General features: G+C 28.6%; 7 protein-coding genes, 1 long non-coding RNA gene and 1 other non-coding gene across 23 annotated transcripts; 2 read left to right on the forward strand and 7 right to left on the reverse strand.

Annotated features, from left to right (window-relative positions):
• Positions 1–7511: 7511 nt before the first annotated feature.
• LOC107164080 (bumetanide-sensitive sodium-(potassium)-chloride cotransporter-like) lies at positions 7512–16769 on the reverse strand. The gene is made up of 17 exons (XM_015511765.2): positions 16648–16769; positions 15912–16173; positions 14281–14531; positions 14107–14221; positions 13897–14036; positions 13644–13838; positions 13335–13566; positions 12278–12399; positions 11320–11455; positions 11021–11232; positions 10708–10946; positions 10475–10636; positions 9489–9595; positions 9268–9382; positions 8460–8584; positions 8109–8214; positions 7512–8042 (listed from the first exon to the last, which is right to left on the reverse strand). The coding sequence occupies exons 1-17, from the start codon at positions 16696–16698 to the stop codon at positions 7913–7915; spliced, it is 2700 nt and encodes an 899-aa protein (XP_015367251.1). The 5' UTR covers positions 16699–16769; the 3' UTR covers positions 7512–7912.
• A 3464-nt stretch (positions 16770–20233) lies between these two features.
• Positions 20234–33837, reverse strand: LOC107164088 (bumetanide-sensitive sodium-(potassium)-chloride cotransporter-like). Of its 2 annotated transcripts, none has more exons than XM_015511780.2 (18): positions 33695–33837; positions 33032–33095; positions 29014–29275; positions 27791–28041; positions 27547–27661; positions 27341–27468; positions 27081–27275; positions 26647–26878; positions 26317–26438; positions 26074–26209; positions 25728–25939; positions 23747–23985; positions 23513–23683; positions 23337–23437; positions 23150–23264; positions 21978–22105; positions 20915–21023; positions 20234–20813 (listed from the first exon to the last, which is right to left on the reverse strand). In XM_015511780.2, exons 2-18 carry the CDS (start codon positions 33080–33082, stop codon positions 20687–20689), a joined length of 2694 nt encoding a protein of 897 aa, XP_015367266.2. In that variant the 5' UTR covers positions 33083–33095; positions 33695–33837; the 3' UTR covers positions 20234–20686. The 2 variants fall into 2 exon arrangements, with proteins under 2 accessions (XP_015367266.2, XP_015367267.2); XM_015511781.2 differs by having other exon boundaries at positions 33654–33796.
• On the forward strand, positions 33809–48131 carry LOC107164089 (katanin p60 ATPase-containing subunit A-like 1). 2 transcript variants are annotated; one of them, XM_089225232.1, is made up of 7 exons: positions 33809–33926; positions 39589–39659; positions 42891–43278; positions 43749–43917; positions 44023–44323; positions 46628–46787; positions 46841–48131. In XM_089225232.1, the coding sequence occupies exons 1-7, from the start codon at positions 33879–33881 to the stop codon at positions 47066–47068; spliced, it is 1365 nt and encodes a 454-aa protein (XP_089081358.1). In that variant the 5' UTR covers positions 33809–33878; the 3' UTR covers positions 47069–48131. The 2 variants fall into 2 exon arrangements, with proteins under 2 accessions (XP_089081358.1, XP_015367268.1); XM_015511782.2 differs by lacking the exons at positions 33809–33926; positions 39589–39659 and adding an exon at positions 40765–40893.
• LOC149055825 (uncharacterized) lies at positions 40411–51614 on the reverse strand. Of its 2 annotated transcripts, XR_016191317.1 has the most exons (8): positions 51365–51614; positions 50700–50985; positions 45698–45769; positions 44010–45187; positions 43802–43920; positions 41022–43261; positions 40839–40950; positions 40411–40737 (listed from the first exon to the last, which is right to left on the reverse strand). It is a non-coding gene; the product is annotated as an uncharacterized LOC149055825 (long non-coding RNA). The 2 variants fall into 2 exon arrangements; XR_016191316.1 differs by lacking the exon at positions 40411–40737 and having other exon boundaries at positions 40819–40950.
• A 3006-nt stretch (positions 51615–54620) lies between these two features.
• Positions 54621–68931, reverse strand: Hrb27C (Heterogeneous nuclear ribonucleoprotein at 27C). 5 transcript variants are annotated; one of them, XM_015511779.2, is made up of 11 exons: positions 68666–68931; positions 64448–64488; positions 64082–64248; positions 63701–63887; positions 61585–61667; positions 60294–60392; positions 59782–60046; positions 59606–59719; positions 59425–59513; positions 56714–56795; positions 54621–54866 (listed from the first exon to the last, which is right to left on the reverse strand). In XM_015511779.2, the coding sequence occupies exons 1-11, from the start codon at positions 68701–68703 to the stop codon at positions 54733–54735; spliced, it is 1299 nt and encodes a 432-aa protein (XP_015367265.1). In that variant the 5' UTR covers positions 68704–68931; the 3' UTR covers positions 54621–54732. The 5 variants fall into 5 exon arrangements, with proteins under 5 accessions (XP_015367265.1, XP_015367264.1, XP_089081624.1 ...); XM_015511778.2 differs by having other exon boundaries at positions 59425–59543; XM_089225498.1 differs by having other exon boundaries at positions 56631–56795; positions 59425–59543; positions 68666–68930.
• A 480-nt stretch (positions 68932–69411) lies between these two features.
• LOC107164085 (uncharacterized) lies at positions 69412–78915 on the forward strand. Of its 4 annotated transcripts, none has more exons than XM_015511776.2 (6): positions 69412–69772; positions 74389–74840; positions 75636–75743; positions 75808–75925; positions 78273–78512; positions 78598–78915. In XM_015511776.2, the coding sequence occupies exons 1-6, from the start codon at positions 69729–69731 to the stop codon at positions 78770–78772; spliced, it is 1137 nt and encodes a 378-aa protein (XP_015367262.1). In that variant the 5' UTR covers positions 69412–69728; the 3' UTR covers positions 78773–78915. The 4 variants fall into 4 exon arrangements, with proteins under 4 accessions (XP_015367262.1, XP_015367261.1, XP_015367260.1 ...); XM_015511775.2 differs by lacking the exon at positions 74389–74840 and adding an exon at positions 73357–74097 and having other exon boundaries at positions 69417–69772; XM_015511774.2 differs by lacking the exon at positions 74389–74840 and adding an exon at positions 73354–74097 and having other exon boundaries at positions 69418–69772.
• Positions 78916–79117: 202 nt separating this feature from the next.
• On the reverse strand, positions 79118–110659 carry osa (trithorax group protein osa). 5 transcript variants are annotated; one of them, XM_015511771.2, is made up of 18 exons: positions 109173–110659; positions 97652–97834; positions 96500–96769; positions 88383–88857; positions 88167–88303; positions 87543–87932; positions 87109–87406; positions 86819–87051; positions 86561–86758; positions 85533–85749; positions 85318–85464; positions 83947–84109; positions 83618–83879; positions 83382–83547; positions 83129–83307; positions 82950–83066; positions 80888–82345; positions 79118–80554 (listed from the first exon to the last, which is right to left on the reverse strand). In XM_015511771.2, the coding sequence occupies exons 1-18, from the start codon at positions 109926–109928 to the stop codon at positions 80156–80158; spliced, it is 6048 nt and encodes a 2015-aa protein (XP_015367257.2). In that variant the 5' UTR covers positions 109929–110659; the 3' UTR covers positions 79118–80155. The 5 variants fall into 5 exon arrangements, with proteins under 5 accessions (XP_015367257.2, XP_015367254.2, XP_015367255.2 ...); XM_015511768.2 differs by having other exon boundaries at positions 83129–83316; positions 109173–110656; XM_015511769.2 differs by having other exon boundaries at positions 83129–83316; positions 85318–85455; positions 109173–110655.
• A 1195-nt stretch (positions 110660–111854) lies between these two features.
• Positions 111855–114625, reverse strand: jagn (jagunal). The gene is made up of 4 exons (XM_015511764.2): positions 114377–114625; positions 114033–114174; positions 113649–113867; positions 111855–113581 (listed from the first exon to the last, which is right to left on the reverse strand). Exons 1-4 carry the CDS (start codon positions 114460–114462, stop codon positions 113450–113452), a joined length of 579 nt encoding a protein of 192 aa, XP_015367250.1. The 5' UTR covers positions 114463–114625; the 3' UTR covers positions 111855–113449.
• Positions 114626–117258: 2633 nt separating this feature from the next.
• On the reverse strand, positions 117259–117377 carry LOC149055826 (5S ribosomal RNA). The gene has a single exon (XR_016191818.1). It is a non-coding gene; the product is annotated as a 5S ribosomal RNA (ribosomal RNA).
• Positions 117378–121980: the final 4603 nt, after the last annotated feature.

Here is a 121980-nt window from a genome sequence, read left to right on the forward strand (position 1 = left end):
CCCGGAACGTATTATATTGTACACGCGATCTAAACTTGGCGTAGCGGACGTGCAGGTATATATTATATATAGATCGCGCGCGAAACGTACTCGGTACGTATATGTCTACACTATTACCACTGCACAGTCCGTATAGTATAATATTATTACGTTATTATTAAACGCATTTCTACAGCATAAAAAACATGACGTACACATTGCTCGTTTGCCTAGCGACAAACGATGAAGTGCGAGAGTGAGAACCGAGAATGACGAAGCGGTCGCTGGTCATAGGATAGCGACGATGACAGTGACACGAAGTTGTCCGCGGTCGGCGGGGTGGTTTGGGGGAACGGTAGGGGGATGCACCACGACGGGGGTCACCGCGCGAGACGTCTGAAAAGCCACGGGCCACGGCGTATAATAATAATAATAATGATATTATGGTTTACGGGACGGTGAGTAATGTTGTTTACTGTTTTCTCACGATGGTTAGCGGCGCAAGGTCAACAGGATGTTTATTTTTAGAACAATCTCATTTTTACTCTCTACAGCCTACACTTATGCCGTCCGTTCGCGTCGTAACGGATTATGTTGATATGGACGACGACGATGGTATGCCCGTATTCCGGGTACTCGTGTAAACGTCTATGTAATATAATAGACACAAGATCCAGGTTGAGTTTAAAAATTGATTAATTTCATGGTTAAATAAAAATTGATGGACCGACCATAGGCCATTAAATCATGTATAAAAAGACGATTAGTTCACTATTAATTCGTAAAATTTTTAGTAATCATTATTCATGCAACCCGGAATATTATAGGTATATGAAAATCAGTGGCGCTGAAGTCCTACAAATCTAGTAGGGCGAAAAATATTTCAAGAGGCCCAACGCCCAACATCTTAATATCGGCAAAAATGGCATACCGTGAAGAGGAAAATAATCAATATAAAGCGGCCCTATCCTAAATTTTCAAAATATGTCCGACCGTGGACCGACTTTAATATAGGGTTCGACGCCACTGAAAATAATAAATATCAATTCAGATAATGTATTTATTTTACACGAGAAGTGGGATCTGATCTGATTTATTTTCGATTATCTGCAAAAATGACCACAATCATCGATGAGACGAGTGACGTCCGTGTAGCCGATACTAATCGGAGATTTCTAAAGGTTGTTCTGAGTAATTGCAATATTAATTATAGTAATGAATAATAAAATTAGATATAAACACTAATTAATGCACAATTTTAAAACGCTAAACAGGTGCTTCCATCTGTTGTTGGGAATAGGCTCTTGTGTTTATAAATATTGTCCGGCCAGGCGGCACCGTCTATATCCATACGACCATACCAGAGAAAATCAACTAAATCCATTCCTTAAAATGTTATTATATTTCAATAGAGATTTTTCATAAAGTTTTAAGGAACTCAAATTTACTTCAACGACATTTTAAACTGTTTAATTAAATTGTATTTATCATATTATTTATATACACAACATCTATACGAATCACTAGGCCCGAACATAAAAACCATCACAAATACTCTAAGCTTCATCAAAGATATACAAATCGAAAATTTATTGTAAAAAATTAATCATAATATGTAATGTACAAACAAAATCATTGTAATAACTAATCTTATGTCATTGTTAATTGTCAAACGTCAGCCAGTGGCCTTCGCTGCCGAGGCTTATTCTAATAAAAAAAAAATAATAATAATATATGTATATATTACCCAACGATGCATAAACGAACTAACTAACTTCTAAATAACTAATAAGTACACTATTTTTACAACAGAGGCAATTGCTAGGATAGTGATGTAGAGGAGTGTAGTATACACTTTTGTGATTGATACCATTTAACCATACACACTTAATTGATATTTTGCTACAGTCCTTGGAAACAGACACTCATAAAAAATAGACTAATCATTACCTAAATTCATTAAAATACTTGAAACTTTGAGGTTCGTCAACATAGTTAAACATATGTGAAACCCGAGTATTTATCAATATCATTAATAATTTGAATACCAAAGGCATTAAATTTGGTTTATATTATTATTTTTTTAAATAAAATAAAACATATGATTATATGTTATAATATTTTCCTGCATATATGATATATATTATTAATTTTTGAAAGTAATTTATATGAGAATTTCTAAATATTAATATACCTATTACCTAATTTAAGCGATAAAATAAACGAATAATCTGAACATCACTCGAGGTATTTAAAAAGTCAGTGTTTTCAAATTGTTATCAAAAAAGTGTGCGAGATCGTCTATATAAATAAAGTATAATGTATGTCTATTGTCTAGGTATATTATATAATATATTAATATATTTTATTTATGGGCTTATGGCTTAAGCATTGACGGAAATAACTGGCACTGTACTCACACATCGTGCCAATGCATCTTTAAATATTTTTCAACTGCTATTGTTACAATGTGTTAGAAGCCTTATTGTATTAAATTTTCAAGCTTTTCTACTCAATAAATAAATTGTTATCGATATAAATTTAAAAAAACTAATAATGATTGAAAATTTCATGTATTTATGGTCATTTTTTTTACAGTTACATCAAAAACCAAAATCGATTTTGTCGAAAACTGATTGTGCGTAAAATTTCCCGTTTTTCCCTTAATTTTTAGTTTGTTTATCCCGATTATTTAGAAAAATATTAAGAATTTTTTACTTTTGACGCCCCAAAGTACCTACTAGATTCACTTTCTGATTGAACGAGGTCAAAAATCGAAGCACTTTTACTGCCCCAAAACATAAAAAATTAAAACACACATCATGGTAAAATCTATACATTCATCGTTCCATTCAGAATCTAAAACATTTGGTTTATTTTCAATGGTAATATTCTTTCCAAAGAAGAAATTTTCTTAAAATATTCATGTACAAACATTTAAGACTAATCCAGTAGTCAGATTACAAATATAATACAATAAGTTCATGCGAAAATGGTGGAATATCTATCTTAATACTTTGAAAAATTCAATTTCTAGTACACAAAGCGCATTTATAAAAATCAAACAAATTTAAAATATTATATAAATGTTATAGTACCTGGTCAACCCACTGATTGTTTTTAATTTCTTCGAGTTCTGACATGTTTTTAGGCTTTCAAATTTATAAATGCTATATAGGAAAGTGAAGCTTTTTACAATGCACGTATAGTAATTGAGTCATTATTTTAATTAATTAAAAACATTGAAAATAATACAATTATGGTGTAAAAGTTCACGAGATCTTCACAAGATAAAAATAATGGAATATTTTACTAGTAAATGTTTCTGGAGGCTCTTATAAAGTTATAATTAATATAATGAACAAAACGAACAAGGCATAAAATTATTTTATAAAATTATTTTTAACTATAAAATATTTTCAAGAAAATAACAAGATAATTAATTAATGCGAACCATACATGATGTTAGATGATAAACATGTACCCCTATGTACAATATACATACACACTAGGTACATGGTACATACAATCATACAAATAGGTACTAATAAGTTTTGTACTTTTGTAGAATAATTATACATATTAAATTATCCCTTCCAGCTAATGAAATTACATCACTAATCAACCTTAAATAACATCAGAACACGTAAACATTAATACATAGTCCCTCGTGATATATACAATGTAAACACGTCATAAATTCACCAACCTATACGGTCTAGTAGCAGGGGTCGTTACAGTCGTTACAGGGTCTATCTTCTCCAAAGGAAGAGCTCAATTCCAGTTCTTAACTATAACTGTATTCGAATGAGTCATCAACGACATCAACCTCTTGTACGCAGCGAATCTTATGTATTTCTTCTCTATATTCACTAAAAAATATTCTAACCTGTACTCATTCACTTAATGTTTTCACTCTTAATTCATATACTTTATTTTATTACTTTTTCGTATTTTTATTCATCTACGAAAGGCGCCCAACAGGTATCATAATTACGTTTATGGGTATTAAAATAATTACGATTTTAAACAATTTCAGTAACAAATAATATAAGAATAAATCACTAATTTCGACTTTAATGTAATTCTGATAATTTAAATCACGAAAAAATATGTATTTAAAATAATTGATTCTCTATACTATCTTAATTATCTTCAATATCTAAGGCATTAGACATTTCAATTAAATTAATTCGCAAAACAAAGATAGTTATCTTAAAACATTTTCAATTAAGTTTAATAATTACAAAAACAATAATTTTCAACTAAATTTTACAAGTATTAAAAATTTTTTACAAAAAATTGATAGTTCTTTCTTTCTAAAGAATCTCTTGACAAAAAATGTATGTAATTTATCTAACTAGGAAAGAGTTATGTAATAGACAATCCAAATTAGAGATAAAAAATGGGTTTTCGTCGAAGCGTTATCATCAGGTAATCAATTAGAATAGCCAATTTGGAGAACAATACTTCGAACGAGAACAGGAGTTCTATGCATGCATTAAGGATAAGATGAAGAAATGGGAACTACTTGAAGAAACATCTACAACTTCTATAGGTGCAATGAAACAAGTTACGCAATGCCCAGTTTGTCCTTATTTCTGCACACAGGATGTTATTATAAATGCAAATGACAACGCCAAAAACGTAGTTAGACTTTTGGGCTGAAACCATAAAAGTCAAAGAAACGACAATCAGTTAGGTATCACTACTGACTTTAAATTATTTATCTATTAATTTATTTTGTCTATTTTATATTTGAAGTTTCAGTTTATATGTATACATTATTAGTTATATATATATATTGTTTAAAAAAAGGTTGTAGTGACCCTACATCAGGGGTGGCGAACCCACGGCACGTTTGCCAAAATTGGCGCGTTTGTAAAATTTCAACGACACGCGAAAAAATAAAATTGAGACAAATAATTATACTATTCTTAAAATTATGCTGGTAAAAAATTAAAATATAAACATTTTTTTAAAAAACAAATTGATTATGTTACTATATTATATTATTATAAATATTTCATTATGTTCTATTTATTATTTACAAACTTTGGGCACGTGAAAAATTGTTAAACCTTTATTGCAAAAATTTGACACTAGATCCAAAAAAGGTTTGACACCACCTGACCTACATAATGGCGTGTCTTATACGAGAAAACAAACCAACGCTAAACAGGTAAGAAATCATATTAATATAATATATTTGCACATCATAAATAGTAATATAACCACGAACAACTGCACTTAATAATACCTCAGACAGTGACGTATTTAGGGGAGGAGTGACAGGGGGAAATTACGCCAAATTCTGAGTCCCTTAAAGTGGCGCCGTCAAGATTAAATTGTCTTCAAAGTGAAGTTATCATAAAATAAAATAATTATTTTTATTTTATTGGATTTATTGAGAAATTATATTAGTAATAATAGTAATAGCTGATAAGTATTAATATAGCTTAATAACAATCATGGTCACTATGACATATCTACATCGTGGTTAATATAAAGACGTATAAATAATAAAATTATATTTTATATGTCTATGCCTTTATGGGTCTATAATATCATAGCAAAGTGATTAAATATATCTATGTTATATAATCACTCTAATGAAATATTCAAATATATCTCTAATGATTATATACAATTTCGTGGTCATTTATCTAAGTTACAAGAGAATAATTTGCCGATAATTGTTTTAGATTTAAATAAAATATTTAAAAATCTCCGGAAAAAAAACCATCGGAAAAAAATCCCCAAAGTTTGCTTTGTAGAGTTTGAAAATTTGACTTATATATAAATTTACTATTTTACATCTTAAACGGAGACAGAAAATATCGGTGTAACGTCCTCTCAATAAACGCAATTTCGATGTAATGCCGATTGACCAATTAGTTTGAGTCCTGAACCTTTATAATAGCTGCTAATCGCATTATCGACAGATAAAGACGTTATCCACGTATCGAAATAAATAAAATAATACGATTGACAAATAATAAAATGATAAATGATCGGAACGAAATTTCTTAAGCCTAGAAAAATGTTATTGGTGGTCTATTTATATTACCCTTCCTCGAGCCACCTATATTGATAACGATAAATTATTACGGATAAACCTTAGACGGTTAGTATACTTCTCAAGTTCCTGTATTATATAGTGCAGTATAGAGTACCTACCTACCTTATCTCTAAGTAATTTTATATTTCTGTGACTGTTTAATTATGGAAATAATTAAATTCACTCAAGGAAATGACAAAGTTTGTTTTAAAGATTTTACTTACGTACGTCAACAAGATTGTAAATTTTTTATTAGATGGAGTTGTTTAAAATATAGTTCGTTTAAGTGTCCAGCTATTTTATGCGCAATATGATATTTTATATTTGTAATATTGTTCATTATTATCATAATTATTTTTATTTTTTGCGTAATCTAACTGTGTGATCAAGATAATATTGTAATAGTAACATCATTCAAATTTTAAATTTTTTTAGTATTCTTAATTATTATTTTAGACAGATGTATACAACAGTTAGGAATATAGCTTTGGGGATTTTTTTTCCGATTACCGATATCTTTAGCTTGTATCCGTTTATTGAGTTAGGATTACGTATGTTTTTATGTTGTACAGTGTCAAATTGCTCTGCAGAACAATCCTTTAGTACACCAAAGAGAACAAAATTGTACTTGGATGATAGGCTCAAATCATTGGCTATTGAATCTGATTTCATCACATATTTTAAATATGAAGATGTAAATAAATAATTTGGTTTACAGGAGACTAATCGTAATAAACGTGTAGGTATAACTACATTTCTATACATACAGGGCGTATCATAGGACCATGCATATGGACCATATGTCAGAACTTCGTGATACACCTTGTATATATAAGTATATATTATTAACTAATAACTTATTAGTAACTAAATTTAAATGTTTTACACAAATCTGACAAATATGGTAAATTATTTCGTATTAAATGTGACATTTAATAATTATACGTTTTCCGTAGCAATTACTATACATTAGAAGATTTGAAAAAATATGTGTCAATTATATAGAACGTCACGATACAGAACAGGAACCAATTCCATTCTAAATCGAAAGATATCGTTTACATTAGAGGCTTAAGAATGCTAATATTAACCATAGAAGTGTTTCATAAAAGCCTAAATTTACAGTAGTAATAAGGCATCTAAAAATTCTACAACATAGCTGCTGACAAACAAAACTCTTAAACACCATCATCATTAAAGGATAGTGAAGTCACTAAAGCACTAGGATCTTCGTGCACGAATGGTTTGCCAACATAGTGTATAATCAAACTGTTGAAATGTATTTCTACGAACGAGAACTCCGAATACTTATTAACATTATTAATAATTTAAACACCAGAACCATTGATATTGGTTTATATTTTTATAAAACGAGAAGACAAGAATTATATTAAATTTTATAAATTAAAATTTATCTAATCTAAGCAATAAATGAATTAATAAGACAAGACTTAAGAAAAAACCTATTTAAAGCCTTATAGGCACATTTGAATAGCTTGAGATCTCTAAAAAATCAAAGTTCTATCAAGTATTATCAAACATACAACAAAATAATGAGGTATTAGAAATATAATATTATGTAAGCTTTGATTTTATCAATAGGTTACCATATATAGTACAGGTAATAAGGTTGTTATACAAGTATATTTATGCTCATTTTTGTATGTTTGTACGTATGGTATTACGTTTTAATTAACACTAATTTTTATTTTAAAATATATAATCCAGTAGTGTAAAAGTAAAAAAAAAAAAAAATATTAACTGCCTAATATCAACCTATACATTAATCTAAAAGAAAATTCAAGTGTCCATGATTGTACACATAATAAAATATACAATGTTTAATGTTTGGATATTAAATATATTTATGTCTTAAGCATTGACGGCAAGAACTGACTGAGTACTCCCATTGATTATAATACACGGTGGTAATCCTCTAGAAATCGTTTCTATCCAACACATGAATAGTAGATTGATTTCTTCGTTATTTTTTGGAGTCGTTCTGAAATTTTTTTTAAATCAGTCTTTCATATAAAAATTAACTTAAATATAACACATTAACACTTACAAGATGATAAGATCAGAGTTAAATGAATGTAATTCAATTAAATCTCTTAAAAACAACGTTTCAGCAATATACTCTTTTTGTAAATTGAAATCTTCAAATTGATTTTCTGGAAAATAATAATATGTTGAGTAAATATAAAAAATAATTTTTGCTTTTCAGATTGTTGATTATTTAATCAAATACATCGCCAGTATGAAAAATAATAAAGATTTACTAGCTAAAATGCATACAACGTATAACATTTTTCCCCGTATTTTTTAAATACACTGATCACAGGATAAAGAGTTCTTTTAGGTTATTTAGGTATATTACATATAGATAATTAACGCATAACAATTAGTTTTAAGTTACCTTTGGAAGTTGCACGTTTCAATAAAGAACTGAAATATATCATTGTTGTAGGACCAGCGGTGCTTGATAAAATGATATCCAAGTAATCGAAATTAATTCGATACAGTGATAACAATTGTTTTAATCTGAAAAAATGGATTTATGTACATATAATATATATATATTTATATATACATTTAGCTTTATATTCAACTAACCTTCTGAGAAAATAGTGCTTACATTAATTTTCTATTAATATTGATACTATTATATAGAGAAAATGGACAATTACCATGAAGGAAAATATTTTTGGGGGAGGGGGTGAGTTTTGATCACTTAACCATTTCCTCTGCGCACGTTACTGACACATTTTTTTTAAATATTAAATTTACATATTATATATTGTTACGTATTAAATAATGTTTATTGTTTATATATATATATGGTGGGGGATTGTCCTACCATACGCGACGTATGTGTCTCCCACGACATTTAGTTTACGTATGTTGTTTCAACAATAAACACGTCATAATCATTCATACCTATATACTGTAGTTATATTGATTAACATTTAATTGCTGCATTTATATTAATGCAACGATCCAACATATATCATTATACATAAAATATTGTTTAAAAAAAAAACGTACTTATTAATATAAAACAAATTTCATTATTGAAACTGGAGTAAGCACAACATAATATAATGTTTATTGTTTAATATATTATATTAAACAATAAACATTATACACCCTTATAAATTACTAATTATCCTTACTAATTCGATATTTTTAATTAATTAATAGATTTTCCATAAAACTATATTTACTTGTTTTTTTCTTCAGGCAAACATTCAACTTTATTTGTTACTCCGAAAATTCGAAATTTACAATTTTTCCACGCAGTACTATGCTTTAATATAAATGCAATGATTAACGATAGACCTAAATATAATTTAAAAACATTTTTATTGTTTCCAACAAGTTGTATGGATATTTGAAATAATTTACTAATTACTTTAGAAGAAGAGTACTTATTTAATTTACCAACCTCCATCGTTGTATAACCACCACACATCGACAGTTCCATGATTTCGTTTCTTCTTCTCGAATGAAAATTCTTTGTTCTTCATATTAACAACAAAGCAATCATTGACCCTGCAATTATTTTTCTATATTATATTTTGATTACTCTATTATAAATCAATTTGGAAAACCGACCAGTCACCACTGTGTGATCCTATACAATTCTCGAATTTAAAACATATTATTTATAACAAACTATAATTCCATGAAATATAAAAAATATATGTCTAATTAATTATACACCTTATTAGTTATTATGTATTAACATTTAAAATAATTAAAACAAATAATTTTATTTTTAATTTATAGGAAATTTAAAAAAATCTTTTAAGTGGATACTCATATTTTGGCATTTTTAAAAATATTGCATCAAGGAATATATTTTTATTAAATTCTCTTCAAAAACAAAATTGTGCCTAAATTTTATTTATTTACTACTCAGTTTTATAAAAATAACAATTTTTATCGTTGGCTCAAATAATTTAAAATATTTATTTTTAAAATTATCAGCTTTAATAATCAATAAATATTGACATTGGTATAAGCTGCACGATAGTGTATGAAATGAATGGTTATATAAACTGATAGGACTGATATACCAGGTTATTACACGTTATATTATTATGTTATAATTAGGAAAGATCACTCAACGGGTGTGTTAAATTACTAGTTTCTAAATGTATCTTTATAAATGCAATAGATTAATATAATTATATACAATTTATACACAGTAACTACGGAGAGTATAATATAAATACCTAATACTTTATAGTATCAATATTCGTGATCATAATCATAAGTATACGTATACTGGTAACTAAAATGTGGGCAGTCAGAAGGAAATAACGGGGATTTAAGGTGGTTTACGTACACTTATGTTAAAAAACTCAAAATCTAAAAAACTAACTCAATTAAAAAAAAAAAAAAAACAATAGTATTAGTTATTTATACTTTTGTTGATTTCTCATATTTTTATCCAATTGCGTTTTGCACGGAACTTCTTCATTTTTGTTTAAGTGCTTAAAATCTTGAATTAATAAATTCTGATCATCATGAATCTCGGTTGATGGCACACGAACCATGATTGTTGACATGTTATTCATATTTGCCACACTAATAAGTGAATATGACTTATAAGTTATTTGAATGTAAACTATTTTAAATTTATACTTGAATTTTCATACTTGAAAATATTTAAATAAGTTTGAAGGTCTTGATACGGACAATTTAACCAATCTGACTTGTATCCAACCATTACTATATTTGGTCTCAATTGTCCATGCCCACAACTATATATCAAGTATGTTGCTAAATCCAATTCTATGTTATCAATGATAACATATAAGGATTTGATTCCAGACTTTCTTAACCACTGAATTCCTTTGTCAAGACATATTTGCTTTTGCCTCGGCGTAATCGATATCTTTAAAAAAAAAATGCGTATTCATAATTTTAATATGTTACACATTTTATCATTTTTAGATATAGGTATCTAACCTTTTCAATATTGACACACATCTGTACACCATTGTTCTTCGTAATCAAATGGGCTAAAGAAACTAATTTTTTTCTTGACTCAGGGTTTCCAGAAAACACAATTAAATTAGGTAAATAGTTTTTGATATGGTATTGAATTGTATCGGCCTTGTACACGTTTTTTATAACTGTTTTTATTTGTTGTGTTTGCATAGAAGATCCCCAATTTAAAACTTGATTTTAATATAATTATAATTAATAGAAAATATATCGATCAACTAATTAGTGAAGTTCATTATATCATAAACAACTTAACCAACCTTCTTTTTTTCTACCAGCAAGTATGTACAAAACACATATAGCACTTCCAATAATTAATGACATTTGTGAATCAATAAATATCATTACTGAAATGCAGATTATAGCTACAGCAAGACTTAACCATTTGTTATAAAACTAAAAACATAATTAATGTATGTTATATTGTTATACAAATTATACGTAGGCAGTTTATATTTTCAATATTCTCAATATTCTCAATACTCTTTTCTAAATTAACTTTTCTATTACTTCAAATTTCAGGCCTAATAGTTTTCTTAAAAATCCGAGCATTGAATAATCATTATAGGTAAACGGGCACTTTGTACGGATTATTGTTTAAGATGTATAACGTGGAAAATTTCTACTATTATATACATAAGGTATATATTGTAAATATAAGTAGTAAGTATTATTTTAAAACATAGCTTTTAATAATCTAATACAATATTAAGATTTATAATTATATTATTGATCGTATGATTATTTTGATTATTATTAATATAAAATATTTTATTACCATTTACTTTTTATTTTTAATTTAACAATATTTATAATATTATATACTATATCTTCTTGTATATATAGTATAAAGCGTCCACGTTCTGCAATGTACTTTTTTACCCGACCCGACCATACAAAGTGTCCGCGTTTCGCACTTTTAATGCTTCACCTTACAAAGTGGCCTAGAAATTCATAGGTTTTCGAAAAACATATTTGATCTTTCACTTCTTAAACTAATCACATCAGACACCGCTGTATTTAATACTTAAATAATCCCATAGTCAATAAAAACCATATTATGCATACTATTGTCAGTAATTTATCTTTCTATCTTGTTTATTCTATACAATTTTAATTTGTAATCGTGAACCTAGAGAATAACTTCTTGTGGAAACCATATAAAACAAATATATATGAATATATGTGTGTACATATTATTTACTGATAAGTAGGTACCTTGTATGTAGGCCTCCAACCCAAAGGCTTAAAATATTCGACATGAAATGTGCACAAATTTAACAATGCATAGGCAGATAAATAAATAGTTGAGATCACTGAGGCAATATCATTTAATTCACCTGAAAAATACATGTTATATAATTTTAGATGACTGTGAAAAAAATAATAAACAATTAGGTACATGTTGTCTTCTTATCTAGACAATGATATTATGATACTACTTTTTATAATATAAATGTCGATGAAAATAAGTTAAACATTTCGGAAAAATTTTAATATTTGAACTTAATAGCTTTTTGAATACTACCTATATAACCTATTAAATATAACTATAGTATAAAATAATAATAAAGTTTAAACTATATTAAAGCTTGTATAATATTATAATAAGATAAAATTCGAAACCCATACTAAAAAATTGTTTTTCAAAAATCAAGTATTAATTTAATGAAGCTGAAATATATATAACATACATTTTAAGGTTTAAAATATTTTATTGTACTTAATATAAAGGTTTGGCAATGATTTTAATTGGAATAGGTACTGTTATTGCCACATATTATATTGTGTAATATATATGCACACTATTTAATCAAAAGTATGTACCCAGCTGTTAATTATTATACGAGTATAGTAATTATTAAAGTTAATTAATTAACTAATTAAATAATACTTAGATATTATAATATTTAATATTAATAGAGTCACAGAGGTATATATTCCACATGTAGTCAAGGAAGAACCTTGGAACAAGATTGTGATGTTTTGTGGTTTTAAATCATTAAATCCTATTCATATATTGGTATAAGAAAATAAAAAGATAAATTATTTCTAAATATTTTATTTAATAATTAGTTATTAGTAACACTATTTATTACTTGTTAGTCATTAAAAGTTTATTAATACTTTGACAATAATTTAAAAAATTTTAAATTTCATAAAATATTAGTTTCTCTTGAAATTTAATCAATAATCATCAATGATGACTAAAAGTTAAAAATGTTCTTAAAAACAATTTAATAATCTATATAATATGCAAATTATGATTTAATACCGATAATAACTATTATTGATGACACAATCATGGCAAATATATGTGCACGATAGGGTTCGTTACTTTTCCCATAGCCTTTTGCTAAATATTTAAGAAGCGGATAAACATCATCTTGTCCCATTCGCTGTAACAGCTTTGGAACGGATATTAATGCTGTTAAAGCAGTACTAATAGTAGCTCCAAAACATCCGAAATAAATAGTAATCGGCCATAATGAAATCGACTGATATACCTAAAAACATTGAAAAACAAATGTTGATTTACATGTATAACAGATATGAATATTAATTATATTTATAATAAATTAACATTTATGTCTTTATACAATCCCTTTGTGCAATTTCTAAACGAACAATTCGAAAAGTATCCATCTTGAAATTCGTTCTCGTTGCCACTAGCTTCTCTCAATTGAACTGATCCAGGAACTACTATCAATACAATATACGAAATTATACTGATGATAATTGATAATAATGTTCCTTTTGGTATTGAATCACTAGGATCCTAAAAATATTTCGAGTTTATGATCTCTTATAAAATTATTATTTATTTTTGTGTGTACTTTAAGATCTCCCGATATATTTGCTCCAGCTTGTATACCAGTTACAGATGGAAAAAACACAGCGAAAATTGAAAAAAAAGATTGCTGAACGTTATTATCAACCCTATAGTCTGAATACCAGTTTTCTTTAAACGTTTTCACTGGAATAATGTAATGTTAACTCATATTACCTACGAATAATAATTATTAAATAGCAATAAAAAATATTACTGTCGAATCCAGTGAAGCCTGATGCCTTAGCTAAGGTACTTTTTGGGCCATTATATGAGCCAATAATGACATTAAAAATACCAATAATTATCGCAATAAGAAGAGCATTTTGTACCTGAAAAAAGTTAAAGAACTATAAATATTTCAATAATTTATGAATTATTTCATACAGACTTCAGCTTCTCTATCCATGCCGATACAACAAAGTATACTCATAATTATTATAGATACTACTCCTAATGCTTTGAATCTAACATTTGAATCTATTATAGATATATGTCTTGATTGTAACAATGATCTTAAAGATACACAAAATCCAATTGCATTCATAGCCGCAGAAATAGTGTTTGCTAATGCTAATAAAATACCAATTGACGCTCCAAATTCTGGACCAATCGAACGGGAAATAATGAAATAAAGACCCCCTACATATGAACAAAATAATAATTAATTCATAATTTATAAAATTTTAAACTAGAAACTATATTTTTATTAAAAACAGAAAGGAGATCACTTTTATCAAGATGCCTATAACTATATAAGACATTACCTCAATATTCAAATTTATTATAACAACTGAAAATTAAAATAACTTTGTATTTTTATTACAATATTCCAAGCAAGTTAAAGATAAAAGTATCTTGTGAGCTGTGACTTAGATTTTATAATATTGCTATTTTATCATCGACAATTATTTCTGTATTTTAGTATTTATAAACTATCTACCGTGCAACTGCTGTTGCGATAAATAACTTAGGCTCAATTGGCGTTCGTATATAATACGACGTGAGACTCATATGGGCCATATTAAAGAATTATAAATAATTCCCACAATCCCACCCTCAAACATATATACATAATACATCGTCATTAATCATAATTAATAATAAATGCTGTGTAAAATGATTTTAGAATCAAATGTTGCAAGTAATACAAATGAAATTTTTTATTTAGTTATTTATTTTATAATGAATATGATAATATTGTAGAATAGTTATTACTTTTTAGTTACGGAATTTGTGAATTATATAGATAATTTATTTAGATGGCTATACATTTTATCTAAATGAAATTTAGATGTCAATTTTATTTTTATCTAGATAAGATAAAGATATACAGTTTTTGTCTAGATAAATTTAGCTTTGATACATCACTGCTAACAAGTCACCATTACTTAAGTAATAAGTTATATTTACAAAAATATTTATTGTAATGTTTCATAAAATGTTTGTAGTATGTACATTACAAATAAATTAGAATTTAACAACTTATTATATTTAAAAAAAATATCGTTAAAGTTATCAAAAATTACATGAAAAATACAATTAATTAAGCAACTTAAACAGATAAATTATATGAAAATGAACAGGACTATAGTTAATATAGAAATTGTTAACAAAAATAACTTCAAACTTATCATGTCTGTCATAACTGTCTAGTATAGTGATGAAATATAGAAAATATATTTAATTGTAAATACAAATATACAATACATTAAAACTAATCAATTATGATTATGATTTTTTTTTTTAATAAATCTAGTTGTATATTTGTATAATATACTAGCTGCTCCCCGTGCATTTCGTTGCTCGTTAGAAATACCAACTCTATATGATTCAAAATTTGTATTTAATTCATCATATGATACCCGATTAGTCATTTTCAAAACTGCCAGTGACGAATTCCCGTGGGTTTACCCTATCTTAATCTTCATTAAGAATGTTTAACACAGTCATATAAAATACAGGACTAAAATTATATTCAATCATAATATTAATATTAATTATTATTAAATAAAATAATACCTCCTTTTACTTTTCCATTTGTACTGATCGCAGACAGTGAAAAAGTTGTTATTAGAATAATAAGCAGGGAAATAAAAATAATTATGATTGAATGAAATATTCCAGCTTGTGCTAAAATCCATGGCATCCGCAAGAATAACATTACGCCCCAGATACTGAGTAGACATGGGATCAACACGCCTTTGACCCATCCTAGTTTTATTCCTGGGCTCAATTCTATTTTGTTTTCTTCCTCACGATATAAGTCATTATAAGATTGAATCTTTGAATATAAAAAGTCATATTATTGTAAAATTAAAAAAATATAATAATATAATAGGTACAGTGATTTTATAAAAATATTATTATTCTCATTTTAAATCTGTGCCCTAAGGTGCAATAATCGTGAAAAACATGATGAAATAAACCATTCAGCGGTAAATCTACATTTTGATTTGTATAAAATATAAATAAGTAGAACTTAAAAATAAATTGATACGATTTTTACATTTTTCGTGGTGAATTTATTTTCTATATTTTGAAGAAAAAGTTTTGTAAGATATTCACATATATGAAATACGTGATTTTTATAGTACCTAGTCAGTTTTTAAACATTTAATAATATTAAGTTTAAATAAAAATGGTGGAATATTTATAGTACCTACCACTTATGAAAAATTTAATTTCTAGTGCACAGCTATAAAAATCAATGAAATTAAAAATATTATAGAGTTTGTTTTGTAATACAAGTATCTACCTGGTCAATCCAAGGACGGCTTTTGTTTTTAATTTCATCGTGTTCTGACATGTTTTCAAGCTTTCAACATTACAACTGCTACATCAAAAAGTGGAGTTTTATATAGTGTATAGTAATTGAGTCATTATTTTAATTAATTAAATTTCTTGTACAATAACATTGGGAATAATAATATTATACCATAAAAGTTCACGAGATTTACACATTTGATAATAACATTGGAATATTTGATTAGATATATAGGTACATGTCTCTAGAGGCTATCATAATTAAAACTATGAACAAAACGAACTGGCCATAAAACGTGTAATTGTTGTACTTATATAAAAAAGTTAATTGTTTTTATTTTAATGTTTTTAATTGTAAGCATGAATTTAATATTTTAACAATAGGTATCATAATAATAATATAGGTATACCTATAACAAATGTAGGTAATAAACAACATACTAATAAATGAATGATGTGCAAAAAGAAAATATTATTCAAACAACACTATACCTTTTTTTTTTCATTTATTAATTATAATTGTTTCAACAAAATGTTTGTTTTTACAATTTTTTTTTTTATAAACATTTATACTATTTATACATTTCATATATAGAGTAATACAATTTGTACATTATTTTATTTTTTAGTAAAATGAATTTAAATTTGAGTTGTTTAGTTAGGTCATTGATCTGATGATACCGATGATGAAGATGATGAGGATGATTCTGGAGGTAGCAAGATGTCTTGAGGTAGCCGTGGCTTTAGTCTGCGGTTTTTAGTTATTTTCCCAATTTTGAAGTGAAGGGCGCCTTCTATTGTTTTTAGTTTCGTGTGAAATTTTTTAAATTGTTCAATTATCCATGTGTTTATGTAAGGTATACCAGTGTCATTATGGAGTTGTGTTTTTCGCATGAACCATGGGGCTTTAAGAGCTATTCTGAGAAATTTATTTTGAATCGTTTGTAATTTTTTAATTTTTGTTTGGGATGCGGCTGCCCATATTGGGCATGCATATGTAATTAGTGGTCTTATTATTGATGTGTATATTAGGAGAGAGCATTTGATTTAAAGTGTTGAGCTGTAATTTATTAGGGGGTATAAGATTTTCAATCGTGTATAGGCTTGGTTTAATTTTTTATTTATATGCATTTTCCATGTTAATTAACACTATACCTAGTTACTGCAAATGTCAATGTTTTAAGTACTTTAAAATATAATATAAGTATTACACATTTATGAAAGTCAGAGTTTGATCACAGTGAAAATAAAATTTAAAAACTGAAGAGAAATTCGAAAAATAATGTTGTTATCCACTACAAAGCAATGAACGATGAGCTAATAATCAATAATTCATATTATACTGTTGATTAAAGTGAGAAATAATTTATTAGATTAACAAACAAGTATTAGGTTAGCAAAAAATCAAAAATAATCACGGAACCCAAAACAATGACTGTTCCCTGTACGCATACTGTGCACAAAATTTTTTTAAATAGGTAAAATTGAGTAAACTGACATATAAAATCGATTTTAGATGTTGGTGTAACTCTAAAACAAATTATTGTAGACACATGCAACTTTTACTGAATGTTTATATTGGCATTTTCTTTACTTGATAAAATGTTTAAAATATTTCAAATTATTTTGAGTTATTTATAGATGTTTTCAATCTTCAGTTTTTTCAGCTTTTTTTAAATGTCAATAAAATTTTATTCGTTGGTTAAAACAACTTTAGAATTTAATAAAAGGCTCCTAATATACTGTTACAATGGTAGTTGAAAAATATTATAAATACAATCACAATTTTTTTTTTTATATAGGCACTTAAAGTACGAATTTTGGCAAAAATACGTAAAAATCACAAAAATGTTTAGGTTATTTAGTTAGAGTTAGAGTTATAAATTCATGAAAATTAATATTTTTAATCTAAGATTGAAAATTCAATTAAAGATTCTTCATAAGTTTGTTTACCTTTATCAAATAAAAAATGTCCACCAAAAAGTCAAATTAAATTTTGATGAACGTTTAAATTTAAAATGTGTATAGAATTGGCTATTCACTCAATTTCACTTTACCGATATTCTTATTGTGTTGTTATTCAAAAACGAATAATTCTAGAAATTTGAAATATATACCATATGTTTATTTTATCAATTTCTATATTTGATAATATTTTCAAAATATTTAAGTTCTTTTCAAGACTTCAAGTTATGTTAGACATTTGGAATTTAAAATTAAATTGAAAATTCACAAATTATATTCAGTTAAAATATACTAGTCTATAAATTGACAAACTGTCTCCGTTCAAATTCGTATTTTTATAGACAATGATATAATACCAACAAAACTCAAATTTAATAGGTACATCTATTACAATAATCTATTACAGTAATCTGCTTGTAACATGCTGTATAAGAAAGAAACATCCACTTACTCACTTTTTAGTTTTTAATACAAGCACTCGTTATTTCATATTTGTAATCAATTTTTGCTTTTAAAAATAGTAAAAGTAAAGTATCCGTATTTCATAAAAAAAATTGTAAGATTAATTACAGAACAATTTTGCTTTATAACTTTATTACTTTATTACTCTCGATAAAAACTTTTTAATTTAGTAAAAATATTGAATTTTTAATGCAAAGTTCCTCATAATAAGTTTTTTCTTATAGTTTACTTAATTTATAATTTTTAAATTAAATTGAAAAATTCCCATTAATCAATTTTTGATATTGTATTGTATTTCTAAAACAAATACCCGTCGACTCCTGAAATGTTCACTAAATATTTGTTTAGCATTTTCCATACATGTTACAATGATAAGTTATTCTAATTTTGTAGATTATTTAATAGTAGCCTAACCTAACCTTATCAACAAAAAAGTCCACCAAAAAGTAGGTATCGCTATTATAATGGCCATGAGGTATTTTTGATTTTTATTATTTTGTTTAAACTATTTTAAACTATTAAACGATGAAAAAATCTTAAGAGGACTTGATACCCGCATGTGTTGTCTCCGTCTTACAAGTGCGTGACATGGTACATTTTTCGCTCAGCAAAACACGTAGTGTAGCTTCGTTAGTTTAAAAATTAGAGTGAACTGACCTCTTATAAAATTTAAAGGTAAGATTATTATCTAGACCACCTCATATGCTTTTTATTATATATTAAATTTAAAGCGAGTTATTAGTATTTTAAAATTGTAAATTTTTTGTGCATCTTAAAATACTGATAACTTCCTTTAAAATTTAAACATAATAAAAAGCATATAAGGTTGTCTAGATAACAATCATACCTTTAAATTTTATAAGAGCTCAATTCATTCTTATTTTTAAGCAAATGGAGCTACATGTGTTCTGCTGAACGTAAAATGTACTATATAATGCACTTGTAAGACGGAGACAACACGTCATGCGGGTATCACGTCCTCTTAATTTAAATTCTTCTTAAATATTCAATGATATTATAATAGGGAAAGTTTGCGATGTTGAGTGGATTAACGGAAACTATGAATTTGATTGACTTTTGGTAATTGGTTGAGTGATAAAGTGTATGAAGTATTAACATCATAAATAATAAAATAATACAACACATTCCAATGAGGTTTTTTTTTTGTTTTAATTGATTTGATGAAATTACAAGGCAGTTTTGTTAGATATAGTAATAATAACTTTAATATAGATTTCATATTATAAATAATTTGCTAAGTACGACGTGATGTAACGTACCTACGTACCCATACGAATCATTCATCACTCATTTACCATTTGATTTACTTTTATGAACATGAAGACTTTAAAGTAGAATAGTACTCAGTCAAACTCAGTTTACTGAATAAGTCCAGAGAATAGTCGCAAATTAAATGACAACGAGTAAATAATTTAGATGTACAATTTGTTATCACTATATCATATTCTACGGGATAGTATATATTATAGTGTTATAATATGTTGAGCTTATGACAATAATTAAGAGAAATATAATATCCGTAATGTTAAACACATTTTAATACTTAAAAAAATAAATATATAATGATACATAATTATTCAAATTTAAGCACTAGCTGTTACGGTTTTAATTTTGTTTCCTTGAATTAAAATACAAGGTGGTAATCCTCTGGTTATCACTTCCATCCAGTACATGTGTATTTGGTCTAGTTTCTCTGTAGTTTTAGATGATCTATAATTAATACAAAACAAATTTTTTTTCGTTTATTTTTACAAAAATTGTTTTAATTTAATACTTTTAAATTAATAAACTATGTAAACGTATTCACTTACATAATGATCAAATCAGATTGCATTGAATACGTTTCTAATAAATCTTTTACATATAAGGTATCAATCACAGTTTGTTTGTTATATTTTTCATCGTCTTGTGGTTGACTTTCTAAATCAAATATTAATAATTTAATATATTTTGTGCAAATATTAGTGGTTTGTTTTCATTTTTCATTTAATCTTGATTTGGTAACAAAAAAAAAAAAAAAAACAATAAAAATTGGGCATGTATACTAAATGTTTCTAGCGTAGCACTTATGTCATCGATACGGTAATACCTACTTATTAGACCAGGTCCTGTAGGCCGGTTTAGCCGGTAATCGCTGTAGATAAATATAAGTTATATAACCTACACAATATATAAACTATAAGAATATATCAATTTCATAATCAATTTAATATTCTACCAAGTACCAATATATGGAGTGAAAATTATTGAGAACTTACATTATACATTATTGTACATTAATGTACATTTGTGTGTAAATTAAATACATTTTGCGACGCGAAATCAAACTAGCACCAATTCATATAAACTACCAACTACAGTTCACTAGATTTTTTAAAAAATGTAACTATTTCCAACTCTAGTTGCAAAAAAAATAAAAAAGGCATTCAAGCTGATAAATTATTCAAAAATATGATCCATAAAATAAATTTAATCTATCTAAAAAGACGTACGTCTTCCCCTTCCCGGGCCTTCTCATCGCCCAATTTGTTAGCATTCATTGGACATATTTCGAAAAAAACGTAGATAATAAGGAAATTTACCAAAATAGTCACAAATATTAGTTAATAATGTTTTCATTAAAATAATATAATGATAGGCAAGCAAGTTAATATTCGAACATTTATTCAAGCGATAAAATATATTTGATGATTTGAAACTTTTGTGGATATTTGTAGACTTCTAGTAAGTGCCTACTAGCTATATCGATAAATGTTTATTTTGTAACCTATCGTATAGTAGAATATTAAAATATACATGATGCAATATATTTATAATTTCATAAATAAGTTTGATAAGACATAAAAAAATAATAATAATAAACTCTATTTTTACCTTGATTGATAAATTGTTGGTTCCATAAAGTGGTGAAATTTGCCATGGTTTTAAGGCTGGTTGCTTTTGCTAATACAACGTCTACAAAATCAAATTGAACTCGATACATTGCTAGTAATTGTTTTAATCTGAAAATAATTTTTATTTTATATTTATTGATAGATAAAAGGTGGAAATTACATTTATTCCATTCCTTAATTATCAGTCTGACACGAATAATAATTATTTTGTGACACAGCAAATTGGAGTTTGAAATTATAAAGTTATGAATTCCCCTGACATGTTCGTGTTGTATTTAAAGCGTACAGTATTATGCTATCCTATCTCATTTTATATGGTATTCTATAATTCTATATAATACAACATATATCATTATACAGGATGGTTCATTAAACATGCTAACTCCCATTTTTCCTTTGACAATGAATCTAATCAAATTCTGATTGTTTGGATTTTTTTGTAATACCTACTGAAGGAGTATTCTGTGATGATACAAAATTCTGTTTTGCTAATGATAACCCCCGTCCCTTTCATTACAATTAATTATTATGTTTTAATGTTTTATAATATTTTGATGTATCAACTACCTACCTACCTAAATCTAAATTCAAACGAATAATTTCACAATTATTAAAATATTAATAGGTACTAAAGATAATAGTTTTTAAAAATATAAGATACATAATATATATGTAATTTTGGATCTAGGGTTTATTATACTTGGACCATTTTTACAAATTATAAATGTTGATGGATAAAATATAATAATTGTGTACTAAACTGGTCAATATATCCCATAATAGCTCCCAATATATCCCAAACCCATTATCCTTAAGTCCTTAATACACAAAGTTAAATAACTCAAAAAATACCCATTCGCATGTTTGCATTGAAACATCAACATGTTAAAAAAAAGTATCCTCTGAATAATTTACAGTAAAGGAGGGTAGTTTTCTAATTCAAAAACAAAATTTTGTATCACCGCCGGAAAATCCTGAGGTAATACAAAAAATATTAAGAATTTGATAATATGATATTTAAAAATATAAAGGGGTAAGTATGCTTTGTGAATCACTCTCTATTTAAAATTATCATTAAAATATTATATTTTTGATGAAAAAATAATTAATCAATAAAAAACGTGTGAAAATTATTGTTGTTTTTAGTATTACTTGTTTTTCTCCATGTCTACGTTTATTAATTGATCAGTCACACCAAATATTCGAAAATTGCATTTTTTCCAGACATCGCACGATTTAAATATGTGTGCGATAATCAATGCTAAACCTGTGAAATTCAGTTTTATTATAAATATTTTATGGGAATCACACATATTTAACTAATTTAATGTAAACACACCTCCGTCGTCAAACAGCCACCATACATCCACTGTCCCATTATTACGTTTTGTGAGAAACGAAAATTGGGTATCGTGCATTTTTACAGAACAATCAAATTCCCTAAGTTAAAAATAATTTGATTTTCTTATACTATGCAAAATAAATAAATGAAAAAAAATCGATGGAAAATATTACTTTGATATATATTTTTCTTCTTCATTTATTAATGATGTACTGTTTACTTTTTCATCTTCGTAAAATTGCGTTTCTGTGCTTTTAGCCAATTTTCTATCTTTGCTTTCAATAATTGTATCATTTATCGGTAACCGAACTATTATAGTCGCAATTCCATCCATATTTGATAAGCTTTTTAATAAAATACAATTTTTTTAAATATATAATTTTAAAATACATACAAAAGCATAATACTTTAATATATTTAAATAGGTTTGTATATCATCATCCGTGCAGTTAAACCAGCCATGTTTATAACCTATTAGAATAATATTAGGTGTAAGAATACCATGACCACAACTATTTATTATATGAACACCAATATCCAAATCAATATTATCAAGAACATTGTACAAAGATTTGATCCCAGTTTGATGTAACCAATTCACTCCTTTTTCCAGCAGTTCTTTTTTTTGTTTATTTATTAAAGGATCCTGAAAAAAATATAGTACATAATGTATCTGTTAAAATTTTAAATAATAAAATAATATGCAAAATTAGTTGGTTTTCATTAAATTTTAATTTATTATGGTAATGATTACCATACCGTATAACTATTGGTTAACGAGAACTTCATCATCATTATATAGGGTGTTTCATAAAGAACGCAGTTTTTGGTTTTGCTACAAAATCAATTTTATTTTATCAGAAATAGATTATTAATAATACATATTGTTTCACTATTAGTAAATAGTTGAGGTTTAAGTGTGAAATGTAATATCGTGCAAATGACCTTCTCTAAAGTCGTTAACAACAGCGCAACATCGAAAAATTGAACTTTGGGCTCGTTTGCGTCTAAGAGTATATTGATGTTCGAAATTGGTCCTGGCTCATTGAATTTACTGACCAGCATCAATATTGCTGATGCGGTAATCGTTTCATGATCTTTTTGAAACGTACGACGTTTAATAGTAACACACTCACCATGTTATAATGCCACCTTCCTAACAATAACAAATAAGTTATAAGATTTAAAAAACTGCGTTCTTTATAAAACACTCTATATCATTTATCATGATATTATTATATAAATTATAATATATCATAATGAATAAAACATGAAAACTTTATACAGATATTTACACTACAACATAAACATCTGTGATTTTACATTATTTATGCCTTTATCTAAACTGTCCCATCGATTCGGACGACAACAACCAACCTTCGGCAATATCACTCCTCTTGCGTATGTCTACATATGTGGTCATACCTTGTGCGTAACTAAGTAATATGCATCCAGTATAATATTCTGTGTCTTTTAATAATAAATGTATTCTTTCAAATATTACTAATATATTAATTGTGTTCTTAATTAATATTAAATTATAAGTATATCAATATAAAACATAATTTTTTCTTCCTTCATTCATCGAATATATGTCAAGTCTGCAGTTGAATTAATTAATTAATGATAGAATTAAATCCTTATATATAATTATGTACCTACACGAAGTTAGTAAATTATATACCTACGTAAGAAAAAATAAATACTTATATATTACGCACGCACATCATTTTTTACATTACTACACTATACGGAAAACTAAAACTAAAAATGGCCATAAATTATCTTACTAATACCTATGTTAAATTTTACTAGATATTTAGTAGTACTTTATTGAGCAATTATATATGAAATATTAAAATATGAATGCATAATTATACAATTTTTTTATCTGTAGATTTTAAAAGATTTTATTAAAATGTAGTAATATTTAATAGGTAATATAAATCTTTAAAAAAAATGTTAATTCTGTTTCAGATTTCTAACATTACTATGATTCAGTAGTAAGTATCTACCTAATTATTTTTGTACTACTAGCTATTATGGTATATCTATCTAATATAATGTATTAGATTATGTTTTTATGTACTATTATTCTTTAAACGAGCAAATAAATTGACAAATAATATAAACTAATAAATTATTATATCTATGCTTTATTAGTTTTAATTTTTGGTATCTATACTAAAAAATTCAATAATAAAGAGTTTTAATATATTTTCCAGACTTTTATATAAATATATTATTATAATTAAATTAATAATCAATATAGAGGTACCTATTATTGTTTATATTAAATAATTACTGATAATGTTTTAATCTTCGTTTAAAAAGTTTCATCTGGATTTTATAATTATAGAATAATCTAAAATGGAACAAATCACGTACCTTTATTATATTGATACACATTTGTAAGCCATTATTTTTAGTTATTATATGAGCAAAATAAACCAATTCTTTTCTTGATTCAGGATCGCCAGAAAGTACCATAATATTTGGTATATAGTTTTTGACATGCTGTTGAATGGTGTCAGCCATGTACACATTCTTTATAACGGTTTTAATTTGTTGTATTTGCCTTGAGGATCCCCAATTTATATCTTTATTTATTTTCAATAAAATAATGATTTATAAAAGTATGTTCTAAGTCAATAGTCAATTCATAGTATTCATAAGCACTACCAGTTAATATTATAATATTACTAATTTCAATATTTTATCACTAATTCCATACCGTCTTTCTTTCCAGATGCAATTGTATATAAAATCCATATAATACACGCAACGATTACTGACATTTGTTTGTCAATAAATATCATCACCAAAAAACAAATAATAGCACCAGTAAGACTTAACCATTTGTTATAAAACTAAAAACATAATTAATTTGTATTAATATTATGTTATTTGTATAGTACCTAATATTAATGTATAATGATTTATGACCTAAGGTATTATGGTATTTTTAAATGGGTACCTTGTATGATGGTCTCCAACCCAATGGTTGAAAATGTGCAACATGAAAGGTACACAAATTTAACAAAGCGTAAGCACACAGATAAATCGTTGAGATGAATGACGCGATCGCATTCAGTTCACCTGTAAAATAATATATAAGCAAATAGGTATATCCAAAAGGCTTAAATTGTAGTTTTAAAATGTATTTGTAAAGATTATTTAGTTGTGTTGGCATATACAGCTATAATAAAAATGTACAAAGTATACGGTTTTGATTTCCAATACACAATTATTATCATAGCTTATAGCTATAATATTAAGTATTAATCAACAATATTATATTCAATACCTATCAAAAGAAATATCGATGATATTACAATAGCCAATATGTGAGCTCGATAAGGTTCATTAGATTTTCCATAACCTTTTGATAAGTATTTAAGGAATGGATAAATATCATCTTGACCCATTCTTTGTAATATTTTAGGAACAGCAATTAAGGCAGTCAATGCAGTACTTAGGGTGGCTGCAAAACATCCAAGGTATATGAGATACGGCCATAAAGATATTGTCTGCATCAACTGTAACAATATATTAGAATTCAATAATAATACATATATTAGCATATACTATAGTAGTATAGTTACATTTCATTTTTCATATGAACACTAAATCGTTATCATATTATTATTATGATTTATAGAGCCTCTTCGTTATTTGTTACAACTTAATTATTAATATACCTATATATAGTTATATCTTAATAAATATAAATATTTTTACATTTTCGTTATGGTATAATCCTTGATTACATTTCCTAAATGAACAATTTAAATAAAATTCATTTAGTATTTCATTTGAATGGCCACTTGCTTCTCTAAGTTGAACCGCCCCCGGCACTATCACTAAAACTACGTACGAAGTAATGGTAATGAGGATCGATAACAGAGTTCCCTTCGGTATTGATGAACTTGGATCCTACAAAATCACCATATTTATAATTACTGCCAAAGATAATATTTGATATTTTTAAATATAGATACCTTAAGATCTCCCGATATATTTGCTCCAGCTTGGATACCCGTAACCGATGGAAAAAAAACGGCAAAAATTGTAAAAAAAGATTGATCGTTCGTATAATTTGAATACCAATTTTCTTTAAATGTCTTCACTAAAAAATGATAACTTTCATGTTTATAAGTAAATATTGTATATTTTTATCAATTGCAATGGTTAAAAATAAATTTACTGCTAAATCCAGTGAAGCCAGAAGCTATTGCATCATCATTAGTTGGTCCTATAAATGATCCGATTAAGACATCGAAAATTGCACCAACAATAAAAATTAGCAATATATTTTGAATCTTGAAAAATAATAAATAATAAAAATAAAAATATAAAAGTAAATTTTAATAATAATATCAAATACTTAACTATAGTTATATATATAGATATATCTATAGCTAATACTATAAATTATTAGCATTACTAACCTTAGCTTCATCATCCATACCTACACCACACAATACTCCCATAATAAGTATCGCTATAAATCCTATAAGTATAAATATAAAATTGGAATCCATTGCATGTATGTTAAACGTATTCAATAATGATTTTAATGACAAACAAAATCCGATTGTGTTTAATGCTACTAAAATGGTATTGGCTAATGCCAAAAGAATTCCAATAGATGCTCCAAATTCCGGCCCGATTGATCTGGAAATAATAAAATATAAACCCCCTGAGGGATAATAATATGTTAGTTTTCAATACATTTTTTATTTCATATGCCTATTATTATTTATTATAGAAACGTAAATTAAATGCAATTTAGATAGATTTGGGATACTATTAGCAAAATGCATTTTAAATATCTTCCCCTCAACATATTTTTAATTACAAATATTTAATATGATATTATGAACATTTCTATAAACATTCAGATTTCCGAACACATATTACTTGAGAATTTTGGGATATGAATTATGCTACATTTAAATACTAGTCAATGTAGTCAATAGTCTTAAATTAGTTAAATTATAAAACATTGCAAATCTAATGATTACATTTTGAAACTTAACTTAAATGAAGTTTCTTTACTGCAGTTGCTTTTAACAGGTGATCGTCGGACCATATGGATGCTTCTTTGAACTTAAAGAAAGTTTTCTGCTAAAATTTTCAACTAGTGGAAATTTAAAACTTTTATCATACAATTTTCAATTTCGTTGTTTTTGCTTGTAAAATTATTTTATTTAATCTACAAGAAGACAATGAGTCCCACTAAACATGTTTGCGTGGGAAAGGGAGAGGCGTAAACAATATATAAGTACACTACACAACTTTTATTATCATAATTATCATAATCAATTTTTATTGATTGGTATATAAACTGCAGTTATATATACCTAAGTAATTTTAAATAGTTACCTCTATTAATAGTTTTTCTCAAATATTTCTTTAGACAAATAACACACCATTGGAAAATCAATACATTCATAGTTCTGCCACAGAATAGATTTCATCTATTCTGTCTATTCTGTGGTTTTGCTCAGAATTTAAAAGTAATTTCTAACTATTGAATAAGTGTTTTTTTGATCATTGTGCGATGGAATGCATATGAGGATGTATGTGTATTCGCCTACGGTGAATTCGGTACGTGACGCGCTCGAGCAGCTCTTTGTTTAATAATACAATATTAAAAAATAGTAAATACCTCCTTTAACTCGTCCATTGGTGCTGATGGCTGACAGTGAAAAGGCAGTGATAATAATTATTACAAGTGATATGAAGATAATCAAAATTGAATCAAATATGCCAGCTTGTCCTACAATCCATGGCATCCGCAAAAAAAGCATAACACCCCATATACTGAGTAAACATGGATTTAGTACACCTTCGATCCATCCTAATTTTATACCTTGGTCCACATTTAATTTACTTTCTTCGTCACGAACCAGTTTCTCATAGGATTGGATCTATAAAATACATTGCAACATAAGTATATAATATTATATAATTATATAGGTATTTAAAAAGCAAAAGCAATACGGCCAATACGCTAAAACCTAGTACATACTACATACTACAGTATTTACATTATTTAGCATACTACTATAATGATGATCAGTTAAGACCACAATATTACATGTGCAATGAGATTAGGTAACATTCATACCATCACCGACATCGGCGACATATCACCTAATGGATATTATATGTTATGAGGTTATGACTATGAATCGATATCAAAGTATTCAAAGGAGTTAACTGGATCAGTTTATTAGTTTAAATTTTCAAAGTGGATTTTCAATGGAATTGAAAATGGTGAGGGAAAATAAATGTTATATTAGTGGGTCTTGGTTAATTATATATACCATATTACCATACTTACGTAAAATAAATCAGAAATTTTACTGTGAGCTTATGTCAGTTGATTCATGTATGATTTTATTAAATGTTTGTATCAAGTATTATATACAGGTTATAAATTGTTGTTGGTAATATATTATAACAGGGAATATGAAGTTGTTATAAACTGAAGTTAGACAAATCTAGATTGATCAATCGTTCAAGTGATAATTTGAAAATCTTGTATTATGTATACCAATTTATATTTTACCTACGTATAATTATAAATAATAAAATCAACATATTATATTGCTCTACAGTAAGTACTCACTACTCATACATTATAATGTATAATATACAGATATATATAATATAATATAATACCTAATATAACATATAGAATAAACTTATATCGTCAAAATCGACCATGAAAATACTGTTCAGTACCTATATTTAGAACTGTAGGAATTAACTGCACCTTCAGCTACAAGCGATTTATTTTGGAATCATTACAATGTAATCATGATTTCATTACAAATCATGATAATGACTTAAAAGTTAAAATATAACATTAAATATTCAAACCAATAGACAAAGTCTATTATACTGTGAATTTTCAAGGATTTATATAAAATTGATATAATTCATAAAGTACTAAATAGTATAGTAAAATTTAATGTTAATTATATAGGAGTGGACATCTATCCATAACATTGAAATTTGTTATACATCTATATTCCATATACTATGAACGAAAAATACAACTTCAATTAAGAACATTTGTACAGATATTTTAACTACATTATATAACACAATATATTTTTAAAAATATGTTGAATGTACCTTATTTACATTTAAGTGGAAAGAATTACTATTAATTTTTAAAAATGCATAGGTTGGTAAGTAAGCGGATGTTATTCTGCTGTTCAATAGGTTACAAGTGGGTTACTGTAATGAATGGTATTAAATTTAAATATTCAATGATATAATATCATTGTATACGAAAAGCGATTCTGAGTGGAGACGGTTTATCAGTCTAAGATATTTTATAGTATATATAAAATAAATTTCAAATTATTTAAATCAGATTCAATATGTACCCAACAATCCAACTCACTCAGTTATTCTTGTAGGTATATACAATTTATTATAAAGTATTAATATTAGAATATAAAGTATACTCTAACTCTAGAAATTTAAGTACTCACGAATAATATTTTTAAATTACAACTATATTTAAAATTTTTAATTTTGATTATTTAATATGTATTTCATCCAAATTTGAACTTAAAATAATTACAAAAAAGCTGTCTTTGAAAAGTTTTTAGATTTTTTTTGTAGCAGAATTAATACTATGTATTTAGGTAGGTACATGAAACCTTGTTTTAAAAAATGTTCAATCCTTAGCTATACAATTTAAACGTTTTATACACTTCTAACAACTAAAGGATTTGTAAATTTCCAATTAATTACATTTTGTCAAAATTTGAACTTTAAACGGTTATAAAAAAAAAAAAAAAAAACGTGCCTATGAACATTCAATATTTCAAGTATTTTAACTCCCTAACCTAAAATAAAAGTTATAGTTTTAGTTTAATAACAAAAGTGTATATCACGCTAGTTGATGCTAAATTAACAATACAGTTGTGGTGCATATGCATATCGAGTATAATTTACATGTTTAAATTGTCTGTAAACATAGAAGTCTTATTAATCTTGAGCAAAAATAAGGTATACATATAGGTAACCACCCAACTCACAATCACAAAATAAGTGTATATACTGAAATATATACCTGTCAAATAAATAATATAGTTTTTTTTTTTTTTTTTTTTTTTTTTTTATTGATCAAAATGACATCGGCGACAACGGCCATTAGTCTTAAACTTCTTTACATTATTAATTACATTTTTTTGGTATTTTAAATATAATAATTTTAAATTAAGTCGTACAATTCATATTTTCTTAATATAGTTTTTATTTTAATGAACAATGAACATATACCATTGTACCAACATCGTTTACTGTTTGGTATTAGAAACTTTATAGTTGCTGTAGTACCCTGTTTTTAAATTCAGTGATCTTAGACTGATAATACTAATGAATTCAAAATTTTTAAAAATAGATGATTAGATTTAAATTGATTATTATTTTTTATTCACAATTAGTGGATTAATAATTTTTATTTTTAAATCATCTATACAACCATTGTCCATTGGTACGGGCACCTGGAATGTTTCCAAGACCAACGTAAGAGCTAGATCACCTAAGAAAACTCGGAGGCCCCTCAATAAAAGCCAGTTTTTTTTATTATTATACTGCTCGATAATCATGGCTCACGATTATGAATTATAAATTATAACATGTAATTGTATATCTAATAAAGTAATAACTATTTCAAAATTCCAATATATTTTAGTTACTATAAAACAGACAAAACAGTATATAAACGCAAATTGTGTTGCTATATCGACGAAAATAAATTGCATCCAAATAATAACATTATTAACTCTTATGGATGGGTACTTCAGATACGCATGTGTTGTTCCGTATTCAAACTTATAACATGACAAATTTGCGTCCCTCTTTAACGTTATTTTTTCGAATCTTAAGGGGATTGGAAGAGTGGTGATTTTCTGTCTTTGTCTAACACACGTGGAACATACAATACGCCTGATAAAAATTAAATTACTTCTAGTTGCTCGATTTAAAATATGTAAAGTTTTTTGAATTGGTATACAAGTTTACTTTGCATAGGTCAAAGCATATTTTTAATATATTTAATAATAAAAAATTGACAAATTTATAAAATTAAAAATATATTTATTCTTGTCAAAATATTGCTACAATCGAAAAAGTGCTTCGAACGATGCAAAGTAAACTTGTATACCAATTAACACATCTTTACAAATTTTAAATCGAACAACTAGAAGTACCTTAATTTTTGTCAGGCATATTGTATGTCCCACGTGTGTTAGACAAAGACAGAAAATCACCGCTTACAATCCCCTTAAATCATTAGATATATAAAGAAAGGATATAAAATAAGAACACCTATTAAAAAGTTATTATGTAGGACATGTAGGTATATCGTTATCTACATTGATAACAAAATATTTAAATCAATATCTACAGATTAATAATATTATTATCTATAAGTAGGATGATTTGGCATGCAATTAATCATTAGAAAAAATTATAAGAACTTAAGATAGGTATAATTGTATAAATACTTTTGTCGATTTATTTCCTTTGCTATTAAGTAGGTAAATAACTGTACAAAACGGCTGTATATTTTATATTAGTATGAAACATTAAAATAATAAAAATAAACAACTAATACCTAATTTATCGTTATGTCGATAATTACTTAATTTATTTACCTGATTTGTCCAATGGTAAGTTTTTAGTTTAACATCCGCCTGTTCAGTCATACTGTCTTGTCAACTGAATAGATAAATAATAATAAATATATCAATTTACACAAATTTCGTATTTTTCGAGTTTAATTAAGAAAATTTATGTTTGTAGTTGGTAATCAATATTTGATTTACGTAAAAAAAAAGCTTGAGTGAAAATTTAGTAAAAAGTAAGTATTAATACTTAATACATTTTTTGTTAAATCATGAGTATATTTTATGTTTTTATATTTAATAAATTAATATCTGTACATTTTTTAAATTAATAAAGACTATTACGTTTACAAAATGTCAATTATTTAAGTAAACGAAAATCGTATGAGATAAACTGATAGCTATTGCAGTAGAAATTGAACCGGTTTATACTGAGTATAATACAATATTATTTTTCATTAGGTGGGAGGCTGACGGGCTGTGTTAAAAAGTGGTTCATCATTTAAAAGATCATAGTATATTAACGAATAATTAATCCCAATTTAGCAAGAATTTATAGTACAACAAATATTTTTAAATATTTAAAATGTTTAGTTAAATGTATATTTAACGTATGAATAAAATAATATTTATAAAGCAAATAGGTAGGTACCTCTATTATTTATATAATATATTATATTTCAATAAACGCACCCGAATTCACGATGCAAGTAGTTGTTGCTATGGAAATAATATTATAGTTTAGTTTAACTGTGCGTGATCAATGTTTGATGGTTTTAATATTCATAATATGCCAGTATGTTGAGAAAAAACTTTTATTTTGATTACACAATTCACGTTCTTTCATTGAATAGAAAATAACTTAAGTTTTGTAAAAATGATAAGCGATTCATTAAACAACAGTACGCACCAAGGACGCGATTATGTAAGTTGTATTAGACTAATACTTACTTGTTACTTATCACCTATGTCATTATAATGCTATCTTAATAAATATGTATAAATTTGTAAATAACACTTTAATGATTCAAAGTAAAAAATAATCAGTATTGTTGAACCGAATAATATACTGATTGCTGGGTAATATTGTTTTAAGTGGCCACGACACAAACATTTGTTTTTCTTGTCAGTAAGTCACGTGTAGCAATATCTTTTTTATTTCATTGTGTTTAAAGTTTGCCGACATATAGGCAATACGTAAAAAAAATAGTTAATAAATAAATAAATAAATAAAGATAAAAATATTTCGTCTTTTCACGATTACTCTTATCTGGTGACTGGTGTCCTGGTTCAATTAAATTACATTTATTAAAAACATTTAAATATGTTTATTTGTGTACGTTTCATAAAAAAAAAACATTTGTTATACATTGACGGGATAGTTTATTAAAATTTTCATTTTTATTATGACAATCATATTTTAGCATATATTTATATTTCCATGTATTAATGGCTTATTAAAGAATGAAAATATTAAAATAATTATCTGGCTATGTGCAAGAAAAATTCTCTCTTATTAAACTTTGCAGCCCCAAACTTCACCAGTCATAATTGTGGAAGTATACTTATTATTGCAAGCAAATAGTACTGTTGCCATATTAGGTACCTACACATGAAACAGAGACGTAGGTATAGTTAACACATGTTGATGTTACTATGTTAGTATAGCAGTGCTTTAATAGTAATAAATACTAGTATGAACATGTTTGAAAATTTACTTTTACAGAATTTGAAGTCATTACTTTTACTATTTTTTCTCTTGTTTTATAATCGATAGTTTTAATTAGTTTAATGACAAAATAATTTGAGATTCCATTTGCGAATTTATGTGATTTTTACGTATGTTGTCAAAATTCAAACTTTGAATGCTTATAAAAAAAATTGTAACAATATATTTATTTTATTTTTCAAGTGCTATTGTAAAATTATGTTAAGAGCCTTGTATTAAATTTTCAAATCTTAGATTTAAAAAGAAAAACTTTTATGAATTTCTATCTAAGATAATTTGAACATTTTTTAACTATTCAGTCAAAATTTTAACTTTAAATGCTTATAAAAAAAAAATCGTGCCTATATGTATTTTTAATATTTTTCAACTGCTATTGTAACAATGTGTTAGGAGCCTTTTATTAAATTTTCAAGCTTTTTTACCAAACAAATACATTTTTATCGATATTTATAGAAAAAAAAACTAAAAAAGTTGAAAAATTACAATGTCAAAAAACGGCTCAAAACAAATCAAAATATTTTGAAAATTTTATCAATGTCAAAATCAAATTTCTGTATAAACATTCAGTGAAAATTTCAAGTATCTGCGGTCATTTGTTTTAGAGTTACACCAAAATAAGAAAATCGCTAAATAAGAAATCTAGTGAAACTCCAATGTTGTAAAAATTTAAATTTCAAACGCTCATAAAACTTTAATTTAAATTTCTGATGGACATTTTTTTTTGTGATAAAGATTGACAAGCTTGTAAGGAATCTTGTATTATATTTTCAAATCTTAGGTTTAAAAATACATTTTTTTCTGAATTTCTAGCACTAAAATTTGTGAATTTTTGTGATATTTACGTATTTTGTAAAAATTCATACTTTGAATGCTTATAAAAAAAATTATGACTACCTATGAATTTATTTTATTTTTCAACTGCCATTGTAATAATATGTTAGGAGCCTTGTATTAAATTTTCAAGTTTTTCTACCTTGTAAATAAATTTTTATCAATATTAATTTTAAAAAAAAACTAATTATGATCGAAAATTGCATAATAGCATTATTTTGCTGTAACTCAAAAATGAATCATTGTAAAAACTTGATATTTAAAAAAAATGTTTATATTAAGGTTATTGTATATTTACGATTAGATTTACAAAATATTTTAACTTTTTTAAAGCTATTTATAAACAGTTGAAATTTTCCATTTTTCTAAGTTTCTTTTTGAAAGACCTATAAAAAAAATTTGGTTATCCAAAAATCTTTAAAAGGTTTATTATAAATTTATAAGTTGGACTTATCGTATTAAAAAAAAAAATAAAAATTCGTTAGTCAGTGTTTATAAGCATTTTAAGTTCAATTGTTTAAAAAAATATGTCAAAATCGCGAAAATTTGGCTGGAATTATGAAGTTGAAAATTCATAAATTTTTTGTAATTTATACCTAAGATTAAAAACCCAACACAAAGATCTATACAACTTTTCTTTAAATAACTGTAAAAAAAAACTCCAGTCAATATTGAAAACATTTTGTGTGCGTACTTATAAAATACATTATAATTTAAACATTGGTAATATACTAATATAATATATCCTAGACTGACAAATCATCACCGTTCAGGATCGTTTTCAGTATACAAAATATATACAATTCGGCTGTATAGTGTCGGCACTCGGCTGTCACTGCACTCAAATTTAACACATCCATAATAGTGACCTACTCTCCATTTCTACTATACAGCAGAGTGATACCCACTTGCCCACTTTTTTTTAAAAGCTTTATAAGCCACTTTGCCAACATAACTATAATAATTTTTTGTCAAATTATCAAATTTAATATTTATCCCACTATTGAATGTCTAGGAAAAAACTGAATATTTATTTTCAATATTTATTAATTACCAAAATCTTGTATTACATTTACAAGATTATTGATGGTTAAAAGCTTAAATCAACATTTATAAACAAAATTTCATAAAAACTTCAAAATATAGCTTAAAATTCATCATAATATTTTGAATACAAAAAATACTTCTAGATTTTTAAATTAATTTTAAAATATTATAGAAATTGAGACTGTAATCAGTTACTGCAATAATATTATTGTGATAAACATTTTTTGCCTACTTATTTAATTAAAAGAATAAGTATGTCAAATTATTAATTATTATTATTTATTGTTGCTGCGGAAATCTAATAAGTTTTGAAATGCTACATCACATGACAAAATATGTTACATCGGTTTATATTATATCGGGTATAAGTTTTTGAAAATTATATCGGATTTCTAAGTTATTTTGTATCGGTTCTTGGAAATATTATACTGGTTATCGGTTGTATACCGGTAATATAAATCGGATATTCGGAAAAGTGCTATCAGCTCAGCTCTAAATTATTAATATACGAGGTGCACTCGAAACTACAACATGGCGACTTTCCTTTTTTTTATGTTATTTATTTAAACTTTTTAAAGTTTTTACTCATTTTATATTTAAATTAGGTAGGTATCCAGCTTTAATAATCATCAAAATTGTTTACGTGTTTCCATGTCCATGTGGATGTCGGGTTATATTTAGCCTTATATACTTACGTTTATAGTTTCAGATACTTTATTAGTAATAATAATAATTAGTATTAGTAATAACACTAATAACTATTGAGCGAGAACGCATAATGAGTTTATATTTGAAGATTTTTGGTTGATGGAAACATCATAAGTTATAATTGTTACCTATATTGTATAGGTAATGCATGATATAATATATATATATTTTAATACAATATACTGTTACACATTATTAGGATATTATTTACATTATTTATAATCATGCCTAAAAAGTATGGTTGAAATTTGTTAGGTATTCAAATTTTTTCCAAATATTTTTATTGGACATTAGTTGCAATTAAATATAGGTAATATAGATAATTTGATAATTTATAATATATTACAATAAAATGTTTAATTTTTATTATTTATCTTAAAAATGTTTAAAAATAGTCAATTATTATCATTTTATTTATATAAATGGCTTTAATTGATTTAATTGGATCACAAATTTTAATATAATGTAACACTATCGTGTTTCTCGCATAGTCGCATGTATTCGTATACTTTTGTACACAATGTTCAGTGACAAAGATACTATTATGTATACTTATATGCACATTTAATTGTTTTAATTATAGGGGCGTTTTATTCTTTGATGAAAATATTCTACTTGCTCCTATAATACAGTTCCTAGGGTTTCTGTACCTACAGTTGGATAGTAAATTTGTATGCACAATAATAATTCATATTATAAACACCTACACCTCCATAATTTATGACTAGTTTCATATTCAAGCATATACAAGAACAATAAGAACAGTTTAAACATATTTTATGATGTAAATAAAATTTCATCTAGTATTATATACATTACACTTATAGAACAGACCTATAGACCTACGCATATATAACAAATTTATATATATACGTTAAGGTGAATGACGACATTTGGTGAATGTCACATTCACCGAAATTCCTAGTGAATGTCAATTTCTTCTTAGATGTAGACATTCACTGCAGGTGAATGTTGACATGCACTATCTGTTTTTGGTGAATGTTGACATTTTGTAAAAAAAACCTAGTGATAAAATAGTTTTAGTTAAAAGGTTAATAATTAAACATAAATTATTTTATTTTATATTATATTATAAAAATTATTTGTTGCAACAAGATAAACTACTATGACATTTTGAATTCATAACATTCCTGAGGACCTACAACTACACTTCTTCGATACTCACTTTGCCTTACAATTGCATCTCAAGTACCCCTGTCGGCTGTTTGAGGAACCGAAGTGGAAGCTTTCCTTGAGGACACGGATTGGTCAGTAGCAACTTCTTCAGGTGTTAATAATTGTTATTTACATACAGCAAATTGATTACGGGTGTATAATTGTTTTATTACACCCTCTTTTGTGCCTAGTGTGTAAAATTCATTATGGACAGCTATGACAACTGCCAATATGTTCTGTGGATCCATACGCCCTCGGTCAACATCAGGAAATTTAAAATGATACATCAAAGTATTAACTAGCTATCGAAAAACATACTTTTCTAAAATCCTCATAAAAAAATTTGCATCATTCTTTTGACGAAAATTTATTTTTGAATAAAATTCACTTGAAATTAACATATTAATCTTAAAAAAAAGTAACTCATTAAGTTAAAAGATTTTGAAATAAAAGTAATGAGTTAATGAACTTAATTAACATTAACTTAACATTTTAACTTAATTTTAACTTTTAATTCATTAATACCCAGCATTGCCAATTTTTAACTAAACATTTTTAAAAAGCATCAAAACTCAATATTGTGAATATCAACATTCACCAAAACTCAATTGTGAATGTTAACACTCACCGATAATCGTTATGAATGTTGACTTTCACCGGTGACTGTTGGTAATTTTTAAATATTTATACAATATGTTGACATTCACCAAAAACAGCAGTGAATGTCAACATTCACCAAATGTCATCATTCACCTTAACATAATAATTATGTAATTTAATGTTGCGTATATTATGTACACGTATTTCTTAGACAGACTTTAATCCCAGAAAAAAAATGTATTTATATAAGTTATAAGAATTGGTGATACTATATAGAATTATATTTGGTTCAGATTTGTTTAATTTTATTAATTTTATTTTTAATATTAATTTTTAATAATTCAAAAGGAAATTAAGTATATTAAAAATGCATTCACAGGAAAAAAAGAAGAAACAGGAAAGAATATAATTATATTTGGTTCAGATTTATTTAATTTAATTTTAAATGTAATTTTTAATAATTTAAAAATAAATTATATTAAAAATGCATTCACAGGAAAAAAAGAAGAAACAGGAAAGAAAAAAGTCAATTCTTTACTTGATAGAGAACTTTTTAAGATTTGAAGGGTACGAATAGTTAAGTATAATTTTATTGTTTTATACACCTATGCAGTACGCACCAATCGTAAAGTAAATAATATTTTGAGGTAGGTATAGTAGCTTTAAATATGTAATATTTAAGGTAGTAATAGCCAGTAGGTGACAGGTGTAGCCGGTGTAGGTAGATCTTAAAATGAACGTAGGTAATGGTTATTTTCATGTCCGACGTGAAATTATTTGTTTTCACGTTCTGCCCTGTGATTGGTAGTAATATTGATAAGAAATATTTCTTTATAATAAGTTATTTATAAATATGTCCCAGTTTTAACCGAGGTTTAATGTTTAATCAATGTTAAAATTACAATACAGTCATACTGATTAATCTTAATAAGTCAAGTGCTCAAGTCAGTCGTGAGGGTATAATTAAAGTAAGTAAATAAAATAAATCAATCATGTAGTATAAACGAGTATAAAATTCATGGTATAAAACTTCATAATTTGTGGTGTAAATCTAAATATATAGTATAATAATTGGTACATTTCGGTTATCGTACCCAAACGGCAAACGGTCGGCCGGTCGACTGCGGCAGCGGTCGGGATATACCGATTCCGCTATCGTACTCCAATGTCCCCAATATATTTATCTCAATTCTCAATGTCTCCATCATAAAAATATTTTTTATTTACAATAATTTTTTTGGTATTCATATTGCATTGGTTATTAATACTTTATTATAATTTTTTTTGTATTTATGTTACTTTATTGCTATTCATATTTTATTACAATTTCTTTGTATTCATATAATTTCATATTATATTATTTTATTAAAATAAATTATATTTTTGGCAATTATTTATTTATTCATATGCAAAATTTGCAAAACCACATTTTCTTTATTTTAATTATGGTTTACATTAACACAAATAAAGTGGAACCACTCTAAACAGCGATTACAACAATTTGATTTTGTGGTAGCATCATTTGAGCATAAGAGACAAATTCAAGAAGGTTAATTTTTTCATTTTAATGACTTGTTGGATAGCAAGCCAACTTTCTTTGAATAAATAACACTTCATTCTTCAATTGTTATTGCCTTATCTAAAACTGAATTTGAAACCTTTTCAGGCAAAGTTTCAACATTTTCTTCATGTATAATAATTTTATTTTGGTATACAGCAGATTTAGTAATAGTGTCATGTACAAACCAACACATAATATTTCATATTGCTTTGTATTTGCTGGAAATTTTTCAAAACGGAAGTAAGTTTGTCTTAAGTTTTCTTTTCTTAGGAACACCAATCACAGTTTTGTCTTTACCTACATTTAATGATAGTAATAATAGTTAAAATAAGTACCTATATTAAAAATATAGAAAGATATAATGTTACCTTTTGGTCGACCTCTTTTATGCACTCTTGGTGGTAGAGATGGTAAAGTATCTTCTAAATTGTGGTGATTTATTTGTATGCTATTATCTTCCTCTATTTCTAATACTTTTATGTTTTCATATAGATATCAAATTGTTCCAGTTCAATTATTTCTAATTTCTATACTGTTAGTTTCAGGTTATTGTTTATTCAGTAGTGAATTTAAATATAATAGTTTATATACATAAAATACAAATGTATTTATATTTAAATAATTAAGAATAATAGGTAATAGTACAAACCATTGATTATAGAATAGATCTATTCTATAATCAATGGTACAAACCTATGTCAGTAGGCATAATGTTTTTATTTTGTTCCCATGCATCGGCAATATATTTTAGTAACATTAAACGCTGTTCAAATTCTTTTCCAATTACTTCTGAAGCTAGTGAAGCCAGTCGTTTTCCTTCTATTTGAGCAATCCAATATTTTTCATGTGCATTCAAAAAATGTTTTTTTATACAGTTACAATATTTATATTCTGCATTTCATTTCATTTAATTAATTTTATTTCCTTTAATATTTTAAATATTATTAAATTATTAAATTGTAATCTTAAGTAAAGAATAAAATATAATTAAAATATAATTAAATAAAACTAATTTTTTTAAATTTGAAAGCTTTGTCCTATATTAAAATATAATATTATTATTGGATTACAATTGTAATTACAATAAATTGTGATCACCTGAAGTTATGTTCATTTTTTCACATGTTATTTCCCATGGCATTGACCTCAAGCAATAAAAAATGCAAATCAAATTTTGAGTTGAGGAAAACTGATACCTAAATACATTGGATTCTCTGAAATCCTTATCTGCCATTATTCATTTAATATTTTTCCATGCTGGATTAAAGCTTTTGAATGTTTTAGCCATATTTGAAACAGTTTATAAGTCTTCTGATGTTAGAAGACAGAACCTACAATTTCACTCTGTCCATTACTATCGACCATGGTTAGTAAATTAATTATTATACAAACATATCACAGGGCAGGACGTGAAAACAAATACTTTCATGTAAAAATAACAACTGCCTAAAATGAAATATTCTATACATTGTACATTTTATGTACACCAAGGAATAATTCAAATGGTGGGCAAGTGGTTACCACTCAACTGTACATAATGTATTAAAATGTGTAGCATGGCCGCATGGGTAGTAACTGTAATGAATGTTTTAAATTTGAATTCAAAAGATAATAAGTTTTTAAATTTGCCAGATTACAATAAAATAGTTTCATATGAACAATAATATTGTTTATATGTTTAAACTTTTTGTTTTTATTAATTTAATAGTGATTAAACTTTTTACAGACTTAAAAATAATGGTTATATAATGCAACAATATTCATATTGTGGTCTGAGATGAATAACAAATAGTATAATATCTAGATTCATCTCACATTGTTAAGTGTTATTCTCGTCGTGAAATATTTATAATGCACAAAGTATTCACGTTTTGCATATTTCATTTTTGACTGTACAAATTGACCTATATAGAATGGCTAGAATCATATTTGCTTATTGGTATTCACTATTCACTATTTCTACAACTTATTAACTTTTCTATATCTATATTGTATCTATATATAACATATTATATTATGTATTAACCATTAGTTACTGAACAATTTTATTTTAAACCTAAATATAATTTTTATTAAAATAAATTACTAACTCTATTTTTTCATTAGCATATTAAGACCGAAATCCTATAAAAAAATGTATTCCTTTTGGCTTGTACAAAAATATGCTATAATAATTTTGAACATCATTAGAAATATTATAATACTGATCATTATTACATATAGTTTTTATGAATTAGGTACATCAAAACGGCATCAACATTAGTAGAAGAAGCTTGTTTAAATACAAGTCATCATGTAGTTTGTGATAACATAGACTTAGATACTATTCTTATAGAATACGAAAATTATTATTTTTTGCGTTATCAGAAAAGACCACAAATTAGTAAATCGTTGGATATTGTTAAATCTGATATTCATAATGTTACCAAGAATAAAGCCAAAACTTTAAAAAAATCGAATACAAGTCAACATTTGCAAGATATCCAATCAATAGATCCAACTTTTTTTACAGTAACTCCTATAAATACTTGCAATGAATCTTTAGAGGAAGAATACTGTTTGCCTTCTATTGATCTCAGCCATTGGAAGGACGAGTGGCGTGTATATGCTGAAATTATATCAAAAGTAATAACTACAAAATCAAAATACATTTACTATTAGGTACCTATAAATCAGGCCCGGATCCAGAAAAATTTAACAGGGGGTGCTCAAAAAAAAAAAAAATTGTTACACCTTACTATTTATTTAAATATTACCATTTACTATTTGATTTATTAGTGCTAACTTATTTTCCATAATAATTGTTATCGGTGCTTTCCGCCGTCGACGCGTGTTGTTACATACGAGTATACTTCTAAAACAATTAACAATAATAGTTATTATTGTCGTATGTGACGGTGATAACGAAAAGCACCGATATTATTATTATTATTTTTATTTTGAAAAATAACAAATAATTTAATTTATAACATAAATTTATTTTGTTGGTGGCTAAATGACAGGAGGTGCCCGAGCACCCATAGCCCCCCCCCCCTGAATCCGCGCCTGCTATAAATGGAATAAAACAGAATATTTAATATGAAAATAATTTAAAGGAAATTTTAGTCACTAATCCAAATGTGAAATGGTCAGATATTAAAGGACTTACTACGCCTAAGAAGTTATTAGATGAGGCTATCGTACTTCCAACAAAATATCCTGACTTATTTACAGGACTTTGTACTCCGTGGTCGGCAATGTTATTTTATGGTCCTCCTGGTACAGGTACTTATGTTGTATACATATTTTAATAAAATACTATCATATAATATCACAGGTATCATTATAAAATATATATATGTAATAAAAATACATACCTACTATTTTCAGGAAAAACATTGCTTGCTAAAGCAGTAGCGACTGAGTGTAAAACAACATTTTTCAATATCACACCTAGTACACTTGTTGCTAAATGGAGAGGAGATTCTGAAAAGCTTATTAAAGTAATGTTTGAAATGGCAGAGCAAATGTCACCAAGTACAATATTTATTGATGAGTTAGATACAATTGCATCAAAGCGTATTGATCATGAAGCTTCTCGTAGACTAACATCTGAAATATTAATACATATGGATGGTCTCTTGCGTTCAGAAAAACGAATTTTTGTATTGGCGACATCGAATCATCCATGGTAAAATTATAACAATATACGTGTATAATTTAGACACCAAAATTTAACAAATGGTTTAAAAACACAATCACAATCCAGAGTCCTTATATACAAAATAAAAAAAATAATAATTTTGTTCCTTGTACAGTTGTTGCCTTGTATAAGTATTTGAGTATTTCTATATAGTAGCTAATATCTAGGTATAATAAATTATACTTAAGGCACTATTATAATAATAATTAATATTATTATACTAGTGTCTAGTATAGTATAGCTTATCACTGTAAAGTTCAACATTGACATTTAATTATATTGATAAATCAGTAGTAACTTATCTAATCACTATTTTTTTCAAACCGTAGGTATATATTAATATCATATATATTAATCATTATTTTGGACATAATATAATCCTTGGCCCACAAAGTTATAAATCTCAAAAACTACTCAATTGATACTTGATTTGGATAAGTATATAAAAGTAATCTTTTTAATAATTAAAAATGAAAAGGGGAGAGGGGTTCCTGTTTGAAAAATGGAAGTTTGTATTGTCGCAGGATCATCTTTGTATGGTACAAAACTCAAAGATTTGAAAATATGATATTCAAATGTAGGTATTTAAAACTTTCAAAGATCTGAATTTCAATTAATGCATAGTTTAAGCATAAAAATATGGTGAGCATGTTTAATAAATCTATTTAAAAGCCAAAAACCATTCACTCGTCGTTATTTCTAAAATTAAACTTAAATCATGTATAGACGATGATAAAATAAATAATTGGTGAAAATGTAAAGTATATGAGGTCATTTTAGGTTCAGTAGGTTGAGTTGTAGGCGTCACGGCAGTAATGCGGAAGCAAATCCTGCGGCGTCGTCGGTTTAACCCTGAAAAAAAAGGAAGGTTGAGTTACTTACATTAAAAACCAAAATTGGTTTAGCATAGAAATTACCAGTTTTCGTTATTTTTTTTGTTTTTTTCGATTATTTAAAAAAGTTCTAAGAATTTTCAATTTTTACCACTTAAAAATATACTCTAAATTAAATTTTATTTTAGAAATTTTCCCCAAAGTTTAAAATTGTTTAAAGTAGTTAAATCTGTAAACAGAGTAGACACAGTATATTCTATTGTAAAGTAAACTGTGTTATAGTTGTTATATGTATTATAATTTACATATAATGTAACATATTATATTATACCATTTTTAGAAATAGATATCACATGCAGATTATCTGCAGCAGATAGCAAGGACATAAAAGAGGAAATAATTTCTAAGCATCTATACCTAACCTATACCTACAAACTACATTTTAAACTATAATAAAATAATATTTTCATATTGAATTTTAATCTACCTTCAGATGTAATCATGGATTTCCATAGAGTATTTTACGTACCTATGTAAATTATGTAGTGTGTACTACTACTTAGTACTTATATACTCCATGAGACCATGAGTCCATGAATACCTGTAAATTATAATGAAATAAAAATTAACTTTGATATAGGGACTTCCTACCCTATAGTGATATACTAATCAATATTGAATGTAAAATTTATAAATGTTATTAAATGTTATTTCTCTAGAATATAGAAAATGTAGCTTTTTAAACATTATTATTTATTAGGTATACATTTTTATTACAACTTAACAAATAAATAATACAGTGGAAAATTAAAATAAGTAAATTAAATTAAGTCTTACTATTGCTTATTGTTAATAAATATAATATTTAATTGTATTAATTAATAATTACGGTAGGTACTATGAATAAGTAATATTATTACATACTTCAATCAATTATAAAATCAAACAAACAAATAAATTATTTCAATGTATTTTTTTACCTACAAGTTTTCCAAAATGATGGCTAAACTTGATTTTTTCTTTTGTTGATACCCACTGAATTTGTAAATTGTAATTATTAAATTTGTATTTAGGTTTAATTTAATAAATTACACACATAAATATTGGATACAAATTAATTTATTATGTTAATTCCTATTTAATAACTATTGAAATTTCAAATATAGAAATAATGTAAAACACTCATATACTATAACATAAAATAATATTTGGTTATTCCCATAATTATGATTTTTATATGCAATATATAATATAAATAAGTTGTAAAAATCAAAATACGATTTTAAATCTATGAAATTTATATTAGGAAAAATAAATAAATTAACGCTACTTTAAAATAAATTAATTTGTTAAGTTAGAAGTTACTTATGAAAATAAAAGTAATTCAATAAGTAACTTAACTTTAACTTTTTAACTCGTTTATATACAAATTAAATTTATGCATCTGTTATTATTTAAGGGAACTAGATCCTGCGATTTTTCGTCGTCTTGAAAAACGTATTTTTGTCGACTTGCCGGATGTCCAAGCTAGAAAAGATATGTTTATATACTATCTATCCGAAATGTTACAAAAACACAAATATATCAAATGCGATATTGATAGTGATAGCCTTGCTCAAGTATGCTATAAATAATGAATGTAATAATGTTATAATTAATACCTATTTTTTAGGAAACTAATGGTTATTCTGGTTCTGATATAAAACTTGTATGTAAAGAAACAGCAATGCAAGCTATGCGTTCAATATTTCAAGTTTTAGAAAAGAAACCAGGCAACAATATCAAATTCACAATAACGAATAAAGACGTCAACAATGCAATTTCAAAAACTAAACCATCAACAAGTGAGGCAGATAATAATAGATATAAAATTTGGCAATCACAATATGCATCATGTTAATTTAAATAATTATATCATTTAACTCAAAGTTGGTACCTACTAGAATATGATGATTTTTTTTAAATATCTCTACATAATATGTACCTACATGACTAAATAAGATATGTACCTATGATCACATATTTACTGATATGGACATTCATTTCCTCTTCAGTCTTCAAGAACCAATCTAGATATTACTCAGTTCTCGGCTTCTCATTGGCTCAATACTAAATTATTTTTGATTTTTACAATTTATAGTACATTATTAATTTAAAATACATAGTTGAATAATTTTTTCTTATGAATTATTGACTTAACATAATTACATATAATATTCTTGTATTTTAAAATATTGGCGCCAAAATAATAACGACCTATGAAATAGAGAACTACAGTAGTTGTGGTGCGCTAAAATGGACGATAACTAGTACCGACGTAATCAGGAGCGGATTCAGGGGGGGGGGGGGCTATGAGTGCTCGAGCACCCCCTGTCATCTAGCCACCAACAAAATAAATTTATATTATAAATTATATGTTATTTTTCAAAATAAAAATAATAATAATAATATCGGTGCTTTTCGTTATCGCCGTCACATACGACAATAATAACATTAATAACTATTGTTATTTGTTTTCGAAGTATACTCGTATGTAACGACACGCGACGACAGCGGAAAGCACCGATAACAATTATTATGAAAAACAAGTTAGCACTAATAAATCAAATAGAAAATGATAATATTTAAATAAATAGTAAGGTGTAACAATTTTTTTTTGAGCACCCCCTGTTAAATTTTCTGGATCCGCGCTTGGACGTAATTATAATATCTATCTATATTCTATTTAGTCATGGGTACCCACATATTTATGATTTTGTGATCAAAAATAATATATCAAGCAAATAAATAGTACCTAACTACCTAAGTGAATATAAATAATTACCCAACACATTAAACTCAAATGATATACGCACTTCTTTATGTAAGAGAGTACAAATACTAAGTATCTAGGTATTTACTATTACTTGATTATTATACATAATGTTCTATTATAATAATAAAATTGCGATTTAAAACTTAAATTGTTTAGTTTTAATAATAATAATAACTATTATAATATTATATTTATATACAATCATGGTATAAGAGTTCAGCTATAATAATGGCTGTAGAGGGCGCTGTATGTATGTGACTTTTTGTTAGATGTGATAAGAACATTCACAGCCGTCCATAGACATATAAAACAACTAGATAGCCGACTACGGGATAATATTGAAGTCAGTCTGCCGCATAGACCTTATACTCATAGACGGAGCATCACTGGTTGGCGGGGTTGGGTGGTGCAGTCATAGCTATCACCTTAGCAGTGTTGTCATTTCTGATAACATAAAATATGTTTATTTATTTATATTATTAAGATATTAATGTTGTAAAATAATTATTAGGGCTCGGGATTATGCATTTGCAAATTTCAAATTTGCAAAACATTTGTCCAGAAAGCAAATAGAATAAATAAAAATTATTAATACAATTATGAAATTCAATTTTCTGTATAAGTATTTGTTTTTAAGGACAGCATTTAAACTAATGAAACTTAAAGACAAAAACCATTATAAATATATTATACCTAACCAAAGTAAAAAAAAGTTAACGGTGATAGATTTTTTGATATTTAAAGCATACTCATGATTTATGTCTTCTAAAAATTGTGAATAACTTACATTAACACACATTTTATATTGTTGGATGCTTAAATAGGTACATATATTTGTGATTTTAAGCACATAGTCTCAAGTCCAAAGCCCTGCTAATTATTATAAAAAATAGTCTAGACTGAATATATATTTGTCTATGGTCTAACGCAAATTATAATTTTAAGTGGTGTAGGTATAGTTATACTAAAATTTAATCCATGTATTATAGCTATATAGGTATTTGATTGTAAGAAATTTTAGTGTAATTCGAATTTTGATATTTCAAAAATTCATATTTTTATTAAAAGTTAAAATGCTTATTTATAGAAAATTTAAATTCATACAATTTACATAAAGGTAGTCAACATAAATATATATATATATATATATTCATTGAAAATATTTGGTTTCTGGTATATTTTGTGTTTTATTTTATTAAACATTTTGTGTTTAATATTTGGTAAAAAAACATTAAAAGATCGAAAAGTTCTTTCTGCTTCATGACATATATCTACTATTGATAATACGATACGATAATAATAAGCGTTTTATGCACAACCTGGTTTGTCCTACGCACATGCGCAGAAGTATGAAACAACATGTGCAGCGCAGCCACCGATTACCGCGGGAACGACTAGCTTGCTCCGTCTATGAGTATAAGGTCTATGGTCTGCCGCCATAATATGCCAACAGGACAATGTTTAGAAAATCGCATGGTTGATAAGAATATTTACTAATGATAACAAAATTAATATAAATATTTGTATTACTACTTTATATAATTTAATAATTAATTTGAAATTTTGACTATAGAATATGAAAAGAAATTCGTTTTTTCATTATTTGAATCACGGTCTTAGAAGATATCTTCTAAGACCGTGATTTGAATTATTGTTCATTATCACTTATCAATATAGGTATCTTATCTATTGAGTTATTATGTAAACATTGCCCTGCGGACATATTATGGCGGCCCGACTTCAACGTTCTTATGGGAATGTAATTTACACTTTTACAGTCGGCTATCTAGTGTTTTATAAGTCTATGCAGCCGTCAATCCGTCATATCCGTGCTCGTTGTGCAACCATAGTATCTATATTATCCATGCTAGAGACCCACAGGAAATCGAGCGCTCTCATTGGCTTTATTACATTGTAATAACATTATACAATTATCAATATTCAATGTTTTAAAATTATATATTTTTTTGAAACTATATTATTTTGATTTTGAAAATTTTTGATTTATTTAATAAAAAAAAAATTTAAAATATGATTTATCCAGCATCATTTAAACATGAGATTGTTAAAGAAGACAATGTTAATATTATTTTAAGGTGTGATGCCAAATCTATGGAGGATATTAATTAATGTGTGGGTTGCTGAGTTAGGTAAACTTAATTATATACATTGGATCGTTCGTTCAAGTATTCCAAATGGGCAGTGAATTATGTGTTCGTAAGTATTTTATATTGTATTTACTGAATAATAAAGTATTTATGTCATAGGAATCCCAACTAAAATAAATTGAACATTTTTCAGTATAAGATTATTTTTATAATATGTACTATAATTTTTAAAACTGACAGTATGTAGATACCTCTATAAGTAATTTGAATTTTTAGCTTTGAAGCTTAATTGTATAATGCGAATACCTTAATAAATGGATATTTTTTACTGAAAAATGTTTAATTTATTTTAGTTGGGATTCCTATGACATAAATACTTTATTATTCAGTAAATACTACAAGATAAAATACTTACGAACACATAATTCGTTGGTTCGCTGCCCATTCGGAATTCTGGAACGAACGATCCAATGTATATAATTGAGTTTACTAACTCATCAGCAACCCACTTTGTCAATATAGCACATCATTGTAAAATCATTAGGTTCATCACTTCGTTCAGAATCTAAAATAATATGGTGTATAATTTTCATTTATAAAACACTTACCCAAGAATCTATCAAAATCTGGTTTTGCCATTCTCAAATCATTTGGTTCATTTTTGTTCCAACTCTTTTAACAATGGAAACAAGACCATTCTAGCGAGCCAGTTTTTGACCTATTTCTAATTTTTCTTTTTGAAGTATAATAATGGTACTCAACCATCAATCCTGCAGTGTATTTGGACAATTGACACCCGACGGTTTTGCCGATATCGGACTTTTTGCACCCGATATTTTTAGAACACAGACAATTGTCACCGAGCGATTACGATAATCGTGAGTAGGTAAGTACCTATAAGCATTAGGCAATAGTTATCAGTTATTAGTTAGTGTCTACTGTCTGTACTCTGTAGTAGTGTAGTACAGATTCATAATATTCATTCAATATGGACTCAGAATGTTCCAATATAATTGAAATACAGTGAAAACTCTCTATAACGAATCTGAAGGGACCATGTGATTTCTTTCGTTATTGAGAGTTTTTGTAATAGAGAGTAATTAATAGGTTGTAAATCAAACCAACCATTATAAGTTAACTTAATGTTATTTACGTAATATAGAGTTTTTCGTTATAAAGAGTTTTCACTGTAATTAAAACAAAAGTAATAAATAATGATTATATTAATGTGTAATGTTTAAAAAAAAAAAGTAGGCGATGGGCTTAGATATACTTGTGTTCAACGAAAGAAACATTATTGTAAAGGTAGTGTAACGATAAATTCGTCCAAAACCAAAATTTCAAAAACATTCTCATAATCCTGATTCTGCTGAAGCTGAAGTATGTCGTGCCTTATAAATGCGATGAAAGAAAATAGTTTAAACAATTTTGATATTTCTTCTAAAGTGTACGCAAAAGAAATTACCAAATTAACAGACGTAGCCGCTTGTTTGATGCCTAATGAAAATAATGTAAAAAGAAATTTAAGGAGAATCCGTAACAATTCATATAAGAGGGTAAGTGGACGACGACAGTAGATCAGTAAAACCTAATCAGCAAGTTTTTATTTTATGATAATCGATCAATTAATTGTCGTATAATAATCTCCAAACTGCTTAGAAATATTATCACGTGATCATGGACGGAACATTTTCGTCATGCTCTAAAAGTCTAAAGGATTTTATCAACTTTGTGTACTACACGTAGGTAATTTATAAAATAAAACCTTTACCAGCCGTTTACGCGTTATTACCAAAAGAAACATAAATATAGTATGACTAATAATATATCAGAAAAGGTTGGAAAAATAAGTTCCAATATTTAATTAGATTTAAACATCCATATATATATATATATACATAAATTGAAGCTTTACAAATGATGAATTCCATAACCTCAATGGAGATTTTAAAATTAAATACAGGTATTCAAATAAATTGTAAAATTAAATCAAATGAATTAAGGCTTAAACACATATGTAAAACTTTTCAATTAAAAACAAATACTGAAATTATTAGTTTTTTAAAAAACGTATCCTACGTAATTAAACATTAAATTTGAATATTATCTTTTATTTGTTTTACCTATTATTTATATTTATTAATGTTTACAAAATCGTTTATCTCTTCATTTTATTAGAATAAACTTTTGAATTATATTATTATATTATACGATTATACTCTGATTATTCCAAAATTATAAATTTTATATTTGGTGTCAATTGTCCGAGATTCATCCTGCAGCAGCTACAAACTTTTTTTCTTGAAGTCATATTATTATTATGTTTATTCATTATAATATTAAATATTTAAAATGTATAAGTATAAAATAACATTTACTTAACACAAATTAACCTAACATAATAATATACATAATTGATAAACCAGCTGCAATCAGTCGTATAAATCTGCAGATCTTTCAGGACGTCTTGAATGACCAGATGACTAGGTTCTCAGTACAAAAATCAACGGATTTCCTCCACTAATTAGCGGACTTAGTCTGCTGGTGGATTCGCTCCGCGAAAAGTAGAGGACTTTTAGTTTCACGTTATGGGACACAACTTAGGGCCTAGTCCGACGGATCAAATCCATCGAGGACCTAACATTTTAATCCGTCAGAAAATCCTCTCGTGTAAAGGTACTTAATAATTATTATATGACATATCATTGTCTCATTAGTAAAATGGTTACGCATTATGGAACTAATGTTTATTATAATAAACATTAAAACATAAGAAAACACAAGGCAACGATTATTAAAAACGACACCACATGAAGTATGAATCCACCTATAATTTAAAACGCTTTAAAAAGTTTAAAATATAAATATATAAATACTAAGCACTGTTTAACACACAAAACAAAATAGTGTACGTGAACAAGGGCCACCCTATTTTGTAATTTTTTTTTAGCCTTATTTTAAATAGTGAAGGGAATAATTGAAATAAATAATAGTAATTAGTAGTTAGACATATTTATTAAAATAAATTAATCGGATGAAAATAAACAAACAGTGATATTATAATAATAAAATAATTAGAAAGTATATTAAATTAAACTTTTAAAAACAATTTACTGTATACCTAATAAAAATTCAATATTTATGATACGGTTTAAAAAAGTAATACAACCAAAGATTTTGTGAAGTCACTACTGTTATTAGTTATACACCCTAAATTTAGAAAAATATTCCGACATAAAAGAATAAAATATTTCATCTGCAGCAATTTTAGGAAAGCATGATTTTTTTTTCTTAAAATCCAGTAGACTAATTACTAATTATTCAATTATCTTTTATCAATAATAATTATTCCCATCACTAGTTTTTAATGTGAGGAAAACAAAATAATATTAAAGTAACTTAAAACGTAACATTTGATTTAATACATCTTGACCTTAATTTTATCTAGATGAAAGAATACAAAAAAAAATTTAACAAGATAATTCCGAACACTGCTATAGTGTAGATATTGTTGTATTTGAATGGGTGTGAACATGTAAAATATATAACACAACAATCTACAATTGAATATTAAGAATGTCCATCAAATAAACATTTACTGTGTAACATCATTTTTATTTTTTTGATATCACAAATATGATAAAGTTTTTAATGTTAAAAATTCATGATTTCAAAATTGAGTAAATGGGTATGGCGCCGTCTCAAGAATAAATCCTGTTTTTCCACCAAAAAGTATTGTATTCAATGTAAAATATTTATAACCATCTGCTAATGCAGCTAAAATTCCAGATAATTCAAAAATAAATACATAAATAATGGTTACTTGGCAATTAATTTTTATGTATATTTATTGTAATGGAATTGTAATTTTTAAATATAATATTCAATTGAATTAACTTGAAAACATTCAATTTTGGAGAACTTATACTAATTAATAACACACAGGAATTTCCCTAACACGCATTTTTTTTTTACAACTAAAATTTTTCTAGTTGGGTCGAGTATCTAAAATTTAATTTTAAATAAATACATTTAAAAATACTTACCAGTAAATTAAATTCATGCAACAGACGATATAAATATAAAATACATGGCAATAACTGACTTTATGGTTATAAATCAATTTGTAGAGAATATTTATTATCAATTAATTTTTAATTCATTGAAAATACCTACTTTAAGTAAAACTATTATTTACAATAAAAATAAATAAACTGACAATATTGTGATTTTGAAGAATTCAATTTTAATATATTATACTAAATAATTTAGTAAGGTTACTTTTGAGTAACATTCAGTTATATTTAGTATTGACCAAAATAACCTATTAATAGGTTTTAACAAAAAATCAATTTTATATACAGTATGCTTGGACATAATCATGATAAAATTCATAAAAAAAAAAAATTAAAATGACAAGGTATTCCCTATTTGTAATATTACATAATAATCAACATGTAGGTAAAAATACTTAAATGTTGATCTAATGTAGCCAGCTTCTTTTTTTATAAATAAACACAATCACAATGTGTATTTTATAGCTTATAATAGTAGTTTATTATTAATAAGAATGATTAGAAATAGTACGAGGAGCATAAGTGAACATGACACCAGTGATGATCCAGTCAAATAATAATATGTTCAGTTGCGCCTGTAAGGATGGTATGGTTGTGCTTGGTTTGAATTATAATTATTCGCTCTGGTTGGTCCTGGGGCGTTATTGTATGTCGCCGCCGGTACGCCGGCGGAAACGACTGGCGTCACTACTGGGGCCACTAAATTATAGAAAGTTGACAGTTTAAATACCTAATTTTCAATTTCAATTTTTTCTTTTGAAAAAATAGAATATTAAATAGATAGAAAAGAATAGGCAACACTGCAAGTAAGAAAAATTATGTATATATATATATAAAAAAAATGGCCGACTTTCATAACTGAATGACATTCTTTACTAAAGATTGTTGATGGAGACAGTAAAAAAATTAATTATTGCCAGTTACATAAACAAGTATGGGAAAACACATTTACTTACAACTCGCAATGTCGCCCAAAAAAATAGGAGGGGAATTACTTAATAATGGAAACTCAATTGTTTGTATTGTTTTTTTTTTAATATTTAAACAATTATTATTATTATTATTATATTATTATTTTGTTTTAAATCACGCCAAAAGCGACCTTCTACATCATTGAAAAAACACTAACTGACAATAAATAATAGGATTTTTTCTCAAAATAAAAATTGTTACAGGCTAAAGTATTAATAATAAAGCTCAAATTTGTTTTTTTTTTTCACAAAATAATTAAACATTCATAAATAATAAATAAAACGAGAAATATATAAATAAATATCTATATAAATATTTCATAGCTTTTGTCACAGGTTAAAAAAGTTCTCAATCGTGTCCTATCCGTCGAATATATAAAATGTCTTGATAAAAAAAAAATTCAATAATTAAAACAAATTCTTATTTAAGACCATAACAACTGTAATCCTAGACTTATTTAGTACAAAAAATATGCTTATAACTCATCACATTTAAGTCGTTAATTTTTTAAAAATATAGTTTTGGTAAAAATTATTTTTTGAGAGTAATTTTCTCAAAAAATAAAAATTATTATTACTAAGAAAATGTCATCCTATAAGTAAATACAGATAATATTACTTTAAAGTTTATCCACTAATTGTGTAATCTTAAGTTTATTATTAAATTTTAAAAATAGTGACTTTATAAAAAAAACCAGTAACTTACTAGGACGAGCTTCTGTTATATATTATATATAAATATATATATATATTTAAAAAAAAAAAATGACAAATAGTCGGGACAAGATATTTAAAGTAACCTTGACTTATTCATTAAATAATTCAACTTCTACTTAAAAATGAAAACAACACTTATTTTTTAAACGATTCGAGAATCTTCCTTAAGCCTGTATGTACATTAAATTTTTTTACCAATTAATCAGTCCAGTGGTTCTTTAGCTATCTATTACAATGTGATTTTTAAAAGTAATTTTATAAACCTAAGAGCTTGAAATTTACCCGAATTTTGTTAATATTATTTATATTCCTTAACCCGATTCCCTTCACACTAAGTTATAAAATAATTATATTCGAAATATTTTAGATGTACTGCCTAGTCTCACTTTTGGTTTCACCTTAAAAAAAACATGGTGCCGTTACTTTTTTTTTTACTTAAGACCAAAGAAAAAATAAACAAACTATGATAACAATTGTCATATGTCTAAAAGAAAAAAAAACAGGCTAAATTAAATATATAATAATAATAAAAAAAAAACCATTAGAATCTAGGGAAATAATAATTAATACGCTAAGTTCCATTTGTTATTGAGTATAAGTTAAATAGTATTATGTAGTAATTATAAATAGATTGTATTAATATAGATATTTAATATATAATTCTATTATATACGTAAGAATTACAAATATTAATCGATACTATAATATTCCTAAATTTTTTTTTTTATAAGTTATATTATTTTTAATTGTTTCGTTATTATAATAATTGTGTTACCCAAACCAGTGAATATTGAGAGAAGTGTTAATTGAATTCAATCAGTCATGAAGTGGGCCATTCTTTAAAGTCAAATGGCTTACCATACCCACCGCCAGACCCGAGGCCAGCGGCTGTGCCGTCCGCCCCTCTATAAGTTTGGCCTGCACCATAGCTGGTCGAATCCTAAAAATATAATTTACTCCAATATTATCCCATAAAAGAATGTAAAACTAAGTATCTATAATTACTGCTATTATTACATCTACTATTATTATTACAACTAAACTACCATTATTATTAACTCATGACTAAATAAACATGTATGATCAAAACTTTGTGATACACATACCATCCTTGTCTCATCTATCTCGTAGTTCTCCGCTCCTATTATACTCTATTAACATTGCCGACCAATGAAATTCGGAGAACTACAAGTAATGGATTTGTGTATAAAATAGTGGGAATATGCCCAATACAAGTGAAAACTGTTTTTGTTGTAATCATATCTATTTATTTAGTCATGTGTTGATTACTAATAGTAAAAAAATATAAACAATAATAGGTAATAATTATTAATGATAACAAACTACTTAAATTAAATTTAGTATTATCTGCCTTTAAAAGTATCTTTGGTATAGTATGTAAATTGTATTAGATGTTAAATAGTGGCATTTGAATAGGTAAGAAATAAAAAATAAATTTAAACCATAGAACAATAAGCAAAATATAATAATTTCAATGTGATCTCATTTGGTATAAGCATAATTTTAAGACAGCATATACTTAATTTAATTAGAACAAGTGCAAATTGTACGGCCTTTGTATTTATAACATGATTTTATTAATTTAGACTCAATGGTATAAATATTAAAATTTTAAATGAAATAAGTTTAATTAACTTCTTTTCTTACATTACAAACAAAGCTTAACACAAATAATTTAAATAAAAATGTATTTTTAATTTATTATCAATAATAATGTGAAAATAGTAAAATCGTAATTTTATTTAAAATGTAATTTATGGGATTTATAAAACTACCTATGAAATAATATCTCAAAAATAATCAATATACATAGTTAATTCTTAAATATGGACATAAATACTTAGTCATAAATAAAAATTAAATAATGAAATTAAGTTAGACTCTCCATCTATATATCAATAAAATTTAACAATGTAGAGAAAAATATTAATCTGATCTAAGATATCATAAAATAATTTTTTTGATTAAATATCATTAAAAATTATCAAAAATATTTTTGATAAAAATCTTAATTATATGTAAAAAATGCATAAAATAATAAAACTAAATACTATTAACAATTATTAATATTTAAAGTATTTAAAATTATATTTAACCATCTAGTACTAATATTATACATATTAAAACCATTTACGACTTTATAATTTTATAAAAAAAATTTTATTTATAATAACGTCAAAAACATATACAAAACCAAAACAATTTAAATTTGTAAATTTACGAAATATTATTTTACTATAGTTAACTGTTAAAGAAAATAATTTTATTGTTATGGGTTTTTATTCAACCTTTTTAAATTCTTATCTTGTCTTTAATATAAAAAATGTCACAAAATTTATACGTCTTAGGCGAACTATTTTCCTTAAAATAACTTTAAAAACAATTGATAATAACAATAATATTGATAATACATGAAATCATATTTTAACTATGGATAAAAATAAAAATAGTTCCGAACAATTAACATATTAAATAAATATGATAAAATAATCATAAAAATAAAAATGTATAAACTTATTATATGTAAACAAATAAATGAAAAATTTAAATTTATAACTGAATTTGTCACATTCAACAGTCATACTACTAAAATAGATATATATTTTTTTTTACTTTCTTTAAAGTGTTATATCATAAGTTAATAAAATATAATTTCATTGTCATACAATTGTTTAAGTTTTAAACTCATCATTTAATAATTCAACTTGTAGAAAATTTTTACTACAACTGATTCACCAAGACATGATAGACAAACATTCAAATCACTATTAAGAGGATGTTACACCCGTTTGTGTTATCATCATCTTACAGGCGCGTAACATAACAAATTTTACACTCCTCAGTTTAGCTTAAGTTTAAAATTTAAAATGAATTGACCCATATAAAATTAAAGGCAAAATGTATTATTCCGGGCATTTCATGGGCTTTTTATTATACTTAAATTTTAATGCGAGTTAAGAGTATGTAAAATTTAAAAATTGTTTGTATATCCTAAAAAACGTATAACTCAATTTAAAATAAAAAGCCAATTTGACGTCCAAATAATAATATTGCCTTTAATTTTTATAAGAGATCAATTTAGGCTAAACTAGATCTGCTGTGCGTAAAATTTGCTGTTATATTATTGTAAGATGGAGACAACACATAAGTGTGGCATCATCTTAAGAGAAAACTGGATCAGTTAACCAAATCAGCTATCTAGACAAAAATTTAAGTGATCACAATCAACTTCTGCAACTGACAATTATAATGAAATAATCAAATGATTATGTGAACATTTTTAATTTAGCAATAACATTTTAATAGTTTAAATTTAAAATAAATTCAAGTAATTGAAAAGTTACTTTTTAACAATAAAGTTAAGTGGATTTGTAATAAAATATTAACCTTAAATGCATAAATGATTAAAAACCATACAATTTACATTATTGTCTATTTTTAGTTTTAAAAAATTATGATATTTAAAAAAAAAAAATTAGTATTATATAATACATTTTAAATCAATTAAGGAACTAAAAGATCTAAATAAATTATTGAATAAGTCATACCTGTTGATAGCCAGTGTAATTTCCATAGCCAGCATAATCACCAGCTTTTTGAGGGGCAGTTCCAGGGGGAGTAGGTCCAGTGGCTGGTGCTGCTCCAGCAGAACGAGAATACATATCATCTGATTATGTGAGAATTTAATACAACAATTAAATCATTTAAATATACAATAATATAGCTTACTTTGAGGTCCTGGTCCAGTTTGTCCAGGAGGTCCAGTAGCTGCTGCAGGTCCATTCTGGGGTATATTCCAATTCCAGTTATTTCCATAACTTGACTGTGGAGGTGCTTGAGGTGCTAAATTATAATAAAATAAAAATAAAGAAAATAAGTTTAATGCTATGTTATAACACGTTTACCATATGAACCGTATCCAGGTTGTTGAGGTGGTGCATAATTTGAACCCCAAGTTGGAGGAGCCATTCCTTGACCTTGCGGTCCAGGTGGAGCTCCCCAACCCTGAAATCCACCTGGACCAGATGGAGTGCCATAACCAGGGTACTGTGATTGAGGAGTAGAACTCCATCCTCCTTGATAGCCTTGCATCATATTTCCAGGACCCATAGGTCCCATTCCACCCATGGGACCTCCCATTTGTCCACCTGGGCCTCCCATGCCCATTCCCTAAAAACACAACTTATTAATAAATATTTAAAATAATTTAACCTATAGTGGACACATAGTGAAAACTAATTCTATAAAAATTTAAGTATGGAATTAGTCAACGAATTAAGATTTTTTTGGTGTACTAAATAAAATTGGAAATGCTTTACACATAAAACTTTTACAACAATGTGTCCACTAAAAAGCAGTTAATAAATTATTTGTCAACTTATTTTTATAACTTAGTATATCAAGCAATACAACTTACACCCATTGCTAAATGATTATTTTGATTCATGCCCCACTGATTAGCTCCTACATCATTCATTTTATTTGAATCTCTTGGTTCAGCTTTTTTAATTTCAACCTGAAACACACCAATATTTAAATATGAATATTAAGTATTTTGGCTTTCATAATTTTAATTTTTGATATAATAGCACATAAATTATAAAAGCATATTAAATAATATTATTTTAATTTATATTTAGCAATAACTGTTATTATTTATAATTATTACTATAATAGGTATAAAACAGATTAATTCTATAGCAATTTAATATACTGTATTACTGTTTATATATATTATATTTCTTAAAACATAAACTTAAACGTATCTCTTAAAGTATGATTACATATTAAAATTTTAAAATTATCCTTAATGGAACTATATATTATAAATAAGATCAATGTGAAACTACAACTCTGCTTAATTCATGTATTCACATAAAAAATTAATAATTTAGTAGAATAAATTAACATATCTAATTTTATTATTGATGTAAAAATGCATTCAATAAACTAAAAATCAAAGAAAGTATAACATATTGTAGAAAAAATTTAGTTTAAATTTATTTATTTGTTACCCTTTCCACTGCTGCATATTTATTATATGGCAAAATATTGGTATTATAGTATATAAATTTCAGAGAAAATGAAACTTAACTATGAATATTAAAATAGTTAAGTTTTATTTTTTTTTCCTATAGGTAGTGTAAAAAAGTTGCATAAAATACATTAATGACACCCACTTTTTAATCAGATAATTTGGTAGGATTACATATTAATTAATTTTATGTTCAGATTATTTAACTTTGACTAGTTTTATTATTACATCGTAGAATTTTGTTATATTTTTCACAGATACAGTGAATAAAACAACATTATGTAAGAAAATTATGAGTTAAAAAATAAAAATAAAATAAAGAAATTCTCTTTATAATAAAATTATTGTTATAAAGATAATATAATAATGATAGTGCAAGGCAGTGAAAGAGTCTAACAAGATTTAGTCTTGAAATTTATTTCATTATCATTATAATCATTTATAAATTGAAACAAATTAAGTATCAAAAGAAACTGTTAATATATAGATAAACCAAGGTAAAACAAGTAACTTTGAATTAAAAATTATCTGTTATTACTATTAAAGCTTGAAAGCAGAAATTCATATTGAATCAAAAAATATATTACATGTTTGGAATAAACACATTTTTAATGTTCAAAGTTACCCAACTTTACATTTATGTTTTGGAGTTTATTTACTAAAATAATAATACCTGTTTGCCACTAAGGTTGACAAAATGCTCAGCTACACATCTATCAACAGCATCATCATCTTCAAACGACAAAAATCCAAACCCTAAAAATACCATTGGTTATGGTGAGAATTCAACACCATGTTGACACTGCTAATAATATATTATTAGGTCATTTCTACAATACATATATTACGTAATTAAAAGTAATTATCAAAATTATTGTAATAACAAGGTGCTGTAGATATTAGATCATAACATAGTACCTATATTTTAAAACGGAAAACTGATAAGAGGACATTAGCATAGCCTTTGAACATATACCTATACAATATATTATTTAAATTTGAGCTATTAATTTTATTATAAGGATAGGTTGTCTTATTATTTAAGTCAGGGCTCTCAACAGATGTGTCTTGAGAAATTTCTAATATTTGTAATTTTGCTGGTAAAAAATATTGAAATCAATATTTTATTTCATTAAATTAGTGTTGAGTATGCCGTGAGAACTTATAATGTATAATAGTGGGCTGTGAACTAAAACAGCTTGAGAAACACTGATTTAAGTTAAAGGTAAGAATATCAAGCACGTTGAGGGCTTAAATTGATATTTCAACAATCAAATAAGTTATAATTGTAATATTATTTGATAAATTCAGTTATATTAAAATTTTAAATACAAAGATTCTATAGAATAGGTAAAATGTGCTCTATCATGGGAATTCAAACTGTGCGCAGCGTGACTTTACAAAGGGAGTCGCGTCAAGGCATCGAAAACCATGATACTTAGGTCTTGTATAATTATTATAAATAATAGAAGTCATGGAAATGAAAACGACACACCTTACAATGCGACTATTTGAAGTTTTAATTCTAGTACTTAAGTCATTGTTATTATCACCCATATAACATACATATTGACTATATTGTATCCGTGTATAATTTTAATTTTTTTTTATTAACTTGGAAGTTTTTAAAATATTGTTAACACCCAGAGCAGCTGTGGGATGAAAAAGTTAGAATACCTCTGTGATATATTATATTTTTAGAGCGACAGAATGATATTTTTTAGTCATACCCGCCTGCCTGGATGAGAAGTCTATTGTATATAAATCAGTAAAACTAATATATTATGTCTAAAATGCTCAAATTATGGGTAAATTAAATGGTATTATGGGAATCAAAATTTATAAATATTTAAATGAAATTTACCTACATGAAATTTAAAAAAAAAAAAAAAAAAAAAAAAAAAAAAAAATAGTATGACATACAATATATGCAAGTGTATATGAATAAATCCTTAAATTAATTATTGTTAAAAAAGGATTAACTAATACACTGATAAGTTGATAAAATATCATATAGTAGAAAATCACCAACATTTAGAAATTAGTAGCAGTGTTATAATAATACTAATTAAACTTAAGATACATAAATAGGTGTATAAACAAACATAAAAGATATAATCACATCATTAACATCTTAATATAATAATATAATAGAACAAGTACATTTTATTTAGGAAACAAAAATATGGGTAATATAAAAAATTATGAAAATAAAATGTTATTTGAATAAGTAATACTATTATGAATACATTGAATAAAATTATAAAATACTGAAATGACTGGTTCAAAAGTGTAAATTAATATTTGTACACTATGAATACTCAATAGTAATACAGCTAATTACTTAGTCATAAGTCTCATAAATTATATATAAATATATATATTTTATGTTCTAGGTAATAAATTCCATTAAACAAAATAAACCTTATTATATAAAAATAAAATTTCAAGAAAATATTAATTTGCTAACATACCTAAATTAGTAAGTATATAAATATAACATATCTTTATTTAAAAAAAATGATTAACTAGAAATCTTAAGTTTCATTAACGTCTAATTTAAACTTAAATTCTAAAATAAATTTATCTATATCTATTTTGAAATCTAATTATTAGGAAAATAATATATTATAATTATACTACAAGATAACTTATGAATGAATTAATTATATAGTATGCATATTCTGTATATTTAACCATGGAAATTGTTATTAAATTGTTTTATGTTTGTTTAGAAACCTAATATTTTTTTTTTTTAATCTTAAGTTTAAAGAAATAAGAAATATTACCTCTTGATTTTTTCTTTTCTTGATCATACATGATTACAACTTCCATAACTTTTCCATATCTCGAAAAGAAAGTTCTTAAATCAGTTTCAGTAACATTAGAGGGCAAACCACCCAAAAAAACTTTAGGATAGCTTGAACTTCTCTTTGGTTTTTGCAAAGTTCTAGGATTACAGGGCTTTGGGTCGATCTTAAAAAATAAATGATTTCATAAATAAAAAAATCCTTTAAATAAATTACAGTAGAATCTGCTAATAACGATCTTTATTATCATTATAACCATATGACAAGAATATACTGGACATAAGGTGTATTGATGTATATAGCATAGTAAAAAGCAGTTTCTACTGTATTAATAAAGCTAATGGCAATATTATTACTAACAGTGCGACCATCCAAAACATGTGGTCCATTTTGTAGCACTACATTTACATTATTCGGATCGGCAAATGTGACAAAACCAAAACCTCTTGACCGTCCACTTTCACTGTTTTTCATAACAACACAATCAATAACTTCACCATATCGATTAAAATATCTTTGAAGACTTTCTAAATAAATATAAATACCAATTAATTAAATATTTTAGAATGAAGCTTAGTGAGTATTTGAACTCAAAAATACCAGAAAATAATTTTTAAGTATAAATTAATATTTTAAACATTTTGGTCATCAAAATGTTTGTTCAATGTTTCTAAAAAAATAAAAGTTTATTCAATTTTTATTTTAAATGCATATTAGTTAGTTTACCTTGTTGAGTTTCCCAGCTAAGTCCACCAACAAACAATTTTCTGCAATCATAAATAAAAATATTGTTAGTTTATATAAATTAATCAATACCTAATAATGGGAAAAACAAATGTTGTCAATAATTATTTAATTATAATTGTTTGTTATTACATGAATTTTGTATTAAGAGAATATTATTAAGAACCATGGGTATACAAGATAAAAATGATTCTTCTTAAAATATATATTTATATACTATGCAAAATATGGGATCTATCTAAAACTCGGTATCCAACAAAATTTTTGAATTTAGTTTGTAGAATATGATATTTTCTTCTGATCCTTTAATGACTTAAACATTTTATAAATCATGTATTCCACTCTCAAAAATATAACTTATAATTTTTTTTTTGTTAAATGAATCTTGTATTATTAATATAATTTTTGGATTTTATCAAATTTCCTAAATGAGCTATACTAGTAGTTGGTTCATTATAGCAAATTCGTCCATTCTCATCACTTTATTAGATGCCGTCACAAATGGAAGAATTTACAGTGGTGAATAGGTAATAGAGTGGGAGAATTTCAGGGAAAAAAGTGTGGAGTTCATTTATTTAGATGCTAGAGTAGATATTTTAAATTTTAAAAAATAAATATTTTTGCAAACAAAAGACTGAGTTTGTCTTTTTCCAGTTTTTACTCCATGCATATTATGATAAAAGTAAAAAACAATTGTCTTCTAAAACTAAAATATAGAAATTGTTTTTACATGACCATACATCCAAAAGACATGGTATATTTACATATTTTAAAACATGCATTAAATTGACATTAAATAATAATAAAATGACATAAATCCACATGTAGGGAAAAATAAACTTAATAAACCATTTACTTTAAAAATATATTGGAAGTGTCAAAAGCATTGTTAATTATCCTTGCATCAATTTTCATAAATAAGCAGCCAATGAGTTAAATCAATATTTTATTAATTTATGTACTTTTTAATTATAAAAATAATGGTACCTATAATTATTACAGATTGTAAATACTCTTTTATTTAATTAATATAATTCTGTTTGATTTTATAAATTTCAAAGTAAATATATTTTTCAATGAAAAAAAAATTCTAGGTATGCTTTAAACATTTTTTATTATTGAAATCAATGTTTGATTAGCTCTCATGTAGGTAACAACTTTGGATCAATTATTAAGCGATGTTCATACATTGCGCCAAATTTGAGAAACTATTGTATAGTATACATGTATCGAACAGTTATAAAAAAGTATACATCAATTGAAGACCTGTGGGAAACAACAAGACTTCTCCAATGAATACAATTTTTCAGGAATCACTTTAAACTGTTTTGTTATAACACTAAAATAAAAACCAGATATCTCCATTTATAATATGATACTACTTCTGTATTTAACAGTCAAATGTTCTATACTAGTTGTAGGTATTATTCTTCAAATGACCCTATAAGGGTTATAAGTGACAAAACTAATTTGTCAAGTAATATAATACCCACTTCAAGAATGTTACATTATGTTAGTGACAATAAAGTATTAAATAAACAGAACAAAATATTAAGAAAAAAGACATAAATGTTAAAGAATGTATCGCTCATCCGGAAGAAAAATGACACAAATCTAAATGTGATATTTTTCAGGAGAGTGGAGGATTTATCATTTATTAACGAGTGTTAATTTCTTAACAATGGAAAAGTGACACTCAGGTGGTGAATTTTTGAACTATAGAAGTATCGTTTTTCCGGATAAAATATACACCATAATTTATCATAATGTATGAAAAACCCAAAATTGACCATTTTTGACTTTTGTTGCTTTTCTTCCGGATGAGCATTATAATAATCAGTGGCGCACACTGGGGGGGGGGTTAGGGGTGTCGACAGACACTCCTAAGAGAACTGGTGGGTGACTGGTTCTGGGTGAATTCGGATGTTATTTTGATAAATATTTGTTTAATTTAATATTAATTGTATAAAGAGTATAAACTCAGATTTTACTTATGGGGTGGGTGGGTACTGTGAGATATATATTTTTGAAACCCTTGTGAAAAATCTACTGTGCGCCACTGATAATAATGTATTTTTTTTTTATTGTATGGCGCTATGTCCGGGAGTGTACACGAAGACCCAAGTTCGGACGCTTATTTGGCAGAATTTCTAGTGGGCACTCGCAGGTTTCTGCCATGCCCAGGTGGGGGCAGTGGCAGGGACGGATAGGCACACCGGGATACCGGGACTTTTCCGGTGCGCCCCTGTATTACCGCCTACCGGCGCCCCCTTCCAATATGCAGTGGTATAAATTTTTCCAAGATGGAATCCATAGGGCTTTTTACATTTAGGACCTTCAATTAATTTTTACTTAGCGTCTAAGCAAATTTGTATTCTGTATGAAATACCTATAACATGTATAATCAATATAAATTTTTAAGCTTTCAAAAACTTAGTTATTGAATTATTTTATATTATTCATCTTTCATCTATATCTAATATCTGTGTAATTGTTTTTAGGTTTCATTGGAAAAAAAGTTTTGGTATCCCTGATTGTATACCATATATAGTAGAATAATTAATGCCGCCCCATAAATATTTTCCCGGAAAATTGTTTTTTGCCTATCCGCCTCTGGGCAGTGGCCTCTTTCCAAACAGCGTGAACTGCCCAGAAAGCAATGCCGCCTGTGATCGAGATTTGAACCAGCGACAGTCTGCGTCGCAACTGACACCTTAATCCGCTCGGTCACTACACCCCCTTAGAATGTATTCATTAGTTAGGTATAACAGAAAAATATAAAATTTTATCTAATTTTTGGTCTAATATGTTCCTTTAGATAAATACATGATAGAATACTTATAACAGTTATAACAGGAATATTTTTATGTATTCTGAATACATACTAACTAACAATAGTAGTAACATACTACTAACTTTTGAAGTTGTGGCTATTACACAACAATGAAACATTTTAAATTAGGTTATATTAGTATATAAAAGGAACTATAGTAGGTACAATTTATTTATAACTTTAATTCTAGATAGATCATTACCCTCAACAAAGGACTAGGATTGTTAATAAATGAAAATAAAAATAAAAATTTACAATCATATTTGAAATTTAACTTAATTTTAAAGATGAGAAAGTTCTGGTAAATAAGTATCAGCTCATGTAATTCCTACTTTTTTTGTTATTATATTGGTGATACTTCATAATCTTACCTAGGTATATCAATACTTGAAAATGTTATACAATTAATACAAAATTATTATAGTTTTTATCCAATAAAGACAGAACGAGGTTCTTATTTATACCCATAAAATATTTACATTTAAAAATTTAGGTCTGGAGAAATCTCTTAAAATTATATATTCATTAAAATATTGATCTCAAACAGTGTAAATAATTGCAAGATAATAGACCACAGCAAAATAATATTGAAATAATGTTTTATTTTAAAATAATGGTAGGTACCTACCAAAATAAAATATAATATACTTAATTATTCAATAAATGCCAATTATGATAAAATCGTAGATAAATATTAAATTATGAGATTTAATACAATAAGCATAAATTAAAATGTATTAATAACATACCAAGGTATATAATATTTTAAATAAACAGATAAAAATCTTAACAACACAACTATTTACAAAAAAACACGTCACATGAGTATTGATACCTATAATAAAATAGAGGAGTTTTAAAGCAAGAGTTACACTAGAAATTTATCAACTGTTTAATGATTGACTAAAATTAAATAAACCAATCATGATCCGATGAATCATGTATAAGGGACCAATAGTTCACTATTGACTAATTTAATGTTAAGTGATCGTTTATGCAACTGGAATAATTATTATAATAAGAAACCGAAAATTAAGAACTCTGATGCACAAATCTAAAGGTGAGTTAATGTTACTGTCATGTGCTTAAGTCTTAGAATTGACAATTGTGGGAATTGTAAATCATCAAAAGTACACCTGTTTTAACAAAAATACAAAATTGAGAAAACGCGTTTTTAAATTAAAGAGGCGGCCGCTGTGTCGAAATTGAGCCGGCACTTTATAAACTTCGTAAACAAAATGGTTAAATGTTCATAACGACAAAACAGATAAATCAGTTCATGGGCCGTAAATTAAAAATGGAAATATTCATTAAATTATTACGGGAATTGTAGACAAGTGGAAACAATGCTAGCCCGTTAAACTTACCCTTGTTCGTCCTCCTCTAAATCAGATTTGCCTCTCATCTTGTAGTGTTCTATATTATATTGTGTATATAAAAATATAAAATCAAATGAGTATATAAAAAAAATATATAAAAAGTAAACAGAACGGTTGTCAAAGACGTGCAATAATGTATGAAGATGTACAAAAATTTTAACGAAACACTAAGGTCTAATAATTGTCCGGTTGTCGGACATTTAGCATATCGAATCGACACAAAAACACGACACGTCCGACGCAAAATGGCGTCCGCATTTTTTCTCTCTCCTAAAATTTCGGCATTTCACGATACGCGGCGTTGTCACGCTCACGTCAACCGATTGATCGTTTATCTAACGTCTTTGGACAGACGACTCTGCGCCGAATGTCTGCCAGAACCAAGACCGACAATTAACACGGAAATGCCGAGAAATCTATGACCTACAACCCTATTTCTTCGACAAAAATTGGATAAATCAAATATTATTTTCTGCATTCAACCATAATAATAATATGTCAAACTTGATATAATTTTGAAATTCGAATGCCACATACAAGAATAACTTACCAGGAAATTTAATGCATACCTACGTCAACCCGCCGATAATAAACGTGATAAAACCCTAGCGTCACCGACGGAACGGCAACGTTGCAATCGCGTGCAGCACGCTCTGTCGACGGCTTCTTGTAGATGCGCACCGACTAGACGTTAAGGAGGTAAAAAAAAACAACAATAACACGCTACACACACAATATTATATTATAATATTATAATACAACATAATATATATATATATATATATATATGTTATACGCGTGTGTGTGTGTAACATATCGTGTCTGCCATTTTTTCGTGAGCCTTTTCCGGCTCTACTGCACGTTACAGTGCAAGTAAAACGATCACGGCATTCACCGTTTTTTTATCGTACGGACGACCAGGGATAACTCAAACTCACTCGGCCGTCGTTACATCGTCGAGGGACGCTACCGCCAATACTTGGAACCCGTGTTTGTACTGTTGTCCCACACGCAACACAACTGGACGCGTTCGATTCGCTTATTGCTGGCGATGTCTTCGACCAAAGTCGAATTAATCGACGACGACGATTCTGGGTAAATGTCTTTTTCGTTATATCATATTTTGTTTAAATATTTGTGTGCGTGTGTGTGTGACGGTTTGTACGTTTAAAACGATGACCGCGGCCAAGTCGACAAAGGTTTGGCCGGTCAGTTGTTGATGCAACGCCTGTAAAATGGTTTTCAATTTTTCATATGCATTTCCCCAGCTATCTGCGGTCCGCTTGCGCGGGAAAACGATATACTGGCCGCGGCGTCGAAAACGCACTTGACGATAGATCCCTGTTATAAACAACGTCGAAGGTCTATCCCGAGTATGACCTCCGTTCGGTTGGTTAAACTTCTGTTTTCAGAATCCGTTAAAAATAATATGTGAAAATGCTATTGTTCAACGTGGGTGCTTCGTGGTACTATACACGTATATTACTGTTAATTTGAATGATTTCGAAGTTCTGCATCGCAATTTAGTACCTTATGTACCTATAATTCTTTTTATGTAGGTATTTTAATATACAATGATTTGCAAATTGGGCTCGACATTTTCGGCTATTTCAAATTTACTCTTACCCAATATTTTTTAGTTAAATTTGTATTATTTATTCGTGATTGGAATCATCAAATGATTTTGTTCAAATTGAACATTCCTTCATTGCGTTTATAATTGACTTTTGGCTAAACTATGTTTTCATTTATGTGAACCATAAAAATCTAATAGTAGTTGTATAATTGGTAATAACCAATTAATACATATATTTTGTAAGTTTGATTTATATTTTGTCAAAACTAAATATACCTACATATGTCAGTAGTAACTACTAAAAATGTTGTTTTATCTGATATCTTATTTCTACCTATCTAATAGATATATTATGTTTATATGGGAAATATGATTTATATTATGTATGATAAGTGCTTTAGTTGAGAACAAATGTTAATGGTTCAACAAGGAATATCATTATTTTAATTGATTTCTGTTTTCTGTAAGTATATATTTGAGAAATTGCTACACTTCCAAAAACTATGATAAAATTTCAGTTGTTGTTTAATACTAAAAACTGATTACCTACCTACTTATATGTTTACAACAATTCAATTTGATACATTTTGAAAATTTTGATTTGATATGTTATTCTAATATTGAGTTGGTACCTTGCTTATTATAAAATTATATTATTATTTACATACCAAATATATATTTAATAGGTACTGATTTATGGTAGTTATTGATAGACTTATATTCAATGTTGTATAGAAAATATTTTAAAATTAGAATTTATTTTACTATACATGTCATTACTTAAGAGGTGTTTTCATAAATTTATTTTCTTTTTCATTTTAATAATATAGTTTTTCCAATATAATATTTAAGAAACCAAGCTAAGGCATTTTTAACTTACGAAAACCCTCTTTGAATTATCAACATTAAAATCCCATTCTCCTCATTTGGTTATAATAACCATTTTAGAATTATGTATACTGAAGAACCAAAATATAAGCGTATGCGCATGGAAGACGATGAGTCCCGCAAAATGAGTTTAACCAAAAAGTCATTCAACCCAAACTGGTTGAAGTTTACCATGTTCAAAGATTGGCTGATGCCCCATAAACTGCCAGATAAAGCTGTATGCAAGGTTTGTCATTGTGTATTAGTTGCTGGAAAAAGTGAACTTGAAAAACATTTAGCTACACGTAAACATGAAAGAAACATGGAAAAAATCAATGGTTCTCCTGCTGAACAAGATGATATTGAGACATATACAATCATTTCAGGTAGAGTATCCTACTTGATAATTGATAGGAAACTGTGTTTTCTGAACTGTCCTTCAACGTGCGTAATAATATCACTTAGAATATCACATTTTTCATAAATTTATGTACCTAGTCGATAGGGCAAAACCCTTCAACTTAACCAACATAAAAACAAAAAATGTCTATTTAAATGTTGATCTTTCTTAGTTAGATTTAACTCTACCTATTATAAATATATTAAACAAGTCAATTATACATAATATAAAAGTAAATAAATTGAAAACTGAATGATTCAATATTATATTGTGTAATGAGATTTATTATTTATACATCTTTTGTTTAATATAATACAATTTCTATTTTCTATTATGTTAATAAAAATTGTGATTTTGATTAAGTTTTGTATTTTAAAGATGATATTTGTTCATTTCCTGACTTTTTGAGTTACCTTGTTTAAAAATAAACATTGTTTACCTAATTATCCTCAATTTAAATTGTTTCTGAAAATAATTTAATTTAGGTATTTTTTTTTTTTGTTTAAATATTCTCATTTGAGAAATAATACAGACATTGGTATTGAATAGTCTTACTGAACCAGTTCAGTTAAATCTAAATAAAATAAGTCCTCTGTTGAACAGTAGAACGAGTAGTTCTCTGTAATTTATGAGTCAAATATTAAATTTATTATTATTTAAATTCAAAGATAAATTAATTGTATCAGAAAAACAATTCTGAGCGGAGGTGGTTACTGGTTGGTCTATGTTACTAAGTATATATTAAAGTAATATATTTTACTAAATAATGTAATATAGTATAACTAGGATATTGCTTACTACTAATCTAAAAAATTTCAACATGTTATTGCATACATAGTGAAACCTCTAAATACTAGATACTCAGTCTCTAAATTTTGTCTGTTATTTAAAGGATTCAAACTGTAGAAAGTTTGTAGTTGGTTCCTAAGACTATGTCCTTTAGAGAGGCTACACTTTATTCATAAAAATGTAGTTCCATGAATAATTTGAATTGTAAAAAAAAAAATAAGTTATTGTATTCTATGTTTAAATATCCAATGTTTCATAATTAGTAATTAATTTGTCAAAAATAAAAGTTATACTGTTAATATTTTAGAGGAGCTTTAAATTTGGTACATTTTATCAATTATGGTAATTTTTTTAAATTTAAACCTTAAACTTTTTAGTATAATATTGTGACTATATATTTTTGATGATATATATGTAGTTGGTGTAGGAACCGTATGAATTTCTTTAGAAACCTTGTATTACATTTTCAAGCTTTTTTACACCAAAAGAAAATTTTGTATCATACACAAATCTAAATAGAAAGATAGAAAGTGTTGGATTTTTTTGTTATCTAGTATTCAGTGAAAATGTCAAGTCTCAACAGTTTTTGTTATTGGCTTTGATAAAAAACAATTCAATGTTGTCAAAAACAGGTTTTATGTACAAAAATATTTTTACCTTTACAGTACTAATTAGATTTGATTTTCTACAAAAAGCTGTTTTTATAGTTGAAAATCAAAGTATTTTGACTGCTATAATAAGAAACTTAAAACCAATACATTCATTGTTCTGCTCAGAATCTAATAACTTGACTTCATTTATTTTAAGATTCATTTTTTTTTATATATATATAACAATTGTTGTAATATACATCTTGGTAAATATAAGACTTGCTGACATTTAAAAAATATTTTTACTGTAGTAAGTTATAGATTTAAGTTTTTTTTTTTTTAGGGTTTAATATGTTAATTTGATTCAGTTACTATTTTTTGATCAGTTTATTTATAATGGGAAATATAAAGTAATAGGCTACTTAATTAGTTTATATGTTATTATTTTTTGCAGCAGATGAAATTCAGTAATCCGCAGCACTTAGGGAATTTGAAGCAAAAAGACAACAAAATACACTTTAAAAATAAAATAATATTGTTTGATTCTACACTATTTCAATGTCTAACAACCAACAACACGAAGAATATACAATTTTAACATCAAGCTCAAACAACCGAGGTCAAATGTCTCAACCTCATCTTACATTTACACCGCCCACTCAAGTGTTTCGAACAGAATGGCAACGTTTTCCAGAATTTCATGCTTGGTTACGGCCAATTGATGGGGATGTAACAAAAGCCTGGTGTATTGCATGTGAACGAATGTTTCGTGCTGATTTAAAGTCTTTACGAGTTCATGGTGTAAGTAAAGCTCATGTGCGTATGGTGCGGGCTCGTTGTCCTAATGCAGATGATAATCCTGTACCACCTATTGAGTATAATGTGGTGACTGACAAAAAAGGAACTTACGGCATAGCTGTAGTAACTAATAAGGAAGACAAATCTTCACTCGGGTCAAGAGCATTGTATATGAATCAAACAAATCCTACCGAAGAAATAATTACATCTGAAATGGCTGCACAATCACAACGAGACAAATATGTTGTGGTATCATTACCCAATGAAGATGATGATGACAATGAAGGTCCACAAGCTTCTAGCTCAAATACACAATACATACAAAAAGAAGTGAATGTAATCGACGAGACTGGTAATTTGGTGTCTGTGGTTACTGAACATCATGTACAAAAAAATAAAGGTAAAATTTAGGTGTCCAGGTCAGAGCTGCAATAATAGTTTTTATTAGAAAAAAAAGCGTTTTATTTTAGTATTTATAATGTTGAACATTTACAATTTAAGGTGAATAAACGAAAACTTTATTAGGTAAATTTTGAATATGTTATTTAATTAAAAATTCAAATTAAATTAAACTTCTCAAAGAGGGTTTTCAAGTTCAATGGTCCAAGTGTTAACATAATGTTTTAGTGCATGTGTGTTGTACATTATAGCAGTACTTGTCTTGTAAAATTAAATTAATTAAATTCCTCAGAAAGCAGGACACCCAGGTTGAATTTGAGATCAAATCATCAGATAATGCTGATGTACAGAAACAATCTGCTGATGAAGATGACATAGCAATTGAAGAAGTTTTGACCCCACTACGAATAAAACAAGAATCAGCCGCTAATCGAGCTCATATGATGAAACGAAAACGAGGCTTACAAAAGTATCGTACAGACTGGGAAAAATTGTCTGAATTTAGAGGCTGGTTGTCACCAGAACCAAAGAGCTGCTATAAAGCTCGATGTGAAGCTTGTGACAAAAGTCTAGTTGCTGACATCACAGTTTTACGAAATCATTCACAGGCTAAAAAACATGTGATGAAAACTGGGGGCACAGTTTACGAAGGTCCAATTGTTAGAAACAAATCAAAAGCTAAGACAGATGATGATGATGAAGATTCACCTGATGATTTACAAATGAAATCTTTGAGCATTAAAGGTTTGGATATTGGGTATTATTTGTATGTTTGCTTGAGTTTATAGCTTTTAATTTTTTAATTTAAAATCAAATTGATAATGATTTAATAATCTAATAATTATGGTTATATATTAATAATTTTATGAAATAAATTCCTCAAGCTATAAACTCTATTATCATACATTTTCTATTAATTAAAATAACAATTGAAGATCATCAATCATTGTATTTTGACAATTTAGATTTTGTTTTGTTATTAAGAAATTATAATTTTTTATATCAGTGTTAGTTTTGGGTCTTCAGTTGTGAACAAATGTGTTTTGACCTATTTATTTATAATTGGTCAGAGCTTACGCATTTAATGTTGTATTTTATACCAAATATATTTTGTATATTAGGCAAATAATAAATCCAAAAATTAGTTTGAGACCGTATGTTTGAAGGACAGTTTTAATCAACAAGCCCTGAAAAAGTTGGTCAGAGCTTTTATTACCGTGTATATTTATATTTATATTATAAAACAATTATTTATTATGTTAATACTTGTGACCTTGATAAGCTATTTGTTATAACTTATAAAAATCTATAAAATAAAATTATTCATGTTTAATTCATATATTTTTAAGTGGCATAAATATATTTGAAGTAATTTTAAGAAGAATTTCTTTTTTAAATTTATATATATAAATAGTATATGCATTAATCGTATATAATCGAACAATTGCAGCTCTGACCGATTTTAATAAATGGTTGTTTTATTTAAACATCTGTTTGTCAAGTAATAACATTATTAAATTATAATTTTTTATTCAATAGACAATGATGATGACTATGAAGTGGGCCTTCAATCAAATGACTATCATAGCACATCTAATTATGAAAAATTGGATCAAAAACATGATGAAATCCAATGCAAAGCTATTGGTACGGTTAAGATAAAAACTAAAATAATGTTAAACAACTGAAAACAAGTAAAATTTTATTTCAGTTTCCAAACCTGCGCCATTTTGGAAAGCCACAGCTGTTGTTAATGGTCATGTGACAGAGTTAAAATTAAGTGACTACAGTGGACGTTATTTAGTCTTATTTTTTTATCCTCAAGATTTGTAAGTTGTATTTAATATTGCAATTTAACAATTTAACTAGTTTTAAGCTAAATTAGTTGGTGAAGCAATATGTTTTTAAGTTATTCGTTGGACATACATCTAGATTATTTACCATATTAAAAGAAAATAATTTATTTGAACAAATTAGTTATAAATTTGAGTTGTGTTTATTTTATAAATTACCCATTAAATAAAAAGATGGATAAAACTTGTTTACTTATATAGTAATCTTGTAAAAAATCTGTAAAATTGAATTCTTATGCGCCTATTCTAAATTGTTAACTTGGGTTACAAAATAAGAAATACAAATATAAGTTATAATAAATTTGGATTTAAAAAATATAGTTATTATTCTTAAGGAGATGGCAGCTCTCCATTTGTTTTCTCTGACTCACACTTAATATAGCAAATTTATATTAAGTAGAACCCACTCCTTAGGTTTTTATGTTTAAATAAGTTCACCTATTATAAAATTAGGCTTAGAACAATGCTTGTGTACCTATGGGGGCTTTTTTATGATATTTTAATTTTATAAAATGTATTAGCATTTTAATAATTTACACGCTAATAACTTACATACAAATTATAATATCATAAATTTATAAAATAACCAACATAAGGACACAAGTAATGTTTTTGACTTAAAGTTTGATAATAGATAACTTCACTTTAATATTAAATTATGTTAACACAAGGTTGGTTCTGTTGTACGTAAATTTTCTATGTTGCGTATGAGTCAGAGAAAAAAACAGTGTGCCAAATCCTCTTAAGACAATATAAACAAAATAAAATGCTTTGAGATATAGCTTGTAATCTTATTTGTTTCCTTTTTCATAATAAGTGTATTTTTTCTACAATTTTCAGTTAAATTCTGTCTTATTTGTATATTGTTTAAAATAGGGATTATCAGTTTAAGGTCACCTCCTCTTATTAATTAAAACTATTGAAATTCTATTTTAATATTTTTTTTTTATATGAACATCAAGTAATTATAATAACTAAGTATATAGAACATTTTCTTATGTTACATGCTTAATGAGAAAATTCCTTCTTCCTTAGTAAAAAAAATTACCTATTCTCACAAGAGGACACTACATTTTGTAAGTCTGATTATTGATTCTTCTTTTGACACCTCTAAACATATATTTTCAAATTATAAGACATTAATGATGATAATACTATTTATTATTATTATATTATTTAGGATGTATGAAATTAGTCTACATTTTATTAATATTATTATAGATAAAGGTTTAGAATGACAATCGCCAATTCTAATACTATGTCATCAAAATCAGTGGATAAAGTAAAGATGCATTATCCCCCTTTTTATTTAAGGCGAGTTAGTGCTTTATTAATTTTAAACTTCAAAGTCCGGGCCGGGAAGACCCTTAACAAGAAATGTATGAAATTATATTCAATAGAAATAATTTTTTCATTGATCGAGCATGATACGTGTAGATAAGATCAATTTTTTTAAAAGGAAATTCGGTTTCACAACCGATTGGCAGAAATAAATAGGTACAAAAATAATATGATGGGGGTTTAGACCTTATAGACTTCTTAAAACATGTCAGATATAGAATTTGGTGAGTACTCTGGAATGCTCCTAAGTTTTTGATGACTATAGTCTTCCTTGAAAACTTTTCTCACATAACCACTGATTCCAATTGTTTCGCCAAATATTTTTAATTAAATAATTTTGAATCTTGTGCCAAAACTCTTGTACCATACATCAAATTTATTGAGCTCACGGCTTCGCATTTGGGCAATACTAAATTGTTTATACTTAAACTGATCTATATTTATGTGTATAGGTTCACTTCAGTTGTAACCAAAAAGTTCCTAATTTATAAATAATTAATTTCAAAACTGTTGTATTATTTAATTTGTTTTTAATATGCCCACACTAATACCGTACATCAAATTTATTGAGCTCACGGCTTCGCATTTGGGCAATACTAAATTGTTTATACTTAAACTGATCTATATTTTTGTGTGTAGATTCACTTAAGTTAAAAGCAAATAGTTCCTAATTTATAAATAATTAATTTCAAAACTGTCGTATTATTTAATTTGTTTTTAATGTGCCCACACTAATACCGTACATCAAATTTATTGAGCTCACGGCTTCGCATTTGGGCAATACTAAATTGTTTATACTTAAACTGATCTATATTTTTGTGTATAGATTCACTTAAGTTAAAACCAAATACAATTTATATACTCATGATCTCATGTTATGAAACTCATTAATATTCTATTGAATCTTTATGTAGTTTTTACATCTTTTGGTATGAGAAATTTATATTTTCACTAATAATATTACTTTTTTCATTGTTTTTAGTTCCCGTATTTGTCCAAGTGAGCTGATTGCTTTAAGTGATAGAGTATCTGAATTCAGAGCACTAAATACTGAAGTAGTGGCGTGTTCTGTGGATTCATATCTTTCCCACCAAGCATGGTCTCGTACATTGCGCTCAGATGGAGGCATTGCCATACCTAAAATGCCGCTTTTATCTGATCCAACACATGTCATTAGTAAAAGTTATGGATGTTATTTATCAGAACTTGGCCATTCTCTAAGGTGATTTGATATCACATATGGTTTCTCATTGCTATTATTTTGATATCAAACTATATTAAAGTTATATTCTAATGTTTATTTTCAGAGCTCATTATATAATAGACATGAGAGGTATTTTAAGACATGTGACAATTAATGATCTACCTGTAGGACGAAATATCAGTGAAATATTACGACTTTTAGAAGCTTTTCAATACACTGATGAAACAGAAACATTATGTCCTGCTGATTGGAAACCGGGCGAACCAACTATATCATAATTGTATTATTAATATTATTATTATTATTATTACTACTGCTAAGCTATTTTAAATTTATATTATTATAGTTCATTTATACTACTGAATTAAAATAAAATTAGTGAACCTTCAAAACTTTATAATAAATAATATTCATGATATAACCCGCTGTATTTTCACCTACATTTTATGTGTACCATGTACATTCATAATAGACTTAAGAATATTATGAAATTTGTGTATTTATTTTTAATAATACTGTCCCAAATAAAACCGGTAAGTTAAATTTTGTAGCTGTTGTAAAGAATTTATATGAATCAACATATCTAATAAATGAAAATTGAAATACATAAATAAAAAAGATCGTTTTTAAATAATGTCAACCATTTATTTTTCACTTAATTCATGCCTGACATCTACAAATATACGAATTGTTTTATGTAGTCTTCAATTTTGTACAAAAAAAGAAAAATACTTAGCTGTACATGACAATAATATTCACGCGCGATAATATTTACAACGTGTCCATTCAGTTCCAATAAACACTATTATTTTATTTTATAAATATATCGTAATCTAGGCAAAACAAAATTTGTTTCTTTTGTAAAAAAAAAAAATTATATATATATCATATATATTAAAATAATAATAATAATTATTATTATTGAAATAACATATTTTATATTACATTATTAATTAATATAGTCTACTTACAATTCATTTTGAGGCAATTTAACATAATTTTTTTCAGGTTGAGATAAATTAAAAAATAAATAAAAATAAACGCACTTACAACATTATCATTATTAATATTATTATTTTCTATAGACACATTTTACTATATACAGTACAATACAAAGTATAAAATATTTTTTTGAAATATTAAAAAAAAAAAATAAATAAAAATCAATGTTACATTTTTAAGTATCAGTTTTGACTAATTTATAATAACCCCCACAAAAATTTATTTGGGACATTATTTACATAAAAAAAGAAGTGTTCACTATACACAATGTTTAATGCGGAAAATGTAAACTATTTAAAGGCTATAATATAAATATTAACAAAACCTCAATAATAAAGGAATAAACATTATTGATTAGCTTGAAAAATTCTAAAAACAATCACACGGTCAGTCTCTTTGTTTGATTTGTCTAAGGATTTAAATTTTTATAAATATAATTTTTAAATTTCTTAGTTTTTTTTTTGTTTTTGTCCAACTGATTCAAAACAAAAGATTCCGGAAATTTGTTTATGTAAAATAGTTGACTATTTTAATCAATTCAATTATAAATAAATAAACATAAACAAAATTAATTTGCAGTAAGTGAAAAAAACCATTATACAACTTCAAATGAAAGAATAAATCTGGAAGAATAAAAATTGCGTTTGTATATTGTATTGTTATTGGGTGAGAGGAGACGGCGTATTTCTGGAACATTGGAATAGGACTCGCGATATGAGAGCCGCAACTTGCTGATCGAGTATTTGGCTCATGACTAACGAAAGTAACCTTTGCTCTTGTTGCAAGAACAATGGTCTGTTGTCTGGATGTCTAGATAACAGCAATAATATGCGTGCTGCTCTCCTCAACATGTCTAAGCTAGTTCCCATTGAATCAGGATTATCGCGGAGTGCATTCAGCCCATGAGTATTAACCACACTCAGAGCATTCTGTTCAGTCTGCTCGATAAATGCTACCAGTAATGAAACACATGGACTTTGAAGCGCTATCGTACGGGCCATACCACTGTCTGCAGCCGCTAAGTAGTGTAACAAATTGACTGAAAATTCCCTGAGTACCTGGTAAATAAAAATTATCCCAATTAATTTTTAATAAATTGGAATGGTTGTGAGCCACAAAGCCAAATAGCACAATTTAATAGTTGCAAATATCATTCTTTCTCAAGATATGATAATGGTTTGTAAAAAATTAATTTGAGTAAAATTAAAAATTAAAAAATTGATATATTTTAATTATATATAACAATTATTTAACCAAGGGATTCAAAAAACTAAAATATAAATAAAAATAAATATATCATTTGAAAACTAATAGTCAAATATATTTAGTATAACCAGTTAACTATTACCAAGTGTGCTGTATATATTTATATTTTTACAAATATGACTTACTTGTTCTTCAGTTCTGCATAGTAACCGAGTAAGGACATTGGCCAATTTTTCAAGTCGTGAGTAAGGTGGGGTAGCAATGACCAGATCTACATTATTATCAGTAACACATAACTTGCACAGACATTCTAATGCTAGACGCTGAGGTGAGAGCGGTGCTGAAGGAAAAGGATCTTGGCCAGCAGCTGCTGGACATATAGCCCAATGTAATAAACCATCTAAAATGGGACGTGAAATATCTTCATTGAACGTGCTCAAATCAACGTAACCAGCAATGTTAGCCAAAGAAACTAGCAAGTTTTCCCTGACAACTTCTAAATAATCCCACCACCACTTGGCGTCATTGCCTGGCTCAATTGTATCGGCATCTGTTGTTGTAGTGCAATTGAATAAGGACTCCGTGTCATCATCAGCTTTATCATAATTTCTAGTTTTAGATGAGCGTAGAGGATGTTCATGGTGAGTTAATAACAGTTTGCCAACCAGACCAAGAAATGGGCCACTTTTTGCAAACTCTAATTCATTACCGGGAACAAATGAAAGATTTCGTAAGATATTCGATATGCACACACACCGTTTACCAATGGAATCTTGGCTTTCGCTAATTAATGATAAGCTTGACTCATCTTTAGAATAACTTTCATCTTCGTAGTCAGTTATACTTTTACGCTTCAATACACCCATCGGATCACGCACATTAATATTTTTTATATTTACAATATTGTCAATACTGTTTTGTACTAACAACTCCTTATCATTTAATTCTTTATTTATACATGACTTATCATCTAATATTTCTGCTTTAGGTTTATCACTCTTCAATAGTTTGACAAATGGCACAAGACCAAACTCTGAACGAAAACAAGGCACAAGGAAACTTGTATCTGTTTCAGCAATGTTGTATCCCATGTCATAATTATCAATTATGTCCCATGATCTTTTGCCATTTTTAATAAATAATTCTTTAGATCCATCAATAATAGCAGAACTCTTAATTGGTCGTTGATTGGGGAAGGTAGGATCAGGGAAATATGCTTTTTCATTTGGATTTACATTATCTACTACAGCACCAACATCTGGTATTTCTTCTATCACTTTAGACTTTTCATACCAGCAATAAGATTTGATATCAGTTTCTAGCATATCAACTAATGACTGCCGAAAATGTTCTAAAAGTACATCTAATAATCCAGGCATGTGTGTTAGTCCAAAGAAGGGTATAGACACATCATCAAACAGCAATATATTGAGCACATCCAAGGCCCAAGTAGACTCAGCTAAAAGACCTGAACGTAAAGACATCATCAACCGCCATGCATCCACAGGTGCAACATCATGTCGCATCATTCGACGTCGTTTGTAAAGGATTGGTGTTACAGCTTCTATACTATCAGGGGGAAAAATAACTTCTCTCTTCATTAAGTTACTGCCTTGAAAAATTGGTTGCCCTGGCATTCCAGGCTATTAAAAAAAATATTTAAATATAATTTAATTATACAATAATATAGCTCAGATGATATACTATAGATGGGACCCATGACCATATCACTAACAGTAAACAATTTGAAGCACATAGTATAAGGAGTGACTAATTGTATTAGAAGCTTTAAGAGAGCATTTGAAAGGCGAATTCTCGCATGTTTAGCAATTTAGTTGCCATGATATATGCTGTAATGCATACACAGTTTATTGGTCTAATACAGATGAAGACTTGCTAATTATGCTTCAAATTATTGGGATATTTTCCCAACCATAGTAATGAAGTATATTAAGTTCCAAGTAATATAACTTCTAAGGAGATATAATTACTTAGCAATTGTTATCTTTATCTCTAAATGAGATTAGAAATACATGTTAATTAGGAGATAAATTTATGTGAAATTTAAACATTATAAGGAATACAAATAAAAGAATAAGGTCCACAGGAAGATACAAACATTTATTTTCATTGTTAAAGATTAGTGTTTTAAAATAAAATAAGTTAAGATAATTACTGATCTGCATAAAGATAGGAGACAAAGATAACAGCTCTAAATTTAATATAATTTTGAAAAAAGTTATTCACCTTTAAATGGGGTGGTGGAGCCATTGGACCATGTGGTCCATATGGTTTACTTCCATCAGGGCGATATCCATGTCTTGGCATTCTCATTTGTGCTTGCGTCATGGGACCCCAATGATTCTAAAAATAGTGTGATGAAATGTTTAAGATACAACTTATATAACAATCAAAAATCCACTCACTTGTTGTGCACCGTAAGGTTGACCTTGTGGTGGATATCTATGTTGCTCCCACTGGGGTGGTTGTCCTGGATGTGATGGAGGCATAGAACGTGGTGGACCCTGTGACCAATTCTGTGGTGGTTGAGATCCAGGAGGATACCCAGGTCGTGGATATTGATTAGAGGTAGCATTTGGTGTACCTGTCCATCCTAAAATTTGTTAAGACAATTCAATTTCAATTTTGAAAATTAAAAAAATATATTTTAATATTTACCTGGATACATAGGTCGCTGTTGAGGACCATAACCAGGATAACCAGCTGGCTGAGGAGGACCAGCTTGTTGATCTTTGGCAAAATCAGGATGACGACGTGGCTGTGGTGGTGGCATACCTTTTCCTGGGTAATTACCCGGAGCACTAGTAGGTGGATATCCTGGACTCTAAAATTATGATTGAAATATAAAATGATGTCAAATAAATTTGAATTAAATAAATGATTAAGTAACTTACAGCAGGGGGTTCTTGTCGATAATAATCTGGTTGAGGTTGTTGACCAGGTGGATAGCCAGGGGTAGAAACTGATCCCCCCTGTGTTTGGTTTACTGTAGCAGGTGAAGAATTCTGTGGTGGTGGAGGTCCAGGAAACCTGGGTGGTTGTTGATAGCTTGAAGGTGGTGGAACTGGTCCACGCCCATATGGGTCTTGACCATTACCAGGTCCCTGAGGAGTATTTGGTGGGCCTTGTGGAGGAGGAACTGAACCACCATAATTTCTTAAAAGACAGAATTCAATTAGCAAACAGAAATAATGCTTATGAATAAAATATTATTAGTTGTTACCGGTCGGCATCATTTGAATAAGGTGGATATAAAGGTGGTCTGACTGGACCACTTGGGTAACCAACGGGAGTATTAGCTGGTGGATAATGTTGTCCATACTGTTCATTGCTGCCTGGATACTGCTGATTGTATCCACCTTGCCCTTGGTAACTCCCTTGTGTTCCTATTAAAATATCAGATGTCAATTGACAATAATAATAAAAGTAATGCATATTTAAGTATTGTTCGTCTTTAATATTAATAATAATTAGATGTGTATTTATTTATTTATTTATTTATTTATTGAATATACAGGCATGAGCTCTTTTGGTAAATATTATAGAATCATTACAACAAATTTTTCAAAATGTAAAATTTGCTATGTCGTAAGTTTGTAAGAGGAACTAAATAACATCCACTAAATAAAATACAAAGATGAGATAACTTGTTTTTATACATCAGAGTTAACATTTAAGCCACATGTTCTTAACAAATAGTAATTTTAAAAGTAAAAATAAAAATTTATTATAAAACATAAGACAGTATTATAAATGAATTACAAAATTATTTACACATATAATATTCAACCAATTTTTTTATAGTACATTTAATTATTTTGTGTTATAGATCTTGATAACATAATACTTTTAAAACATAAAATGTACTAAAAATCTTTTTAATTTCATTGACTTATTACTGCTGTGTATATACTTGCTTGTTATAAATAGCATAATATCTCTTATCAAAATATGTACTTCCTAATAAAGCAAATTTAATGCAATACAACCAGGTGAAGTCGAATTTCAACGTTTTGACAAACATTGATTGTACAATGTACATACATATATATTTTAAAAATATATCCATGGAGAGCAGAGACTTAATTAAGGAGGGAATCAAGGTAATAAATCTACCCAAAATCTTTCATTTTACTTCTAACATTTTATATTTTATTGAATGAGGCTTCAATATTTTGCTAAAAATATATAATCCCCATTCCCCACAAAACCAAATCCTAATTAAACCACTAATGGTGAGTATTTACAGTTTTAAATGTTTTTTAAAATTATTTTATAGGGTTTTTGTCTAATAAACCAACAACTTTATTATACACACATAAATATTATGTATTTATGTCTTTATTTAAAAAAATGAGTCTTAAATATACGTCATTGATTCGAGGTTTATAATTTTTATTCCAACCTACTCTCTGATTATTTGTAATTTACTCCTCAAAAAGTTATGTGATAATCAGCTCAAAGTAAATTGGGATTATATTTTTAACAAAGAATAATATACAGTAATGTACATTAAGTATTGAAACAAATAAATTTGAATTTATAACTTACTAATATACTTATACATAAAAAATATTATAAAGTAAAATCTTACCATGGGGTGGATGTGGAGGTCTTTGAGGTGAATTATAATCTTGTGGACCACTGTAGCCTCCATATCCTGGGTATCCATCTACATGACCTGGTCCTGGAGCAATTGGTGCAGATGGTAACGAGTCTTGTGAATTAGATCCTGCAGAACCTAATCGTAATTATTCATTTGAATCCTACATTCTCAACACACAAAGTGTGTTGAACAAGGTCACTTACCAGGAGAAGGCACTGATGTTGCTTTAGAACTTTTTTTCTTAGAGGAAGATTCAACTTGATTGATTATAGGTACAGGATCTATGCCTCCACGATCAAAGTGACATTCATATGGTAACAAATTTTTAGTGTAGTGTTTTCTTAATGTGTAAGCCGCACTTGATGATGCACCAATACCCAACAAACCAGCTACATCCTTCCATATTTTATTTTTTGTTACCTAATAATTTTAATTTATATGTAATAAATGTATTAGATGTAATGGGATACTTATGAGTAGAATCCAAATTTAAAGGCAATAAAAAAAACGGTACTGGTCTGTTATCGCCCCGCCATGGGAATGAAAAATTTTATCTCGCCCCGCCAATTACGAACACGGCAATTACGAACCATATCAAACATATTATTTTATTTATACCTACGACAATTATCGCTTTATTTTATTAGTTAAGGTAATTTTACTTACGAACGCGGTTACACGGCCACAATATTTAAAATGTATATAGAAATTTAAATACATATATATTATATATAGTATATAGAAATATCAGAAAAAATGGTTTATTTAAAAAAAATCATTGATTTAATTCGTTAATTCATTCGTTAATTTATTTCCAAAATTATATCATTAAAAAAAATATGCATAAGTATATAAAATAAATCTAAAATGTAATATAATTTAAAATTATAAAGATAAAATAAATAAAATAAAGCGATAATTGTAGTAGGTACAAATAAAATAATATTATGTTTGATATGGTTCGTAATCGCCGCGTTCATAATTGGTGGGGCGATAAAATTTTTCATTCCCATGACGGGGCGATAACAGACCAGTACCAAAAAAGCCAATCATTCATAGTTATGCACCAAAGTTGTGGCAGCAACTGTGGTGACTTTCCCTTTATATAATTTAAATGATATAACTTTAAAAAGTATATTGACAAATTTTCAATTAATGAAAACATGAATTGATAATAACAGTCTTTAGTTATGGGAAAATTAATAATCAATTAAAACAAAACTAGACGTACCTTGCATACTTCCATAAAACCCCCTCGCTCTTTAACATATATATACAAGCGGAACAGATCAAGGGGATTCTTGGAGATAGTAGGACATGTAGAGATGGGTGATCCTCTTTCTTCCATAAAATGTAGCAATTTATCCAACCATATGCGTCGTTCTGGATTATCATCCATTTCATACAGTTTACTCAAGCTATCGTGTTTCTAAAAATTAAATAGTTGTTAAGTTTTAAATAACTCTTTGCAAGTTAAGAAAGATAATACCTTTGGTCGATATACATGTTCGTTTTGAGGAGGTATATGGCTATTAAATACTGGGTTATGTGATGGAGGTCCTCTAGGCCAAGCAGGTGCCATTGGTTCTGGATTTGAATACTCATCATGAGCAGGTGAACACGGTGGTCCCATTATACCACCCATTCCTTGTTGGTACATCATGTTACCACTCATGTTTTCTTTTCTTTTAGGTGTAGTACAATTTGAGTCATCCCCAGAAGCTAAAAAATCAAAATCAATAATTATCTAAAACAAAAAAACTTAATACAACAATTTACCAGCTGAAGCATTTGATAGAGTTGATTGCTGACTTGCATCATCAATAGCAGTACCATCAGGCCCGGTGGTAACGACAGAAGTTACAACACCACTAAGACTTTGCTGCTGTTGAGAAACTTCATGATCAACTGACATCATTGAAGAATTTGGTGGTGCCATTGGAGGACCAGTATTAGATTGAACTGGTGCTGGTGGACCCATACTATGAGGAGGCATTGAATTTAAATAATTTCCTGGTCCAGAATTAGGTGCGATTGGGACTGATGTCTGATAGCCTCCAGGACTTTTGTGCTGTTGCTATAAGTATATAAAAAAAAAAATGTTTAAAGGGATTTACAATAAAAATTTTTTTTTTTTAAACAGTAGTAATAACTAAAGCAAAAAATGTTAAGCCACATATAAAGCATTAGATTTGTGGTTGTTATGTGTTTACCTGTAAGTGTTGCTTGAGGTAGTGTGGATGAGGTGGTGTATGAGGCCTGGGACCAGGTGAGACAGGTGGTGGTGGTCCAGGAGAAGTGCCTTGTTGCATTTGATGCATTTGATGAGCATGAGGATGCATGTGGGGTCCTGGAGGGGGTGGGTGATGAGGATGGTGATGGTGTAATGGTGATTGTGCAGGGGGAGGGTGCTGAATTGGTGGTTGTTGGTGTTGCTGAGACTGTGTTTGTGGTGATTGTTGCTGTTGCTGTTGTTGTTGTTGTTGCTGAGGGGAAGATGATGGGGGAGGTACTTTGGTAGGTGTAGGTGGTTGAACAGGACTGCTATGGTGACTATTATTTAATGGTGGTGGTGCTTGTGGTGGACCACTACCAGGCCACCCCTGCAAAGCACATATGGTGTCACAAAAAGCATGTCATGGAATATATAAAAAGCAAGTACAATAAAAAAATACCAAATATTTTTTGTAATTATACAATACTTAAGAGTATTCATATTATATATTGTAAATGCATTTAAACACCAAATAGGTTTCCCAGTAAAACGTTAAGTATTAGTAACAACATATTAAATTTAATATAAGAATGAATAACACAAAGCCCAATTAAAATCTTACTTGATAAGGAGGAAATTGATGAGGTGGTCCATGATGCATCGGCATACCTCTAGGTGAGTATTGTTGTGGAGGGCCATTACTATTAGGTGGTGGATACCCTTGATAAGGTAAACCAGGAGGTCTAGCACCGTAATTACCTGTATATTCAACATATATTATTAAACACATATTACATTAATATAAACAAGATATTTATGAATTTTGGTGATATTTTACCTGGAGGTTGTTGAGGGTATGATCCCATAGGCGGAGCAGGCTGTTGTGCAGGATAACCACTATGCGAAGATACAGGTGGAGGAGGACCATAAGGATTTGGTCCAGGCATTTTGTATGGATTTCCTGGTGCCCCGGATGAAGGACCTGTCATATGAGGAATTCCACCTGGAGGTTGTGGGGATGGTTGTTGTTGATATCCTTGTTGTGGCCCCATAGGCGAATGACTCATTCTATTATTTTGAGTAGCTTGCCCTTGATCAGGCTGCTGTTGGCTGCTTGGTGGCCTAGGCGGCATTGGAATGTTCTGTTGCTGTTGTTGTTGTGGCGGCCCTCCACCCGGTGGTGCTGTGACCGCAGGTGACATGGAACGTGAACCAGTAGACCCCGTTGGTGACGGCGACGGCCGCAAAGGAGTGCCACCATTGCCAGCACCAGTACCACAATTGCTGTCGTTACTGTTTTGACTTGTCAAATCCTATATAAAAAAATAACGTAGTCGTTATTGACGCGGAAATATATAAATACAAATAGAATCAACAGGTCGAACTTAGACTGTAAAAAGATGCAAAAGGATCATACGGTTAGAAGGGGTGAAGAGGAAAGAGTGGTAGGGGGTCAATAAAACATGTGGAGGTTTCGGGGAAGACCTACCGTCTGGTCGGGGAAAGTACGAACGAAAGAGACGAAACGAGGAAGACAGAGAAAGAGAAAACATGGTATGTACTATATACACATAAAAGGTATTCCTTCTATATTGCGGTAATTGGAAAAAGAGATGATTGAGCGGAGGGATGAGGCACATGGTAGAGCGCGGGGACAACAAAGTTGTGCACGAGACGCGGAGGGTTAGGACCTTTCCGATGGCTGGTGGTGGAGAGAAGGGTGAAAGAGAATGACTGAGAAGAAGGACCGCGGCAAAAGGGTGGAGGAGGTAACACGCTATTCTCCGACACATATTTACACACACACTACATGTATATATGTATACAAAGAGTGTACACAAACGAATGATAAGGACACCGGTAAGAGACGGAATAAAGGACTAGTAGAGGGGAAGAGGCACGTGTGATGCCATTCATAACATGGACAGACCACACCAGTTATTTCACCATCATTGCCAGTTTTCAATATAAATCAAATAGGTTGTACGTTGTTACATCTTCGCAATGTATAAACGGTTGTGGCTTCCTTTTTTTTTCAATGGAATGGGGTCAGAAACCGACCATGACCTTTTGGGACTTATCAATCACTGAGCATTTTTAGCAGTGAAAATAACGGAAAGGGAAAGTGCCTAACAAACGTATAGTCAATAACCATCATTTACATTCTAATAAACCACATGACATTATTTAAAATCCATAATACAATAATCGGAGTAAAAAGGGTAGGAATACAGTCAGTACGCGTTATACTTTAAATACTTTAAACATACACGTACCTCCAAATAATAAAAATTTCTAATAATAATAATAATCAAATTATTAGTCATAGATACAAGTCATACGGAAAACAAACACACCTACAATATGATTTAAATTTAGATTATCCTAATAAAAAAATCAACCCGGGAGTAGCTCTACTGAATAGGATTCAAATGTACCTCACACCATTGAGTAGGTTGCTGCAATATAATATGTATCAAAGTCAAATTCATGGATAAATCATTACACACGACAAACAAATCTTAGCGGAAGTCTCCTTTACTTCTAAAGAGATTTTGTAATTTATTAATATTAGTAAACGGACAATTTTTTTTCTAAACGCTATTCTAAATGTTTCAAAAAACAGCCATAATGTTTTATAATAATAGTTATAATATTAAATAATTATCTATTGTTATTATTAACTTTAAATGTCAATAACGACCAATCTTAGAACGCTTAAAAGAAGATATGAGAAATAAATAGCTTAAAATTAGTCTAATACGTATGATCCATTATTTATATAACTAATAGAGAAAAGTTCTGAGTACAATATAATTATAAATAATCTCATTATTTTTTTGTTTAATTATCTAGTCAATAGAATTAAAAATTGTTTAATCCTTTTAAACAAAAATAAAAAATATTTATCTCCAATTTTGCAAAAACAACTTCATAATATGTTTAACAGTTTAACACAAAGTGGTATACATGTAATTTTTATATATTTTAATCGTTTTAAGAACTTATATGGAACCTTATGACTGATTGATTGATCTATTAAAGTCCCAATACAGTATATGGCTGAGAAACATATTGTCAATATAAATCTAGTCTTCAATTTCAAGTCAATAGAATAAAGATATTTGGAAAATAACAAATTAACAAAATAATTGTCTATAGGATAAACGCTAAGGAAAATTACTACCAATAACCGGGTAATAAGTAGAGTTGCCACCTCTCCGGGTGTTACAAATAAATCTACGGGCTACGGATTAAGTGAATTATTCACTGGGTTATGATAAAATTAGTTCTAATTTTTTCTAATATGTTCTAATATTAAAAATTTAAAAAAATTTGAAGTACGATTTTAAACTTACATAAATATATTTTGTACTTTTTAACATCTAATAAAATATGTCATTAAATTAACTTTTTTTCTTCAAATTGTTATACCTTTTATTAATTATATTTTAATTTTTATCTGTTATATGCATAGGTATATAATATAGTATAATTTTATTTACCTTTTTTTTTGCTTATCAGCCTATTTCGTCTCCGGGTCTGCCATATTTCAAAGGTGGCAACCCTAGTAATAAGTAATAACTAATAAGGAATAATTGATAAGAAGAAACGACAATAAAAAACAATTTACAGATGTAACCATATTTCATAATTCGATATAAATCTCTATACTATTTTCAGATGTGAAAATTACAATGCTTTATTCAGTAAGTATAACAATTTAGCCAACTAAGTGATTTTCAATCGATAATTACAATGGATGTTGATAGTGATAATAATTCTCGGTGCGGTGCGAGTAGTCACGATGAAAAAATCGATTACATATAAATTGTATAACCTTTTGTTGCACCTACTTTACAGACATAGGTGATATGCTGCGGGAGTGTGGGATGTGACAATAACAAAGTAAAGACCAATTTAAATTTAGTTATTTATTGTTTAAATAAATAATATTGTAATAAACCGATTACTGGCACTAAAAATGTAAAAAAAATAGAAAATCAATAATTATTGGTTGTATAGAAATTATTATAAACAACGATTTGTTAAATTTCTATATAAAGAAAAAGCGTTTGCGAAGTTTAGTAGATAAATAGAATAAAGTAGATACCATGAAGTCGATGTATTGATGGTATTGATGAATATTATATATTGTCTATTTATTGATCCCAAAGCAGGGGTAGGTTAAGACATGGACACCATATGAAGGCCACAGTCGATTTGGTTTGCGAGGAGACTTTTTTATTTTTAAATTTAATATTATTTTATAAAAACCTTGAACATTTTAGAATTTCTATAAATTTATATATACCTAAATTAGAAAAATAACATTACATTACGTTATAAATTAAAATATACATGTACGAGACACGAATAAACTAACATTTTATAGAAGCATAATATAACAATGCACAAAATAAAATAAATATTAAGCTCAATAGAAAATATATATGTATACAATGAGCGAACGTTTATTTCAAATGTAATTAGTTGAGATTATAATTTTAATGCCTAGTCGTGAATGAGTGGTGTTTCAGACAATCAGAACACATTATAATAACATCGTATTTGTTTATTAAATTAAATTGATATACTAGAAACCTAATAATAATGATACCTTGATATCTAATAACCGTAGGAAATGATTTAGCTAGTACTCTCTATACTAATGAATTTAAATGTTCGGCAACGTTTAAATTTCCAGAATAATTATGAAAACCCTAAAATGAAAACAAATCTTATTTCATTTTTATCCGCCAGTTAAAATGGCATAATTGGTCCAGAGTTAATGGCAATGTTAACAATCGGTTCGTATAATAAAAGAGCCGTCAATAAAAATTTAAAGTATACTACACGTGCATAAACAAAGTGTCCTGCATGCGTACACATACAACATACAGCTGATGATACGTTATTTTTGTTACATAAAGAAAAAAATATAAGTATAGTAATAATAAAAAAAACATTGCGCGCTGAGGCGATGAATCATTAGTACACGAATCATTAACAGTAAAGACATTTGTTAAAAAGTATCATAGTATACTAGATATTATAGAACTATAATAGTAGTAAAAAGTAATAGCTGTAATAGTAGTAATAATGTTAAATGGCTCTTTTGCTAATGTAATAGTATCGACACGAGGTCGCGAACAACGTAGGCGGAGAGTCGGGATTCGGGGTAGAAGGAAAACGATAAAAAGGGTAAAGAGATGACCTCACCCTTAAAATACAACAGTACACATAGAATACGATTACGGTGTCGTCGACAAAGGCACCAGGCAAGGCGAGGGCTATGCGGTACTATGACACCATGACGGGGCGGAGGAGCAACCTGTCGGATGAAAGGCTGCGAAAGTGATTATATAGTGGAATAGACGCCACCGCAGTGACGAAGAACCTATCCAACCGTCTGTCATAATAACTTGGTATATTATTTCCGACTCTGAGATGGCCTCGAGCGGAAGAAAGAAAGACGGAAAATGATAATGAAATAAAAAATAATAATACATGACAACGGCCGACGGTCTTCGTCGGATGAGTGAGTCAGCGTGAGAAGGGGAATATAATGCGGAGAAGGGAGAGCTGCATTCAAGTACACATGAACAGCGCGCACGTTGGAAAAAAACCAACAAAGATAAGCACACGCACACAAACAATATTCCGGTTATCATGCGGCGGCCGGTTCGGCTCTACCGATCCCCCAAAATTACGATGTCGACGATGGTACACACAAGCTCGAGACGCCCGCAGTGTTGCCAACCGGCATGCGGTCAAAAAAGAAACCCCCGCGCACGGCCGAGGAAATACAGCGACGTGATGATACACGAAGCGTGTACCGATAAAACTGGGGGAACGACGTCGGGCGCGGAAAATTTAAATTTTAGTTCCGGCCGTCCGCGTCGGCCACGTACGGCGTCCACGGTCACAAGTCAAAGCGGCTAGCTTAACCCGACCAGCCGAACAAAATTCTCTCCATACATATTATACTGTGTACCAACATACATGTACGTCATCGTCGTCGAAAATTGTTTTTCTAAAATTATTATATTCTTAAACCTCGTCCAGACCAAAGAAAAATTTGTCGAAAACAAGTGTTTCCAACATGTCGTCTACAATGTTTCTGATTTCCCGTCATAAGCGGTAACATAAATATTCGTCGACGACAGTGTCAGAAATATATGTTCCCGACAAATTTTTATTGGTCTGGACCGAGCTTTATGTGGGTATATATAATATTTTTCAACGATAACCGCGACAGTTTTCTCCCCGATTCGCCACCAGTCGAACAGGCGCACACCGTCGACGTACGACGGCGGCGGTAATGACAACTACTACTAATACTACTACTACTACGACTACTACTACTACTACTATTACTACTACTAGTGCCACCACTACGACGACAACGGGGCCCGAGAGCGGGAGCGCGCGCGCGCGCAAAACGTGGAGAGCCCGTAGCTCGAATTGAACATTGGTGACGGCCGTAATAAACAACATACGGATAACGCGCGCTCAGCGATATAACGGCGGGCGGTGGATACCCGATTTGGTTGTGGAGGGATGGCGGTAGGAGACCGATGGAGGGGCCGGCCCGCCGCGTGGCGTTGGCGGGAAGTGACGGGGTCGGCGGGCCGGGGAGGGGCGAGAGCGCGCGCTGACTGGAACTCGAGTCGAGTGTGCTGCTAGCAGCAACGTTCGTGCTCGGGAACGACGTGGCGGGGCATTGGGGTAACGGCGCAAATAATGGATGCTCGGGACACCGAGTCGACCGCCGACCGAGCCCAGGCCACTGGTAACGTGTATTTAGTACGCGGTACACAGTACCCACACGCCATACACTACAACAACGATACGCATTCTTTGCACATGATATAATAATATTATATTGCTTGGTGTGTGTGGTTATTCGTTGTCGTAGACAGCGACGTCGTGCGCGCCCAGCTCGACAACGACGATCCCGGGTTATGGCCCGGCTTGCTGCTATATTATAATACACTCACTACATTTACGAGAACGCGTATACATTTATCGCGCCAACAATAATAATAATTATTATTATTCGTATAATATATAAAAGAAAAAATTGTTTTATTTCATACAACCTCACCAACGGTAAGAACCGGATTGCTGCCGCTCATGAATATATAGTATAGTATACGCGACTTGGACATAACTGTTTACGTCTCTCCCCCCCCCCTCTAACCACGAGAAGAGTAAGCATAAAAAAATGCGCCTTTTTCGTGTATACCTGATGACCAACTCATAATTGTTTTCTGTTCGTTTATCTATTTTGATTGCTGCTATCATTTTTTCGCAAATTATTCGTATGTTATACCCTTATTAGCCGTCAGCACAGCGGTGACTGAGCACAAAAAAAAAAAAGATCTAGACTCAAATGAATAAAAGTTATTTTGTACATGATAAACGCTGAAAATCGTTAAACGTCACTTTTACATTTTAAGTGTTCGTAGCGGTACCGAATATACCAGCACATTCTGTTTTTAACCTAATAGTTTCAAATTATTTTTCAACTATTTGGGATGCTTATTACTTCTATAATTCCAAATAATCACATAAGTTATTTCTCAATAAGAACAGAAATTAAAATTATGTATTTATTGAATGTAAAAAAACTGTTGAAGTTTCGTTAATATTGCCATTACTACGGGATTATTTATTTTGTAGTTAGGTGTCCTTCAATAGGTATTTAGAAAGCCGGGTTGAAACAAACGCATTTACATGAAAATAATTCATATATCATATAAATGTTATGTAATGAGATGAAAAAAATTCAATATATAGCTGAAATTTCAGTGTGATGCAAATTAAATGTAACGGTCAAATACTTTCGGCATTTGTAACCAGCAAATAGGAACCAGTAAATTTATCCTACACCAACATACTAAAATGCAAGAATAATTCGATGGGAAAAAATGTACAAAACCTGTCGTATAAGCACAAAATATAGTGTTCTCAAACTAGTTGTTATCGCATTTTTTAAAGGCCACGACTGATACTCATACTTGGTTCGATGTACTGGTTATCCAAAAAAGTTAGACAAATATTATCCATTATCCACAGTTTCAGTTTGATAAGCTATAGTGGTTTTAGGAACAATCTTGATATTTAATTATAACTATCTAATAGAACGCGGATATCAAAAAATATAAGATATCCAACATAAAAAAAACTATTATAATCTGTTTAACTAAGTTAGTCAATAGTTTTTTTGTAATAATTCACGTGATTTTTCAGTATCACAAAAACAAAATGAACCACTTAACCAAGTAGGTAATGCCATTTTAGGTATTAAACAAAAGAAAGTACATTCCAAGAAAGAATATCTTGGGCTACATCATTAAAATGTATTCAGAAAAAATTGTGATATTTCTTATAAATTACACCAAACTTAAAACGTTTTACTTTGTATGCATATTATTATTATCAGTGTTGTTTTATGAACAAACCGGTTGCCATTTAAATTTGTTTAAAAAAAACTATTCTGAATACACCACCGACACAATAAGAAAAAAAATATATTAAACACATTCAGTCAACATTCTGCTGACGAGACTTGATAGTGCATCAATTTAATGTTTTTACGTACGTGATTTTAGACAATGACATTCCAATAGTAAAAATAAAAAACATAAAAATAAATAATTTTAGTTGTGTTATGTTTTAATTTTGTAATTTGTTAATTGACATTCTAATAGTCTAATTATTGCGATCGGACAACTACACTGTGTACCTCCGATTAGCACATCGAGCCACATGAGATTTTATTATTATTCCATTGCAGAAAAGCATCCCAAGCCATATATCACACACACGCTCCATATAAATCAGACCAATAGTGTAAACGTTAAGTATCATCATGACACAGGCGATGTTAGTAAATAGAAATGAACGTACGATTGTCAATTTCCAATAAAATATCAAATAACTCACCGGATGTACATGCGGCGGTGACTGGTGAGGTGGCTGTTGCTGAGACTGTGGTGGCGGGGGTGTCGGCGATGAGTGTTGCTGGGCATTTTGGCTTTGCGACACGGGAGGCAAAGCGGGCGGACTCGCCGACGCTGGCGACGACGTCGTCTGTCCCAGACCAGCGTGAGGTTGTTGGGGCGGTTGTTGAGGAATTTGGGGCTGCTGCTGCGGTTGTTGCTGCTGCTGACGATCAACCGGCGGTTGTTGGTTCGGGTAGCTGCCATAAGGTACCTGCAGAAAAAAACAGTAACCGCGGTCAATTGAGCAATTCATAATCAACCATACGTGCGCACATATTAATATAATAGAACCCAATGATAGTAATAGCAATAGTATAGGTAGCAGGAATAATAATAGTAGCAATACAATAATACGTAATAGTAGTGGTAGTAGTAGTAAAACAACTGTAATGAATAGCAGTAATTGTATGGTATATATTATAGTAAACAGCAACGTGATCACGTCCTAGTAAAGACTAATAATAGTAATAGTGATGATAATAATAATAATAATAATAACGAAGGCTAGTTGTCGCGGATCGTGTGTATGCGTGTTGAAAGTAAGAGTAGACGATCCTGAGGGTTTTGGGGTTTTGCCGTTTATTGTGGTATATCATATCGGGGCCCACGGGAAAACATTTCACGGAAGTCAAGGTCGTGATGGGTGGCGGCTACAGACAATGCGGCGAGGAGAGGATCAGCTGTGTGAGTGATAATGCCACACCGCCCGCCAGCCCACCGACATGTACGACCATTACCATTCTATTTGAAGTCGAATGGGCGACGAAAAAACTATAACGCACAGGTCAATGACGTTTACTCGTAAAGTGCGGGTTTTATTTATATTTTATAAATAACCCGGAAATACTATACATCTTTGTTGTTGTATTATTATTATTGTTGATATTATTATTATTATTATCATTATTATTGTCTAGATGATCAGCGTAACGTGTCTCTAGTTGATTTGGCCCATTACCAGAATAAGTCTTGAATCGGAGTGAAATATTTTATCGCAACCGTAAATAAAAACAACTATATTATGGATCTAGGTCAATCCCTCCTTCCCGGTGACAGTTTCGTTTACACGCTTAATCGTACCGACGATAATTACCTGTTGATGAGACGGCGGTTGCTGCGATTGCTGCTGCTGCTGCGACGGTGGCCCAGGTGGATACTGATGATGTAGCGGCGGTACTCGATGATGCTGCTGGTATCCAGTGGGCGAAGACGGCGGTGGTGGATAATGAGTCTGGTGGCCAGGCGATGGTGGAGGGGTCGGTCCTCTGGGATTCGCCTACAAAGCAAAAACAAAACTTTTAGACATACGATATACTGCGAAAAACATCGACAAATCGGGACGAATAAAGTGACCTTGAAGGAATCTGGGGTCAACAGCCGACCATAAACATAAAGTGTGAGAGAAAATGACCGACATGGGGAGAGATGTGAGAGGGATGTAAAAAAAGTAAACAGGGGCAAAAAGGATTTGTGTGCAGGTAGGCGCACGCAGCAGACTACTATATAAAGTATTGTATACTATATATACTACTACTACTACGATCACCATTACTATACCAGTGATAATGAAGCTGAAGAGGAGGGTAACGTTAAAAAGTTTTGCACAATGCATGTTTGTGCGGTTAGCGCGAAACCTGTTATAGACGGGGTAGTGGTGGTGACGGAGACGCCGTTTGGAATCATGAAAGAATGCGTATAGAGAGGATGGGAGAATCGAGGGCCAATGGGTGGTCGAGCGACGGAATAGTGGCGGGTAACACATCGATCGTGGTGGTTGGGAACATTTAAGGGTTGTAAAATTATGAAGCCGCAAAACAGTGGATTCTGTCCGTGATAATGACGTTACTTCATTCATGAATCACAAGCACGTCGTGGTGGTGGACGATGCGGAAAAGGTGACTCTAATGGGTCCAATGTGAAATAATTAATGACCTATTTTATTTTATCGTAACTGTATGTGCATTTATTTTGTCCGCGTGTGCAATATACGCCACAGTATACGCATGCGCACACTTAATACAATTATGGATACAGACCACGTGTTGTATGTGACGACTAATTCCGAAAACAACCATATCGAATAAAAATATAAATGACGGGTTTTCATCAAAATAGTCATCTCTAGTTTACTTGACTTTACTAGCAACTGAGTCCAACAAGATTTTAACAACCGACGTTACAGAAATTATATGCTAGCTTAAAACTCAACAAATACATAGTATGTTATTAGTTATTTTATAATTTGGTTTCAATAAGACACAGCCCAAAACAATTAAACATATCAAGGAATTGTATATTTAAACCCTCAGTTCTAGTGTATATTTTATACAATACATTTGTTATTATTTCAATATACACCCAACTTATATTTTGAAAACAATTCAAATTTTAATCAAATTACAGAAACATTTATACTGGCTAATACAAATTGAGAATTTGATTATGTTCTTTGATATATAACTCTGTATAAAATGAATTACTATGTATTAAATAGTTATTTTTTAACAAAAATTATTAAATAATTGACCTAGTACCGGTTCCATTAATTGTGATTGAAAACATTTTTATTCACTCTAGTCACTTACCTTTAAGCTTAACTTCTTTTAAAGTACTATTGTATTAATTTATTATATAAGACTTTTTAGGTTTTATTATCTAACCTTCCAGTCTATCTGTTTCCATCTAGTTTCTTCTACTCCTTGATACATAACAAACTCTAACCTCCACAAAGACTTAAAAATACAAACCCTAAATCAAATCTCTAAAACATACTACATCAGATTTCATAATAAACTCCAATTACACTAATCCACTAATCAAAAAATTATCATTTAAAACACTACCCGAATATCCTCGACGAAGACTAAAAAGAAAATGGCGTAGGGATATTTTACATTAATAATCATTAGTTAATAACTATAGCACGTGCTGGGTTTTATCAATGGATAACTTCCCAACCTTAATATTCGCTGTCAATTTTATATTCTCTTCTTTTTTTTTTATCAAATCTAATTATTGTATAATAAACTGTATATATTGTAGATGTATTTAAAAAAATAAGGTTTTATTTGCACCAATTTATTTCCAGATGTTTTATAAAATTATAACTATAAGCTCCGTAAAAAAAAAAGTAAAACATTCAGAATTATGTTTTGAATAATGATAATAGATATAAATCATATCTGTCCTATAGAATCAAGCAAAAAAAAAAAAAAAATGTAAATGCTACATAGGTATTATTCATTACTCAATAATCTGAAAAAGTGTTGGACAACTCAAAAGCCCAAAATTGAGATGTCATAAATTAGGAATGATAATGATTAATAACTAATAAGTAATAAATATGCAGTAAAATAAACAATTGACATAACATTAGATATACGAGGCAAACAGAATAATTACCTATAATGTACATTGTACAACATATCGGAATAAAATAGGTTTTGCTCGTTATTTGTGGACCTTAACCGATATCCACAAATATACTGAAATATAATAACAGTCTTCGGTTTTAAAACATCCACATTCAGGTAATAAACAATCAATCACATTACGATAACTGGCTATACACTATTAACACGGGCGTTGTGTACAAAATCGAATACAAACACGTGGTATAGTATTGTTTTCCATAGGACCACTCACTCAGCCTACATCATGAACACAACTATGAATTAACACAATTCCAAAGTCAGCGTCGTAGTTTTGAAAAACATGGGATGATTTTCTCGTGCATTACATAATAATATAATAAACGTGCGTGCAGATTAGTTGGGTTAGGATGTCAAATACTCGGTGAACATTTTCTCCAAGTCTACACAGCAGGAAATAAATGTAAAATGTAAAGGTTACTTACACAATAATAAACAATAACAATGACACTGACATCGTATTCTATATAACCATGTGTTTAACTGTGTTCAGATTCTTTTTGTTGTTCATCAAACCAAATAGTAATGTGTAACTAACAATACGGTGAAGAATATTTTCAACTATTTGGTGTATTACTGTAACGGGTTAATCACACGGTTTATAGCGATAGTGTAATATAGTAGGGTACCATTAATATGTAATATAGCTAGTCGTTACGTATATTATATTATAATATTATACCAGTTATAAGTATTATATTTTTTACTAATTATTAATTCCATGGTCACTAATGTATTGCGTATATGTCTACTTTATAAGTATAATATACTTGTAATATAGGACTAATTATAAATTATATATAACATAACATTGTAAATTTGAAAAATAATTGAATTTTCTTTAGTATTAGTTGATTAAAAAAAAATTGTTTACCGCTGGCTGGGTTAGTAGTACCGAAGTTAGTTTGAATACTTCTACAATATGTCTACCTGTCAACAAACACACGCTTGAACATGCGTACCAACGGACACGTTATGTACGAGATGGAAAACAAGTAGGCGTTGAAGCGACTTTGACACTAAGAGGACTGTGGCAAAGACTATGCGATGTTATGGACGAGGCACACGACGTCTTGCCATCGCATAATACCTAAACATCACGCACGGACGCACACTGCAATTCTCGGCCGCGGATAGTTTTACAAACAAACGATCGCGATACAAGCATTCCCATGCACACCTCGTATATCCTATATCATTAATTACTTTATGCGTGATATAAATATACACAAATTATATAGTATGTCGTAGCCGATGCGGCGGTGCAGGAGACGCCGCCCGTCCTTTTACATCCGTTTTTACGACGGCCACGCGACGCAGCGTTTTACTCTCCAACACTATTGTACACATACGTTTACACGCACCGCGACCACGTAGTATCATTTTTACTATTATTATAATATACGTGAATCAATTATGTCTAAAAATAAAATGAAACGTGGGCCCAAAATATTCCGTGTGACGTGTGTTTTTATCTAAATGTATTTACACTCACCAGCGCGATCGCGTACGTGTGTGTGTGTTCGCGGTGTGTTGTTGTTGGGTAAGGGCATGGGCGCGTACATAATGCGTGTGCGGTGTACAATAAACAAACCCATTCTCTCCTCACCGCACTCTCACGCACCGTCGTGTCGTACACACGTGTTTATATATATATATATATATATACATAAATACTCATTCACTCGTTCTTTGTATACGTATATATGTGTATTATAATCTGGGTTAATAAACTAGGCTTGCGGTACACGCGGAGAATCAGAAATGATAGATGTACATTTCCGCAATCGCTGTCACCGATAAAGGTCGCATGGGACTACTACTACTACTACTACTACTACTACTACTACTACTACTACTACTACTTGCAAACTCTACAGTCAATGACCTATATAAATATACATGTGATATGTACCAATAATGCGTGTACTGTAACACCGGGTCTATATAATGGTAAAGACAATATTATAATAAGGCACCGGTGACCGGTCAGACGACGGATTTAACAACGTTAATTGGTAATTAAATAATGATTTGGAAGTCTGATCTTTATCAGTCGACTATTTACCTACACACACGGTGGACTACAAATCACGATTATATTCAGTTTTAATTGTTTATGATTATTAAGATTAAATCATAAAGAATTAATCACTATACTTTAATATAAAGTTAAATACACAAAAATATAAGTGAATTTGGATACTCATGTTATAATATGATTATTACGATGGATAAATAGTCGACGGTTAACTAAGGCTCAAGACTACCCGCACAGCGAATATTCCTTTTAACGCCCGTTTCCAACTGAAATTTTTTTCATGCATGATCATATTATCTACTTCAGCAACTAAATATATTTTCTATTAAATAATATATGAGATTCACAACAACTTATTCTAACCTTTTGGCTCTACAATTTCGAAAAAGGTACGAAGGTCTATTTGTACACAACCTAACCACTGCCTTGATCACAAACAAAGACAGAAAATGTGCGATTTCTACTAGTCATATTGCTGAGTAATATTTTGTAAAATACATAATCGATTTAACGAAAACGTGGCAATTGTTTAAAAATTATTGCCGTTATCAATAGCGAGGAATATTATTATACAAACCGTGGCTTAGAGCTTACGACTAATCGCCTTCATTGATGACATCACAATCGCGATGTTAAAATGACGTAGATATCACACTTAACATACTATATACTTTCATAGATAATATAAGTTATAGATAACATGCCAATAACCAATAATATTCAATGCTATTCAAGGTCCACCGATACCGGCCGACCAAATGCTTATGACGACACGTCGATGATAATTATTACGGTTACCCAGAACGGATAACAAATCCTCGATGAAAAATTAAACGTTACACTAATTAAGTGACGTTTATAAGAAAATTATGTTATATATTACATAAATATATATATCTTGTATGTTATTATATAACATCTGCTAGATACAACTACTATACTATCATATAAATCAAACAATTTGCCTTTTAATAATATACCTAGTATCATCATTAATATATAGTATTCATTATTATTATTTATTACAACTATTATCATTATCGGTTTCATAAGATATGCGAGTATGCGACTATTAGGTACATCAAACAACATTATTATTACTCGTAGTAACCCACAAATATTTGAATTATTCAAGCTCATTATATTGTTATTTCAATAAACTAAATTCAAAACACAACAATAGCGTTAAAAATATAATTTCTTTTAAATTAATATTCAACCGCAAAAACCTCTACGTTATTATAATTTCTTGTATGATTTTGAATAAAAAAATGGAGGAATTAATGATGAAAATATATTATAATGACCATAAAATATAAAAATATAATTTGAAATACAATATTTGAATTTTAAAAAAAAGGCCATAATTTAAAAAAATTAGAAATCGATTAGTAGATATTTTGTTTAAAAACGAGTACCTACGAAAGATAATTAAAATGGTTCCTTATTATATACTAATGAACAATATAATTTTGCTAATTGGCTTTAAATAACTTTAATGAGGATAACATTACAATTTTTACGTAAAAATGTGACTCATGTGTAAGATTGTGTTAAATTTATATTCTGATCGTATTTATATGAAATCATAATAATGCTTACATTTTTATCTTTTTAATTGGATTTTTAAAAACAGTGAATAGAAAATAGTAACAGACATTTTTAGTTTATGCTCATTACATCATCACTTTTTAAGATACGACTTATTTATTAGAAATTAACCTTTTTTTTTCTGTTTGAACCGACGACGCCGCGGGAACTGCTTTCGCAATACTTCCGCGACGCCGCCAACTTGAAATTAACCTATAGTAAACTATTAATATTTAAATTAAATATATATATTCAATACAAAGAATATTATATATTTTTGATGAAAAAAAAAAAAATCACACTGTTAAAAAATATTAAAAACCTAAATACCATAATGTAACTATACAGTATATATATATATATATAATTTATACATAGCCATACTAAACATAATATAATAGAGACGCATTTTATGCACCATAACTTTAACTATTATGTTGAAGTCAGTGGAATTTAATCTGATTCTGTATGATATTATGTCATATAATATTTTAAAATATTTAATAATAAATAATAAGAAAAAACTATACATGATATCCTAAATATTTTATTAACAGTAAGTGATTAGGTATATTTACAGATATGCATTAAATAACATGTTCAGCGTAATTTCCTCCTTAGTATTTACTATTTCTCGGGGTATTTGAGAATTTCTCTAAAAACTGTTTAATATAGTTGTTATCTACATCACTGTCACTGATATAATTTGATATTTTCCAGTAAAAATATTTTTGAAAACTTTCAGATATTTTATTTATTATTAGGTAGTGTTAATAAAAATTTTTTAGAAATAATAATATTACAATATTTCAAATAACGCTAATCAGGAAAATTTGAATGCACAATAATGTACACAAGTACCAAAATAACGTTAAAAAATCCCAAACATAATGAAAAAAATATTTTACACATTTTAGCACAATACGTCAATACATGTAGCTTGTGAAATTAATAAATATTACTGTGTACCTCTACCGTTCTCCAGGAATTAATACTATTATATATAATTTAATTTTCAAAATGTAACTATCTATCTTGAATTAACTTACGATGGAATAAATGGTGTTTTAAAAAAAAACATTTTTGCATATTAAATTTAAGAAATTTCACTGAAAACATATTTACTCTTAAATTGTCTAACTATAATAATAATTTGTGATAATGATTTATAAAAATGTAACGAATCATGTTAAAGCGACCATTTATTGATTGATTAAATATCTATGTAACCAAATCATAATGGTTAGGTTATTTCAAATGTACAAAAAAATTGTCAATAATAATATATAGTGAGTTCTTCATAGAATACCAAAACATGATCTTACTGAAACATTTTTTAATTTTAAATATCTAATAAATTTAAATTGTTGTTAGCGTTTCGTGTGGTTTTGAAAATTATTCTACGCCAATAATAATAATAATCATATGTTTTTTCCTGTAAAAATAAAAGGTACTGGGTGGCGCCGGAGAATGAAAAAGTTGATCTAAAACGATTTTTCATTCGAATTATGTATTTAAAAAAGAATAATATAAACGAGATAAGAAATGTGAAATGAGGAAAATTTCCCGGCGCAACGCGGTGGCCCCCGCGATACGATTTTTCTTCTCATCGAGGTTGCCATTCGAGCAACCGTTGTGTCGTTATATAACACAAATGCGGCACCGAAGCACAACGTGGCAACGCGGCGGGACTGTGGGCGTGGCATCGAGCGAGCTGCGTTCACTAGGAATAATATATATGTATGTATATATATATATATATAATCGCACGTACACCATACAACACAATATATATACAATCTACTCAACACGCAGCTGCTGCGCGCGATAGGAAAACGTAACGAAGTGAATGCCGCCGCCGTTGGTTGCGAAGCTATAGCTCGTTCCAACAAAGCCCGCGTACACAAAACTACTTCGGAACGAGCGACTGAGACGAAAAAAGCGGGGATAAAAAATAATAAAAATGTTTTTTTTTTTTTTTTTTAAAGAAAACCCATTGACGCCGACCCTATAAGAAAGGGCCCGGAGCGCGCGTTATGATAATTTTTTCAGATAATTCTATATATTTATTAGTTTATTACTATTTGATATGTCCCCCGAGCTCAAACGCAATAACCGATTTTCCCGATATTTCAGAGCAATCGACATTACAAATCATAAATGCGACTAATTGAAACTAACACAACATCGAGGATTCATTTAAGGGTAGTTAGACACACACAATCATCAAAAACGGTGAGAAATATTCATGCGAAAACATTGGTTTTCCATGGTATAAATACACTTGCAACATAATACAAATAATAGTTTGGAAAATATTAATGTGTATGGTAGTAGTAAAATAAAAATTATTATGACAATTATGTACCCGCCGCGGCACCGCAGACGTTTAAATAAATTAACACGACGATTATCGGTGGGGGCGGAGACACGAACCGTGTCACGGGACATTAAAAATAAATATTTGGGCGCATTCCGCCGATCGGTTATGAATGAATCAATTACTGTTCAATAAAAGTGTCTCTAATTCTTAAAAATATATACACCACTCGAATACTATTAAAATAACGTAACAAACAAACGCACAGACGTTCACGTATTACAATAATATTATCATAGATTATATGTTATATGTATAGCGCCGATTTTTGATGTAAAAAGCTACAGACAGTGGCAAAAGAGAAAAGTAGAAATGCTGCTGCTACGACGACTCTATATCCATAATGCTACAGAATAAATAATTGTTATCGCACGAGACCGCTTATCTTTTGTTGTTGTTAATATAATAAGTTATTAATAATTACACTTCCACCGGAAGCAATACACGGCAGTGATCGTCAACGCATTGGAAAATGTGTGTTGTGGTCGTAATATTCTTGGTATTCTTGTTTTTTATTGTATTCAATTAATATTAACAAACGAATTAAGCATTGCTCTATTCATTCAATCGGCACAGGTACTGACGAGGACGGATGGAAGGTGGAATTATTATAATCGCGCGGTTACACACACACACTCGACAACGATCGTTAACAGCCGGTTATCAAAATCCGAAGAACGGTGAAAACGGTATTATTATATTAAACATTCACATGCCGGTTTTTTCGCTGTTATCTCTTTGCGTGTAATATTATTACTACTATTACTATGAACAATTTTTGAGATGCATTTTATTGTTATAATAACACACGGAAAACATACATGATATTATCAATAATCGTTAATAATTGTATTACGCGTACAAATGTATAATAATAAATAATAATAAAATACAGACGCGTATACAGTATGCGCGTGTACACACCACACATGAATAAACGATGGATAATTACCGCGTAAAATTATATTATCCAGTATTGTGGTCGTAGCAGTTCGTGTATCGTATAACCGACTTGCCAGTAGAACAACCTCTACCCATGAGACTCTACCCATGTGGCAAATTGATTCGACGGACGGTGACGATAGCCCTACACGCGGGGCCGATATTATTATTATTATTATTTTAAGTGACCCGACGGAACGCGTCACCTCGGACACTGCGACAGAATTCGAGACAGGATAGGAAACGTATCGAATCTTAAGAGAAAAAATAAATAATAACGCGTATTAATGTAAAACGTTACAAAAACGATCGTCCATATCCTAACGATTGCACACCTATTCTTTTTTTTTTTTGTCCAACAATATTAGTTCTTGAAACAAATGGTGTTTGTATTGTCAGAAATATTTAATATTAAATATTCAATGCGTTCAGATCTAAAGCCCTTCTTTGTTTTGGATGTTGCAGTGATTGTAGATCACGCATGTTTGATATTGTATCCGTGTTATAATATAATTTAAAAGAAAAAAATTATAAAAACGTGTGCACATATTTATTTGTCTTTTTTAGAATTTAAATTTTCTCAATTTGTATTTATCGTTACTTGAAACGTTAACTAGTAATGATTAAAATCCGGAGTACGAGTTACCTATTATGTACACATTTAACACATTTTGTTCTCAATAAACCAAACGGAGTATTAGTTTTGAAGTGCTTTTAACATAGACAACGTATCATATTTATCTTAATCACTATGTTCCGACAAAACGATAATTATTATTAATAGCGGGGTCTATCTCTAATTTGAAAGGTGTTCGATATTACTAACGTCATTTTTACTCAATATTGAGAAATTTCACGGTCGTTTATTGTAAGGAAACCCTTCAAAAACTCATTAAATTTTTACGATAAAATAACCTAAATGACAAAATTTAGTTCCATTTGCTTCAGGTTAATATTTATATGATGGACTTGATAATATTCTACTCGCTATAAAAATGATTTTCAAAATAAATAAATACATAAAATTGGAAACACTTTAAATTCAATCTTTGTTTTTTGTTATCAGCAACTTCAAGAAATTGTATTATTTAAATATATAGATAATTTTCCTATCTACCTAATATTATCTCTGGTTTTCTTTTACACACACACGAAGAAAAATACTACAACAATCGTCAATTATGAAAACACACATATATAAGCTACATATTTAAACATATAAGCAAAACAAAAATTGAATTGAATTCAGTTTATGAATTATAAAGCTAGTTATCTGAGTGTCAGAATTATATTGTTAAAAGTTAAAACACTTTGGAGATTAATACCAGTACTATAAATAATTTAAACTAAATTTAATTAATTAATTAAACTAAATATTTATGTTAAATAATGAGTATTTCTATATTATTTTTAATAATTAATGTAGGTAATATGGTCAAATACTAATAGGTAATATAGGTATTGAAATTATAGATTAGCAAGTATGTAAAAACAGTTCATTATAATAATATACTTCAGGACTACCGTTAAAAACACAAAATATATTAGATGCCTAATGGAAAAATATATTGTGGCCTAATAAAGTTCTTTCAGCCATTTTCAGATGAATGTTAAATGTAATATTACAGGGGGTACCTATTAAAATGTTAATTTATTAAACATTACCTAATTAATACCTATTTTCATGGTAATCATACATGTAATTGTACTTCAAATATTCCATTAATTTGATCAAGATAAAAAAAATGATAAAATACCTGCATATAAAAGAAAAAATATTTAAGACCAACAAGTTATGTGCTTGTGGTACCATTCAAATAGCAGATTCTCTACTAGTTAAATAAGATTTATGATAATATTTTATCTACATTTGTTTTGAAATAGTTTGATTTATATGTCATGCTTAACTACCAACACAGTACAATAAATAAAATGGACAAGTTAGGAAAAATGTAAAACAGGATGGACACTTTTAATTGATTTTTCAGATTATAATAAAATTAAAGCCATGGATCCCTACTAGATAACGACTAGACCAAGTGAGTAATGAGTAATTTGGTACTCAACCTCTCCTAAATATTAAATAACATAATATTTATTGAACTTATGGTATAAGTACTAAATGATTTAGACTATATAGATTAATAATTCAGGAAGTCAGCCAAGAGTAGGAAAGTATTTGTATTTAAAAGTATTTTATGCATTTGCTAATAATTAAAATATAACTAACCGATGGCGGCATATTTCTATAAGGCATGCCATGTTGAGGAGGAAAAGGTGGCATGTTATGCCTAGGCGGTGGCCAATTTTGGTTGTAATGTTGCTGTTGTTGGTTTTGAACCGGCGGAGGTAGAGAACCATCAGGTTTGGTATACTCATTGCCGTAATTGTTCTGATAACGTGATGCCGGATTTGATGACTGTAGAAGCTGGTTGAGCGTGGGTGTAGGCCCAGTTGGTTGAGATATACTCTGGCCAGACAAATATTGCCGCTGGGGAAACATAGCTCCTGGCGGTCCCGGTACCCGCATCATCGGTTTGGGGTAAGCATGCCTGAACTGGCCAAAACTGTTTGGCTCAGCATTGCTATTAGCGTGGTGCTGCTCTGGGGGTGGTTGATGGTGACCAAAATTGTTGCGATAGCCACCAGGAGGAGGTGGCGGATAGCCATCCTTGTCGGGCGGCGTTTGTTCAAAATTATTAGTTTTTGGCATGTCTCCGTCACCGGTCGGCTGGTCACCGTGCTCCGGCCGGCTGTACAGCGGTCCACCACCGTTTCCACTACTCATGCCGTCGTAGTTGTGGTGGTTGGTCGGCACCTGCTGCTGCTTGCCTTTCGGCGATTCAGGCGCCAGCAGGCTGCTGCCACTCATTGTCGCCCTGCGCTCGTGGCTGCCGTTCTGGAAACCGGGCACATCCAGCGGCCTATCTTGGTCGCGATTGTTCACGTCGCCGCCCGGCTGGTTTTCCGCGTGCGTAGCAGCCATGTTAGACGACGTTACAGGCAGCAGAACGTTTGCCAACACCCCGCCACCGCCACCCGTCAACGACAGCGTAGTACATAGTAACACGAGTCATCTACGTTATGCCCGCGCCGTTCGCACTCGGCAAACCGAATATTAAACATAGCAATGGCGCAGCGTACATAATTACCACTCGACGTGTCCGCTGCGTCCGTGCACGTCGGTGTCCGCACCGGCATCGGACATGGCCCGTTCGTTAACACTGCGTGTGCGCGGCGGCGGCGGTTCGTTAACGGGAAACGAACAACAACGACGACGACGACGACGACGACGATAAATGGCGGGCGAGAAACGCGAAACGAGGTTAGGACGGCAAAAGGTTACGACGCACCTTTCGGACGAATATCCTATTCCCGGGGTATCGGTGGCGGCACACGGACGCCACGAACGGTGAAAACGAAATCTACGGTAATTCGATTCGGCCGCGGTACGCTGAGCGGACGAGGAAATATTATCGGAACGCACGGCACAACGATAATCGCGTACACGCACACGGCAGACCGCGCACAGCACTCGTAATTCGTACACAAAAAATAATAACAACACTAGAAAATCTTACGTGCCCGTGTGTGTACATGCAATACCCTTTTTCCAATAAATTTCGGTCGAGTAATACGCCGCGCACACTCACCGATTATCTCCCGTAGACTCTGAACGGAACAAAAATGTACGGCGGCCTACAGTGTGTACTCTCGGCGCGACCTCACGCGCGCGTCCTGTGGCCACTCTGTAACAGTGAGACGACGCCACTCGCTAGTCGCTAGTGCTGCTGCCGCCGGCCTGTACATCGACATTTTTTGTTTCGTCTACGCTAGTACGCTACGTATTCACTTTATAGTTTAATCTTGTGCTTCGTGCATAAAGCTTAAATTATTATTTCTCCGCTCAGCACGAAGGGTGCACCCTTACGAGCAAATAATTTTTTACAATTCCGTCCAGACCCGCCACGAAACGCGTCCCGAAAAACTACGATCTTCCCGGCTGTGGCGATTGTCATTGTTCCAACCGCCCGCTGCTTACGATTTTTATTCCATTTTTTAGCGCGCACGTCGATAAAAACGATTTTCCACCTTCCCATACAATGCACGCCATCTACCCGGTCATTTACCGCTGTCTCGGCGACGCGTCTGTGGGTGGCCACGATGACGCCGGTCTCGAACCATAACATTATAATATTAAAATGCATTATACTTTTTAAACGTTCGTGCGGCGGTTGGCCGGTTCCAACGGTCGGTCGCCCGTGTCTTGGCGTTTTTTTTCGGCTCGGAACATTTATTTGTTTTTGCGCCGCCGCGTTTTTGCACCTCTCGCGACCACACGCACACGCACACGCATTGTAATATCGCCGTCGCCGTGCATATAATGATGTTATATTATGCCCGTCGTACTCACAGAACGTTATAAGACAGACGGCGGGCGCGTTCCGAGTGTTGTTGCCATTTTTCTTTAGACAGCCAAAATTCTTTTCACTCCTTTCCCTCGTCATATGAGTATAATATGACACGATAACAAACGCTGTTAGTTATTATTATTTTTATCGTCGTTGACGCCGCAGAAAACCTGCACAGGTCGATCTACACATCATAACATTACATTATTACAACACACTATTCGTCTTATACAAAATGTCATCAGAATATCTGTATAGTATCTCCCTTTTCGGAATTATCTCTGTTCTCTACTATTTAATATTAATATTATAATTACTTTAAAATACATCATTGTAGGTATCTATAATGTCGATGATGCAGTTTCTTTATTTAGTTTTGTGAAATTAATTACTGGGGATGATAATCCAAACTAGGTACTTTAAACATACAATTTATTGACAATAATCGTATAGTTTGAGGAGTGTCGAGTGTACTACTAATCAGTAACTTTACACAACACTTATAATAATTACTGGTCTCTTGTTTTATTCATCTCATAACAATCAATCATAATATTAATAAAACATATAACTCAAAGGACCTACATACTCTGCTTTACAATTATATATTATAATTTTAAATTATCACTGTTCGTGCAGTTTTAAGTTTATAAAATAAATCTTTAGATAGAAACCTAAAGTGAACTAGTGAACTAAATTGACAGTGCTTATTTAAAATAATCAATAATCATCAAATTACATACTTAAATACATTACATTTTATAAATCTGATCGAACAATAAAAATAAAATACAATAATATATAGGTAGATCATAAAATTAGAAATGGCCAATGGCTATGATATAAATACTACAATAAGACAGCTATACAACAATAATGATTTTTTTTTGTAAACAATATTACATAATACATTAATCAGTATTGATCTAAATGAAATATGAATGTTTGAAAATGAACAAACCTTTGAATTCAACATAATTATAGATATGCAATGCAAATAATTAAATTTTTGTGCATGAAAATGTACAATTTAAAATAATTTAAAATCGAGCAATTTAAATTATATTTTACATTACATTGTATATTAAAATTCTTTATTATTAATACATAATACGCATTAATATTATGTTATAACCTTATAACTTATAACAACTATTTTCAATTTAAAAAAAATCCAAAACTGCCATAATATTTCATACCTACTACATGTCATAAATGCATACATTATTAACAGTGGATAATGTTTCAACTTGGGAACTTGTTAATTTTTTCATATAAATAAAAATTTAAACAATCCATCATCCTAACAAAAAATGTTTCAAGCTATGTTTGTACTTTGTACAATACAAAATATGTGCTTAGCATTATTGATAATAAACATTCTTTATTTTTTTTTTATAATACATTTAATGAAAATTAAATATATAATATAAATAATAATAAAAAAGATATAAATTATAAATTATATGAAATTGTTAATAATGTTAAAATTATCATACATTTTATTTTAATATTGAACATAGAATATTATTCGTAAATTAATGACTGAAAAAAAATATTTTTAATAATCTAATTATTTGAATAGTCTTCCATAATAATAATTTATTCATTTACATATTTGTATATGATTAGATTAAGAATATACAAAATATTTTATGTATTTTTTATGAAACAGTAAAAAAAATTATATACTCGTCTAAAATTGTTTAAATATTATTTTTAACAAATTATAAAAAGTTTTAAAGTATCAACCTGTTGTAAAAAACTGTTTAAATACATAGGGTGAAAAATAATTTTCAGTATTTATAATACACAAAAACACTTAAAAAGTTATAACAAAATGTATAGAAAATTTTCAATCTTGTAAATTTTATATTAAATAAACAAGTAAACAATTTAACAATTTATGTAGCACAGATAAACTACAAAAATATATTTTTCATACCATTCATTATCTATATTAATTCAGTTTGATTAAATCAATTATGCAGTTATCATAGCTTGCATAATCATACAAATGTAAATAAATATACACAGTTATAATCCATAGTATTTACACTATCTCAGATCACCATGATTTTTCAAAGCAACTAATTTATTTTTTCTTTTGAGCAGTACCTCTGGCAGTCCAGGCATTTTTCAAATTTAGTGCAAAATATATTGAGAATCCATGAATTTGAACTGCTATAGCAATAAATATATACCAAAGTATACCATACGGGAAGTTCTGAAATTGAAAAAATTATTAAGTACAAATAAATAATTATCAATTCAATAGCATTGTAGACACTCACTCGCCACAGTTGAATAGATTCAGTTGAGGGGCTTTTTGTAATAAAAGTATAAACTTCTGGAAGGTATGTAAAAAAGCCATAGACAACTGGTAAAACACCAAATGAAATAATCCATTTGATGTAAAAAGAAATATTTTTTATACAATTATGCTTAATTGCACGTAATGCCAGAAAAGATGCTGGCAAACTCAAACACCATAAATACTCCCAAAGCAATGGCTGAAATAATAAATTATAAAGGTACCTTTGAATATCTAGCCAAATTAACTCATAAAATTAAAATGTAACCACTAATATTTTAACTTATAATGTAAAATAGTTTTTATAATTTAGTATTATAAATTGCATTCAGTAAGAAATTATTTCATTCACAAATTTAATTACCTTAGGAATTTCAAGTTCTTCAATTTCTAATACAAATATATCCAATCTATCCAAAACATCTGGGCATAACTTTGCACCCATAAGAAAGAATAGAATATAGTGAAATAGTATACAGTATTTAAGTCGATTCTTGTTTTGTACGCTAAAATTAAAATCAATTATTAAAAAAAATATATTTTAAAATAACTTATTGAAAATTTAAAATATTATTACATCTTTTTAAAATAAAATTGACTAATTGAAATATATGACAGTAAAAAATGTATTAAGCTATTACTCATGTAGATGATGTACTATAATAAAATTATATTATCTACATAAAGTAGGTAATAACTAATAAGTACCTGATTTTGTAATGGTCGGCAACTTTTTGACGATGAGAAAAATCTGAGCCATCTGAGCCAGCAATTGTTGGGCCCTTTGACGACATTTTATTGTTTTGTATAATTTTACTAAGAGTAAAAAAAATATATACCTTATACCGAAAACTGTCACATAAGAACAATGTTCATACAAATAATTTATCAAAATACATTGAGCATTGAGCTACATTCTCAAAAATAAAACTGCCAAAGTGGTCGGGTAATCGGGTCTTTGCTTAGTGATAACAGCGAATTCTTAACCTAAATTTAATCTGCATAAGCAGCTGTTTAATCACAGAATAGATTAATAGCGTGTAGCCAGTGATAACAATAAACTATTTTTTTGAAAGCACAATTTTTGTTTAATTTTATTTCCATATTTTACAGAATTATTTTTATACGAGTAGTAGGCAAATACCTACACCCAGACTTTAGAGTAGGTACATTCAACATAGTACTCGTATATCTGTACATCACATCAAAGTGGACATGCTTAATACCTATGTATAGTTATGAAATTATGTTGATTATTTGACTGGGTTTTGGCTTTAGGGTCTATAACATTTGAACCATGGTTAGGACTTAGCATACAAATTGTATTGTCTAACATAAACAGCATAAAGTATAATTTAAACAACCAATATTTAAATTTTTAATAATTTTTATCATTGGAACAAATCTTTTTTTTGAGTAAACAAAAACTTAATTTATTATTTAATACACCTCCTGATCATAAATTCACAGGCATGCACACAGGGTGTGCTGAAGTCCAGATTTTTCACCAAAGGCTCTAATAATTTAATAAAGATCCCAAGCATTAAGTTTTCGATATTTTTTAGTTTAATTACCTAAATTATTTAGTTTTTGAAGCATTTCATAAAATGAGTTCTACAAATATCAATACCAAATATCAAAAACATAAAGTTAATACTAAATTAATGATAATGAAAGTCGCCAATGATCATAAACAATAAAAACTTTGCTTCACTATAAAAAAAGAAACAAATGTACTAGAGTCATCCATTGGTAATTTATAATTTCTCAAAAAAATGATAGGTTTATGTAATGAATATTAAAATTATTTGAATATTCATTTTATATTCTGAGCTGAGCAAGGAATGTATTGATTTTACAATGATGTGTGTGTGTTTTTTTTTTTGTCTATCATTACGTTTTGGGGCAGTAAAAATAATGCTTCGATTTTCGACTTCAGTACCTCGTTCGATCAGAAAGTGAATCTAAAAAACTATTTATTAAGAGGATGTCAGCACACTATTTGTTTTCTCTTTTTGGCTCACTCGTAACATAGACAAAACGCATATACGCAGAATCATTTTTTCTATATCTTGAAGTAATTTTAGAGTAAAACCTCCCATTACAAAAAAGATAGAAAATAATATTTTTGATGGAATGACATATCGATTTTATATTTTAATGATATTTGACTTTGTATTTATGACTTTTATAACTTTCAAAATAAACAAAAACACTGTACTTTTAAATAATGTTTAAATTATTAAGAGACAATATTTAGACAAATCGATATGTCATTCCCTCAAAAATATTATTTTCTATCTTTTTTGTAATGAAAGGTTTTATTCTAAAGTTACTTAAAGACATAGAAAAAATGATTCTTTGTACCTAAATGGCAAATGCGTTTTGTCCATGTTACGCGTGAGTCAGAGAGAGAAAACAAATAGTGCGCTGACATCCTCTTAAGGAAAAAACGGGAAATTTTACCATCAGTTTTCGACAAAATCGATTTTGTTTTTTGATGTAACTTTAATAGAAATGACTTTATAGAATATAAAATATTCACCAAATGTTTATATATTAAGCATATTCTATATCCACCATGCAATTTTTAAAAAATTTCGACTCAAGTTTAACTATTTATAGGCATATGCAATTTTCGATCATTATTAGTTTTTTTTAAAATTAATATATCGATCAAAATTTATTTGTTTGGTAGAAAAGCTTGAAAATTTAATACAAGGCTCCTAACATATTGTTACAATAGCAATTTTTTTTATAAGCATTCAAAGTTTGAATTTTAACAAAACACGTAAAATCACAAAAATTCGCAAATTATTTTAAGCTAGATATTCATAAAAAAATTTCTTTTTAAACCTAAGATTTGAAAATTTTTAATAATCTATATTCTATAATATATCCTAGACAGATAAACCGTCTACGCTCAGAACCGTTTTTCGTAGACAATCATATAATATCATTGGATTCAAATTTAATTCCATCCATTACAGTAACCCACTTTTAACCTACTGTATAGGAGAGCAACATCCACGTCTTACCCGCTTTTTTTAATAGTTATTGTTTAAAAAAATGGCGAGAACCGCTCTGCTGTACACTTATAGCTGTAATATAAAGTAGGTTACAGTGGGTTAATGTAATAGATGGAGTTAAATTTGAATTCAATGATATAATACTATTGTATAGTTGTATACAAATAACGATTCTGAGCTGAGACGATCCGTCAGTCAATCTACATTATAATAATATTTTTAATTACGGCAAAATAAGTTATAACTTTAAGATCTTTATTTTTCGATTAAATATCTAATTTCGAATAATTTCTAACCGAAAATATCAATAATTAATAATGCGTTCTGTATAATTTTTTAGATTTTTGGCGTTGTACCTATGAGATATTTTGATTTAAATTATGAATTACTAGATGTAAAAACTGAAAAATTGGAACTATACAATATAATTTTTGGTATATAAAAAAACCATACATTTTTTTAAAAGTATTAATTATTTTAAAGGTAACTGAGGTCAGTAAAAATCGTTTTTGGTTTTTAGGCACTTATATAATAATATGAATGTAAAATTTAGAAAAAAAATGCCAACGGCACGTAGTGTTCCCAAGCGGTCACCCATCCAAGTACTAACTGCGCCCGACGTTGCTTAAATTCAGTGATCGGACGAGAACTGGTGTATTCAACGTGGTATGGTCGTTGGCGTTGATAAGGTTATAATTTATTTTAATTATATTAAATACTAAAAATATATTATTACTGTTTTTTTAAAATTATTATAACGTTTGGACATTATCAGCACAGATTAATATTTAATTATTACCGCACACAATCCACGAATATCATACATTAAGGGCCAGTTGTACCGTCTACGGTTTAACTTCGATTACGCTTAATCAACTGATAACAGATATTTAACCGTGCAAATTCGGCCGATTAAACTCCGGTTAACTTTAATCAGAGACGGTACAACTGGCCCTAAGTACTACATTATTATTTAAATTAATTGGAATTCAGAATTCAGAATAATGCAGTTAATGTAGTGCAGTTTTTTTTTTCAATGTAATATGACATAGCTTTCTTTTTAAATGGCCTACAATAGAAATAATAAAAAAAACACTATCGTTTTTTTTTTGATTTTTAAAAATTAAAAAAAAGCTGTATTTTGAATTTCTAACAATCAAAAAAAAAAAAGCGGGTAATTCGTGGATGTCGCTCTGCTGTACCGTAGGTTACTGTAATGGATGGGATTAAATTTGAATGCAATGATAGGTATCATTGTATACGAAAAACGATTCTGAACGGAGATGATTTGTCAGCCTAGGATATATTATATTTAAATATTGTCATATATTCTATTTTGAAACAAATAAATTATTTTTCAATTAGGACGCATTTTGAATGAGGCATGGTTGATCAATTTTTCCAAATACATTGCATGTAGTTATCATAATTCATAATACTTTATACTATCGTATAATAGATATACATATACCTAGTTTGAGGATAAATCGTTATCATTACGCGATTTCATAAAAATTTAAAACTCAAAACATGTTTCCTATAATGACGCTTCAAATTTCCTCTATAGCTATTTGAAGCAAAACTTATGGAAATATTAGTGTTAAATTTTATGAAATGATTATAAAATGATTAGGTTAGATCCTTTAAAATGGGTTCATTCATGTTGTGAAGAGTAAAATAAATTCAACTTGTTAGTTGTAAGCATGCTTAACCTAACCTGCAAGGATGAATTGGGAAGAAAATTCGGCGCGAGAAAATACTATTAAGTAACCGACTTAATCGGAATAATTCATTTTTTTTTACAAATCTAGAAATTTATAATATTAAGAGTAACCTAACAATATAAATGTGAATAATTTAAATTATTAGTGTTATGATTTTTGTATTTAATAACTAATAAGCTTTTTCAGTAACAATATGTTTTTATAGATTTGATATTAGTCGATTATTTTAATATTTTTTTTATTATTTAGTATAGTACATGCAGAAAAAAATTAAAGTATAGAATATATATTTCCAATATCATAAGTCCATAAGAATAAAATCTCATTGTTTACTTTCATTCAATGTACAATATAAACAAAATGAACACGAAAAATCTGTATTCCTACTAATCCTACATATTTTTATTTTCTAAATAACTTTTTTCTCTGCTTGCAGTAGTGTTGTCTTTAAAAGTCACTTTCTAAAATAACATTAAGTACTTCAATTATAGACATCTAAAATAATTACAATCCTTCTTACGACAAATTTCCCACAAATTTATTGTTTTCTTAATAAATAGGTACATGTCGCCATGTTGGTAAACTATCACAGCTATAGTCACTCACAAAATAGGCGTACGCAGACGTTAGGGGCTTACCCTTATTGCTACACGCAATGCCGATAATTCATTTTATTTTCTAATAGTTTATTTAAAAAATTGAATTTTTGGTATAAAAACGTTTTCGATATAGATCAGAATAATTTATGCTAGTTAAATGCTATATAATAGTTGCAGGTCACAAAAAAAAAATTGATTTAGAGGATGCTTTTTTTAAAGCAATAACTTTTCATTTCACGTATATGCCTATGTAGGGAAAAAAATGTCCTGGAAATTTTTTTAAAAATCTTCATAATTTTTTTGGCATAAAATAAGAAGTACCTACTGTGAAAAATTCTCAAGTATCTGTTGATCCAATCCACTCCTGTTTATAAGTAGGTTCTATATTACCAATATTTTGTCATAATTTTAGTTATATAATTTATGTCTTTCATCTGTGTGATTGAATGAACCACAAAATGATAGATATTAAGTGTTTATATTATTATCACAGTTCACAGATACGTATTACAAATTACGAGTACATCTATAGTTGTGGTGAACTGGCTTAATTTCACTGTACAATTCGTCGTGAACCAGCGGCGTATTAACGAATGTGGGAGAGGTCCATGGGGTCCGGACCTCTCCTATAGTCCTATATTGACTCATATCTCGTACATGTTAATTTTTTTTCATACGAAACGAAGGATTTTATAAACAATTTTTGAAGTTTCAGTTACAGTAATTTCAGTAACATTTTCAATGAATATCATAGTCTATGATTAATATTATGATTTTTTTTGTTATCAACTTAGTACTGAACATCGTTTAAAAATATCAAGTTCTTGATTATTGAATAAACGCTCTAGTGTTATTCAAATTAACTAAATGATAGCTGAGATAATAAATAACTAATAAAGTAATAAGTAATAACGATGACGGAGGTTGATTTGTTATGCCTATTCATCGGAACATACCCATCAATGTGGATGCAATTATTGATGAAATGTCGATAGCTAACTTCTTGGCGGTTAGATTTTGTTTTTTTATCTTGTTTTATTACAATAAAATATTATTTAAATTTACAATAAATAGTTAGCAGTTCATGTACGTTCTCGTGTTTATTTTTTATAACACTTAAAATATAAAGTTAAATTTTATATTGTTGTAATCATGAATAATTAACTAAGTAGTTAAGTAGTAAGTATGTCAGAAAGTTTATTATTTTACTAGTGAACAGTTTATATAAGTAATTTGTTAGTTAATTATGGTTTTATTATTATTATGAAGTTGATGATATATAAATATATATTATATGGAATAAATAATTAAAAACTCAAAAATATTAAAATGTTTTATAAATATGGTATAATTACTGAATATAGAGTAATGGGGGGGAGGGGGAATTATCGGAATTTTCTAGATCCCCCACATGACAAATCCCTAAATACGGCACTGTCGTGAACACCAAAAAACGTTAATGGACTTAAAAGTCCTATACATGCAACGTATCAGGTGAATATTGATAAAACGTAGAGTATACAGCAGAGTTATCTAGTGGAGAAAATAATCAGAGACACGGGTGACTAGTTTTTCATGTGTTCGTCAAAAGTTAATGATAACGACGACAGATGACGCTGTTGTTATCGTGGGGATCGACTTGTTGACAACACAAGTAGTGAGTAGTTGAGTGTTTTGGTTTAAAACCAAATTGATAATACGAAATGGCTTCGGTTGCATTTAGATATTTTATTAATCTGGTGTATATTATTTTTTCGAATATTTTTGAGACTGAAGATAGTAGACTTATGGGCTGATAACTGTTAGGGTTTGTGTTATCTTTTTCAGGTTTTTTTTTATCATTATAATTGAGGCTATTTTCTATTCAGTTGGAAAATGGCTGATTTTTATTAATGCATTGAATAAAATAGACAAATATGTGATTACTTTTTTGGGATTTTTTTTAATAAGGCATTTGTTATGAGATCGTGTCCTGGGTGTTTTTTGTTTGGTAATGCAACACGAATACAATGTGCAAAATTATTTTCTAAAGTTTTGGCGAAAATTTCACATTTTTCGCTGTTTAAGCTTAGGTAGACGTTATCCGATTTTAACGGAGGTGTAACACTAGCATTTGGTTTGATTAAATGTCTGGTAGCGAGCCATAGGTATTTGAGACCGGAGGATGAATTAAAATATGCGACAAGTATGGTCCAATGAGAGAACCCTGCGGGACACAAATCGATATTCCTATGTTCTATCCTTATAAGAACTCCACCTTCGCTGTCTACCAGTAGAGTTTGGCCACTCATATAAGACCGCAGAATTCGAATTCTAGGTATTTCGGAGACCTACGTCGTCGAAGTGCTTCATCGATGAGTTAACCAATGGGCCGAATTGAAGGCATTCCTTACGTCAATGTCAAATACTATTGTACATCACCAAAATCCCTTTTTCGATTTGGGACTCTGGCTGCCTTCTCCAACTGCGCAATAACGAAATTCAGAGCGTCGTTGGTCGAGTTTCCCAGGCGGAATCCAAACTGGTAGTCACTGAGACTACTGCAGGTATGCTCAAATACCCGCTCTCTCTCACGCAATACACCAATTTTGGTCAGTCTTGCACTGCTTCTGCTCGTGACCTGGTTCGCCTCATCATCTGAAATTCGAAGACAGGTTCGTCCAAAGCAATCACCACTATGATGTCCGAAACCGTGGCACAACACTTCACCAGTAGCGTGTATAAAAATTATTTTCATGGTGGGGGGGGGGGGGGTACAAAAAATAAATAATAAATATTTCACCCCAATAACTTCGTTGATTGTGAACGATTTAAAAAGTGTGAAGAACGAATTGAGGTCTACCATAAAAAATTCACGCTTAAACGCTTTAGCATTAATGACCATAGAGAGATCTTTATTAAAAGAAATAAATACAGATGAAATTATTGCGGAGTAATAGAGTAAAGATAAAAAAGAGAAA

This window comes from Diuraphis noxia, unplaced genomic scaffold (genome assembly GCF_037042655.1).
Source record: "Diuraphis noxia isolate RWA-SAM2 unplaced genomic scaffold, SU_Dnox_SAM2 contig0004, whole genome shotgun sequence".
NCBI lineage: Eukaryota > Metazoa > Arthropoda > Insecta > Hemiptera > Aphididae > Diuraphis > Diuraphis noxia.

Excerpts from the sequence above, each read along its gene's own strand:
- LOC107164080 (XM_015511765.2), bottom strand. The coding sequence starts at position 16,698 with ATGTCAGAACACGATGAAATTAAAAACAAAAGCCGTCCTTGGATTGAC. Across the intron at positions 10,637-10,707 it reads ACTTATTTAAATATTTTCAA|TGTGGCAAATATGAATAACA; the intron begins GTATGAAAATTC and ends TTCACTTATTAG. Across the intron at positions 8,043-8,108 it reads AACTCTGATCTTATCATCTT|AACGACTCCAAAAAATAACG; the intron begins GTAAGTGTTAAT and ends AAAAAATTTCAG.
- LOC107164088 (XM_015511780.2), bottom strand. The coding sequence starts at position 33,082 with ATGACTGAACAGGCGGATGTTAAACTAAAAACTTACCATTGGACAAAT. Across the intron at positions 26,439-26,646 it reads ATCGATATTTCTTTTGATAG|GTGAACTGAATGCGATCGCG; the intron begins GTATTGAATATA and ends ATTATTTTACAG. Across the intron at positions 23,438-23,512 it reads GAAGAAAAATATATATCAAA|GGAATTTGATTGTTCTGTAA; the intron begins GTAATATTTTCC and ends TTTTTAACTTAG.
- LOC107164089 (XM_089225232.1), top strand. The coding sequence starts at position 33,879 with ATGATAAGCGATTCATTAAACAACAGTACGCACCAAGGACGCGATTAT. Across the intron at positions 39,660-42,890 it reads AACTTTTTAAGATTTGAAGG|GTACATCAAAACGGCATCAA; the intron begins GTACGAATAGTT and ends TTTATGAATTAG. Across the intron at positions 46,788-46,840 it reads ATAGTGATAGCCTTGCTCAA|GAAACTAATGGTTATTCTGG; the intron begins GTATGCTATAAA and ends CCTATTTTTTAG.
- Hrb27C (XM_015511778.2), bottom strand. The coding sequence starts at position 68,703 with ATGAGAGGCAAATCTGATTTAGAGGAGGACGAACAAGG. Across the intron at positions 63,888-64,081 it reads ATGTTTTGGATGGTCGCACT|ATCGACCCAAAGCCCTGTAA; the intron begins GTTAGTAATAAT and ends TTATTTTTTAAG. Across the intron at positions 54,867-56,713 it reads CGGGTCTGGCGGTGGGTATG|TGGCCCCAGTAGTGACGCCA; the intron begins GTAAGCCATTTG and ends TCTATAATTTAG.
- LOC107164085 (XM_015511775.2), top strand. The coding sequence starts at position 73,458 with ATGTCTAACAACCAACAACACGAAGAATATACAATTTTAACATCAAGC. Across the intron at positions 75,744-75,807 it reads AATCCAATGCAAAGCTATTG|TTTCCAAACCTGCGCCATTT; the intron begins GTACGGTTAAGA and ends ATTTTATTTCAG. Across the intron at positions 75,926-78,272 it reads TTTTTTTATCCTCAAGATTT|TTCCCGTATTTGTCCAAGTG; the intron begins GTAAGTTGTATT and ends CATTGTTTTTAG.
- osa (XM_015511768.2), bottom strand. The coding sequence starts at position 109,928 with ATGGCTGCTACGCACGCGGAAAACCAGCCGGGCGGCGACGTGAACAAT. Across the intron at positions 88,304-88,382 it reads ATACCCTCAACAACCTCCAG|GTAATTACGGTGCTAGACCT; the intron begins GTAAAATATCAC and ends TTGAATATACAG. Across the intron at positions 87,052-87,108 it reads TCTATCAAATGCTTCAGCTG|CTTCTGGGGATGACTCAAAT; the intron begins GTAAATTGTTGT and ends TTGATTTTTTAG.
- jagn (XM_015511764.2), bottom strand. The coding sequence starts at position 114,462 with ATGTCGTCAAAGGGCCCAACAATTGCTGGCTCAGATGGCTCAGATTTT. Across the intron at positions 114,175-114,376 it reads GCCGACCATTACAAAATCAG|CGTACAAAACAAGAATCGAC; the intron begins GTACTTATTAGT and ends TTTTAATTTTAG. Across the intron at positions 113,868-114,032 it reads AAGAACTTGAAATTCCTAAG|CCATTGCTTTGGGAGTATTT; the intron begins GTAATTAAATTT and ends TTATTATTTCAG.